Below are 143116 nucleotides of genomic sequence, written 5' to 3' on the forward strand. Positions count from 1 at the left end.
CTGGCAGCTTCTCACATTAGTCTATATACACGTCACCGTTAGAGAACGGAAAGAAACTGAAAAAAGAAGAAAGGTTTCTTTCTTTTTTTTTTGTAATGCATTTTATACACTCACTTCACCCTTATAACAGCGTCCTCACCAGAGCATAGTAGATACACAACGCCAGGTTGCTTTGTTCAACCCACGTCTTAAACATCTTGTGATTTGGACATCGACAGCATGGGACATTCAGTCGTGTCCTAATGCACTTGTTGATGTTTGTGTGTCCTTACAGTCTTTTTTTTTGTTGATGAGGAGAAGAAGAGATGGATGTTCTTGAAAGGAGGGAGGAGTTGGTCTGCTGGTCTACAGTCTGTGGAGCATTTTGGCATAACCATGCTACACTGCCTCATCTGTTCAAAGTGTGGTAATACTTCACTGTCGGATCGACTGCTACTACAGAGTATTAGGCCACGTAAAGGAAAATAATCTGAGATCAAGAGAATTAAGTTGTAATAGGAAAAAGTTGTAGTATTACAAGATTAATGTCATAACATTTAAAATAAAAATCTTAATATCCATGACTACAGTTGTAATATTACGAGGGAAGTTGTATTATTACAAGAATAAAATCTTTGTAGAGGAGAAAATGTTTATTAGTGGTTGACTGCAAGGTTTTTTATATGATATTCAGAGGGATTTCAATTTTCAAGAACCACTGAGATTGGAACAAGACTTTGGATGCAGAATGAGTGGAACTCAGGAATGGATTCTCCTTACTGCTTTTTCCTTCAATAAAAAAGGTGTTTTTCCTTGAAATATAATCTCGAAATCTCCGATTTTTTGTTTCTTCCATGTGGCTTTAAATGTCAGTTGTACACTGTGTGCAATAAATACTGGAAGCGTTGGTTGCACATACCCAAAGTAACACTACATCCATATTTGTATGGTGTTCTCTGAAACGATTTTCATTCATTCTAATTTATTGTGAGGCAAAATGTGACCCGGTCTGAAGAGTCCAACCGACCGCCACAGGCGTGACAGCAGTAGAAACGAAGGGGTTTATCTTCTGCTTGTCTTCCACAGTGTAAACGAACAGACCACATTCATCCAAAGCTTCACCACCCTCCTTCATTCGGACTTTTTTTCTTTTGGAACAAAACCGTGGAAGCACGAGCTCCCCTAAAAGAAAAGCATTTAGTATATTCCAAAGACTTCACCATGGCACTTCATTGAAAACAGGAGTTGAATGAATGCTATTGCTGCACTGCATACATCTGTACATCTTCAGGGTTTGATCTGTGCTCCAAACTGCAGTACTGCTTATGTTTCCTGCTCTTTTTAGTCAGCATAGTGCATGATGGACTCCACATAGTTTCCTGGGAAGAGTCCGGTGACGCCGTTGGCGACGCCTTCGTACCAGCCGTCATCGTTCTTCTTGATTATGTAGATGATGGCTCCCTCCATGAAGGACAGCTCATCCTCCTTGTCCTTGCTGTAGTCGTAGATGGCCACAACTGGAAAGAGGCACAAAAGAAAACAGTTTGAGTGAAAATAATCAGTTTGCTCAAGAGTGAAGAACAAACGAATAAATAAAACTGTGTCCCCATGTCAGTTTTTTTCACTAACCTTTCTCTAAATAAATCTTGGGGGCCCATTGGGGGTCTCCGTCAGCGTAGGGGTCACTGTATTGGACCACTGATGCATCCTCTTCCTCGTAGTCCACAGGTGGGGGAGGAGGAGGAGGAGAGCGTTCCTCAAACACTCCCATGTCCTCGGGTGGAGGAGGGGGAGGCGGGGCGGGGCTGTCTGTTACTGAAGGAGAAAAAGAGTTTGAGAGAGGACGTTAAAAAGAAAAATGAAAAAAGCCCAAGAGAGAAACAACATTGATCTAATCAGGTGCGGCAGGGAAAAGAAAATCTCCTGCAGCAGCATTTTCCCCATTTCAAAATTCAATGCTTTTTCCAAAGATAATTTTTTGGCGACATCAAACCTGGAAAAATAAACAGTATTTGATGATTTAACTATATTTGGCAACAGCAAATGTTACTGTGTGGAGGAAGCGTGTACAATATTGTAGACTGTAATTTTTACGATAGAAGATCATCATCTTAACCAATAAGGTTGAACCTTGTTATAATGATGAACGCTTCAGATGCTTCAGTTTTACAGCAAATGTCCTCTTAAACGTGCAGTAATCAAATTTTGCACTAGAGGGCAGCTTAGGGTCTAATTAAAGTTTTAGTCACGCAGTTATCTCAAAGCATCTACTCCTCATAATCACTCAACACTCAATATTTATTAGTTCCATTATATTTTCTGTAAATTCAAACATAGTAGACAAAAGTATATTTCAACACTGACAGGAAGTAGCACTATCGGAACTTTGAGAGAGGAATATTATTACATGAAATTATTATTGCAATTACCGTAAGATACAGTTATTAGCTGACAGAACATCATCACATGTGTTTTTTATAATATATTGAAAGTCCTGCAGGTTAATAAAGCCCCAAATGTCCTATGTGAGTCAGTTTAGAGAGATCTAAAGGGTTCAGCAGAAAGGACACATTCTTTCTCTCTGTTGTTGACACAAACGCGATGTGGTTAAATGGATGGATTGGTTTTGTACAGAAAATGTGGTTTTAAAAGCTTAACTCGGCTCTGACCTGCTCCCACTGGTCCTTCAGTCTTTGAGCTACGTGTGTGCTTGTGATACGAGTGTCCCCGAAGAGCAAGTCTCCCTGCAGCATCAACTTCAGTGATTAAAGATAAACTGCACATTTTTATCTCACTCATTTATTAGCCTGCTTTTCCAATTAAGAACTAGTGATAAAGCAGCAGAGGACTGAATTTACTGCATGACTTCAGTTCCTATGTGCTAACATACCTGTTTTTCCACTAGTCTAACAAATGACTTTATCCGTTTCAGCATTAAGAGCTAAAATATAAGCTTTACTATAACATAACTCATCTTGGATTGTATTGGTGTTATCCATTTCCCCTTTAAAGGTCTGTGTAAAAACATCTTGTATTATATTAAGTCACGGTGAAAGAATCTAGTTGGCGAGGATCATATCTGACTGAATTCCCTGTGTGATGACAGTAAATTACAATTCAGGCAGAAAGAAAAGGCAACAAAATCTCTATTAAAAACTAGGGATGCACCGATATGGAAATTCTTGGCCGATACCGATACCGATATTTAAAACAACAATCTAGCCGATAGCCGATACCGATACCGATATTTGTTTATTACTTGCATGTGGCCTTCTTGGTGTGTAACGCCGGGTTTACACCGGGCACTGCAGCGCCGCCCCGCGCCGCGCAGCGTTATTCTCAAGCGCGCAGCCGCCTGGCTGTTCACACCGGACCCGCATTTCTCCGCGTCGGTCAGCCCGTGATTCTCCGCTTGTTGTTGTATGTAACCCGTTCAATGTCGGGTGTCGGGGGTAAATGACGTATTCTCCAAGCAAGCCTTTAGCCCCCCCCCCCCCCTCTCTCTCTTTTTATCTATATGACTGCTTGTGTGGCTGTAGTGGATGGGCAGAGGGGGACATTTAATTATGTGATTGGGAAAATTGGGAAAATTAAAACTCCAGGACAACAGAAGGGGAATACAAAGTATGGGATGCATATTTGATCATTTATATCATATCAAATATGTCATTTATATCGTTTAAAATCATTTTTCAGTCTGTTTCCTGGCGCGATACGCTCGCTCGCACGCCGAAACCATTGGTGAAGGGCGCTGGCGCGGCGCGGCGCATCGCAGCCCATGTGAACCGCACAAAGGTTTAACAGGGGGGGGGTGATGGGAGGCGCCTGGCTTTCCTTGGCGCTGCGCTGCGCGGCGCGGCGCTTCAGCGCCCGGTGTAAACCCGGCGTCAGTGTACCATAATCTGGATGCCAGATTGGCAGGCTGCAGAAAACATGAATATCGGCCAATGTTATCGGTGAAAGTCAAGTTTATTACCGATACGCCGATAGCAGTAAACGAGGCGAATATCGGCCGCTACCGATATACGGCCGATACATCGGTGCACCACTATTAAAAACAGTAAAATGCACTGTTATTCAGGAGGTGATCTGTAAGATCAGATCAGAGTAGACATTGCTGTTCATATTAACTTGACAGGTCCTCTTCTACTTACATAGAATTCCCTGTTTCTGCTGTCGGAAATGTAAAATGTGTCAGACACAGTGAATGTGTCAGACACAACAAAAAAAAACTGAAAATGAACAACAGTCAGACAGACTGATTTACGATTATTGTTCATATTATAAAAATGTTTTAATAGACTATTTAAAGCCTGCTTAAGAGCTATGTTTGTTCAAATAATTACAATAACAAGATATTAGAACAATCTGTCCCTTATCTGACTGCAAGACTCGTGTTCAGTAAAGTGCTTTGGTTCAGTGTGATGTCAGAATTCCTCACGTTTGAGCAGACAGGTACAAACAGTCCCACATCTCCGCACAGCTGCATCTCTGCAGACAGGCGGCCGGAGAATCAGGACACAGCATCAGGTCACATTTTCTCTCCCCAGCGGACAGAGAGTACAGGTCGCACGCTTTCAGTGACCCATTCATCACCATGGCGACAGACAGAAAGACGTCCGAGGGGCGAGTGCTCTCCCTCAACCCCACATAGAGTGCAAGAGAAGGTGCACTGAGTGTAGCAAGCCACGGAGCAGGGTGTAAATGTGAGGTGGTTTGTGGATGCAGACACCATTTCAGAAGAATTAAAAGAGATGTGAGGAAAGTTATTTTCATATATGTATATTTACATGTTTCTAGAATATTAGCAAATGACCTCAAATTTGACCATGATGACAACATACTGTTTGTATAAATAACCTTTTTCATATATCAGTGCAAGTATTTCCATAGACTGTATATAAAGAGAGAGGATATGATGGCTCCAAAAAGTGAAGCCAAAGTATCTCAATTGCCCTCTAGTGGCTGGCTGCAGGGTAGGTTATGAACCCCGCCCATATTAGTGGATGGAATATGGACCAAACGAAAGAATTAAAGCCAATACTAAATACATTTACGCTTAAGGTAGTTCTTATCACATTTGGTGTATGTTCAAGTTTTCATTTTTCTGATATGTTTGGTAAAAACAGGGTGAGAAATTAAGATTGACAGCTGAAGCTGACTCCTGATTGGTCTGGCATGTGTATTGGGCGGGACCTCAACCCCATGATCACTACTGTGCAGACTTTGGTTTCAAATGAGCAAGGATATTATTGCTTCATTTCTAGCTAGTAGGAGGAAGTGGAGATGTGCCGTCAATGTCTATATATAGTTTATGGTATTTCCTTTGCTGTTATAGCCCTGCATCAGCAATTAAAACTACTTAGGTGGTGGTTGGTTGAACATTTGGTTATATGTCACTGGAGGTCGTTGCTTTATAATACATTCAGTTTTTTGTCCAGCCCTATCTGCTGTCTACGTGTGTGTTTAGTGCAAATGTGTCTATGAGTGAGTGGATGTGAGCAGTTTTGTAGTTTCATCTTTGTAAGTGTATGATTTCATAGTTTGATACTGAGTGAGTTTACACCTGTGTGTTATATAATGTATATTTGTGCATTTAACTACGTATAGAGCGGGGCCCACTGTGTGTCTTCATTAATAAGTGTAAGTGCATGTCTATGTATGTGTCGAGTACTTACTGCTTTCCTGCATTCTGGCTACAAAGCCGGTCAGTGGGATCTGTGGGGTCAGCTGGACCATGGGAGGAGGAGGCGGAGGAGCCACAGACACTGGAGCAGCAACACCCAGAGAAGCCAGACGAGCAGCAGTGAGACAGAGAGCGATGGAGGTGGTGGACAGAGAGAGAGAGTGACGGTACAAGAAAAGAACAAACCACATCATGGATTGGATAAAGCAGAGTGGAGAATGGTGAGGAAAGAATAAGACAAAAAGCTTGTGAGCAAGTGAAACAGTGGAGCAAGCGTCACTGTCAGTGTTCTTTTGTGCTGCGTTTTCCAAGCTGGGCTAAAGCTGCTTTTATCTCAGTCTGAGAATCTACCAAGTCAGCGTCTGTTTTGGGTCCAAAGCAAAGCCTGTAGGCAGTGTTAGCTTCCAGTGGAAGTGGTGCGATGTGCTATAGTGACAAGTGAGAGTGCAGTAGCAGACATTTGTTCCCACAACAGCATTGACATGTAGCTGCAGCATCTGGATCTGACCCAATTCAGAATTTCATTAAATGCTCATTAGAGCGGTGTGTCTGGATCAAGAACGACGTTTACTGAATGAACTTGTACCTGTATAATCTCTCTCTTTGGCCTCTATAAAGCAGCTTTTTGTTCGGCTGTCTTTAGAGAGGAGATAAATGGATGGACACAAAGAGAAACACTCAAAGACATGATGTCACACACACACACAGGCCAGGTCTGACTCATAAATCACATGTAATGGAGGGGCGTCTGGAATCTCACTGGCCAGTAATGTCTTATTGTTCCACCCTGCTCTCACCGCACGGCCACATCCATCCACAGCTACACCCTGAGAGATCAATGAGCTGCCTCTCGTACCAGAACAAGGCTTTTCATTGTGAAACTTATATTACAGCTGCCTGAAATCCAAACTTGTCTTTTACTTTAATTAAATTTCAATGGCAGAGATGATGTGATGCCCCAGTTTAAGTCCCTGGCTGATACAGACTCTGCATCATAGTCTCTCTCCTCCCAGGCAAGACAGACAGCCTCCTCCTCCTCCTCCTCCTCCTCCTGCGTTTTTGTGCTCGTCCTTTGAGACAGGATCCATCGGAGGAGAATGGCCCGGAGTGATGTCTGCCAAAATAAATTCTACTCCTCCGACAGAAAAAATGCATATTTCCTGGGATCCCCCTTGCCGATCATCTGATGAGGGTTTTTTTTGCCCTGAAATGCCTCTTTTCTGTCTCTCCTTAACAAGAAACTGACTTCAGCTGACTTAAGTGATAATGTCATAACTCAATTAGAAATGGTAATGAAACACATTCATTTTCATTTGCCTGTGCAGGGGCTAGCCCGTGCATATCTCTTAGACCCAGAGGACTGATTTTAGCAGTTGAGCAGCAGCTATAGGAGAGGCTGAGGCTACATACATCCATACTACTAGGTTTTTGTTTCAAAATGGTGTTTTCACCCGTCCATACTCACAAGCCTGAAAACCTTGTACCAATGAATAACATCTCCTACAAATGTAAACTGTTGTATCATTGTAAAATTCAGAATTTAACTGCACAACAGCCGTTAGCAAAGAACAGGGTAAGCAACATTTTGTGATTGATAATCAATGTTGCGTTCTCCACAAGTAGCCAAGTACTAATGTAGGTTGTTCTCTAACAGATGGGGGTCGTGTGATAGGACGTTGTGACCAAAAAGACCCACTCAGCAAGCAGTTGTGAGTGTCTCCCCCTTTGTTTCCAGACAAATCTGTTTCTGCCCGTTCAGACTAAAACACAGACCCGCACTTTTCAAACTAAAAAGCGGTTCCAAACCTTTTAGAACATTTCTGCTACTCTAAAACTCTGGAGTAGTGTGGGCGCCAGGAGTATCCGTACCAGCATTGATGTGTTTATAAATTAAACCTAGTGGTATCAATATAGCCTGAATTCTACATGTAAGTTTAATTATATTGAGATAAGGCTGCTCTGCATATTTTAAATGCCAGTTAGAATGAAATTTAAGATCATACTCCCTTGTTGTTACTTGTTACCAAAAACCCTTATTTTACACACTTAATCACAACGACCACTTAATAAACCACACAGTATATAACAAACTCATATAAAGACATTAAATCGGAGTTACTTGTGTTCTGTGTGTAAGCAGGGCCCCCGTTGACGTGAGGCTGCTGGGAGGAGACGGAAGGTGCGCGGCGGTAGGTGCCGGTGGCTGACACCATGGAGGCCGAGGAGGTGGTGGAGGAGTGACGGGAGATCTGGCGGGAGATGGTGCCAAACTGGGACATGGGGATGGGACCCAAGCCGGGGCCCTGGGGCACTGAGGCTGAGGATGTCGCTACTGCAGGAGACGGGGAGGAGAGACGGTATTACTCACTGTTAAAACATCTGCCTGATAAATCACTTTTAGTTGCTGCTGGTATAATAAGAGTATTTAAATTTAGTTTATTTTACTCAATGCAATAAGTCAATAAAGCTCAAAATAAATAAAGCTTGATGTTTGGGACTTATACCTTAGTTTAAAGCATTTTATTTGTTAATCCCTTGTCAGGCACTAAAATAAGGCCTGAATAAAAATGAATGCTGCCAAATTCTGGGATTAATATACATTTCCTCAAAAATAAAAAATAAATTTAACTTTAAGAAACTCCTGAGGAGAAGAATACACCAATGAGAACAAAGAGAACAAGCAGCACACACAGATTGTGTGTTAATGTGGTGTCAGAATAATTTGAAAAATTTGTTTGCAACTTGGAAAGTCAGCGAAAATTCCAATTCACATAATAATACAATCAGCTCCGAATGTAGCCTTTAATGTGAAATCTTTGAAACTATATGTCTGTCACACCTGAGGCTTTTTCTTTGCTCTTTGTTATGATGCAAATATTGGAAAGAGGTGTCAAGGTGTTGTCTAGACAAATCAATAAAACACATGTGGACACTAGGAACAGTGAAATTACAGATGCTGAGGCTCACCTTGCCCCAAACTGGGAGGGGAGGGGGTGGGAACTGCCAGAGGGAGACTGACTGCACTGCCTCCACTGTTCTCCCTGCCGCCACTGCCCCCACTGCTGCCACTGCAGAGAGAGAGAGAGAGAGAGAGAGAGAGAGAGAGAGAGAGAGAGAGAGAGAGATTAATGGTGATCATATGTAAGAGGAACTCACAGCAGTTGACATCCCATCAGTACTCCCCCTTATGTCATTTAGTCAAAACAATATTAGAGTCACTGTGGCAACAGATTATTTGTGGACAAGCTGTGTTGTGTTTTGGGGAAAATTTCACACATAGATACTGAAACAAAGTGAAAATGTGTTTTACTTGTCGATAATGGCTCCAATTTAAAAAACACCAGCAACTTTGGACGGGGTCATCCACAAAAATGATGGTTTGATCCCCAGTTCCTCGTGGATGTCAAAGCTTGCTTGAGAAAGGTACTAAACTAAATAGCTCCTGCCAGTCAGGCCAGCACCTTGTATGGCAGCTTGCTACCAACATTTGAAGACCGATTGAATCACAGGCACATGACTAGGCTCCTTCAAATGCAGCCTTCCTGTCCTGCGCAAAACAAAGTATCCACCAGGTGGATCCTTCTTTGGCCAACCTATCTCACGATTCATTGCACACTAGTGACAAAGCTATTGAGCTAGCTTTTAGGATGGCTGAAGTGCAGTAAGAAGCTATCGATGCACATGGTCAGAGCAGGATAAGCTGGTGACGCAAATAGAAAACCCTCCGTAGACAAGACGGTCTACACGGACTATAGAGGCTTTCTAGTCCAAACAGACCAAGTCCTCTGAAGCATAACACATTATTGCTATTCATAACATGAACGATAACTCAGTAAACAATAACAGTGTGACATAGAAGCAGCATAAACAACAGCAGCACCCTGAAACATATTCAGTTGAGGTCCATCAGAGTATAAAGGTTTCCAAACAGATTATATATAAGCTTCAGGCATAAGAGGAGGTGGTCTATGCTACCTGTGTGTCCTGGGCCTCTGGTTGAGCGAGGCTGTGCGTGCAGGGCTGTGCTGGCTGCCCAGTCGCGCTGGGCTCGTCATGTAGTCGTTAGGCACCACTGGGGGCTTCACAGGCTCCAGTGTCTTGTAGGGAGTGTTACGCCTGCACAGAGATAAAGAACTTGCTTATGGAGCTGCTATAGTCTGCTGACCCTGGTGTCATAGATAACCATTGTAAAACTGTGTCAAAACAACAGTATAACAGTGTAGATTTCACCAATTTTAACAAATGAAATGCATATTAAAAAATACCACAACTGCTTTAAGTTCTTACCCCAGGGTACCACGACCAGCCATGGGAGGACTTGGGGGCTTCTGTGTCGGGGGGTTGGTCCTAGCGAGTGTCCCTCCTCGCCCTGCTGCATTGTTCCCATGTTGCTAGAGGAGCAAAGATGAGTTTAAATACTGCTTTTGTGTAATCTGAATAGCTGACGTCATTGTTCCCTATGCTAATAAATAGTAGGGCTGAAGAGTAAAAGCAACACTTGGGTTATTTTCATATTAGTATCTCATCTTTACTTTTATAAAGGCATAATGTTTTGAAGAAAAACTGGCAGAAAGCTATGGAATAGGAAGCGAAGAGAGATGGAAGGTGAAGCACAGAAAGCACCCCTAAATATGTGACTAATTTCTTTACACTCAGAAACAAGTAAAATGGGATGTCACTCACTGGTTATGGGTGTATGGATGAAGAGATACAGGACATGGGAATACATGTTGAAGAATAAATAGTGCAAATATGAAATATAATGTTTATTATCTCCTGTTATCAGTTCTCTTTCATTTACTACAACATACCAAACACATTAAATTGAACCTATCATGGTCCACACATGTATACTTGGAATAGTTATAATGGTGTATTAAGGACAACTGGTCACCTTATGTCTAGTCAAACACAGTTAACAGGTAACAGGAGATTAAAATGATTCTGCTTTACTGCACGGGGATAAATCAGCTCATGCATGGAATCATATTTGTTCCATGGAAACTAAATTGCATTAAACTTTTAAAATCATGTCTGTTTTGCAACTGAAAGACAAGTGTATGGATACCTTGGTGGTTTTTGAGTTTTATCAATAGGTCATAAAAAGAAGAGAAAGACAACCATTTCTTACCTTGGCTTTAAGCCACTGAGTGCAAGCAGGCAGAGAGAGAAGACAGAAAACATGCTCATTGGTTAATCGTTAAAAAAGCGAGTTGTATTATCATTGTAGTGAGAGCAAGCATGAAAGTTAAGCATCTTGTATGAACTACTCCACGTCAATTAACATTTACATACAGTATGTAGAGTGGAATGAGTGTCTTGAGGAAAAGAGTCAGAGAGTTGTATAGCACATCAAGGAGACTAATAAAGAAATATATCAGTGTAAAATAACCAGAAATAAACTCTAATGTGTTATTTATCAGTGTGTTTGTGTATGAAAACCTAATTATTACAGCTCCATAACCATCAGCGTTATTGCACAACATTCACATATGTTATCACATTTAGACCAACAATTTTCATTATCATAAGAAAAATAGCCAAAAGAAATGTGTGAGGCCATTATTGTAGCAAAACTATTGACAAATGTGAGTTTCAATCCGTCCATGAGTGATCAGATTGGTGAACGTGTAAAAGAATCTCTGTAATATGAGATTTGTGAATGTGTAAATGGACATATTGCATATATTGACTTGCATATGTACAAATCCAATAACACACACACATGGATTTGAATACATATTAGATTATTTTTTTTATACGCTTTCAAATCTAATACAGATTTTAGACACATTTGTCAATAGTTTGTCTACAATGATGGCCCCATAGAAATTCTCATTAATATTTTTCCAGACCATAAGTATCATATTCAAATTGTTTGATTTATCTGAAACAAAGAGATTTCAATGTCCAGTTGTATGAAACATAGAAAAGCAGCAAATTGTTACATTTTTTGTAGCTGACACCAGAGAATTTTGGCTTATGGTCATGAGCTTAAATGATTGATTAATTGATGCAATATGTATTATTGTAGTAAGTAATTGTTTCAGCACTCTTCAGCACACTTTATTTGGCAGATTATCTGTTCCACTAAACCCTGTGCATATCAGCAGTAGTATGTCTAGTCTGTGTTCATCAGTGTCTCGACGTGTGTTACAGACTGTAATCACAGTGAGAATTACTTCATGCCTCAGACACACACTGCAAATAATTGAGCAGTGGCTTGACTTGACGCAGCTGTGCTGACATTGTAAGTGTTGCTCTGAGAAACGGTGAGGTCATAAATAACAGGAGTGAGGTGCTCAGGCTGTCGGCGTGGCTAAAACTATGTCACCCTGGTAACTGCCACTAATGCCAATAAAGCCTATTACGGTGAAAGGTTGAGCACAGTCATCCGTAAATGTGTGAATGGGTCTTTTCCATGCTCTAGTCTGACTCCCCATCTACCCATGGGTGAGTTCCCCTGATTATGTGGATGTGGAGGTGGTGATCTCGCCTTCCTCGCTCTGGGGATTCCACCAAGGCAGGAGGAAATAGGCTGAAAGGTTGGAGTGCTAATAAGCTGCTGTTTTCTACACAGCAAGAATACAAATTGGACTTGAAAACAAATACACAAGCAGAACCACATCAATACATTGGTGTACTACTCTTTCATAACATGCCTATGGGGTCTAACTGCATGGACCGTAACAACGTTATGGACCGTAGCATGAGCGTGCTGTACGAGAGCGAGCACGCTGCAGATAGCGCTGCACACAGCTATACAATGCAGCAACTGAGCAAAACATCAAGTTTGAGATGTCTTATGTTATAATGAGAAGTGTCAAATATTTCTGGGTTTATTATAAAACTGTGGCAGGACTAATTTAATTATGGCAGACCGCCACTCAACATAATTGAGGGGAAACACTGCACATGCAAGGCCACAGAGGCAAATCAGAGATTTCAACACAAACCAATAGCCATGAGGATGATGACCTAAACCGGATTAAAAACAACAAACTTGATGAAGGTGCTCTCCAAATCTAGAATGCCCCAAAACTGCAATTTTACAGATTTCAAGCTCGTGTTTTTCTTTGTATAATGAAAGAGGAAAAGATATTGCACATGTTCTGGCATCTACACGGATCTGCACTGATCTATAATTTGCAACCTCCATGAATGATGCTTTATTTGCATAGTGGGCCGTGACAAATGTTTCTCAGTGAGCCAGCTCTCACAGGAGGAAACACAAGCTTCTGAATTTGAATTAGCGGATGTTTGAAAAGCAGCCGACAGCCACTATCTCAACAGACAGACAGGGGGAGAGGGATGAAGAGGCCGTCTCAAACGCACAGCAGAAATTTATGATACAAACAATCAATGTACATGACTGTGTGTACACACACTCGTCTAATGCACACAAACACAGAATGCAGTGTAAAAGAGGAAAAGAAGAGGGGGGAGGAGAGAGCGGATGGATCATGGGGAGAGAGAATGAAAGATGGAAGAATGAGCCGGAAAAAAGGATGAAGGAACATTTTCCCACGATTCAATAGGGGGTGTGATGGAATGAGTAACACTTGGCTGAAATGTCTCTTTCTTGCTCACACTCTGGATTTGACACACACACACACACACACACACATACTAATGACTTCCAGCTTTGGCATGAACAAACAAGGACAAACAAAGCTTTTAGCCATGGTCTGCTACCAACGTATTCAAGGGTTGTTACATTTATATGGGTCTCTACACATAATGAACAAAAAGGTCAGTGTATTGATCAACCTGCAGTGTGTAAGTGAGTCATGAAAGCAGACAATTGGCTTGTTCACATGAAGGTGTGAACTCCACTAAGTACGTGTTTCCTGTCGAATCAACGCTGCAAATCAAGACAATATATCAAAGTAATGAGTCTGGGTTTCACAGTAGCTGCAGCAGTCTGGATGTGGTGAAGCTAGAAGAGTGTCAAATTGCTTTTTAAAAAGCAGCAGCTAAAAAAAGAACACATATAAGGATGCTACAGCAATATAGGTAAACAACTATATTGTCATTAAATGACCTTTAAGTCTGTTATGCCTATAGAGTTTGCTCTGCTTGCAACAGGGATATTATTTAAAAATAACAATCCGAGAAATCTTACTTTGACGCCGTGACCCACATCATCCAGCAGCGTGTAGTCGATGGGCTTTCGGATGTAGCGCACCGGCCGCTCCATGTTGCCGGGAGCGATGATCTTGTGGGTGCGAGAGGTGTTTTTATTGGTGGTCAGGATGCCGATCTCCCGGCGTGCCACCTTCTCTTTATGAATGTCCACTGTCTGCAGGAGAGGGAAGAGAAGGGAGCAATGACTGGTGGGATATAACAGATATTTAAGGGTTTAGTTTGCTTCCAGTAAATTCTCCAAAATAAACACTTTAATTTCAGAGAGTTAATTACGAGAGACAGGCATGATTCTTACCGCCACCGAGAAGGTTATGTTTTCACACCTGTCCAATGGTTGGTGTGTATGTTTTTTTGTTGGTTTCTATCTATCTATCTATCTGTATATATATATATATCCATCCATCCATCCATCCATCTATATATATATATTTCCGTAACTATGACACCCGCTATAATTACAGTGATGCAATTTACAATTCACCCCTTTCAGCACCATATTGTGTGATATTAATTAGCCACAACAAAAATAGCAAAGATAATAATAATGCATTTATATGTACAGGACAATTGTTCAATCCTCCAACTGAATCCTCTGTGGAATTAAAATCTCCCACTGTTTGGGCATACACTCACACTCTGGGTCCATACTATTGAACTCCTATTGACCCACAATTCTGCTCTACTGGCCTACACCCCAGGGCCGTTTACACAAAGCTCTCTTCTCTAACCCCTCACTCGAGGGCCAATTGAAGACACCAGTGACCTCCATCTCCTCCGCAATTTGAGCCATCATCACTCAAGCGCCTGCATGGACTGCCCTTCAATTTATGAATGATGGATGAAAGAGTAAGAAGTGAGAGATGCAGCGAGCAGCCTACTAAATGGGAAAAAAACACACAAGGGAAGATGGAAGATGGAGGGCTTCATCTGTTGAGTATGAGGTCAAACTTGGGAGGAGAGTGCTGATGAGTATATATACACTGTAAAAGACACATTGCTGTGCGAGTGTGTATCTGTGACTGCATTTTTTCTAAGTAAACCCACACAGCAACGAGCTGAGACATCAATAGCCGCTCATACGTGTCATCCAGCCGAACTGACAGTTGCACTGCTGCAACCGCCTCTCTCTGGGTGCTGGAGGAGCCGACTGAGAGATTGAAAGTCTGAGAGTTGCTGTGATGTTGACCCCCAACCGCCACTCCCTCCTGCTGTGCAAAAACTCTATTTGTCTGCGTCTCTGTGTCTGAGTCTCTGTGAAAACGAAGAGAACATGCTCTTTTTTTAGGAGAGGAAACTGAAGCGACACACCCTGCTTCAGTTGGGAAGTAAGAAAAAAAAGACCTGCCACTTCCTGTCAGTGACAGGCGGGTAGAGGCGGAGTGCAGACTACAGAAGGTGATGAAAACTCAAAAGGACAGAGAGACACAGACAGAGAAAGAGAAAAGATAGAAAAAATGAGTAGAAACTTCTGCCACGATCAAATGGAAATAAAGAAGAAAGGAAGGTGGTGATGGGATAGACACTGAAAAATTTACTTTAAGGTCTCCAGCTTTAGGCCTACACCTTTTAAACTGTACAGCAAAAGACGTAACCATCCACCGTGGATATGCAGAATCTGTAGACGAGGGACAAGATCCTAGGGCCAGAATCCTTCTAGTTTGACCAATCACATTTGAGCAGGATTTGGTTGCCAGCAGATAAATACTGACGAAAATGCATCAGCTTTTTACTTGATTTGTATTCATATGCAGATAGCAGTTAATAGAGAGTAGCCAAAAGGTTGTTTGTGTTTTGTGTGAAACCTTCGACTCGTGTGATAAAACAAACTAGTCGTAATGTAACAGTGTACGAGAGTCTTGGCCTCGATCTCCGCTGTCTGTACCAGAAGCCCCAAAATATTGGCCGTTGCCTCCAGAGACTAATGTCGATAGCTGACGGGCTCTGAGATTGACTAATCCTTAACTCTGTCTGTCCTTCCTGCCTTCACTCTTTAAATCTCATTTTCTGTTGTAAAAGTAATAAACACAACAGATCCAGCTGTAACGCTCAATGTCCCATCCATACTTGTGCTTTAGCATGAACATCTGAGTTTAGGCAAATCGTTCTTTACTGCACCCAGTGGAGCAAGCTGGTGGTATGTTTGCTGTTGCTGTGTTATTGTTAGGAGGAAAATAATGATGTAGACTGAACTGAGATGTGTCAACAGACGCATGATTTCATACACCATGATCTCATGTAAGGCTTGGCACACAAATTATCTGGAGTTATGGATGAAGCCTCCCAGCTGTTTGGATGTGTGTCATTATCCTTTTTGAATTGACACTATTAGATTTTAGCTACTTTTGATCAATTGAAACTGAGCTGAAAGAGGCAGAAGTGGGTCACTGAGCCGATGAACGACAATTTTGAAGAAAAAAGGAGGAGACGAATCAGAAAGCAAACAGGCAGAGGGGAATGCAGGAAATGGAAAATAGGAGTATAAAGACTCATGGGAAGGTCCTCTATGTTTTCCATGGGAATAGAATCAAAAAGAAGTAGTTCCAATTTGTTCACTGGCGTGCTGGTTTTAGGCTCAGACACAATAACTGAATGCAAACCATTATGTTTAGCTGCTACACACGAAGAGGAGAAATAGAGTGCTTCAGCTCTGCTTTGATTAAACACACTGTTGTTCTGTATTCAGGTATAGCAGCCTGTCTTGTGACAGCCCTCTCTGCTGTGGGCTCTCAAATCCTATAGATAGGGGACTTGGGTTTGGCAGCAATGTTTTTATACCTTCCTCTTTCGCCCATGTAACTCTCTCAAGTCAAGACAATTTGCACAAACTAAGCCAGGAAAAAAACCTTGGAACAACCAAGCTAATTCTAATTTAATTTCTTGGCCGAATCATGACTAGAATAAATAATATTCGCCCTGCAGAGGTGTATGAGATGAATATCAAATAAAACCATTTTTTCTCTAGATTCAAACAATTAAAGGCAATTCCAATCAATTTGTGCACTGAGATATCTACATATATATGTTTTTCTTTACATTTTCAAGTACCTACGTCAATCGGTTGGTAAGTAACCTATACTGCGATCATGTTTGATTATTATAAGCACAACACCAAAAGACGATGTGGTCCCTTTTACTGTCACAGTGGGAACAATAATTATCATCTTGAATCTCCTTAAACAAAACATGATGTGTCCTCTTATCATCTTCTCACCTTATCAGATTTTCCTTTAAAGCATTGTTCTACTCTACTGCAGCTCTATCATTTCTCTCCTGAAATAAGGTGTTATTACATATTCATTGATTTTATTACACAGTATACAAAGTGAATTGTTGATCCATTTTTACTGCATAAGTAAAACCTTGTTTGATATTTTTTCCTGCACCACTTTGATGATGGCTTCATTTATTTTGCATACTGGCTTCACTGGAAGGAATCCATAGTTAATAATATTAGTTACACCTCTGCTTTCTTGCTATGTCAATTCAGCTGTCAGATGTTAGTTTCTTGCTCGATACTTGGAGACAAATGATCTCAGTCTCACCCACAAATAAGTGACTGAACAGTTTCTGCACCAGTTTACTGTCAAGTGTTCACATCAATGTGAGAGAGCCTTAAGTGCTGCAATATTTGAAGAAATATCAGACAGACACATAAAGCACCACTGACCATCTCTTATCCATAGAAGACTCTCATTGTTCATCATTACTGCAACTAACTCTGCTTCATCCAGCAGCCTGTGGAGTAGAGTGGGAGCTGGATACGCCAACCAAGCCAGGGTGCTGGCGTCAGGGTTTCACTTCATTGCTGACAGGCTTAATGAAGCACACAGGGAGAGGACGGGGACATTCACTGTCTGACAGGCAGGGTGGCTGCGCGCACAGAGAGAGGCTTCATGTGTTAGACAGAGAGAGGACTGCTGATGAAGCAAGACTGCAGGACTGAAGAGGGGCTATGGAGGTCTGGCAGCTCCAGCATGATCTATGCCCCCTGCCATCTCTGTCTGTCTGTATAATGCTTGAATGTGATATTGTGCACTGTGGCGTTATGGAACAAAATAATAATTTGTTGTTGTCAAATAAATAATGTGTGGTGTCTGATCGTGACAGCACACAGATTCAGGTGGGTCTGTTTTCCCTCAAACTGCTCATATTGTAGCTGAGCAATCATCAGGAAGACGATGGTTTTATTCAAATATACAGAAAATAGCTTGAGAGCCATTTGTGTTAGGGCGGCACGATATTAGGAAAACATGCGATAACGTTGTTGAATATTGCGATGACGATATGACTTGCAATAAAGAAACAAATGCTTAAGTATATGAAGTATTTCTGCTTTGGGTTCACTGCTAACATAAACCCTATACAGTGAGTGGTCTATGCAGACTAAAAATGGAAAAAAGCAGTACTTCCATTCCAACAGCATGGTTTTATTGGAAAAATTCCAAATGGTTACGGACACAGGGACCACAGACAGGTCCACACCCCAAGGGGGAGGGGGCTTGCAATTATCTATGCAGGAAAATCCCTGGACAGGCCCATCAATGATCTGAATATCTTTAATGTATTATCTAGGGCAGTAGGGCTCCATCTGATTGGCCAAATATATTGACATGCATGGCACATGGAACACCGTTTATCGCAGGTCAGGACATCTTTTGCGATACGTATATCGCACATGCTGATATTGCAATGACGGTACATTTTAGTTGTATCATGCAGCCATAAGTGGTGATTTTCACATATTGTGCAGCACAATGCTACATAAACACATGCAGATGCTGCACAAATTGACCCCCCAAAAAAACACAGATTGTAGAAGTTAGATTATCATCATTGTGATGTTTGTTAGAAGAGAAATCTCATCCACAGTTCAGGTAAAATCTAACTATAAGTCAGGGAGAACTGAGGTGCTATAAATGTTTATGCATAACGTTAGATGCTCCAGCAGCTCAGTGATGATCTGAGCTGATTCATTAAAACCCCTCTTTTCTCTCTTTACTAATGCAGTGGTTATCCTGCTCCCTGCAGAGCCTCTCATCTCTACAGGACAGCTTGATTTACAAAGCTTTAATAACCTATTATCAAGAGTGGATTTCTTTAAATAAACACATAAGCTGACCCTGTGTGAAACAGCATATTCAAGTAATTAAAAGCACACTGCTGAGTATATCATGAAGCATATGCTGAGAGGTATAAGAGGATTATTGCCTCAGACTGTTTCGAATTAAACACGTTTATTGCAAGACGTGAAATTTGTGTGTGTGACACAAAATTATTTGCAACCTTAATCCTTACAGACAGGGCTTCTTTTCACAAAGTAATTTTCAGACTAAAAGGATCTTAGTCCACAGAGTTACAATGGAACCAAGATGGTCTCAGCCTTAAGATGCTTTAAGAAAATAGGGCATTGGTCTGCAACCAACCACACTTTGAAAGGCTACATTCATACTACTACACACTAATCCGGAGTTTTAGAGCTGCTATAATGGAGAAGTTTGGAAACGCTGCTGGCACCGTTTTAGTTTGAAAACTCCGGGGCTGCGTTTTAGTCTGGGCAGGAACAAGCGGAGATGTTTGGAAAGGATGACAAAGACACTTAAAAACACTTGCTGATTGGGTCTTTTCACTCACGATGCAACCTTGCTGATTCGTCAGGCTCCTATTATATGACCCAGTAGCCTTGGCTACCAGTGTAGAATGCAAAATAGAAAATCACTTCCAAGCATTGCTGACCCTGTGTTCTTTGATAACAGCTGTTGTACAGTTAAATTCTGCATTTTACAACAAAGCACGAGCATGCCCAATATATGTGAGTGGTCACGTGATATGAGTTTTCAGGCATGTTAGTATGGATGGGGATTAACACCGATACTGAGCCTAAATGCTTGTGAAGCCAGTTACATCTGATTGGCAAGTTGAGTCAGGTTCTCAGATCCCTCCCTCAAAGGGGGCCCAAGAAACACACTTCAATTTTTCAGTTTGCAATCCAACATTACGCAAATACAAAATCATTCAAAACATCCTAACTTTACATTCAAGTATCACAGACAGTCCCAAATGAAAAATACAAGTTTAATATGTAGAATTGACCTGATAAGTTGCACTGACTATTGTTCCTGTGAGTGACTGAAAGGCTTTTGTGGAATCAAATGGAAATAATTTGTGAATCAAATGAGTATTTCTATATGAGATGAGAAACATGTTGAGAGTATGACACAACACTGTTTTTTGTACTGATTGAATTAAAACTGTGTTAGAGACCAAAAGTCAACATCCAGTAAGTTTTGAACAGACAGCATCAACAGCTAATTTAAAATGGCCAGGTCAGAAAGAAACCAAAAATATAATGCACTTAGAAACAGGAAGGACAGTGTTTAATATTACTCTGTTTTAAATAAATGCCTGGTCAACACAGCAGTTGAGAAAAATAAAAGGATCCCATTATTATTTGAGAATCATTTGTTAATAATTATAATGCAACATTCTGGATACAAATTGTTAAATAGTTGTTAATACAGTTTAGTTTGCAGGAAAACATAACATGTTTCTGTTGATTGTTATTTCCAACTACATGAACAAGGTGAACTTTTTAAAACATTTTGTACATTTTATTAATGTAAAATACTTTGTATCTTGGTGCATATGTATCTTCTGGGGCCGTGGTGTTTGTACCTGGGAGATGTGGTTGATGGAGGACTCCATGCGTCGTAGTTGCGAGGCCTGGATGTCCAGCAGCTGCAGCACATTGTTAGCTAAGGCATTGATCTGGTAGGCCACACTGGCCAGAGACTGGGTGGTATAGGCCTTGGTCTCCTCCAGGGCCTTCTTCTTGTCTTGGGCCTGGCAAAGACAGAGGAGGAGAAATTAAAATATCAAGAGAAAATACTGCACTCTTCATTGTTACTATCCTATCAGTTGAATGAGTGGAGAGTGACAGGGCAGTTGTTTTAGCAGGGGCATCAACTCGCGGTCGGTAAAAGGGCGATGATCTGTTAATATCTGAATGGACGTGAACAGGAGTTTCTGACTGTGTGGGGGGACCACAGTGGAATGCAAAGCAGCCTGGAATCTGGCAACAATAACTTCCGAATAACTTAAACGAACAACATGAGACAGGTGCAGGTTGGGAGTTGTGCCGAGTGAGCAGGAATGCCAAGACATTGCACAAATCTGCTCCTGGCAACTTTAAATAGCAATGGGACTGAATGGACATATTTATTTATAGTTTGGAAACACACACAGGGATGCTGGAAGGTCAAATAGAGAACTACTCCAACAGAGGACAGTCAGTCCTTCTCTGAAAGTAGAACTACAACTGTCATTTTCAGTGTAAAATATTGAGCTGATTTTTCTTTTCCTCATTAAGTGTATAAAAAACAAAGGCACAAATGAAATGCTGGGGGGAAAGGTTTTTTTTACTATTTTATATCCTATCACCTTCAAATAATGTCATTTTATCAGAATAACTTCTAAATTTAACCAACATTCAAAACTTCCTTTGATTAAATTTCAAACTCAGCTACTTGATTGACTGACCAATCACTTCAGTTGAATTATTCACACCTGGTAGTTTTGCATCTAGTAGATACAACAATGTGAAGTGGCTAAAGCCTGATCAAAGAGTCACAATATGATGCAATAATCAAATTACTATGTTTATTAAGCATTCTGGACATATAAGCGTTCTGCATGTTGGTTTCTTCCATTTATCTGTTTGCCTTTCTCTTATCTTTTGACCTCACATATAGAGTATTTTAATACAGCTGTCAGTCAGTCAGCCAGTTCTGGACATTTGTGTTTCTAGGGCCTCACTGTTGCTGTCCAACCAAAAATAGAAAATACATTCAATTTCTCATTTAACTCTCAAGATACCATGCACATTTTCTAAAATGTCAAACTATTCTTTAAACAGCTTACACCAGCTGAGTTGAATCTGTTGCCATTTCTTATACTGTTCAGTCACCAATTATTCTGAGCCTACCTTTAAAGCATTAATCTAACACCAGCTAGAGTTCATTTAGGTTGCGGTTTCCAGCCAACAGTTTTTATTTGTATGTGTGTGGCCTGTACCGTGACACCTCTTTACTAGAAGACCACCTGCTACCTTACAAACCACCTGCAGCAACACAATCTATTGCAGATGTCTGATTGGACCTGCAGGTCAGCCCTTGACTGTGCACGCCTCTTACTCACAGTTTGCAAATCACTGAGGCAGCAGAGGAAACATTGCAGGCTTGCTCAGCACGATCCCAGAGATTGGAGACTGACGCCTGTCCTCATACCTGAGCTTGGAAAACGCTGACTTGTTCCCAGTGACATATTCAGACTAGTGTAGTATGTGCAGTAGAGAGGGGGCATTAACAGGGAACTGAGGAGAGGTGAAAACTTCAAATAGAACCAAACTAATTAAAATAATCTGAAAATATCTTGCACAGAAAACCCCCTGGATATAATAGCCTACATCGCCCTAATACACAATGTTCATTATGAATCTCTTGCTACTCTATCTGTTCACTTTGCTGCTTTGAGATATTATGTTTCATATTAATCTTACAAAAGACATTTCCACTCTGAATCCCTTTTTGTTACGCACCACACTGAAACTTAACAATGCATAACAACTACAGCAATTGCCGGGTGTCATAGCAAAGTGAACACGAGGTCTGACACTGGAATACCGTGAACCTTATGAGTCATGGCTGAAAAAGACATGAGTCAGAGAGGAAACATGGGGATTTTGAGGGGATACACACAAGTGGAACTATTAAGCAGAGTCATGAGCTTCCATCTAACACATTATTCTTCATGCATCTTTTGGAACAAAGTTAATTTTCTTAATCATTTTTGGATTATTTGCTTTCAAATGTCAAGGTGTATTTACATACAAATAGAAGCAAAGGTCTCTCTGTGTCCCAAAAACAGCATGGTCTCATTGTTCAACATAAAAATGTTTAATTCAAAGAGCTGCTATTTTAGTACACAAAGGTCTTGAGAAAAGTATGAACAAAGCTCAATTCTGCTTTCATGCTAAAAATGGTGTACGTGTCAGTCTGTCACTTTGTTCAGTTGGCCCATTTTAAATATCTCAACTCAGAATAAAAGTTCATTTTCTCCAGCATCACAGAGTGGATTTACATGTAAGCATTGGATGCATTGGATGGTGTGTAGTTTTAAAGACGATAGTGTGAATATACAGCTGCAGAGGATTCTGCAGATCTGTCCTACATAGAGACAAACAGGAATTATTATACATCTAGTGCTTTGACAACTTGAAGCCAAATGTTATATGTAGAGCTTTATTCAGGATACAGAAAGAAACAAATTACGAGGAAAAATAAAGCTAAGCCTCCTTACTCTATCATTCCCTGTTGTGTTCGTCAAGTGTGTTTATATGCAGGCAGGTTCCTGGCAAATGTTCATCATGTCCCTGAAGAAATCATTATTCAGGAGAAGCCACATACGAGCATCTTCATATCCCAGGCATGAATATACTGCTACAATAAACAAACATAATCTCCTAAACATTGCAGCAGTATGTGACACAAATGTCTCTGAAAATCAGGAGTAAAGGGGGTTTCCAAAAAATGATCAGAGTGCGTTATGATCACATGTGACTCATACCTTTCTTAACGTGTTAGGTTACAGACCGAGGTAATATGATACACATGTTGTGGCAGTGAGGATGGACATCACCAAAAAAGGTTGTTTTTCACTTATTTCTTCCATTGTTAATTTCAAATACACAAAAGTTATCTCAATTTTGATTATTTCCATCCTCGCTTCATGGAAGAACAAAATTTCAATATCACTCAGGATGTTTTTTCCTAATCAACTGGTATGCGAAAGATACATCACAGCCATGAAGCCTGTCTACAGTATCTGCAACACCTCATATGTGTTGTTGGCTTTGACATACTCATATGAATATTGCAGCATCACAGTCTGAAGAGAAACTCCAGATCAGTGACTAGCATGCAGTAACACATTATTCCGATATTAATAGACTGGATAAGACACTGCCATGTAAACAGCCTTTTCTGATTACCTTAACCTGAATGAGGTCATACTTAGAATAAGCAATAATCAAATTAGTGTATTCTGACTGATTTATCACCACATTTCCTCCCAAATAAATCTACTTTAAGTAAACTGGCGACTAAGGGAGATGTACCGGGAGTTGAAATGGGCACAACCTCTGAGCAGAACATTAAACCTCTCAGGTAGCTTTCTGCATAATGACATTGGCATCAGCTGCAGTATAGAGCTGTGCATGCTTGTCAGTATCTAATAAACGTGTATCGAAGCAGTGTCACCCACACTGCATTTCTTGTCTTGTCAACCACACTTAAGTAATCTGACCTGTTATTATGGCATAATGGTGAGTGTCCTCAGCACTACAGACAAAAAAACACACAGTGGGGTTTCTGGCTTGTGCCGGTCTGCCAACAGACGCTCCTGTTCACACCGGATCCTTCTGCCAACTGATGCTCTACAAATGTCAGCTCACACTGCTGAACACTACATCCTCATGGCAGAGCTCAGGGTGGCGGGGTTAAATGAGTGCAACTCTTCAGGCTTGAAACCCCATATCACATAATCACATCTGAAATCACATAATAATATCCCTGTACTGTAATTTTCAATGTTTTGAAGGTGGAGAAATGCCACTGGCAACAATGAGGCTTATTTTCAAACAAGCTTCACCAATACACATTCGTAAAATGGTAATAAAAGTAAAAGTGAACGAAGGTCCCCATGACCTGGTATGACCCCACTTGCTTTTCACAAGGGAGTCATCCCATTCCCAACACATACACCTAACACAGTCCAGACATGCGAGAAAAAACAGGCACACCTTTTATTACCCTACACAATGATCTGATTACAAGAAAATAATCCACGAACATGCTCATGTTTTACATGATGTGTGCCTCAGGAGTAGCTTTATATTATTTTTCTTTAAAAACTTGGCCTATTATATTATCACTAATAAGAAACCTGACATAGGAAAGATGTTAGTAGCTTTGTGTTAATGGGCAATGATGAAGACTATTAAATGCACATCGTTTTAACAGTCTTAGTAAGAAGGTGTCTTTAACTACATAGCACAGTTTAAGTGACTTTATGGTGACTAGGCTGTTTTTATTTCTTGTTTGGGTATAATCACAGTCCATTCATATATTACCATGTACTTACAGTATTGCTAGCTTGCTAGTTGCACACGAGTAAAATTCCCTTTTTTATGGATTGTGTTCGCTATTTCTTCCTTTATCACACTGGTGTGTGGCCTGAATGGGAGCAGACCGTGTATTTCCAGTCGTAAACCAGGACAGATAATGTAACAACAGATGTAAACGTGTGTTCAGACATCTGTCTATCACAGAACACAGTCAATGACAAACCACTTGGTCATAACAACGACACACCCTCTGAAAGCCCCCAGCAGCAGCCAGCCGAGCTACAGCCCTTCAGATGAGAGCTCGGCCCCGGTTCACCGGGCCCACCGGCCACACTGCACAATACCGAAACACAGCGGCTTCTGCCCCGGCAGCCGCCAATGAGCCGCCGGGGGAAGAAGGGCCACCACGGGCTGGCAGCGGTTTGAGAATCCCTTTCGTTCACCACCAGCGCTTCCTGTGGTTTCACTCACTTCCACCGACACGGCGCCGCGGACACGACGGAGAACAGCGACGAATTCTCCGCGTTTCACAGCCGCTCGTCGCCTCTTACCTGGACATAGTTGTTTTCACAGTACTCCGCCACCCGGGACAGGTTCTGGTAGCTCTCCACAAGCGCTCTCTTGCCGGCGGGGATCTCCTCCTCTAGTAGCATTTGTAGCTCTGCCATCTTACATCCCTTCGCATCGCTCTCCTCTCTGTCCCTGTGAGCTGAGAGAGGGAGAGAGAGAGACACACACAGAGCGAGAGAGAGAGAGAGAGACACAGAGAGAGAGAGAGAGAGAGAGAGACACACACAGAGAGAGAGAGAGAGAGAGAGAGAGAGAGAGACACACAGAGAGAGAGAGAGACACACACACACACAGAGAGAGAGAGAGAGACACACACAGAGAGAGAGAGAGAGAGACACACACACACACAGAGAGAGCGAGAGAGACACACACAGAGAGAGAGAGAGAGAGAGAGAGAGAGAGAGAGAGAGAGAGAGAGAGAGAGATACAGAGAGAGAGAGAGAGAGAGAGAGAGAGACACACACAGAGAGAGAGAGAGGGGCTCCCCCGCCCGGCGTAGTGGGGCCTCTGATTCACAACCGCCCGTGACGTATCGCAGCTACGTTAGAAACGGAGTGCGCTGATTGGCTGACAGGCCGACAGAGAACAGTAGAACACCAATTACATTTCCCCGCTATGCTACGACATATAATAGTAATACAATAGTGAGAGCTAAATTATATGAGATAAATATATTTTGTAAGAATGTGGGCGTAAAATATAATAACCTATTATTATTATTATTATTATTATTATTATTATTATTATTATTATTATTATTATTATTATTTGCATTGCTTTCATAATATAGATACTGTTGCATTAGTGATTAGTGTAACATAATATAGTAATGTATATTGTATATTCAGGTCGGTTACATTTACAATGAAATAAATGGCTCACATTTGACTCCCTTTTTAATAATTTTCCAAATAATTTCCCCCAAAAAAGGAGCAAATGACCACACATATGGTTCATAGGGTTATTAGTAATATTAGTATTACTATTAGTATTAGTATTGGAATTAGTATTATGGTTGTTATACAATATTTGCATTACTATAATGACATAAATGGTTTTTCACTATTGTAACTTAATAATTGCAGTCATGTTTGTTTCTATTTATATATTTATACAAAGTGTATTTTATTTATGCAGGTAGGTCGCAATTGCAATTAATTAAATGTTTCACATCTTTAACTATTTTTATTTTTATTTTTTAATTCCAAGCATTAATGATAAGCAAATAGAGACGAGTCATCCAGAAAGATAAAAATACAAGAGGTGGAAGAAAAACTATTACGAAAATCTTTTCATGTTGAAATGCTTTTTTACATCAGTTAACAAAACACTCTTTAAGCATCAGAGACTGTAATTTTGCATGTGTCACAACCACCTTTTGTAATTTGCATACAGCCTCCTCTTTAAATAGGCTCGACAAAAAATCTCAGGACACTACATTTCCCATGCACCCCTGCTGTTTTAATCCCCACTGAGAATGGTTTGTGGGATTTGTAGGAGAGAGAATGGAGCGTAACACCACCTTACCCTGAGTTTTACGCAACAAAAAAACTACATTTCCCAGATGCGCTAATAATCATCCGCAAAGTGTTTGGCTCATCCTTGACCGGACTCAGGGCTGTGCTGCTGCATATTGCAAATAATATTACACCGGCTAATATGAACTTAATGGTGAGTCTCTAATAAATCAACCATAGTGAGAATATTTCTGGTAAATAGTACAGTGTTTTATCACTGGGCAGACACGAGCTCGCTAAATAGATCGGTTTTATTCCATATGTCTTAGACCGAAGGGGAGACACTCTTCCTCCATGTAGCAATGACAAGTGGCCCAAGTAGTGTTGAAGTGTCCATCACTGAATTATTCATAAATTACGTTTATATTTCCATGAACGTTCTGAAATTCCCGATGAAGATGTGAGGACTCGTCCCTGTCATCCTCCCTGGAGCTCAGCATGGCGCAGGAGGACAAACGCAGCCTGGAGGCGAAATTTGCTGCTGCAGTTAAAGTGATGCGGAGTTTACCCGGAGAAGGTGAGAACTAATTCCGTTTCGTTCCCCTGTGATTGTAAGTGACTGGACGGGATGTGCTCCACGGTGTGTAGACTGTGTGTGTGTGTAAACACTGCAGGTGACTGACCTACATGCAGGGCGCCGTATACGAGCTGTCAGTGTTGTCTGAGCCTCCATTCATAAAGCTGCTATAAGAGCTTTATGAATAGAGGATGAGCGATGGTCTAATAACAACTGCTGTAGCTCATCTTAACAACTACTCAGTTTATTGCATTTTCAAGCAGTCCTACACATTAAAAATCATAATAATGTAAAAAAAACAAAACCAAAATCGATGTAGCATGGTAACAACAGTAATCTGTATTTGTTTACTTTAATATTCGAATAGTGTATATACATATATTCCCTTGCACTAGTGATCCCTTATTTAACTTGTATCTCTGTGCATGTAACAAATACAAATCCTTGACTCCTTGAATCCTTGATATTCCGCTTCCTTCCTTCCTCAGGTCCTTTCCAGCCATCTGACGACATGATGCTGATGTTCTATAGTTACTACAAGCAGGCAACCTCGGGGCCCTGCAACATCCCCAGACCCAGCGGCTTCTGGGACACTGGGGGGAAAACTGAATGGCATGTATTTTATTGTATGTTTTTTTCATGTACATGTAATTGTTGTGTTCCACATTGAAATTCACAGTTGTGGCTAACTGCAGTATCGGAAGCAGATATATCCATGAATGGATGTCAAAATATGCTATTCAATCGAGGTCTGACCCCCCCCCCCCCCCCCCCCCCCCCCCCGGTACATTCAGATAGTCAAAGTCATGGTCACATAATTCCTGCTATACGATTACAAGTAAATATAACTGCTCCATACAGCAGGTATATCAAATAAGTAAACCTGTATGCTGTAGATTAAGTTTGGTGAGATTGCTGCATTTACAGCCTCTGTCACTGCATATTTCATTTTATTCATTGTTTCATCGTCACTTTCTTCTCAGTGTTTGAATGTTGAACTATGACTTTGTGTTGCCAGGGATGCATGGAGCTCTTTAGGAAACATGACAAAGGAGGAAGCCATGAAGAATTATGTGGAGGACATCCAGCTGGTAAGTCCTTTCTGGGAAAACTAAGGCTGAATAGAGGGAGCTTGCATAATAATAAATGCACAGGCATCAAAGATGCAATAGTCCGTGCAATACCAAAGAACTCTCTCTCTTTCTTCAGCGTCAGTTATACGTTGTGGTTCATGCTAAACTAAGATGGCGAACATAGTGTCTAAGTACAGCTTCACACAACTGCTAGCATGGAGTTTATATATTGTATAGAATCGAGAAATGCAAATATCCTTATTAATTCCTCACCTCATAGCATCTATATGGTATTCAGTACCCCCAGTTCCCCTGTGATCCAACACATAAATGTGTCAGCCTAATCATTTAATCTAATTAACTTGTTTTCCTCTTACTTGTTGACAATGTTATTACACCTATTTATACAACAGCATGTGTCATACTCTCGTACTCCGTTTTCACACTTTTGCTGTCAGATTTTGGAGACAATCCCCATCTCAGACGAAGTGTCCGACCTGGTTCAGAAGCTTGGCAACTTCTACATTGAGACAGATGGAGAAGGGGAAGAAGCTGAAGAAAACGAAGTGGACAGGAGAGTCTTCACCAGGCCTTTTGCACAACACGCAGGTAATGACATATGATCCGAGACACTTGGAGGCATGTCAAAGGGAAAAAAAGCACACAAATCCAGGAGGGCCACTGCTGCTCCAGATGTGCTTCTGCTTTTCCATCTCTCTTTCTCAGCCACAGATTTTATTTTCCTGTGCCTGAGCTTGTCTTACATGTCTTTTTGTCACTAGATGAGCTGATCAAACCCTTTAAGAAACCAACAATGGAAGGCAAGTCTTGTGGTTTTTCACTGTAGCTGTAGAGTTGGTAGGCCGCTCCTTGTGGCCCCAGACTGAAAAAAGCCTATTTTGAATTAATAGAGCTGCTTTCATTCGCATTTTAGTTGGCTGGCCAAGGGCATCGTGATATTTAGGCTGAATTTAGAGTAATGCAAATACGCTCTAGCTGTTAGTTGGGTGATAGTTGTGTGTACAGTCTGGCTTGTTTCGTGGTTAGTCAGTGTGTTAGCTTGTTGGCTGTATAATGCTCTTTGTGGTAGATATGTAGTGTGTCGAACCAGTGACTTGTCACGTGTGTATTCGTGTTTGCTTTAAGTAGATATATGCATGGTGCAATATATTCCGTGATACAGAGTTAATCGAGCATGTTTCCCTCACTGTTCAGGCTATGGGGATCTGTGGGATGATATACAAAACCTCCAGAATACAGACAGTTGTTATGGTGTAAGTGTCAGTAGCATGGAGGAGCAGGGAAGTAAAGAAAACAGTGAAATGGAGAGAAAAGAGGAAAGTAGTGATGGAAAGAGGAGTGAGGACGAGGAGAATGGGGATGAAGAAGACAATACAGAAGACGACACGGAGGAAGAGGAGAAAAGAGGTACCGTCAGTAGTTTTGTGCTGTGAAGTAGTGTGTGTGTGTCTGTTATGTTATAGGTGTTACACACACCAAGCCAGCAGTGGGCATGAGTATTGTTTTACATCATTTAAAGGGTAAGGTTTCGATATTATATATTTTACTTAACGTGAACAAATGAAAGAAATTATGCAATCAAATGTAACAAAATTGTTGTGGCCCAGATTTGTCCCACACTGTCACGCTGTCATCTGGCCCACATACTGCATGGAAGGATGGCACTTAGACGGTCCGCTCCTGTTTGCCAGATCTGGGCTAGAAGTAAACCATAGCAATATAGCATGTCAAGCAAAGATGGCCTCCAATTTGTTTTGTGCTATTTGGGCCAATATCACCATTTACCACATGGGCCACTTTAGATTCACATCCAGGTTACACCTTGCAGGGAACACCGCATGTTTGCCAAAAAAAAGGCCCCCATTCGTTTTCGGATATTTTGGCCACATTCGCTTTTTTACAAGTCAGCCAATTTAGGCTTACTTAAATTGGCCAGAAGCTCCTTGACATTGCCTGAAGTGACCCACATGCATATGCGATTTGGGATGCCTGATTTACTCTTTTACATCAGTTGTTGTGTTGTTTTGTGTTCAAAAATACAGCAGTGAACCACACTGTTGTACTGGACCACATGTGTCTTCATTGTCATGAACATGAGCACTGCCATAAAACTTCCCTTGTAAATACTCGCCAGTGCAGTGGTTCTCAAAGTGGGGTTCTGTGGCACACTGCCTGAGGGTCCAATTCATCCATTAAAATGATCATGATATATTATTCTGTGCTGACATAGTGAACATATTTTTAATACATATCTAATATATTTTAATTACATTTTCAGATGAGGGGGTCCCCTTAATATTTTCTAAGCCAATGTGTGGACTGTTTTATCTTGTAAGGGGTCCTGAGAATCTCTGCACTGGTGTGGGTTAGGGTTAGGGTTAGGGTTATGTGTATCAATACGCAGCTGAAAGTAGTCCCTAACAAATACAAATACATATTGCCTACTCCTGTGTGTGTCATGAGTTATGTAGCCTGTAAAAATGTGTGTTTGACCTGTTATCAACCTGGAATGCTCTGCAGTGAATGCTTAGTTCATGAGGCACAGATGCACACTCTCGTTTCTATGCTGAACTCTTGGGTGTGCAGTACCATCTCCTCATTTTCCTCATGTTTCGCTGGTCTGTTTTTAGTTTTAAAGGGGAAGAAAAGCAACCGTGTCTTTTTTTATCTGTAAAAGTAAATTTTGCACTAGTTTCTACCCTTGGAGTTATTTTTAGGGTGCGAGACATATTTGGTTTCCTTTTAAAGTCACTGAACGTGATGAGGTGATATGTGATGATGACAAGAGAATTTAAAAGAGATTCAGCTTGAGAGCACATGACAGCACACTCTTTTGTTATTCTTAACCTCTCTCTCTTTCTCTCTTTCTCGCCCTGTCTCAGTCTGGACTCCTAATCCACGGCTGCTGAGGGTGGACGACAAGAGGTGGAGGTCTGACACCAGAGGCTCCAGCAGCAGCATGGAACCAAGCATGTCCCCCTTCACCAACGGGACACACAGCTCGCTCAACAGCGAGGTGGAGGAGGAGGAACTGGCCTGTTCCATCGAGCCCAGTGTGCAGTATAACCCTTATGTGCACTTTAATGGACATCTGAGTGGTAAGATTGCAAATGTAATGCCAAACGTATGTATTTGATTGTATAATGAAAAAGCATCAAATTTGATTGCACGTATTTCAAAATACATGATGACTATTCTGAAAATCTGAAATATGTAAGAGTAAAGTAAAACATTTAATAATGTTTGTAGAAAGAAAAATGAATATTGCAGATTCAAAATTAATATAACATAAGCTTGAGGAAAAAAATAATGTAAAATTGTACTTAATAAATACCATACCATATAGTCCTATGGTAAAGCAAATAGGTGACACTTAAAGCATTACGCTCTACTGCCCATCTAAATAGGGATAAGTAAATCATAAAATTAGAGGAAAACTTATGTCCCAAAATAATGGCACGAAGAATCCAGGTCCAGGCACTCAAAGTGACAAACACAAAGACAAAGAGATATTATTTGCAGTCACTACACCTGAAGTGACTACAAATAATCACTATTTGTCTCTTTGTGTCAGTACTCCCTGATGAAGGCATAAGCCGATATACGCGTTGGAGTATTTTAATGCTTCAAGCCCATTGAAATAAAGGCCTTTTATATTTTATTTTTAAAACCACTTTGAGTGCCTGGACCTGGATTCTTCATGCCATTATTTTTGGACGTAAGTTTGCCTAAAATGTTTTGGAAATGTATTCCCTTCCATGAGCACCAGTGGTTTGAGGGACACCAGTCCTGCCAGCTCTTTCTTTCAGCGATAACTAAATGTTGGATTTCTGTTTTGCACCTTTCAGATCATAGCGATGCTGCTCCTGAGAAGAACCACCGATCCACAGACTCTGATAATGAGGAGTTCTGTGACTCAATGGAGCATTTAGCCATGGAAGAGGTGCTCTATCATCAAAAGTGTACACAAACATGAATTCAAGAAGGTCTGTCCAATTGATGGTATTCAATTTTTGGTATGTGGTCATTTTTCTCCAACCAGCGGGTGTTGACATCAAAAGTTCCGACACCTAGATCAAGAGCTGCCTCCGTGAAGCAAAACGATCTCTGGTTTGAGAGCAACACTACGCTGAATGGAGGAGAAGATCAAGCAGTAACAAGAGATTCCTACTTTAAAGATGGGATTAGTACGAGTCAAAACAGCAGCTCCTTATCAAGAAGAGGGAGAGGTGAGTCTTAACTTATACTCTATCTCTAATTTACCTTTCTGGTGTGTGCACTTAGCTCACTCTCCTAAGTATTTAATAAGATACATGAGATCAATTTAATCTGCCCCCAGTTTCAGGTTCTCATTCGTTGAGGGCGACCTGCAGCTGTGTGCGGTGTGTCGGTGCAGCTGCTGCCAGTTGTGTGTCACAGAGCAGATTTCCTGTCAGTGCTTTAAGAGGAAACGTCAACGAGCAAATAGCTACAGCTCTTTTGAGGCTGCAGCGCGACATGGGCAATGTGTTGCACCGGCTGCAGGCTCTGGAGATGATCGCTGTGTCACAGGTGAAACTTCATGGGTTTGGGCCCTTCATTAAGACTGATGGTGATCGAGACATTATCATTTCTTCATCACAGCAGCTGCTGATCTTTTTTCCATGATTTTGAACATGAAACAAACTAAATTCATATTGATCTTTATCATTTTTTCTTCAAACACCTCTGTGTTGAAATTTAATACAAATATAACAGTCTCCCTGACAATTTATTAGATTTTCTTTAATGAATTTCTGTATTTTCAGTCGAGATCATCGTCACCAAGGCAGGCGGACTCCCTAACAGTGGCACGAAAGGTCCTAAAACATCTGTTTTCATTGTGCAATTTTCTGACTAATTACTTTCTAAACAGGAAATAAACAGTCGCTTTAACGCAAGTTCTCTGTTTGTATAGGTCCTGAGACCGTCCTGGTGGCCTTTTGAGCTCTCTCCACTCACAGTGGTGTTGACTGCTATCTGGCCTCTGATTGCCCACTGGCTTTTCCAGCTTTACTTGATGCGGAAGAGAAGGTGAACAAAATTCTATCAAAAAAGACACTCCATGTCTATAGTCACTGATTAATGACCTCACTCCACAAAACTAAAACTATGTTTCACTTTTTCTTCTTGTATAGGCGAATCCCCTGACTCTCTGACCACCACCAGCATCAGAGACATGAACCTGGGATGAAATTGTTTCTTGTCTTGTGGCTTTTTAAAAGTCACCAACAGACAATGTGATGAGACAACAGTAGAGATGAAGAGGCTACCTTAGATAAATGAATGGTCAGAAAGGCGTTGCTCTATGTAGCGTAACTTTGGAGACTGTGAGGACTTCAAAAGAAGGGAAGATTAATGCATTATAAATGCAGGCACATTTTCAATGTTATAGTTAGCTTAGCATTACCTGCTCTTAGTTATAACTCACAAAACTGATTCAACTTTTAATTGAAACACTTTGATAATCATATATTGCACTGTTGACCTTAAGTAATAAGAGTGTTGCACCATTGTAAATCACCAGTTATTAATGGTAACTTTTTTGTTAAATATTTTATTTTCCCTGATAATTATTGACTTCAGCCTTTTATACTGATAGACTGAATATGTAGACATATTTCAGGAGAATTTCCTTTGAGACCAAATAGACATTTAAGCTGAAATATATGGTAATTTATGTATAAAAGTAAATGTTGGTGACACAGCTTCAGTGAAACTGCAGTAAAGGTTGGACAGAGTACAGACAAATCATATACTGTATCAATATATTATATATTTATTCTTGTTTCTTGTCAGCTGTACAGTGGATATGAAGGGGGATGTTCAATATAAGCAAGGTTACAGTGCTTTCAAATATACAGTGGTAAAACATCAGTATATTAAGCACATTTGACATGCAATAAATACCATCATGAAGCATTCAATGTAGTGATTCTTTTATTTTTGATGCCTGGAGCCCATAAAACAGCTGAAGATAAATTTTAACTGAAAAGCTTTAAGAGCTTTTGAAAAGGGATATTGGCTGTGTGCTAAATCCTCCACCACTGCTGTTTTTTACTAAATACAAAGAGAAAGTGAGTTTATCACACTTTAGACTTATGTGAATTAGCAAGCAATATAAATTTGGAAAAAATGCAGAGGATTGTAATTTGTAACTTAAATTGTTCTATAAGTTTATGTTGATGAAGGATACAAATATGGGGATATTTTATACTGTTATTAGAATATGAAGATACTGAAGTTAAGCTTCTTTGTTGGATGTGTGGGGTAAATGTTTAAAATGTTTTTCTGTTCCATTCTCGTACAGGTAATGTAGGTAGTATATATTTAGAATTTTAAATAAAATATTTGAAGAAAAACATAAATATTAAAGTATTATTATTATTATAATGATGTAATGACAGAGGCTTGATAGGCGGAACCTCATCCAGTCCTGTGGAGGGGGAACAGATTTCAACAGGGACACAAAGTTGGTCACAACACCGTTGAGGTCATATCCGGTGTATCTGGCGCTGTCAAGTTGTCACGTCAACTTGCTGCGACCGAAAGTTAAAGCGAAACAAACACGGACTCGAACTCTCGGGGACAGCGGAGTAAACTCCTTCAGTTCAGCGGCCGTCTGCTCCCGCTGAGAATCGAACCATGTTCTCTCTGTCAATGACGGTCCAACCACAGGTAAGACAGCGACGGGCCAAGCTAACGTTAGCTTTGTTGTTGTTTTGGTCCTGTCCCGTTCAGCCGAGCCTGCTAGCATGCTAAGTTAACATTAGCCTTTTCACTTGGGACTGAGATAGCTGTTGACCTTTGGTTCAGGTTTAGTCCTGTGAAGTACATGTTGTAAGTTAACATGCATACTTAGCCCCTGTGTGGGCCGTGGACTTGACCGGAGCTAACTCGCTATGTAACCTTTAGTTAGTGCTCTGCTGAACGCTCAGTGTCCTTAGCTGCCAGAAGGGAAACTGCGTCAGTGAGAGACATGTTAGAGGACTCATGCATATTCTTATAAATCAGCAGTTTATACAGATTCCACCGAAGATAAATGACCATCACATGTGTCTACTACCTACTTTTGTCTTATTTAGTACATAATAACAAGCTTGATTTAGATCATGGAGACTAAATGGCTCCATCTAGCTGGTGTACTTTACCTGTGGCCAGTGTAGATAGATAGATCTAAATCCCTCAAGAACTACAGATGTATGTGTGTATGGAGACTGTGCAAATAGTCATCACCATAAGAGATGGACAGTGCAAAATGATTAGTTGTGCAAGAATACTAAACTATAAAATAACTACTGCTCGATTTTAAAAAGTACTAAATTGACGTGCACATAATGTAACTGTAAGCTACAATTTCGGCTCCCTGTGATCTGAGTTAATATGGTAGCATGTATGCCAGTGGTCATGTTAATGTCCTTCGCAGGTGACGGTGCCTTTCAGCCACCTCATCAACGTCCTCCACTCCCTGAAGAGCTCAGTGGGAAGCAGTAGCAGCTCCACCTGCAACTCAAGGAAACACAAGGAGCATGCCTCCGACTCACCACGACACTGTACAGAGGTACGCACCAGCAGGAGAATATCACACTATGTTGTAATGATCCACATGTTTGCTTTCACACTTCCGTTGGCTGAACCGTGCATGGAGCACAAACAATTCACAAGGTGGCCACTGTACTAGGTTCACCTTCACTGGCTGTTATGATTCATTACAACAGCTTATAACCTCGTTGAAAATGTGTAGATTCAGTAATTTGTTTCTTGATTAGGTCATAGTTAGAGGTGGGTTTGTACTGAACCACATTATGCTGAGAGGTTTTTCTAATTTATTTCTTTTCTATTTACATAGATGAAGGAGGCAGGATATTAGAAAGACCTCTGACCAAAATGCAGCACAATTTAACACCTCCACCACCAGCCATCACCTCAGTACTAAAATATTGATAGATAGATAGATAGATAGATAGATGTACTTTATTGATCCCAATTTGGAAAATTTTAAGGCATTGCACATAGAGCAAAGAACTAAAGGCAAAAATGCAGTAGTTGTTTGAACATGACTAAAATAAATAAATATGACTAAAAGATGTGCAGTAAAAAATGAATATGAATATAATATGTGCAAAAAATAAATTCACAGTTATTGCAGGAGTAATCAGAGAGTTTGGTGTGGACAGAAACTATAGGGCTCATGGTTTTGAAGGTTCACCTTTTGACAGAGGTGAGAAGTTGTGCAGTCCTAGTGCTGTGAGCAGGAAAGATTTCCTGTATCTGTCCTTGGAGCTCAACCAGTCAGATGGAGAAAGTGCTCCTCTGTCTGTCCACTAGGTGGTGGAGAGGGTGATTGTAATTGTCAATGATGGATAACAGTTTGTTCAGTGCCCTCCTCGCCACCACCACTTCAAAAGAGTCTGGTTTGCAGCCAATGACGGAGCCAGCCTTCTTAATCAGTTGGTTAAGTCTGTTAGTGTCATATTCATATATAAATATACATAATAAAAGTTAAAGCTCTGTGGTTGTGTCACACGCAGAAACACGAAAGCGAACAAATGTAGTTATTCATTTAGATTGTGCAGGTGTAATTAATAGAGTGTTCAACTTTGCAAAGAATCAAACTCACCTTTCCGTCCTGTACTTCTGTTCAGCCTGTGTGGAACCTGCGGGAGCTTGGATTATCCGACCTGGGAACACAGCAGCTGGATGAGCTCGTGAACGGTGTGTTACCACGCTTGAGCATGCTGGAAGCCCCGCTTCCACTTGGCAGTCAGATAGCCTGGAGGACGTCTCACCTCTCTTCACACTCCTTTTTCTTCAACAAGCATGGTGAGGATGTTTATTTTTGTTTTAAACACCAGTTACTATGGCCCTGTTCTCTGGAACAAGCTGCCTGCTGACCTGAGGTGTGAACAGTATTAAAACACTTCTGTCCTCTCAGGCTTTTGCCTGATTTTCTGTATTTACTCTGTCTGTTTGTGATGCAGGTTTCCTGTTAAGCTGCTGTGTAATTATGTCTTTTGACTATGTGAGTTTTGAGTGCTATGTTGTATGTCTAATTGGTTTATGGACGTGTGATGCATTTGTATGTATGCTTTATTTTATAATCATCTTATTAGTATTTGTTATTATAGTATACACCTTTGAATCTGTTTTTATATATATACTACATTGAGATAATACCATAAAACAAAATACATATATATATTTATTTATTTTGTGCTCTCAATGTGAAACACTTTTTCTTCAAATGATATTTTCTATATAAATAAAATTGCCATTATTAACCTTGAACCCTCCAATAATACTTGTGACTATTCTTGTTCAGTTAACATTCAGTTATCTGTGTATTTATTTCTTATGCGTATGTAATAAAAAACACTTTCCCTCTGTTTCCAGGGTTCTCATGTAGTCCAATTCCAATGTCAGCCCAAGTTTTATCCAGGCAGCAGCTTCCACCTTTTGAGTCAGTCTTCACAGAGCTACAACACTGGCCAGGTAACTATGGATTAGAATCATTTATAAGAGGTGTAATAATATATCACTGCTCCGAAGCATTGCATTCAGTGAGTAATAATACTCAAGTTACTTCGTTTGTATGGTATTTGAAAACAATGTAGACTAATCTTGTTGGTGAGATTATGATAAATATTCCAGTTTACTGTCGATGTTATCTCTGCTTCCTATTTTTCATTGCACACTTACCTGTAAGAGTATATACATTTGTAACATTTACGATAATTAAATAAAGTTATATACAGTGGAAATATAGTTTTTTAACTACTAATACGTCATATATTTACTTTATATTGAAAGTGTTGGTCCAGAGCAGGGGCTTTAAAACATTAAGGACCAAAACCAGACGACTGCAGTCAAACTATGAGCGCCCCCTGGAATCTGAGGGGTTCACACCGTCTTTTATGAAGGTAGGTACTTAGTGATGTGTTCACACGCATAGTGCTCTTAGGGAAATACTTAATATATTAGACTTTTTACGGAGAAGAAGTATGAGGACAAGGTTGAAAACATTTTTTGGGACTAGTCTCTCACTAAAAGGCCTACAAGTCCACAACTGAAATAGCTGTGTGGGGTTTTCTTAGTTTACTCTGCAAATGCTACACAGTTAAACAGGTGAAGGGACTAAAGTTACAGCTGAGGTTACCCTGCAAGAAAAAAAGCTATATCTGCAGAAATTTAAAAATAAAGGCAGAGTAGAGTTTCCATTGCGATTGATTGTGAAGGTGTGATAGAAGTGAAGGAGTATTCTGACTGTGTGAATACTCATGTGTAACTTTGCCTTGTGCTGCAGGGTTTCCTTTCACGTGACAAGGGGATTGAAGTGGAAAGTTTAGACATCCTGACGAAGAACAAGAACGTCCCGGATGGACAACAGGAGTCTTTCAAGAGGGGCTTCGCTGAGGGTTTCCTGAAAGCTCAAGCCTTGACACAACGCACACAAGGCAAATCTTCAATCACCCATGTTAATTTGATCATACAGGTTACATTAGGAAACAGCAATGATGTTTTCACGTTACTTTTCCAACTGTTCAGACTCTCTGAGGAGGACCCGTCTCATCCTGCTGGTGCTGCTTCTGGTTGGGCTGTATGGTATCTCCAAGACCCCGTTCCTATCGGGTAAAGGCTCCTTTTCTCATCTGACGCTGCTTTTTAATTACTTGTCAACCTTGGAAAATTCAACTTGGACCTTGAAAAATATTAGCTGTTGTATTGCTCAGAAAAAGTCTGTAGCTGATGTGAAAGCTTGCATTGGCTGGAGACAGGTTTGAAAAATATTAATAACATGCAAGTTAATTGCATAATAAATATGTCTAGTGTGCAAAGGCTGTTAAGCACTACTATTGACAATTAGATGTCACTATTTAATAACTCTTAACAGTAGGCTGTGTGTGTGTGTGTGTGTGTGTGTGTGTGTGTGTGTGTGTGTGTGCGTGTGTGCGTGTGCGTGTGCGCGCGCGCGCGCGCTTAAGTGTATGTTCATTAACCAAGCCTTGCAGTGTGATTTCGAACTTTAATCTAACCATTTTGGACAGTGCGGTTCCGAACCACATCAGGCCTGGACTCCGCTCTGGACCCGGTTCAGATAAAAAACGTGACATTTGAACATGTCAAAGGTGTAGAAGAGGCAAAGAATGAACTGCAGGATGTGGTGGAGTTCCTGAAAAGCCCACAGAAGTTCACAGCTTTGGGAGGAAAGCTGCCAAAAGGTAGAGTTGTCTCTGTGTATTTTAAGTTAAAAGAAAAGCTAAATGAATTACAGCAAGTCTATAATAACTTATCATCTGATATGGTGACCGAACAATACTTTTCAGGGTTCTGATTTCTCCTCATCTCCTCTACTTCCTCTCTTTGTACTTTAGGTGTTCTACTTGTCGGCCCTCCAGGGACTGGTAAGACCCTGCTGGCCAGAGCGGTGGCCGGAGAGGCAGATGTGCCATTCTATTATGCCTCTGGGTCAGAGTTTGATGAGATGTTCGTTGGAGTGGGAGCAAGCCGCATCAGGAACCTTTTCAGTGAGCTTACTTTTAAAATTGATCTTTTCCTTTCTCTTTTTTGTCCTCACAGGCCAATTGAATATTAATGTTTTTCTCGTAACACAAGAGCTGCCGGATTTTGGCATTGATAGGAATGAATACATAATTGTTCTGAGTATTGTACAACATGTTTTTTCTAGGGGAGGGTAAAGCCAATGCTCCCTGTGTGATCTTCATTGATGAGCTGGACAGTGTTGGTGGGAAAAGGGTTGAGTCTCCCATGCACCCCTACTCCAGACAGACTATCAACCAACTACTCGCTGAGATGGATGGGTAAAATTATTGCTTGCATTTCTTATACTTCAGTTATATTATATAATGATTTAGGAATTATAGAATTTTAGATTGTGAATTTAAAAGAAAAATTGCATGTTCTCACTGGCGATGTGTGATGGGTTTGTTATGCGTTTGTGAGCAGATAATAAGAGAAGATAAAATCTTCTGTGATAATTCGCTGCTTGATTTTTGAGGCGAGAACCAGTAACTAGATGTTAAGTAATGATACTACACTTTCTACTTTATGTACCTTAGTTGTAAGTACTTACTCATATAGCTACTAAATTACTTAACCTTCGTATGTTACTTTCTACTTCATGAGCTTAAGAAAGAAATTAACAGTAATTGTGGGAACTGTGGCAATTAACATAAGATCATGTAAACAATTTTGTTATTGTGATAGCAGTATTGAGTGATATAAATTTGCTAATTTTAATAAAGAAACCATATATAGGTCAAAAGTAACCACATTGGAATGTGATTATGGCAAATCTATTAAATGAATACATGACAAATCAAAGTACTTCATCACATTGATGCAAACACCTTATTAATCTGACTGATTTACAATGCAGTCTGCAATTCAGATAATAATGAACCATCTTTAATCACAAGTACATACAGTACTGTACACTATAGTACATCAAGTGATACGAGAGAAAAGTCTTGAATTACAGACACTAACGTGAATGCATCTTGTGACACTTAATAGGTTTAAACCAAATGAAGGTGTGATCATCATTGGAGCAACAAACTTCCCAGAGGCTTTGGATAAGTATGTTCACATCTGTGTCTCTTGAGATAAAATGTCAAAGCTTACACTGCACTTGTGGAAATGTCAAAGTTTACAACTGTCAGAGTCACACTTTGTCCTTCCCAATAACAAAGAATGAACTACAGCTTTGAGTTATATTCTGGCACAGGATCAGTATTTTTATAAGCTTATCTCCCCTTTCTCAGTGCCCTGGTCCGCCCGGGACGTTTTGACATGCAGGTGACTGTCCCCAAACCAGATGTGAAAGGACGCACAGAGATTATCAACTGGTACCTGAAGAAGATTAAAGTAGATCCAGGTGTGAAATAAGTAAATAAAATAAGCCCAAATATATTTTACTCAAATGTATAACTGTAGTGCTGTTGACATCATAGGCTGAATATTTAAAGATATGTATTAGATATCTGCTTTGCTTCTGTAAAGCAATAACAAAGTCTGAGTCCCAGACTGAGCTGTTCTCAGATAACTGTGAGAACTGTGTGAGTGTTGTGTTTTTTCTGTACAGCTATCGAGGCCAGTATTATTGCCCGGGGCACGGTCGGCTTCTCGGGCGCTGACCTGGAGAATCTGGTCAACCAGGCGGCCCTGAAGGCAGCAGTGGATGGCAAAGACATGGTCTCTATGAAGGAGTTGGAGTTTGCTAAAGACAAAATCCTCATGGGTGAGAAACGCTTTGTCAATTGGTTAAGATGAGCAGCACCACTTGACTTTTTCCTTTTCAGTGTTTTTTTTGCATACTGTTTTTTCTACCAATCCCTATCTTCGCTGTCTTCCTCTTTTTCTTTCTCACACGAGTTTGTTTGTCGTCCCTGTCCTTTTGCAAGGTAGCACCAAAAATCACTTTATTTCCGCTGGTGCATGGCATCGTTTCGGCAGAGGAATAGGAACCCCCAAATATTAATGGTCAGGAATCAACCTTCATTAATGTCAATGAGGGAGCACAGAGACTCCAAGATGGTTCCTGGAGGGAGATTGCAGATGCTGTCGGTAAAGATGAGGCATTTGCTGGAAACTATCTTTAAAAGTTTTGGAAACTAACGACCTCCACGAATGGATTGTGATTGCAAAGAAGTGCCCAAATTGGAGCTCCTGGAGGAAACAATCCAATGCCAACCCATTCTGTTGTGTTTCTTCTTTGCCTTTTTCCAGTGGTGTTGTATATATTTCTCACCTATCGTTTAGGAGAAGCCTATGCTAGTCACCGCGTCTCAAGCACAATATGTGTCGACTTCAAAGCAACACGCAATGACCAATCCATCAAGCATAACCACATCTTTAACCCTTCTGTGTTCTCTCTACTTTAAGGTCCTGAGAGGAGGAGTGCAGAAATAGACCTGCAGAATAAGCGCATCACAGCGTTCCATGAGTCAGGCCATGCAATCGTTGCTTACTACACCAAAGATGCCATGCCAATCAACAAGGCCACTATCATGCCCAGGGGCCCAAGTCTGGGACATGTAAGAAAGCAGGGAGCATTTTAACATTTTGTGTTCAACTTTGAAACCAGTTCTGGTGCAAAATCTTTGATCCTTTTTCTCTCCAGGTGTCGATGCTTCCAGAGAATGATCGCTGGAGTGAGACTCGCTCTCAGTTACTGGCCCAGATGGACGTCAGTATGGGTGGACGTGTGGCAGAGGAGATTATATTTGGCCAGGAGTACATCACAACAGGTAAGAAATGGATTTTAATAAAAATGTTTTGGTTGAGAGGGTAAAATATAGGAAAAACAGTGATCCATTTTTTTGCATAAGAAAATGTGTTCAGCAGTATGAATTTTGAAAAAGGCAGGATAAGTGGTTATATAAATGTCATTTCTTTCTATACAGGAGCATCAAGTGACTTTGACAGTGCGACCAAGATCGCTAAGATGATGGTGACCAGATTTGGAATGAGTGAAAAGGTAGGCGAACTAAACAGAAACGACTGTTAACATCATATTCAGTTTTTGATAGAATTTAACATTTATTTGTGCATTGACTTACCTCTTTGTCTCCCAGTTGGGTGTGATGACCTACACTGACATGACACGGCAGAGCCCAGAGACACAAGCTGCTGTGGAGCATGAAGTCAGGCTGATACTGAAGGTCTGTTTAATCCGTCATAGAATAACTGAATTTGAAAAACCATCTCGGATCCTGTAGGAATATTTCTAAGCGTCTTTTCTCTTGCTTTACTCCAGGAGTCGTACGAGCGTGCTCGAGCCCTGCTGAAGTCTCATGCCAAGGAGCACAGGAACCTGGCGGACGCTCTGCTCATGTATGAGACACTGGATGCCAAAGAGATCCAGCTAGTCCTGGAGGGCAAGAACCTGGAAGCGAGATAAAAGCAGCAAGAATAGCAACAATCACAGGGAAGCAACAGGGAAGGGGGTCATATTTTACAAGCTCAGGCATTAAGGAGGGAGGAATGGACTCAGTTTTGGAATAATGAACCATAGAAGTATGAAGTCAAGTGCTCATGTGGGACGCTGTCATCTCTGCATGCTGTCTGTCACCTTCATTGAATCTTATCAATATTCCCAGACAAGTTGTTTAGTTTGAAATTCAAACATGACTTTCCTGTGTTCAGAGGTAAGCAGATGTATGAAGCACACGTTCATTGTATGTGGAGAATGTCAAATGTCCGATTTTAAGGATGTTGCTCAGGTCACTTTATCAGCTGGTGTTAGGAAATTCTACATTGTGTAAATATGCACCTAAAAAAGTCTATGGATATTTAATTTGATTAAATTCTGTTCAGCAAGGTCTATTTAGATTCTCATGTCAGTGGGAAATGCTGAGCATCAAATACAAGTACCCCAAAGAGCTCCTTTAAAGCAACACCATGTAACTTTTACTGAGCAACAGCGCCCTCTACAGCCACATGTGCTAAGTATGAGTATGGTATGTATGAATGAAGGCTCTGTGTCCAAGCGATCAAGTGGTTTTCATGTTGAGGAAAAAACAAAGTCTAACAACTGAATGGTGGATATTCCTCATGATCCCCTGTTTCCTGAACCAGAAGAGCTGCCCTTGTAATAAATACACCCAACTCTGTTCAGAATTCTTCATATTTTAAAAGTTTCCTCGCCTAATATTGCAGATAAATGCAGTTTTTTAATGACCAAGTCTTTTTAACTGATCTAACGTTCGGCATTACTCATGAACTTGTGACTATCAGTCAGGTTCACATTCCTCACAGGAGATGGTACCTGCTCATCAAAGTAAGATAGAGCAAGACCAGACTTTCAGGGAGAGGAGTGGGAATGAAAGTGAAAATTAGAAGCTGATATATAAGGTTATAAGTTACATAGTGTTGCTTTAACTCAGTTGATTAATGTCAGGCTGTATCTCCTACTTTAGCTTGTTTAATTCTCAAGTCAGTACCTAGAACTGTAGTGAGTTTTCCATCAAGTTCATGGTGTCTGGGATGTTTGAGAAGATCATACATACATTCACCTGTCCTGCTCTTTCCGTCGGCCCCCTGTTGCTGAAAGGTGGCCTTTTGGAGGAATGTACTGTTAAGTGTATATTTTTTCCTTTTTGAAGTAGAAAGTGTAAAAAGAAAACCACAACGTCGCAGCACTTTGGGTAAGTGAACAAAATCGAAAAACACGCTTGTGCTATCCTCATGTAATTTATTTTATTCATACTGTGTGTTCAGAACAAAGAAAGTTGCAAGAAATAACAAAAAAAACCACTGCACTTATGTAGACGTAGAGCATCGGGATTGGAATCGTTAGGATTTTATACTTGTGGGGTTGGCCAGTTCTATCAGTCGCAGTATTGTGCATTGCTGTCTTTGAACAATGTGAAACAAACATGAAGCTGTAATGAGTAGAGACGTCCTTGATTCTAAATGTGACATTTCAACACAGGTTGTGGGTAGAAACTTGCAGTTATGTTTCTATTAAAATATTGAATGTCTTCATTTTTAAATGGAATAGTTGAAGCAGCAGCAGTGTGTGTCATCCTTCATTTAACATTGCAGAACAGGAAGTATATACAGTTGTTATCTGTTATCACCACCAGCATATGTCATTTTTATTATTGCACCTGAAATAAATAAAAACAAGCCAAAAGAAATTACAATATTAACTTCAAGTTTTCTTACTCTTCCTCGAATCATAAGAATATGAATTTCCTCAGTTCAACAACATTTACACACTCCAAACAGTGTCAGGAACACTGGGATGAACATTAAGCCATGACACACCCCAAATGTAATCACAAGAAACATAACTTTGAAGAATGTCCTGAAGATGTAACTCTTAGAAAAGGACAGTGCCAGCACTCCTAAAATAGTGGACAGTGCTCCTTGAAGAACAGGATACCCTAATTGGGCCAAGGCATCCATAGCTCTCTTATTGACATCAGACTCGCTACTGGAGACGAAGGCGTAAGAAATATGTGCTGAGAAATCCACAGAGAACCCAATGCTCATGATGAGGTTGATCATGGAAATGGAGTCCAGGCTTACGCTCCACAGTGCCATGAATCCTGTCACGCCAACAATGACCGAGCAAATCGCAAACACCACCCAAAGCGAGCATACAGGACTGGGTATCAGGACGAGTGCGATGATGAGCATCACAACCACAGCCACCAGGAGGGTTTGGATGGTGTTGCCCACGATGACAGTGTACTGGTCAAAGTAGATGAAAGCAGGGTGGTAGACCAAGAGATCTATTGGACAATTCTCTGCTGCTGTCCTGAGGCCGGTCATCATGTCGTCCTCTGTGTTTCTGTCTAGCGTCTGAATGAAAAAGCGAGAGGCCTGAATCACACCGTCCGCTGTCATGTTGATGTCTTCTCTGAATAATGGACTGGATGCTAAGAAATAGGTCAGATTGGTTTGGTAAGCCTCTTGATAGCTTATGTTGAGCTTCCAACCATTTGCATACTCTTGATAATAACGAAACCAAGCAAATGTATTATTGACATACTTCAAACTTTCAAAATCTGCAATGCATGTGTCCAAAGTCTTCAGTTCTTCCTTATCCCAGTATGCGATGGGTTGTTTTATTACCACCATTGCACTGTAGTAATATTCAGAGAAATGCAGCCTTTCATCATCGTAGTATTCTTTAATGTAGGAGTCATCCAAAGCCAGATTGCTGATATCCAGTCCCTCCTGTAAGGTCGTACAACCATAGATACTAACGGCCAGATAGGCTACATATATGACACCTACAATTGATTTAGTCACTTTGTGGGTTAGAAATGGGCCATATTTTTTCTCAAAAATGCGGCTCATGAGCTCACTTTCCTCGTTTCCAGTGGTTTGATCGTATCTTCCTCCAAAACAGCAGATTCTGGAGGCTTTTGATTTCCCATCAGGTACGTCTTCTGGGATTTTGGCACAGGTGAACCAGTGCTTGTTCTCCCCCTCCCTCTGACCATTCAAAGCCATGCAAGCCCCCAGGAAAGTGATGTTGTACAAATAGCAGAAACATATAGAAATCCCAGCATAGAGGCAGAAGGACCGGACGGAGCCAAAGGAAGTGATGCAGCCCAGGAAAAGAGCCAGAGCATCGGTCAGCGTGGTAATGGTGATGGAGATGGCAGCCTCCCGGTAGGTGTTGGACAGCCGCTCGGGGACGCTGTCATGAACTTTGGTCCTCTGCCAGCAGGAGATCATGATGAACATGTCATCAATTCCAATACCTTTTTAAGAAGAAGAGGAGGGATAATTCAAATGGCACATATGACTTCTGACTCTTATTTGTGCGTTTGTTTGTCAGCATTTTGCACCAGTCTTGGAGGGATGGGAAAGGACAGGAAGAACACATCAAATTTTGGCTGCAGATGTTTTTTGTGTAGGAGGTTTGGAAATTTAAAAAGCCCAAAGTCTTAGGTAAAGATAGCACCTCTCCAAAGAAAACACTGCTCCTTAAGTTCCTGAAACACAGTAGTTTGACTGATACGTCCGCATCGTCATGCTGCATGTGACAGCCAGAGGCCGACATTTCCTACACGCACTGGAAGCGTTTGTCCAATCACAGAGTGGGCCAGCCGGCCAATCAGAGCAGACTGGACTTTATACCTGGGCGAGGTAAATGCGATCCAGATTTCATTCTATTTACAGTTTTATTACTTTTCCAGGCAGCCATTGGGTTCCATAAAATTCTAAACACTATCACAATAATTCACGTGACTCATGGAATTAGCTTGAGTTGTATAATGTTCCACAGTAAACATTAACTTTTGGTCTTCAAGAGCCAAATAATGTTTTTCCCCCAGGAAAGACATTTCTAAATAATGCACACTAAAAACGAAAGTAATCTTATAACATAGCATCACACCTGTAAATGGAAAAAGGAAAATTATGGTTTTAATTCAAAACTACATACAATGAAAACCATGTCAATAAATCTATGAATTCATTTTTTACTTTACTTGGAAGTAATGTTGTTTTGAGTCATTTTGAGAACACAACCCACCTAATATCAGAAAAGGACAGGAGGCCGCTGTCATCACAAAAGGTTCTCCGATCAACAGCAGCATTCCAAAACCACTCAGCACAGCCATACCTGTGGCGATCACCCCACATGTTGCAACCCACACCTTCGACCGCACATTATCCATCCTGAAAGAATCAGACATTACAAGCAGTCAGTCACTCAATACAAAACATATGCTCTTTAAAAGTTTAAGTTTTTCTCTATCTGGCTGAAATTAGTTGTCGTTGTCAATTCACCAACAAACCGGTGTTTCACTAACCTCCAACATGATAGGATTGAAAAGGTGATGACGATGGTATACGTGATGGAGAATAGAGAGATGACGGAATCTGGCGATTCTTCAAATTCCCACTGTCTTGACATTGAGGTGGAGTATGACACCTGGAAAGATTTTAAATGAATTTTAATATAAATCACTTTTATTTAAAGCATATCATATTTAAAACACTGCCATGTTAAAAGTCTGCTTACCCGAATAGAAGTCGTTGGTTCGTTTGCAACCAAATTTATGAAACCTTTCAGCCACAGATCTGTTTTTGATTTGTCTTCCTCTCGTAAATAGTAATAAAGCTGAATGGCTTGAGCATTTTCAACACGTGAAGTACCCTCGTACAATTTCACACTCCCCAGACTTCGATACAGAGGAATATTCTGAAATCCTAAGAAATACCATGGATATGTCAAATTGACAGCTTCTATGTGGGTGGCATTGTAGTCAATAACATCTAGAATATCATTAGAGATGCAGGATCCCATCAAGACAGCACAAACATTTTTAAATGCAATTGACTGGCCGTCAAACTCCACTACCATACTCCTGATTTTGCTATCCAACTGTAGGATTTCCTGCAGTGACTCCACTGTCAGGATATTTCTGTCGTTCGTAGCTATGAAAGTGGCAAAATTCCCGTCTGTGCTCAGCCTCAAGCTTGAAAACATGGAGTCGTTTCCCGGAAAAGTTTCTTGGACGTATTTCCTCTCCGTCTTGGCTTGTCCGTCACTAGGTGTGAACTGTTTTTCGAGGTCGTTGGACAACCTGTCGTCGAGAAAGTAAAATCCGCTCCCCAGACCTGCGGCGAGAATGAGGGGGATGATCAGGAACCACAAGGGATGGGACCCGATAAAATAGCCGAGCCTCTGAAAACAGATCACCAGGGGTTTCTCTATGCAATCTGTGTGGCACTTGGCCATAGCTGCAGAAACTTGCTTCTTCAGAAGCTTCAACGTGGTTCTATGCTGCTGCTCCTGTTCTCAGAAATTGAGACCAACGTGAGAGGCAGCTGCATGCAGAACCACCTGTCTTTATTGTGCTGATTTTTATTTCCCTCACATGCAAATATTTGCATAATAGCAGGGTCTGACTTCTCTAGAATTACAGAGCCGATAAGCAGCCTACCAAAGAATGGACCTTTGCACCCCTCTCTGCACATCTCTGGTTGTTTATTACTGTTCCCCAGGTGATTTACTGTCATGGTTGAGTGACATCGTGTTTATGGCTCTTGCAGATTATTGAAGTGTAGAAGAGGCACAGAAGAAAGATGTGTTGTGCTAAAATTGTATTTGTACATTTAACATTAGGTTGATTCCAAATAACTTACACTAAATGGTACATATACCAAAAGCTTTAGTCACTATCACCACTGGAATGTCCTGTGTAGTGTTTGTTTGGTATTCCTTCATTTTAGATTTAGTCAGTGGAAGAGGAAGTTACACTTCTGCTGAGTCTCATTTCGAGAACTGGGATTAGTCATTCATGTCAAATATTACATTCACATCAAACTTCATGTAATAGATGATGTTTATAATGTATTCTGAGTGGGGAGGAACCATCACTCAGTAACGACCATGTTTCCATGGAGGTGTATCGTTTCTTTGACGTATGCTGGGTGAGCTTAAAAAGGTGAATTGATAACAAGAATTTTATATCTCAATATAATACTTCTTATGACGTTAGCAATAAAAACACATGATATAATATAATATGATTTCATGTTATGTTTTATCACACTTATTTCTGTTTTCTATAATAATAATAATATTTCTTCAAATAAAATACATTCTAAAATATACAAGATAGAAGCCTACACACAATGGAAAGTGTGATTAAAAAGATAACATGAAATCATATTATATTATATCATATGCTTTTATTGCCAACTTCATTAGAAGTATTATGTTGAGATACAGAATGTTAAAATGACGATACAACTCCTAATCAGGAACATGGTCAATACTGAATGATGTAATCTTCCGCATAAACTGTACATCATAAATTGTATTTATTACATTAAGATAAATGTGACAGTAATGTTTGACATGAATGACTAATCCAGGTTCTTGATAAGAGACTCAGCAGAGGGAACTTCCTCATCCACAGAATAGGTTGACTAAAATGAAGAAATACCAAACGAACACTACACAGGATATTACATTGGTGAAAGTGACTAAAGCTATTGGTATATGTACCATTTAGTGTAAGTTAATAATAATCAACCTACTGTTAAATGTAAATATACAAATTAAAATTTGTCAGGACGTTACATTGGGAATTTACTAAACAAAAATTGAATCTTGCATGCAGCCAATCTGTTGTCTACGTCAGTTGGCCTTTTCCTTTTTAATGTTTTGACTCTGATGTTTGCTTTGTTCCCATCTATAGCGGGTGAATATGTGTGTGTGTGAGAGTATAAAACTTATAGTGGCCGACTGCTCCGGATCAAACGTATCTTCTGTGAACCTCAGAAGGAGACTGTTGGAGAATGACAGAGAACATGGCAATGAGCAGTGCATTAGGTGTTGGGGAGTTGACTAACAGCTGTGGCAAAGGTGTCAGATGTGTGAAGATCCCAAACCCTCTTTAGAATGCTATATATATATATAATTTTAAATTATTATTATCACTTAGAGAATGCACTGTGGTAAAACAAGGAAGCTGCACATTAAACTTATTTATGTCTATGATTTTATTGTAATTTGGTATGTACTGTCTATCATTTTATTTTATATACAATCCATGATTTAATTTTTTTCGGTACACTGTAACAAATTTCCCTGTTAATTTACTGTTATTCTACAGTGCACCTACTGTAATCTACAACAACAGTTTATTACTGTAAAAAATATTACAGTACTGTGCTGTATAGAATACAAGGTTTACGGCATAATACTGTCAGCTGCTTGGTTGCCATTATACTGTTATTTTAGTGTTCTTACTGTAATCTCCATAAACAGTTTATTGCTGTAAATGTATTAAAGTATTGTATAATGTGATCTGCTAGAAGCTAATTATTTAAAAATGTTAAAGTTCAAAATGAAAACCCCTGAAAATTGCTTACATCGAAATGGCTCAGACAGATGGCCTTACAAAATGATACTTTTATTAAAGCCAGTGCAGTATCAAACACATTCAGTAACTGACAAATTTAAAGTAATAACATTTTGTAAATACAATCATAACACAGAGAAGCACCATTCCTCATGCAGAAAAGGTGCTCGATCTGCATGTCCTAGTCAATGTACCTTGTATTCAGTTTGTGTGGGTAACATAAAGCCCCACTCAAAGTCCATGAGGTTCTTTTTAAGGGTGGCCACATGGGGGTTCACAGTTGCTGCTTTTTTCTGGACCATCTTCCCCGTCTCCTTGGACACCACCTTCCCCTGGCTGGACTTTGTTCCCCTCTGGGGGGTTAGTGCCGATGAAGCACCGGTATTAGTTAGTATATATAATACTAACTGGTATTAGTTAGTTTTAGGTGCGGTGAGTAAAGATTATTTGCACTCATTAAATAAATTGGTTATTTATTAAATGTTAAAAGTTGTTTTCTCATTATAATGTGTCACCCAATGAAATTTCAAGCAATGTTTTTTTTACTCTATTTACATAGAGTATCAAAAATCATTAGTTTCCATCACTTGGGATGACAAAAACAACATAGATGAGAGAATTACATTATTGGGAAAGCACAGCATCACATTCGTTTGTGAGACAGATACTGAAAGAGAGAAATCAGCCTGGCTGGGAGGGTCAGGGTGTGCTTGACATTGGCTGCAGTTGCAGAAATCTGTAGAAGATGGACAATGGTATCCAAATTAAGAATGAAATTGTGTGTACAGTCATAGTTGACATCAAAAATAATGCTAAACAAAACTTACCTCAGCAGGAAGTATCAGTCCCTCTGAACTCTCATCGAAGAAGGCCATCAGCAGCTGGATGACACGAAGAGTCAGCTCCCCATCGCCAACCTGGGCGACGAAAGACTGTACGAACTTGTACAAAATACACAACAGCTACATAGGAAGAGATCAGGAGAGTATAGAGCCTGTACCGAATTCACACTAAAACAGTATTCAAAGTATTACCTGAGATATTTCTCACTTTCTCTCATCAAGCACAAAATAGCTTAATCTCAGTACTCACACGTAACAACCTTCAGAACTCAGTTAAAGTGCATAAATCATATCATACAGATAAAAGAAATAAAGTGTCAATGCTAAATATTACTATCTGTACACATGTAAATTCACAAAATGCCGGCTACACTTGACACGATGTCCCCTCAGTATGCTAGCTAACTTAAGTGAAAACATTTACCTGCATGCATGCCTGCAAAGTGCTAACACCAAGTAACATCGAGCAGTAGTTTTGACTTTGTGAGGCTTAAGTCATTTCAGCAAAAAAAAAACTGTCAATACAATGTAAATTCCACACAAAATGACATAACAGGGCAACGATGACTTTGATAATATCACAATTACCTTGTTGAGTTAATCACAGGAGCAGGATGGATTACGGTGCGTGTTTGCAGGAGGAAAGCAGCAGGTGGTAATAAACGCTCTGTCCACTTCAGTGCTGGCAGGGTCCGACTCGGGGTGAAAATCGTCTTCTTCAGTTCTTCATCTTGTTATTATACTTCCTTCAATCTTGATTAAAATCACTGATCTACAATATTTTGTGCCAATATTTTTTATTTCTTTTGCGTTGACTGTGTGCTTAATGAGCCAGTGGGACTTGATGGAACAAACTGTATCATACCGTGAAATTGTACAGTAGCTTGCTGTTAATATTATTTTTTTTCGCAAAGGCATCAGCATTTACAGTATTCAACTGTATTTACGAAGAATGGCATCTTACTGTAGCAAATTTCCTGTATTTTTACAGTAATTTGTTACAGTGTATATACAGTCTATTACTTCATTTTTGTTTACATACAGCTGTATGAACTAAATTCATGGACTGCAGTCCATGAATTTATTTTAATTTGGTATAAACACTATCATTTAATTTAATTTGATATACAGTCCATGATTTTGTTTCAATTTGGTATATATGGTCTATTATTTATATTTTATATACAGTCCATGATGTTATTTTAATTTGGTATATACAGTCTATTATTTTATTTAATATACAGTCCATGATTTTATTTTAATTTTGTATATACAGTATCATTTTATTTTATTTTATATACAGTCCATGATTTTATTTTAATTTGTTATATACAGTCTATAATTTTTTGTATACACAGTCAATGATGTTATTTTTATTTGGTATAGTCAGTCTATTATTTAACTTTATATACAGTGCATGGTGTTATTTTAATTTGGTATATCCAGTCTATTGTTTAATTTAATTTTATATACAGTCCATGATGTCATTTTAATGTGGTATAGATAGTTTATTATATAATTTGATTTTATATACAGTCCATGATTTTATTTAAATTTGGTATATATTACTTTCTTTTATCTATTATTTTGTGCCGTAGCGTCGTGACGGTGACGTCACACCGTTGGCGGAAGTGTCGCACATGTCATCTGTCATCTTGGTAGCAGCAGCAGCAGCAGCAGCAGCGACCTGTTTCCACTAAAGCTAGTTTGAACCGTCGTCCGGGGAAGTGAAGTCAGCTCCTGTTGAACATGGACGAAGACGTGTTGACGACACTGAAACTGTTGATAATTGGAGAAAGTGGAGTCGGGAAGTCCAGGTCTGTCGCTGCTTGTAGCTGAGCTAACTGTTAGCTTGTTGTGACTGTTGATATCCTTCTCGTGTTGATGAAGCTAATAATGCTAATGTTGTTTTACTGCCTGTTTCTTCACAACAACTGAGGCAAACAAGTTTCATTTGTGTGACTGTAAAAGGCCCAGGTTACATAAACAGTTGCAACACCATGTCCAGGTGTTACTGCTCGCAGCAAGTTAGCTTGGTGTCATGTTGCTGTTCGTGGTCAACATCACAACTGTGTAGCTGTTAGCATCTTCACGTAAAAAATACTTAAACATACACGACATACACGTAGAGGGCACACACACACACGTGTATATATATATATATATATATATATAGTCAAAGACAATATAAATGTTGTCAAACATATGTTGGGGAGATATAAATATATAACAGTCAGTGACTAGACAAATATTACAAATGAGTAAGTAAACACACACACACACTCTAAAAGGTAGGAGCAATTACTTAAATGTCCAGTGTGTATTCAGGGGATTCTACATCATAAAAACACACTTACACAAACCTCCACACACTCCAAAAAGGTGGGAATGAATATACATGATATACACAAGAAGTTTAATGTACAGCTTCCTTGCTTTACCACAGTGCATTCTCTAAGTGATGATTTCAAGTTATATATAGATAGCATTCTAAAGAGGGTTTGGGATCTTCACACTCCTGACACCTTTGCCACAGCTGTTAGTCAACTCCCCAACACCTAATGCACTGCTCATTGCCATGTTCTCTGTCATTCTCCAACAGTCTCCTTCTGAGGTTCACAGAAGATACGTTTGATCCGGAGCAGTCGGCCACTATAGGTTTTATACACTCACACGCAGCACATATTCTATACATAGACTTATAGAAAGTAGATTAGTCTGAGTCTTTTCTCTGTCTTCTCTCTGGCTGATCAGGTGTGGACTTCAAGGTGAAAACACTCGCTATAGATGGGAACAAAGCAAAACTCGCCATATGGGTAAGACAGGAGGAGTCTTGGAGTGTTGTTTGTGTCAGGAAAAACACGGTGAAGTACAGGGTTTGTCCACAAGATGACGACATTGCTCAGGCAAAATCACATGAAAATTTTTTGGAATGGAAGAAAACAACTAACTTTGTGTGTGTGTGTGTGTGTGTGTGTGTGTGTGTGTGTGTGTGTGTGTGTGTGTGTGTGTGTGTGTGTGTGTGTGTGTGTGTGTGTGTGTGTGTGTGTGTGTGTGTGTGTGTGTGTGTGTGTGTGTGTGTGTGTGTGTGTGTGTGTGTGTGTGTGGGGGATGATGCAAGAGCTCAAAAAACTTTAGGAGGAATCAGATGCCACTTAATCGGAGGCAACAGTCGAAAGGCTAAATCTACAATGTACTTTAACATTGTATAGTGTTCAGTTCAGTTTGTTCTAATCAAATCAATACAGTTGTGCCTTTATGTGAAAAAGAACTATATGTGAATTAGATATTGTCAGTACTTCCATTGATGTGTTTTTGTGGCTATTTTTTGAATGAAATCCCTGATCATCCCTGTTTTTAACATAAGAACAATACAAAGTGCATATTTCCCTTGGACAGTGTCCCGTTCACAGTGGGACAGCTCTGAGACTCACAGTCACAGAGTCTGTTGAGCGAGGACGCTGTTGGTCCCAAAAGTTTACGGTCATGGAATCTCTTCCTTCCTTCACTTCTGCAGGACACAGCTGGACAGGAAAGGTTTCGCACCCTCACTCCCAGCTATTACCGTGGTGCACAAGGAGTTATTCTGGGTAAACAATTTGTACTTAAAAGGATATATATTTTATTTTTAATTCCAGACAAAGAGATCTCTTCATACCTCTCTGTTTTTTGTTTTGTCTATTTTCATTGTGTTATTCATACTAATCCTACTTACATCACAGTAATATTGACAGCCACTATTTGTTTTGTGTTTGCTTGTACTTTTGGTGACCTAGAATCTGACTCGAGCGAAATACTCGAACAGTAGATTAAAGGGAAAGTTCACTGAAAAATGAATATTCACTCATTATCTAGTCACCACTATGCTGATGGAGGGGTGGGTGAAGTGTTTGAGTCCACAAAACATGGTCCATGATAAAACAACAGAAAAATCAGTACATGCCTCCATACTGCTCATATGGTGTCATCCAAGTGTACGCAAGCCCCGACATTCATAGTCGTCTTGAAATAAGGTCATTTACACCGGGTTTACACCTAAAAGTCCACCAGAAGTAGCTAAGCTAGCGGACTTTAGCCCGTCCCACGGTCCATGAATGCACCTCATAGGAAGATATCAGCGGACATTTAGGCGCGAAGTTAATGACCTCGTTTTGAGTCGAATATGAATGTCGGGGCTTGCGGACACTTGGATGACACCAAACAAGCAGTATGGAGGCGTGTTAGGTTTTTTTTGTGCTGTTTTATTACGTCTGAAGAAGGACTCACCATTGACTTTAATTGTATTGGATTCTGCTGCAACAAAGTTTACCCCTGAAACTCCAGAAGTGTTTTGTGGATTCAAACCCCCACCACCTTAACCCTCCATCATCACACGTCCAAATTGAACCAACACTGCTCTTCCCTGGGCCAGTATTGATACATAGTGTAAAGTGTAAAGTCCATAAGATGAATGCTACGTGAGATTTTTGTCTTTTGTCGAATGAGTAGGTCTAGATTGTCTTAACTAAACATAATGATGATAATAATAATCATATGTATACATATAATGACTGTCTTACTCTTTCTCTTCCTGTTTCACAGTTTATGACGTCACAAAGCGCGACACTTTTACTAAGCTTGAAAACTGGCTGAATGAATTAGAAACCTACACCACACGCAATGACATTGTGAAAATGCTGGTCGGGAACAAAATAGATATGGTGAGTCACTTTGTTCAGAATGCACTTTTCCATTAGCCCATCGCCTTTCTACAACATTTTCAGTGCAAGACTGAAGCATCAGTTTAATTTGCTTTTCAAATGCAGTATTTCTTCAATGTGGTTGAATGGGTTTGAGAAAAAAAGAAAGCAGCCATGGTTGCTTTGTATTTTTCAACACTTGTGCAGTATATTATGCTTAAACATAGTATTTATTTACCATGTGTGTATTGTGCTCCACATAGAGAAAATGACAGAGAATGTGTGTTTGGTTTTCAGGACGATCATGAAGTGGACAGAAATGAAGGCTTGAAATTTGCGAGGAAACACTCTATGCTTTTTATTGGTAAGTGTCCATGTTAGAGTCAGATCAGACGTGGTCAGACATGGTCATTTAAACTAACAGAGCCATAAAATTTAAGTTAAAGCTATTAAAACTTACTGTACTCTACTTAAAAGTCAGAACTGTAATTGCACATTTGGAACAAGTCGAGACATCACTCAGTGAAAGTCGTGTTTTTATTTTGGGTTTGTTGCGTTGTTTATGCTCCGTTGGGATTTCTGTAAGTGCTGCACTGAAAGATGCAGCCACTGCAGAAGAAGTGAGTTATGATTAAAATCTAGCGGGCTTTCATTTATCAAATCCATGTCTACACGTGTTTCTGATTCTCATCTCCAATCTGCCCCTCTCCGGGAAATTAGGTTAACATTTCTGTGGAGTTTCCATTTTAGAGCGGCTAAATTGAGGGGTTTTGAAAAGGGCTGGGCAAGAAGATGTCATGGATTTTAATCTGCAGTCAGGATGTCTTCATCCCACTCCTGATTCTCAAATGAAGTCATTTTCATACTTTATATTCTCATCAACACATGGTCATTTCTAAAATCTTAGTCGTTGGTGTTGTGCCATTTTAGATAGGAAGATGTTTTGGAATAAGAGCTAGGTTGTACCTCTGCTTCATTTTTGAAAGAGCTCTGCTGTTCTTTCACTAAACTCATAAATCCTGGTGGTTCCTTTCTACAGAGGCTAGTGCAAAGACCAAAGACGGAGTCCAGTGTGCCTTTGAGGAGCTTGTGGAGAAGATCCTCCAGACTCCAGGGCTGTGGGAGAGTGAAGGCCAAGGCCAGAAGGTCCGTCTGGGGGACCAGCAGCACGACGGCGGCAGGGCATGTGGAGGATACTGCTCTATACCGTGAAACTGAGAAAAATGAAAACTAAGCACCAGCTTGATAGGAATGACTACGGACTAGAACCAGAGAGGAAAAGAGAAGGAGAGGTGGATAAGTACTTATTATTAAGGTTGGAGTAGTTCTGTTGGTCAAATGGACTTTGCTGTTTGCACACTTCCTTTTCAACCTGTCATCTCTCCCGTCACTACTTTCTCTTTAAAACATGAATGAAAGGATCATTTGAGAAGGATATCTTATATTATTAAGCATATTTCAAATGAAGCTCACCATGCCAAGTGTACGTATGTCACACCAGTACATGTCTGGTTAGAATTGATCTCATAGGCAGCAGTGATTCTGTTGTACATTAATAGGGTAGTGCCTGTAACATGAACTAATTCGTCTCTTAAGGTATATAGCCTGTCAAATTTAATTCAAAATGACCGAATATAATCAATATGGAAGTCTGAGAGATCTCATTTACCTCCAAGAAAATACTTGTCCTGCTTACGCTATGTGATTTGCAAACGTGCACTTATATGTCGCTGCAAAATAATAAAAGTTTATTAAAAACATATCACATCACCCTGACTGAAGATGGTAGTGGAGGAGACTTCAGTCTCTCATGACGTGGCAGGAAAGTGTGGGTGATCCCAAAGATGACATCTCACAATGGATCACTGTTACAGACTCCAGTTTTAATTTTACTAAAAAATATTATTCGTTAAATGTAAATTTCCTAAATGCTTAAAAAAAGTAGATGCTTTCAATTTAAACGTTTTCAACTCTAAAATATGCAACACAATCATCTTTATTTAGGCTTTTCTGCAACCAAACCTGTCTTTTGTTTTTTTCCTTTGTCTCTGAAGGCTGATCTAGAAGAAGAACAACAGTATTTCGAGCTCTCAATTCAATTCACCTGAGCTCACTGTTATTCTGCCTCTAGGTGTTTGGTCTCAAACTGATTCTGTAAGTCTTTCTGCATTTATTTTGTGTGTTGTTGTGGTCCATAAAATGTCCCACTGACTTGCTGAAGGCATTTCTCACACATCGTTGTATGAGTATTCCTGAGAGCTTTGTTTTTTTTCCTGTCAGTGGTATATATTTGATGTATTCTTTGCTATTTGTTTGACCTCTATTTTTTCTTAATTGACCCTTTCCCCGTCTTTTACCCCATTACTTCTCCCCGCATCTGTTTGAATCATAACCGTTAATATGTTAAACTGATATCTGCCTTAACATTGAATGACACTCACTACAGTTATGGTCGTAACGTTTGTATCGTTTCAAAATGAAATAAACGACAGCCCCGAGATGCCGTCACTCAAGACTAACGATTGTTTAATTGCCGTTTGAGCTCTGCCATTTAGTTCCGTATTGCGTAGACGTCGGCCTAATCAAAAGCAGGTTCGCAGTGGAAACAGGATTGAGGTGCTCTTTCCATGATACTTTGTTGATGACTAGCCTTGTCATACATGCGAGGATGAAAACATCCTTTGCAGGAAATGTCAGAAAAAAAAAAAGACCAAAGCCAGGACACGAGTGGAAAAATCCCGTTAATCATGTTTTGTAAAATGGTCCCAGAGGGCAGTGTGATTACAAGCTTATGTTTGGTGTCAGGATGTCCCTCGACGGAACAGGACGCTCCCCGCAAAACCTCTCTCCGCTGAGGGAGAGTGTACCAGACATTCTTCTGAGGCTCAGCATGTCCTCCATGTTTCCAGTATTTGAAGTTCTTGGCAGTTGACCCTGTAATGAGGTCAGAGGATTCCAGAGAGCGTATTTGTCATGAAAGTAACAAAAGAGTTGCGTGTTTCACTCATCATAATGATGTTCTCTTAGTGAGTGGAAAGACAATAACACTTATATAATATAATATACAATAAGTTCATATGATGTTTTTATTAGCAAACACCTATTTAAACATCCAGCAGACATCTTAAGCTAAACGCTCCACTATGTTCACAAGCTAGTTGTTTGGTGCTGGGAAGGTGGTTGGTTTTTTGTTTCCTGAAAATGAGATTGACAGTAAGTGGCGAGCCGTACCAGAGTCTGTATTGTCGACGTGTCTCCATTTGCACAATTTTTTCCAAAATGTGGCTAAAATATGACAACCTCTCCACTCCATGATCACTTCTACTCAGACTGTGGAGCAGGTGGAGATGTGTCGTCCATCTTTATTTACAATCATCAGTGGAAGCAAAACTATGAGTAAAATTATGCTATGATGCTCAATAGAGCTCAGGCAATATTTACAGCAGGGGTATTATTTTCTGCACTATGAGCGACCCCTGTTACACCACATTCTATGTGATCAATTCATTATATACAAATATTGATTATATCTGCTGTAGTAATTTGCAAATTTTCTGGCTGTTTGGGACTAGTTAACCTAGAGTTGTTTAGCAGATTACAGTGATTATAATATTTGGGCTCATCTCTATAAAAGTGATTATTTTAACAGTAAACACAGCCATATGATTTGTAATTAATACAAATACATTGATCATAGAGGTTCACTGTGTGTTTTTAGCCTTGTCCATTGTGCTCTTTTCTCTAAACCTGCCTCCCTGCTCAGTCCAGTTTGCCACACTTCTGCTCATACTACAACCTTTTAAAAAAGGAGTTCAAAGGGATATATTGAAACTGTGAGACCCACAATTACACATGAAAACTACCACTAAATACAGCTCAGTAAAACAGAACTGCTGCTTAAGCCACTGCAGGGCAATGATTTAAAGCAAACCACTGGTCAAGAGATTTCACATTGGGTTTATTCAAATAGCTGCTGTCAAAATTAAGCATTGGAGGATAATCCAGTCTCATTGAAGTTAATATAACTTACTGCAACAGGGGCCAATAGGAGGGCATTAGGAACACAGCAAAAAATATCCAACTGTGTTAGTTTTTTTATTGTACAATGTAAAAAATATTGGAAACGTCAAAGTTTATTAGCTGTACAAAATAACTGGGGCTGTACATTTATTCCAAGGCACTTAAGCATCTGGTATTCCTATATGGAGCAATGTCTTTGGACCAGGCGCTGACGTTTAATGCCTACACGCTGTTTGCCAGGGTCATTTTGACAGTCTGGACCTCCGCGATATGAGAGGACTTCTGGATTATGCGGCTGGTGAGGATGGGGCCTGTGGTGCAGCTCTGCCTCAGAGAAGAGGTGGCGCCCGCAACACATGTCCTGTCCATGATAGTTGTTCTCGCTATAGAGAAGGGCTCTCGGGTGCAGCTCTGCCCTTTGGCGGCGATTGGCACTGTAACGCTGCCTCGGTCGCCCGCGTGGCTCTGCCCTTGGGCCAAGTTGGTCAGAGCCACAGCGGCGTGGATCTCCCTCCAGCCTTGGTTGTCTCGTCTCTGCTGGCCGCGCTCCTGCTGCTGGTTCCTGTGAAAATATTAGAGAAACAGCTGCATGAGGTGGAACATCACCTCACCTCTTGCCTGAGTTAACCTGGAAAAAAAACCCAGCTGGAGCGGTTTTAGAAATCCAGAGCTTGCATGGATATCTCGTCTTGATAAAAAGCCAGAATAATTAAGAATTAGATGTAGCCGTTCAATTTCTAGGAACAACGGCCAAGTGAGATTATAAGTGTTATTTTTCAAGTTGAAAAGTGCAAAAATCTGATTTTGATTGTGGATAGAGAATAATTATACGTACCTGTCACAGTTAGTTGGTGTATAGTCCATTGTATCTGTGACGGAGAAGAAAAACATTCAAGTGAAGATGCCACAAATTTAAGACACTTGATATCATTGAATATTTTCAGGTCAATCAGTGTTTGGACGAGGCTTCTGTATGATGGCGGATTATATTCATGTGTGAATGGTTTTGATTCACAGCATATGTGTGAGGATTTATGTTTGTATTCATGGCTGCTTGTGCATATGAATGGGTTGATTGTGTTTTTTATGCATCTCTGAATATTAGGGGTCAGGCTGCAAAAACCCTGCTAGCACCTGTAAACGTTGCTCTACAGTGTGTCATTTCTTTTCCGAGCTCAAGATTAAATCATGCTAATGGGCACGGGAGAACCTCACTTCATCTGTGGAAGATATTGCTCACAACAATCTGAAATCAAACCACAGTATATCTGGCTATTTAGGATCAAAATGACTGTGGCGTATATTGCTTGCACAATATCTGTTTGCGGTCCCTGCACAAGTGTGCGTTATACAAAGCTAATATTTTCCATTCCAGTTTTGGACTATTGCCTTTTTTCCATGGAGCAGATAGAAGCTGGTCAAAACCAATTTTTTTCTTCATAGAGCAATAGACAGAGAAATTAGAGGCCCTCTGTGAAACATAGTCTTTCAGTGTTAACGGCTCAAAGGGTCCCGCTCTGATTTCTTCAGCCAGCCTGAGGCCAAGAGCAACTACTTGTTGATAGTAAATCATTTTGCACTTTTATGCTTTTTTTGCTACTGATTGTCCCCACACATTTCTCTCCTCAGCCATAACATGCTTCGCCAAGAACGTGCTTCTGTGCCTCTGTTTTATTTATTACCATGAAAAAACATTGTTTTACCTCTGGTGAGTTTCAGATTTACAGCAGGGATCAGTTACAGAGTTTTTACGATCAGTGATGAAGTTGCTCAGTCTTTTTTTTTAATATATATATATTACATTGTGCCGCGCAAGAGCAGTGTACTGTAATTTCATGATAAATCTTACATCAAACCTTATTTATCAAATAAGGAAATAAGATATATTTTAGGAAATAAAATGTATGATCTAATGTTTTTACAGTAAACATGATGCTATAGGGTGAAGCGGGTTAGCTTGGGTAAACAAAAAGGACTGGAAACAGGGAAAAGCTTGGTTGGTCTCTGACTGAAGGTAAAAGCATTTGCCTTATAGCATCTTGAAAGCTCACTAATAAAAATGAATTCCCTATAAAAACCAAAGTGTAGAAAGAAGTTCCAGTTTTAGGCTCCCATTACATGAACAGGAAAAATGGAAATTGTTTACCAACTTCAAATAAATGACTTTGATTGGTGACACACTAAGGAATTAAGTTAGATCAACTTAAACAGGTTATATTAACACAATTGCCAACTTTATTTAAAACATTTTTTGTTGTTGTAGTAAAAAACAAGTCCAGCTCACGTAAAACCACAACAGATTTTTGTTTTCCTTATTTGTTTTTTTTGTACAAATCAAACAAACACAATATACCATGGTAATTATGTAACTTTAGTTTTGCTGGTAGATTTATATATTTCATCTTTGGACTGAGCCAACCTAGCCTATTCCCCGCTTCATTATCCTGGCTCCAGCTCACGGTTATGAAAAGAGGAATTGATTTTCTCAGCTTACCCACAGTATTGAGTCAATAAATATATTTAAATTTGTATGAAAAGCTTTTTGTTTGCAGGACAGGATTTAACTTGCTATTGCTGCAATAAATCCTCAATGATATAATGTCTGCATGAGCTGATTTAGGTCTTGGGTGTTCTCCCGCTACGAGTTCAAATCCCCTCGTGCCCCAAAGTCAATGACCTTCAGTCATTCTCACAGGTGTGTCACTGGGATCCACACAGGAAAACAACTGGGCACTGAAAAAATAATGTAACAGTGTTTTCTTATACTGTGGATAAGTAGAGACTCCCCTCTCAGCATGCACGTTTTCATTTGAAACTAAATGGGTGGAAAACGCAGTGAGGCGTTCCTCCAGTTATATTGTTGCCACTCTGTGTCTAATAAAACACGATTCTAGTCACATTTATGGCTCTCCAGCCTTTTTAAGGGAAATACTCCACTTGATGTGAGTACCACATTATAAGCTGCAAAGATACTCACATTCCTGTACAGTTATAACAGCACTTACACATACTGTTCCCTCAGACTTCACATTAATATGTTTAAAGTGTCCTTGTACGACACCGTGCTGTGGCATCACTCATCAGTCCATCTTGAGGTTTAGCTGTCGCCTTAGCCTTCTCCCAGACGGAGTATATACGTGTTAATGGTGTCGGTGCCTGTAATGAATCTGGCAGGTCGACTTTCCACGTCACCTCACGGAGGCGCCGCAAACACCCTCAACATGGCCAGCAGGGATTCATTAGAGCTGTACACAGAAATGTCTACAGCGCCGATGACACAGAGAACCCCTCAAATACAAAAGGAATAAAAGAGGATTTCAATCTTTAAAGGAATAGTTGTCCACATTTTCTTTGCTATCTTGTTGAGAGTTAGATGAGAAAAGTGATACCACTCTTATGTCTGTGCTGCTAATATCAAGCAAATGCAGCATTATCTTAGCCCAGCACAAGTACTGGAAATTTCCAAAGTAAAACCACAACTTGTTGTTTTTATATTCCAATTTTTGTGTGGATTAAAAAATAAAAACTAAGTAAAATACATAACGTCTTGTTTTTTTTGTACAGACTATAAAGACTGAAAACAATAAAAAAGAAGTCACTAATATGATTTTGTTCGAAGAAAATTACTCTAGACAATGAATTATAAACAAAGTGTAACATAAAAATAGAGGTTATAAAGGTTTGTAGACGCTGGTCAGTGGAATTTATCACCTGTGGTAAAAGACTGTAACCCTGTTTTCAGTCTTTGCACTGAGCTAACTGGCTTCTAGCTTCATATTTACTGAAAGAGGACATGGCAGCATCCAGAAAGTGAAGCCAAAGCATCTTGTTCACCACCACGTCAAAATAGACGTCAAATACATATTTCTCAATAATGCTGTCTATCATTTCAGGCAGTTCTTATCAGTCTGATGTTTTAATTATTTATTTGATTCTTTTAAAAATGGAGTGAAACGTCATGATAGACAGCTGAAACCCAGAATTGGTTGAGCATGTGTATCGTCGTCCATCTTTGTAAACAGTCTATGATAATGGCCAAGAAATAGCTAGCCTAGTGCATGACCTCTTGTAGGCTAACTTTTAAAATTACGTTTTTCATAATTTGGATGACATATGCTAATTAGCTAGGTTTATGGGTGCTGGTAGATGGATTTGCCACCTTTAGACAATGCCAGGCTAGTTTAACCTGTTTTCAGACTTTGTGCTAAGCCAAGTGGCTGCTACCTTCATATTTAGTGCACGTGCAAGTGTATTGCCCTATCACTGTTTGTAATGAATGAGGTAAATGAGAATCCTTGTATTACCAGTTTTAAATTCCTATAAATACCTTAAATACTTTATTATTATTATTTTATTATAAATAAACAACTAAATGCATTTGTTTAGTAAAAGAATATGCATTGATATTGCACTTCAGAAGTTCACTCTTCCTGTAAATGCACTCGCCTCTTTAGTTTATGAATTATCCTGGAGTTATTCAGGCTGGGGGCCAGTTTGAGGTTAATCTGAGTTTCCCGGATACAGATTAAGACTTGTCACGGACTATAAAAATATCCATTAAATAACCTGCTTTAGACTCGGACTGTTTTTGCCAGGACAAAAAAAGGAACTTTAAACATGTCTGGTTTAATTTTAGAGTGAAACTATGAGATGTGCTAAAGAGAAGAAATGGCTTCAAAAGCTCTCATAATGTAGATGTAAATTTAGATTTATTTTGAGTCGGAAAAGTGACACTTGGGACAGGAAGGCTGCCAAAGCATTCATGAGTCCAGGAAACCAAGCTACACCCTCAAACACGGATGGGAAAAGCCAAGTATTCTCTCACAGGTGAGCAGCAGCTCTGACCGTCGCTCCACGAGACGTCTTCAGTGCTTTACTGACAAACGGCTCCATTTCTACATGTTGGCTGAGGTTTCCACCCCTCACCCTGGGAAGAATAAAGTCTCAGACATTGTGTAATTGTCCTTGAGACTGGACTGGACATTTCCACCATGGCAACAAGCTGAGGCGGAACAAATGGCACATTCTAGTGTATGGAAATGATATTTGCGGTGCGTAGCGGCAGCCAGCGCAAACTCCATCCAATTTTAAAATGAGCGATTTCAGCATCTGCATGAGTCTTTATTAGTGATGTTCCCAGAGGCTTTGGCTGCAGGTACTTCGGCAGATTTGCGGGTTGTCGGTGTGCCGGGGTCCCTAGAGGTCTGAAAGGGCACCCGGGTGTCAAACTCCTTCCCAGTTTCACTGTAACTTTATAATTGAATCTCGTTGAGCTTCTGGCTGTGGGTGGAATGCCAAACATTTATTAATGTCAGTGAGCTGTGCGGAGCCATGTGGACATTTCTGTTCCTTCTCCTCTTATTTTACTGGACACTGTGGTGTGTTGAAATTGAACTAAGGGGAAGCAGGGTAACGAATAATTTTCATCACATTCACTATAGATCTGCTATTATGAAGGAAGATGATTTAATAATTTATGTGGACAGGGGATTACATCATTAATTTATTCTGAATCTGGAGTGTATTTTATAGCTTAACGAGTCACGATTATGCACGATAATGCTGGGTTATCATAATATGACGTCACACATACAGTGATACTAATATAATATGTTTTTACACATATTGAGTGCAGATCTATTTCCACCTCAGGATTAAAACAGTTATTTCTCTCACCCATGTGGTAGACAAAGTTTGTCTCAGTCTCGTAGGACGACGTCGGAGACACGACATCTCGATCACATTCGTTGGAGCTGAACGACTCGGAGTGACTCCTCCTTTTGCGGGAAGAGGTGACGCCATCCGCCTTCGCTGCCATCATGTGCCGCAGGGTGTCGTTTAGATACCGGTTCAGTAAACCGCTCTTGTATTTGGATGGGGGCGACGTGCTGTCGTCACTGTTGGCGGAGTCCGCCATGGCGAGGACGCTGCCCTGTTTTTCAAGCACGCTCTTGTGGGAGGACGACCTGCCATAGTTTGACTGGCTGATGGGAGTTTGTAAGGGACACTCTTCATCTGCAGCAAAGGAAACACAACATTCTTGAGATATGAGATGTTACAAACTGTCCTGCTTGTTCCAGGGGCACAAGTTTTCGATCTATAGCTCTCACCATCTGAGCCGGTGTCGTCACTGCACACGCTCAGCCTTTCAGCGTTTCCCTGGATGTATTTATTATAAAGTTTGATCCTCAGGGCCCAGCTCAGGTCTGGCTGTCTCACCGTGTTCTTGAGCCTTCGCCTGGCATTTGCGAACCAGTTGGAAACCTGCACAGACGCACCTTGTTACAGGAAACTGGTTCAACACTCAACTGCCTTAAATCCTTCATCTCTTCGTTTGATTTTGTTTTGCATGAGCTCATCTCACCTGTACGAGTGTCATGTGTGAACCCAGAGCCAGCAGCACCTTCTCCGTCTTGGTGGGGTACGGGTTGTCTCGGTGTTTGTACAGCCAATGTTTCAGGGGTCGGGCCATGTCCTGCAGCACCTGTCTCTTGTGGCGAACTTTGACCCCACCCAGATGAGACCTGGAGGAGTCAGGAATCACTGAATGGATTCACTAAGTTCACCTGCAAAGCCCTCTCTTTAAACTATGACACTGATAAAACAACAGAAAGCTTACTAGCCCCTCCTGTAAGAGTAAATAAATACATTCTACGTTTAAAAATACATTTGCACGATATAATGCGCTTGCTATTATAGTAAATCTCTTAAGAACTCAGTTAAGTCATTTTAGCAACATAATGGAAAGTAAGCAAATTCTATTCATGTTTATGACTATTATATTATATTATATTATATTAATATTATATTATATTTAAATCCTTACCCACATCTTCTGTATTCGATAGAGCTGGTTTGAGTGGTGTCCTGACATTGCAGCAGGTCTGGGTTCTGTCCGTCTGTGAAACTGCTCTGAGGTAATTCTACACAGTTCAACCTGCTCCTCTCCTCTGCGCGCCTGTTGTCCTCCAAACCAAGCACAGTGTCCGACTTCATCACCGCAACTTTGTCCATTCTTGAGATTTCCTCGATCAACAGGTGCGCCAGTAGACTTCCAGATGTAAATATAAGCAGTAGGTTCCCATCCTTCACGCACTCAGTGTAAAAGTAATTTTGAAAAAAGCATAAAAATATGTCCCTTGCTGTTCTGCCTGTGGCCGCGGGGAGCTGTGCCCGAGAAGAAAGTTGATGATGACAGACTCTGATGAGAGAGAACAATGTTAGAAAAAGTCTGCTTTAGCTGAGCTGTGTGAGGAGAGTTCAAATAACCTGCTGCTCGGCTGCCTATTGGCTCTCCCTGCGTCCAATCGCTTGGAGCTGTGTGAAGAGCAGCTTGCAGAGCAGCAGTGGCAGCACCACACAATGTGAAAAATACTGCACGTGTAAGAATATCAGCGAGTGCGGTCTTTTAGATTTACGAGTGAGATGCAGTGCGGTGTCGACTGCAGCCCGCGATGAGCAGCTCGACGTGCCCTCATATTTTCTACATGAGGCATGTGATTCTCCTGGATCTTGTGGTTTTCCTCAAAGATCGTGTCAGCAAATAATAATACATGTTTTACCAGGGAGATTCTGGAAATTTATGGGTGTAATTGCACAGTTGCAAATAACCGGCAAAACCACCAAACTGTGCCCCGTGTTAGGCAGTGAATCCTGCTGAGTACACACTGGTTCATAATAAGAAAAACAACACAAATGGTGGAAAATGGAATAGATCTCTGCCTGGATAATCCTCAGCCGGTGTTGCATGTGTAATCCACATATTTGTGGTCCTGTAAGTGTGTTAGCATGTGCATTGGAGTGTCAGGATTGTGCTTTTTTGTTGTTGTGTGAACAGGGGTAATCCAACAATAATGTGGGTCTCCATTTTGGATACGATGAGCTATTAAGAAAACTGAGTCTGACAGAAGCGTAGCCTGAACTAGATGACAACATGTTGAGTCCAGACTGGATGGTTCAGCTTTAGTTGTCATCCACTCATGTTTTTCCCCCTGACATCTAAACACTCTTATGTAAGACTGTTTGGATATACAGTGATGACTTTGCCATACACAATCATAACTTAATAATCTTTAAGCAAACATTTGTAATAAAACATTTTTTTCTCTGCCTACAGCTTCTGGCTTAAACCCTGAGCAGCACTTGTTCAACCGCTCAATATATTAAAGGACTTCATGACTCTCGTCCATGTTCATAATTCAGCTGTATCAGTGCGTGGGGGGGGGGGGGTGGAGGGTTGGGGGGGGGGGGGGGGGGGGGACTCGGTTTCAATGGTTTCAAAGCTGAAAAACACATGGACCAGAAGCATCCCCGTTAGGTGCAGTAAATTCCTCGCACACATTCCTCAGCGGCGGTTAGAGAAGGCTACATGCTCGTACACACCATTTACTCCAGCCCCCCTGTGATATGTTTGCCGACTCGACTGTTGATGTTAGCTGGGAACGCACCTTGGTTCGGCGGCCAGGAGACCTTGAAAAAACGCAGAGGATGGAGATATATCTCTTTTTGTTTTGATAGTTTGGAACGTGTGTGCGCGCGCGCGTGTGTGTGTGTGTGTGTGTCTGTGTCTGTGTGTGTGTGTGTGTGTGTGTGTGTGTGTGTGTGTGTGTCCAAAGGGCTCAACATCCAGCAAAGTGTTTGGGAGAAACTGATTTGAATATCCTGAAGAAGTACGGCCATATTTAGATATTGCATGAATTGTAATTTAGTAATTGTAATGCAGCAGATACAAATTAAGGATTAATATCCCACCCAATTGAATTAATCGATCCTTCAATTTGTCCCGTTACATGGCCCTGCTGTAGGCTAGATATATACTGTTATATATTTACAGCATATTGCTTTAAAGCTGCACTAATTTATGTTTTCATATTAACAATCAATTGATTATGTGTAACATGGAAGGCAATATTATTAATGATATTATTAGTGATTTATCACTCTCATTCTCCCCTCGCATCTTTAAGCTCATTGTTTTGGTTTCACATCCCACTAATGTATTTGGTTCACTCTAACCATTCTCATCAATTTAATTTGAACTGCTGCAACTAGCAGCTGTTTACAGTTAAAAGCCAGGCTAGGATTACCTACTGTATCTAACCAGCACCAGCAGCTGGTGATCATAGCTGAACATTCACAGAACCAGACATCGGCCTCGGGAGTGGGTGGAAAACAAAACAGAGCTGAAAGGAGAGTGATTTGTCGTTGTGATCAGCAACGTGGCTCCAAATGCTGCACCATGTCAGCTATAAGAGCTCCATAAGCTGATAATATGAACGCATTGCTTTTACAATTTATTGTGTTGCCTTCAAGTGTCAAAAACTTCAAAAAGTCTCCTGTTGAAGTTCTGTATTTCTACATCTTGCTTTAGTTTTGATGAGCTAATATGCAACAGGTGAAGAGTTAAATTCAGAAAACTCTTAGTCATGTGTCCCAATTCAGGGGCCACAGCGTTGGGAGAATGCATTGGAAGATGGGCTGCATCACACAGGCACGACCAGGCTGTCCCATTTCGAGGGCTCCTTCAAATGCGGCTGACAAATGCTCCGTTTCCATTCCTGAGGCAGGAAGGATCCAACATGTGGGTCTTTCTCGGGCCAACCTATTCCAGGATTCATTGTGCAACTATGACTGAGCTAACAGGCTAGATATGAAGGTGGCTCAATATTTAGCCCCCTCATATGATCTTGGGGATCTACGACACCCCCCCCCCCCAGCAGGAATTCTGATTTAAGTTGATCCCCAACCGGTCGGCCGCTTCAGGCTGTAGCGTCAGAATCCCAGAGTGTTTTGTACTCAACAAAGATGCAGTTTATGTTTCAAATTTTCACTTGTAAGAGGAATTTTGAGTGACGTTTTCTGTAATGAACTGAAAAATATTGTTTCCCTTCCTTCTTTTCTGTAGGTTTGAGTGATTAACAACCGTATACTTTCATCGTGTGCTTTAGCGTGACAGTTGCCTAAAAGTTCTTAACTATTTCACACAAAGATGATGATATTGTTTAATGTCAGTCGTATTTATTTTTACATACTTCCAATAGACAGATACATGATTGAGCCAAATTATCCAGGACTAATTGACATCATACTTCTGTGCAATGTTTGAGGTGGGGGCTGCAGTGAACACAAAATGGCGAGTTTTCATTGGATCACTCCGGTGTCTTTAATGGCATCGGTATGATCTCAGAGGGTGCCTGCAGATTCTCAGCGGTGGGACGAAAATATACTGCCACGCTTTGGCTGAGGTCGGTCTTCAGGCCTGGCAGAAGGGCGACTGTTGTCATGGCAGCCTGGTTTGTACGTTTTTCGGTGTCCAGGAGACGTGTGGATGCACCAATCAGAGCATCTCCAATCCAGTGCTCCGGTTCTGTCCCTGTCTTCCTTGTTTACCCAGATGTGTTTGACGCTGACAACAGGCCCGCGAAAGTAAAATAAATACCTGAGGCTCGATGGTGTGCTCTTTGTCCCTGCCGTCTAATCCACTATGTCAAGCCTTAGTTTGCTTTTACAGTGAGCTCAGTGCGGTCATAACTTTCTCTACGCACGTCTGCGCTCCCTCGAAAGCCATTACTGTCTCTCCTCATCACGCTGCTCCCTCTTCCTCCCAAACACAACTTGATAGACACATTAACACTCCTTCACACCCAATTGAGCGCAGCGACCAAAGAGAGGAAGGAAACCCTGTGAATGTAGAGGAATGCGGCCATTAAAAGGAATTAGACGGAGCAGCTTCTGTGAAGGAGAACAGTAGAATGTGCGCCCGACAGCTGCAGCGCTCAAATACGAGAATTGGAGTGTCACTAACGCTCAATTGCAACCAATTATTTTTAATTGTCTCAATATGTTTTGTGTAAAAAAAGACGGTTTCATGATTAATGTACCATGACGAAGATTTCCAGTGTAGCGTGCTTAGAAATACACAATTTCAAGCCTTAAAAAAACGACAACAATGATTTTAACTTTAAATTTAATAGTCCTCATCTTTAAATGTTATACACAATGCCACCAGAACACCATCTCCACGCCTGCGTTGTCTATGCTTTTTAATTGACTGTTGTGTCTCTATTTTCTACAGCATATTGTTGGCAATAAGGTCTTCCTGACTGTTACTAATAATATTTCTCTGGTGTACATTACAGTTAATTGAAGTGCAGCAGCTGTCAGAATAATTACATGCTGATGTTTGCGACTTGGCAGGGAAGGATTACACTCAGCCACAAGCTCTGGAGGAGTTTCCTTTTTCCTTTTTCCTTTTTTTCTTCTTCTTCTTCTTCTTCTTCTTCTTCTTCTTCTTCTTCTTCTTCTTCTTCTTCGACTTGCGAGCCGATGTTATTTCAGCCAAATGCCAACAGAAAAACTGGCTCTGAGACAGACGGAGGGAGAGGGACATGGACTCTGTTTGCCTAATTAGATCCATGCTCAGGGACACTGTGGAAAACTGTGGTAATCAGCAGTTGTTTACAAATGGAAAAATGTGTAAAATATGAAAAAAATAAACCTGTTGCCCAAGGTTCTTCATCCAAGGTGTTGAAATCTAATGTTATATTTTACAAACAGTAATTATTAAAAAATGTTGCCTATCCTATGGGAGAAAAAAATACATGGTTGGCATATTTCTCATCCAAGCAAAGTTCTGTCAAAAACAATTTCAAAGTAAAACGCATCATTTAACAACAAGAAACTTAATCTGAGGATCTTATGTGTCTAAAGAGCTTAAAGTTCAAATCCAGCCGGTCAAATGACCACAACTTCTCCGCTCCATTGTTGGCGAGGAGCAGATCCAATCTGCAGGAACCCACTGGACCTCTGTCTCCTCAATCTTCTCCAGGTCTGCCTTCAGCTCCCTGAACGCCACGGCGATATCTCCATTAACGATCACCTTGTCGAACAGGTGACCATGCTGGTTCTCCATTGTTTCAGCTAAGTTGATCATGTCCTCAAAATCCTCTTCCTGTAAAAAACAGAGCACTTCTGTCAATGAATGAGGGAACAGGAGGCTACTTTTGGTTTCCTGTAGCTGTACTCTACTATTTGTGAGTCATCTCATTAACCATCAAGCAACAGAAGAAAATAATCTGCACAGTAAAAGTAATAAAACATTATACGACCAACATTATTGGAAAAGGATCCCTATTACCATTTAGTGCCCCAACGTGTTATGGGCCTTAAATTGTAAAGTGACGCACACTGAAATTGACATTTTAGCTCAAACAATATTCAAATTGAAATTTGATCTTTTGCTAAATTAAATTACAAACTTGCAGATATTGCAGTAATTTTGTAGAAAGTAACTTTTTTCTCTTTTTACTTGCTGTTAATTTTTGATTTGTTAAAAAAATTATTAACATTGAGTTAAAATGTAATATTTAGATTGAACAAATTTACATAAAAAAAATGTCTTTTACCAAAATAACAATTACAGATATTGCTGTAATTCTAGTAAAAAATCCATACAACTTTTTACGGTTGTTCACAGTTGTTTTCTGCTTGAGCCACTTTACAATATGAGGCGTAACAGATATCCTGAATGCAGAGAGTATAATCCACCAGCTGCAGCTCAACCCTGTGTCAGATCAGCCTGAACTGTCTGAGGCCTCTGCTGCCTGGCACTGGTCGAACTCCAGCCCATGCTGGTGTGTGACCTTTGGGCTTTAATAAGGGCAGCAAACGCTGAGTGAGGAGCCAGATGGGGATGTTGAGAGAGCATCTTCTTGTCTTGCCCGAAACACGTGCATCATATACCTTCTCTTGTTTGGAAACCCACCAGCAAAACTAAATGCACACCCTCCGTCATAGGGTTTGGTCATTCTTTCAAACCATTACATATACACACAAGATGAAACCTGTCATCTTCTGGACAAAATCATCCATTCTTAAATTATGGAACCCGAAAGCCACCCACCGAGCACCATTGTAACTCTCCATGCCTCTTAAATGTCTCTTAAATGCAAGAGTCAGCCATGTGTCAGGCAAGATCTGTGCAGGACTCACTCTGGTTGTGTGTCCATGTGCGGGGTTGGGTGGGTGTGTTACGTCCAGGGTGTTTGACCTCACTCCGCCCTGCATGTTACAAGACATGGATCAAGCACCTGACTCCACACGTGTGTTACCAGGTGGAATGTGATGCACATGTGGTTATGCTGTGTCCCTCTTACTGAAAAGATCTTGACTGGGTTTGCGTCGTCCTCATCGCAGATGAATTTCGCTCGCCGCCTGGTGAGACGCAGCTCCTCGATACGTGGCGGCTTCACAAACACCACGTATGGTTTGAATTCAGATGTGTACACGTGCTTTATTTTCTGCGATTGCAAAAAAACAAAAGAAAGGGAGGGGATCTGATGAAGGCAGTGTTTAAAGTACAATAAACAATGTAAACACGAGTCACAGGAATAAACCCAGGTTTTAGAAGATCCGACCTTTGGCATGAAAACACAGAAAATCAGAATCATTCCATTTTGAGATCCTTGCATAGTGTGAAACTTCTGGTATTATTTCAAATCTGGCAGAGAGAAAACTTGTTATATGTTGAATTTTGTGTCGAGGATTGCAGCACAGTTTAGCAGTCTGGGTTGCAATCATGAGAGATTACTTTTCAGACTGTGTAAAAGTTGCACAGGCAATAATATGCAGCATATCAACAGCCTGACGGAATTTAATTTTAATTTAAATATTTATTTTGCCCTTCCTATCATTCTTTTGTGCATCACAGTGCTTGTAACGGCTAAATCCAATCGACCTGGGGATGGAATAGAAAGCTTCTTCTGAATCACCAGTCCCTGAACTAGCAGGGCGTAACACATGTGGAGGTTCACACTATCCTTCCTCACCACACACACCCTGACACACCAGTAGCATGTGATCCCTCACTGGCTTCCCACCATGTCAACACGGCCAATAGGGCCTGGCCAAGCAGGAAGCACCGCTGCCAGGCACTAAACTCTTTAGTGGGGACACTTGGAAACATATTATGTATATATATGACATCAACAAGTCATATGATGAAAAACTGGAAGTTTTAATTCATTGTTTGTGCTAGTATGAAGCACCAGTGTGAATGATTTGAGGACACGTGTGCAGTTTTGGCTCAAAAACGTCCTTCTTGGAAACTGGTCCAAGTTCAGTTGATAGAGTAAACATTTCTCTTGTTTATTGGCATATCATACGTACACTTGGATGTGCATCCAGGACGCACACCTTGCCCTGGGCCATTACTCTGTGCACAGAGTCTAGACTGGTTCCATAGTAATGACCTTTGTATCGCCCATACTCTATGAACCTAAAGGGAACAGGGACAGAAACCCACGGAAAAGTGAGTTAGACAGAACGAAATGATAAGAAGACAGCAGTGGAAATCACTGTTATTAAAAGGGAGAGAAAGAGTCAGACAACAAAACACTTGAGGGATGCCTGCATATATACGTTACCTGTGATTGAGAATGTCCTCCTCAAACATGTTAATTGACACAAAATGATAATCCACCCCTTCGTTCTCCTGCTGTCTCTTCTCACGTGTGGTGTCTGAAAGAGAATGGGAGGCTGAAGTTGACTTCACATGGCTGAGAGCGCCTTTTGGCGTGCAAGAGATAAAGGTGACAGGTATGAAACGTGAAGATGCCTGTCTTACACGGCACTGTGACGCCATAACGGTCAGGGTTTGAGATCAGGAGCCTCTTCTTCAGTTCGCTGACGCCAACGCCGCTGGGCCCTCGAAACAAAGATCAAAACAGTATCATCATGTGCTAATGTCCAGCATCAAATGGACTCGGTGATCTGGAGACACATCTGTCTTTATCATCAGAGAGGGAGAGAGTCAGACAGACAGAGCTCTGATTTCAACCTGATTTCAGTCTGAAAGTGATTCTCCAAACAGCTTTGCTCTATTCTCTCTGTCTGCGTCTTTCTATCGAACGTTCCACACCCTCAGGAAAATTTATAGTATCAAAGCCACACAAAGTATCAGTATCATTACAGTGTAGGATGCACAGGATGAAGCGCACACACACACACACACACACACACACACACACACACACACACACACACACACACACACACACACACACACACACACACACACACACACACACAGACTGTAGCATCTGGGATTTTCTTCTATTGCAGCTATGTCCATCCCCAGATTGCATCAGACTCTAATGGAGAACTGTCTGAAAGTAGGATTCCTGACATACCTGCCTTTTCCATCATTGTGTTGCATGAGCTCGATACATTACAAAATATCAAGTTTATTGACCCTCCACTCGTACACTGCTAATGTGCTTCACAGCTGCTCCACAGAACCGAAGAGGAACATCACCAGGCCATGTTTTTTTTTTCCTGTCCTATCTGTAGAGTGTGACCGATCACTTTCGCCAATTTTCCTGGGGCATAACTGTCTATTGTTTCATTCTTAATGTGCATACAATGCAAACTGAAAGGATATATTTCCAACCTGGTCAAACATTATCCAGCTGGTCCTGTTTTAGCGATGAAGGGTTTTGGTTTCCCTGTCTTTAACACTCATTGCCAATAAAGTATAGATTCTTAATGATGACCTCTGGTCAATGAAGAGCCTTCGCAGCAGACAGTAAAACGTAATTCAGAGTCGGGGTAAGCTCCAACTCAATTAAATAGGAGTAAATCTAAATCCAAGCTGTCTTGACTGTTCCAGTTAGATGATGGAGCACTTGGCTGACATTATGTGGGATCTTATTCACAATCTGCTCATCCCCTTTTTCTCCATTCATCTATCATTTATCTCTGCTCTGCTTTTTTTTTTTGCACCCCCTCAGTTCATTGTGTTCTTTCTTGTAGTTCCTTAGTTACAGATGACCTGCCGTTGTATCGTGATATGACATTAAAAAGACCTTCCGCGAGGCTCCATGTGAAATTCCCTGGGGAGCGATATAGCTCAGAAATACATAGAGCAGGCCTTCAGGATTGGCAGGGAAGTGAATCTGGGGTGGGCCACAAGGTAACTTAAGAGAACACAATATATTCTGACTGAGAGTTTTCTGACAGTGTTTACGTACTTCTGATGGGAAAGGATTGTTCTTGCACTCAAGAGTCGGAACATAAATCTTCATCAGTGCGTAACTTTTTCTTTTGATCAACAACAGCTTCTATAATACTGTCCTTTTAGCGAATGGGATCGTGTTATTTCGATTTTTTTGTGTGGACAAAAAAAAAGGCAGTGGGATAATATAAAACAGAACACAACCACTGACCACTGTGTATACAGTACTACAACAGTAACTACCATGCTCTAACCTGTGTATATAGCAAAGTTAGACAAATTCACACTGCTGGAACCCATTTTGAAGTATTTGTGCTTTATAAACAAACCCTCCACACAACATGGAAATCTGCCTTTCAAATGTCTTAATCTTACATACCAGCCAGAACGACCAGGCGGTGTCTGTCCTTGGGGTCTCTGTGATAGGGGGACACCTCTATGTAGGCAGGGGGATGAAATGAGCCATGTACCCCTTCACTCCACCTCCTGGACCGAGCCACCTCTCTGGCCCAACTGCTCTTTCTGCCTAGTCGGAAACTTCTTCTTAAACCAGCTGGAAAAGAGGTAGAGAGGCCTCAGACTTTCTGAGTTTATCAGTGTATGCAAAATTTAGCTTGTAATGTTGATATTTGAGTGTGTTGGCAAATAATCCTGTACCAGTTTATACACCCAGCAGATACAGGAAAATATTAGCAGACATTTGTCATATACAAGTATATTATTCACTTCCCTTTTGCTCAGTTTTTAGTCTCCACCAATTTCTGAGGAAAAATGGTGAATGGCCAAATGAATTACGTATACTGAGTTACTTCCGCTGCAAGCTGACAAGCTGCAAGGATATGGTCATTTCGAGTGAAACTGTGGCAAATCCTGTAATATCTTTACAAAAACACCCTTTCACAAGAATAAAAGAGGATAAAGGAGCTTGGTCTGGGCCGACCCTATTTACAGATTCAGCAGCAAGTGATGAAAACAAGCTTAAACTCGGGTTTCTCCCTCTCTTGTTATGAGAAACAGAGTTGACTAACTGGATGTGGTGTAAGTTATGTATTTTATTGCTTCCCCTGTTTGCTGTTTCGAAGTGTCGACACAGAGGTAATGGACAAACGACGGGGGTGCGAGACCTACAACATCTCTTTGAAAAATGCAAACGTCATGAAAGTTGCCACAGTCATTTAGACAACACGATGAGGCCACATTTTTGCGGCAGGCTTAGCATTGCTCAGCAGCTCGATGAAGGCTTCAGGATTGGCATATTGTGTGTTGTGTTGTTTTTGTTGAGTCTGGCTTCAGTTTGTTTGCGCCACCTCAAGAAATTGTATCGCCAGCCACAACTAGTATCAGAGTCTGGTGGCGAATTCCTTTGGATTCATCACTATGAGCGACCCCAGTCGTATTACATAGTCATTTGATCCACTCGTCAGAGCAGCTTTCAGAACACAGACAGACTGAATACATTTTTTTGTCTTGACACAGAAATGCTAAATGCGTCTTTTCTTTCAATCGCAATTTTGAGGTAAATTAATAGGCTTAATTCCTTCAGAACTTTGGAATTTGGAGTTTCCTTCCATGAGTCACCATCCATTTAACAGTGCTTCCCTTGGCGTACCATACGGACTTCACTTTACTTCGAATAAAAGTTAAAACACGAGAACTATTAAAGGATCAGCTTTGACAACAGAAAACACGTCAGAAGGGAGAGCCACGGCTGAAATGTGAGGCAGAACTGAGTACGACATCATTTAAGGAATCATCAACACTGCCACCCAAAGCCTGGTGTCAAGCACAGAGCTGCAACGACATCCTGAACAGTACATATTACAGTCAAGAATCAACAACTCTGTCATGTGTGGCTTGTAGGCCGTCTGGCATGCAGTGTCTGCCATGCGACTGTGGTCTGGCCTGGCTTGGCAGGCCCGCTGTCTTTCATGATGTTAACTGCAGTTAAGTGATGGTGCCAGGCTTTCTTTGACGTCAGCTGTAATTTCACTTTGTAAGCATATCTGTCCATTTCCTCTCTGGGCTTCACTTTAAGACACATGGCTCTATGGGTAGAGATTTCAGACAATTGTTTACATGGGATTTAAATGGATGACTTCACTCATAAATGTGAAAGGGTAATACATACAGTGTAAAACCAATGCTGTACAGCAGATGACAAATATTTTTTCCTTGAATGAAATAAGGTCTAGAGGAAAAACATATTGTAATGGCTGAATTAATTCTGGCAGAGAATTTCTCTCCTGTTACTGAAAATGCTCTGTTACTGAAAACCAGAATGTCATTATTGCTGGTTATGAGACACTCAAAGTATGTGAGGAGATGAGAGGTCACTTTCTGGACCTGGACCCGTCATGTTAAGATTACATGATATGAACCTTAATATGCAAAAGTGAAAGCCAAAGTATCTTAATCGCCTCTGGTGGCTGCCTGCAGTATTGCTTACAAACCCAACCTACTCCATGTTAGTCGAAGGGACATGGACCAAACTAAAAAGTCAAAGTACATTTTAAATACATTTTTCTGAAAGATGGTGTCCGTCATTGCATGCACTGATACATGTTCAATCATTAATCTTTTCTGTTCAGTTTAGTTTTAATTAGTTATTTGATGCTATTAGAATTAGGTAAATTGTCATGGTTGACAGCTAAGACCAACTGTGATTGGTCGAGTGCATGTAATCCTGACTTAAATTTTGCCGCTCCCTCCCCTAATTGCCACTGCCCAGACTAGTCCGATAGTGGGAGGAAGTGGAGACGTGTCATCCATCTTATACACTCTATGACAATATGGCTACTGTGACCCACAAGCTAATTTTCAAATGCAGCTGTTTATAGTAGGCAGAGTTAGCGAGCTAGTCGATGAATGTAAACTCAAATGCACCTCTAGGTTCATGTGAGTTATCTGACATTTACACAGTAAGAAAAAAAAGGAGTGAGTTTGATGTTAAAAAACACTCCAAAAAGATGTTTGTTACATTTGTCATGGAACAACAAATAATGTAACACTCATCTTTGCATAATGTGGAGCAGATTGTTTGTTCAATCTAAAAACCTGCATCTGAAAACCCTTGGGGTTTACAGGGTGTTGTGTGCCTTCCATCTGCTTTTAATCTTGCTGCGCTAATTAAAGCCAACTGGCTGCTGGTGCATTTAGGTTTACATTTAACAGATAGATGTAATAACTTGGCAAGAAAACAAGTACACATATTTCCCAAAATGTCAAGGTATTCTTCAAAGAACAGACAGATCTGTTCAAATCTGTTAGCAAGGGACAAGTGAGTTCAAGCTATTGGCTTGGTTTAACTGTCTTTACCATGTAATAACCTGTACATGGATAATGATCGACTATGTCCGGTCTCTCTCACTAACTCTGCCTCTGATTACACTGCATGCAGTCATTCAGTCATACAGCATCAATACGGTTTTACATGCCAAGCAAAGAGGAAACACAGAGTCTGAACCACGTCCTCAGGTGGAGCCTGGCCGGAGATAAGATGACCTGCACATTATTAAACGCACATGAGTCTTAGAAATGATATAATGCAACATCTGTAATTTCCTTGCCTTGCATAGACGTCAGGAGCCTTTTTACAATCAGGTCTACGTGCACGCCCCCATATGAACATCCTGCACTGCTCACATGCACACACAGAAATACACACACGCACATCATGTCCAATCCATGAGATCAAGACAAATGGGATAAATGGGAAGGTTAGAACCACATTTGCTGGTCTAGTCCTTCCCCCCTAAATCTCTATACCACAAAAACGACATCATCATATGAACTGGGACTTCTGCAAATATAACTGGGGTCTCCTTTCTGGAAGGTCTTCATAGTTTTTCAACACATATTCAATACACAGTGTGTGTGTTGTTGTGAGCTGTCATGTCGCCCCGAGTGTTATTGCCTTTTATCATACTCATCTCTTCGCCAGTATGACAGTGGAACAAGTTAAACATCTCACCGACGTGGATCCCTGTTATAGCTCCGTAGTCGACATCCTCCGTGACTGGAAAAACAGGAAAAGTGAAGAGGAAAGAGTGAGGAAAGCGTGGACACAAACCACAGGAGGATGACATGTGCGTTGCTCTGAAATTTTATCCTAAAAGTATTAACATATGTTCTGACCCAAATGTCCTAATATTGTGCTTTGGAAAGTCTAATAGTAGTTTTATTTAGACATGATATCCTTATATTAGAATTATTAATAACTACCTTACTCTTACAAAGTGATTGCTGGTGAAAAACTAAAGCGCATTGTGGGAGGCCGGAGACTTAACCTGCCCGGTTACAACAGAGGAAAGTTTCTTTAAAACCTCTCCAATTACATGACTATTATCTGTGGTTAACAACTCTTTAAATCTTTAAAAACCAAAACCAAAAATGCTCCTGTGTATTATATCATTTCAATTATTCTGATGGTAAGTTTTGAAAAGCAAATTTAAACAGACAGTACCTTCTCCCTCATCTGCGGAGCATGTGGAGAAAACAAAGGTTGTGAGTGTGACAGCAGAGCTCACCCATGACCTTCAGACATGACCTCTCAGCTCTGCACTGAGGGAGCTCCAATGTGTTTATTGTAAAGTGTTAAAAGGTTTTTTTTTATTATTTTCATGTGCGGTGAGTTTATGGACAAACGTTGGCTCAGCACCTGGTGGTTTGACTTGCCGAGGCTTGAACAGGGCTTTGGGTCGCTGTAGTGCGACTCTCCTGTAGGAGGCCAGATGAAACAAGGACCAATCAAAACAGGACTTAATCAAAAGGACTGACAGATGTAGGTCTTTTTTCACAGCAGACACTTTCACAAGTCACTTGGAAAGTCACAGGTGTAATTATGCGCTGGTTAGTACTGTGGCCTCACAGCAAGAAAGTTCCTGGTTCAAATCCTGGCTCGGCGGAGGAGTTTGCATGTTCTCCCCGTGGCTGCGTGGGTTTTCTCCAGCGACTCTCCCCCCCCCAGTCCAGAGATATTCAGATTGGGTTTAGGTTCATTGGGAACTCTACATTGGCAATAGGTGTGAATGTGAGCTTGAATGGTTGTCTCTGTATGTTGGCCCTGCACTACGCTGGCGACCTGACCTGGGTGCACCCTGCCTCTTGCCCAATGTCAGCTGGGATTGGGGCCCGCTCCCTCTGTGACCCTAAAAGGATAAACTGTACATATTATGGATGGATGGATGGAGTCATTGTTCATGTTATCAGGAACACCTTTCTGTGACAGTCAAAATGTCTGCTGTTAAAAAAGAACGTATTTGACAGTTTTGTTGTTAAAAGTGGATGAATCAAAAGCAAAAGAGCACCTCTCATGGAGCTGGGGGGAGGGGATCAGCCCTGCCCGACTGTCGCTGTCGCCGAGGTGACAAGCCTGCCACCAGGTGTCCTCCTCCATGTTGACAATCTGCAGGACGTCGCCTCTTTTAAAGGAAACCGCCGCGTCTTTGCACGGGACAGTGGGATCCTCGTTTGGATCATAATCAAACAGAGCCCGGACAAAGAGCTTGAGAGAGATAATCATTAAACATTGTTAGCATTCAAACAGACTGGTGACAAAGAAAAATACCCATATTTATTTGTTTATTTGTTTATATATTTATTTGTATTTCTCTTTTTCTACAGCAGCTTCATGAACCTCTATATCCTGGCAGCGGACGTCTTTGTCTGCTTGTCTTTCACATGTACGTGTCATTTTTGAGAAATGACCACAATAACTGAAAATAATTTGTCATAATTCATTGCAAATGTTTGCTGCTCCGAGAGTTTCCAACTTGGACGTGGTGTATGGTGTGGTGTGAGCAACTATTCTTTCTAAACAGAGAGATTGGTGGAATGTGACATTTTCCACATAAGGTGTTTAGATTTATGGTTAATGTTAAATTGAGTTGATACAGCTCAGCAGATGGGATGTCTATACAATTATAAATCATGTGTTTTAATGATAAAAATTGTGATGAGGCCTTATCCTTGACTGTCTGATCTGAGTTTAGGTCTTGACAACCGGACTACTGCTGTGACAGCACCATGGCAAAAACACAAAATATAACCAAACACACAAGACTCCACTGATTTCTCTCTTCTTACCAAAAGCAGGTGGGTAGAGTTCCTTCTGCAGCCAGCTTGAATTCTAACATATTTAAAAAACATACAGCAATAGATTACTGTAGGTTAATATTTACTGTACCTTCTTCTTCTTTGACAACATTTCTTCCTTGGAGGAGGCCGGGATGATCGTAAATGTGACGTTACCCTGATAACGATCCTGTGCAAGAACAGCATGGTCACTATACACTTTAATCTGAATCCACTGGCATGCCAGTATAGCAGTCTACACATTGTAAATAATAGCACGTGGAATCATCTACACCAGGAAAAAGCCTTAAACAACTTGCTGTTACTCCTATTTGAGAAAGATTTTCTTAAACTACAGCATCTTAAGAAATTGGAGATACTTTTTTAAAAGATGAAATATATTTCATTTAAGTTTTAAATCTTAATTTGAAACATAGAGGGTTGGAGCCACAGACATGGTGTAGATGATTATTTTTATATGGTATTTGTCTTCTCATGAGATTTGATGACAATGACAAAAATAAAAAAAAATAACACCGGTGAAGCAAACAAACAAGCAGCAGAAAAACTAACCATTAGAGGAAGGATCTCCTTTGGCTTCCTGTTCTCCAGCGAGACTCCATTCACCTCTTTCAGCTCATCGCCTTCATGGATCAGACCTTCAAAGTGTTGGAGACACAGATGGAAAATTGTACCACATGCCCTTCTCTCTAGGATGCATATGTCATATTATAATCTTACCAAACCATATTCTGTATAAAGTTTCATCAGCTTACCACTTTTATCAGCTGCACCTCCTCTCATGATCCTCGCCACCACAATGGCCCCGGTCGCTTTATCCCTCTTAATCGTTGCCCCCTTGAGGATGGCGATGTGGGGGTGAAGGAATGACGGACAAACAGAAGAGTAAATGCACAGAGGCAAAGAGGTTAAGTGATTCAGACAGTGAAAATAAAATGTTGATTGTTTTTACAGCCACTTCATTGCAAAATGAAGGTTGTTTGTATCAAGAAGGGGCCGTTTAGCCAGCTGCCGTCATGTAACACACAACACGCTGGAAAAGATTATCCAAATCAGCATTATTTTCAACAGATGTTACTGATGTGCAGCAAATCGCAATGGAAAGAGCCTCTTATGTAGCTGACTACAATCAGCTCATAGTCGGGTGTAACCCTGTTGTCTGAAAAACAGGAACATGCTGAATCGATCAGAGACCATGTCAGGAAAAGGTCAGACCCCTTCCACTCGAGTTTTAGGATCAATACAAAAATGTGTTCCTTATTATTTGACATCATTAAGTTAATTATTCTCATATTTAACCCTAAACCCTATTTTTCCTTGAAAAAAAAGATTGAACTCATCGACGCTGTGTTAATTTTTGGTTATTTGTTTGTCTTTTAGTTAGTGTGATCTAAAAAACCTGGCCACACTTGTCTTTGATATTTGGTAAAAAGTGAAGCCACAGGCTGAGAAACCAAATGATTACTTTTGATGTAGATCCATGAATTCTGTAATGGAATTTTCACTTTGCTTGTGAGGTCATTTGTAAAAATGTCTGCTATTTTCTAATGAACTGGACCTACTTGCATGGAAAAGAATCTGGCACAAGTACCACAGAGCTGTCCCTCACTATATGGATTGTTTTCCAGATACAAATTTTAAAAAATTTAATTTATTTGTATTGTTCAATAACAAATTTAGAGGATTTTGCGGCCTTGTCGGAGGTATGTGCTCTTCATCTGTTTTCATCCCAGTTTCACTTAATCCAGGAAATTTGCAGAAATAAGTGACAATGATTTGGAAGAAGGTGGAATGAGGTAGATCATTCCGGGAATATCCAGAAACTGAGCTGTGATTAAAGACCTTGAAACAGGTTGATTTACATAAGAATCAGAACGGAAATGATCCCAATCCCTTAAAGGACTCCATTAGGAGGCATATTTGTGCCTACACACACACACATACACACTCACTCAACACACAAGCACACACACACACACGCACACACACACACGCACACACACACACAGAGAGAAACACAGCAGATATATGGCAACAAAGTTGTGGAAGAATTGACTCTGCAATTTCCAGGTTGAGGAAAGTGAGCAGCAGCCCAGAGGCAGAGGTGATCCAGGCGGCTGCAGGAACTCTTTCTTGTTTCCCATAATCCCGAGAGCTTTCGTTCTGCTACACCTGGACATACGTGGCTTTAGCGCCTCGCTACTTAAGTTGACAACACGCAATAAATTCAGTCGCCAACAATTCAGCCTTGACTCTCGTGGATGTTTATGCCTCATGTCCTTCTATCCTGCATGTCTGTTATCGTGGCTAGACAAATGCAATTGCTGTGAAACATGGTTATTGTCGTAAGTTAAATACTTTTTGGGGTTTTTGTGCATTTTGAGGCCACGTAGACCAAATTAGAAACAGGTTTACATGTAGCCAAATACAGCTTTCCTCTCGAAGCCTCCATGCCCATGTGAACAGTGAAAAAGAAATTGTTTAAAAGTTGTTTCACGTTTGTGATAAGGGCAAACTGCTATTTCTGGGTCATTATTTGTGATAATAGGAAGATTTAATGGATTAATACATTTTTAGTTAGCTTTAGTTGCTTCATAGAATTTAAGGGAACTATTGGATATTGGCGGAGGCATTGACTGCCATTCTAGTTTACATAACAGTCTTGATTTTCTTTAATAAGAGGTTGTACTTCGCTAACACCAATCTGTTCAATTTCTTCCTTGAGAGTTGGCAGAGAAGATTGAGACCAGTGTCATATGTTTATCCAAATATAAACATGCAGCGAGAGCCATCGGGCAGTTTAGATTTGAATGAGGACTAGAAACAGAGGGACTCACCTGCTTTCAAAGGTAAAAACACCTCCAAAGCTAATTTATGAACATGTTTCAGTAGATCTCTGGATGTAGAAATGTTAGATCCAGATAACCATGCAGGCAAACAGGTAAAAGACTGGCATCCATCTTTTCATTAACTTTAGGCAAGAACGCGTAAATGGACTTCCTAAAATGTTGAACTAATTACGTAAACAAAACAAGAGATAGATTTAGATTTTACCGTCAACATTTAAACACAAAGACACATTTACTGACCAGCGGCTCTTTGGTTTTGACCAGACTGACAATTTTGACTGAATCCTCGTCCTCCTCCAGCACATCGTCAGGTACTGGTGGAAGAGACGGCTCAAAGTCCCTCTGAGCTACAGCGTCATGGACAAGCAGGAGACTCTGTGAGGGAAACAGAAACCCAGTGGATTCAGACGTAACTTTGAACTGTAGGTGCTGTGAGTGGATGTGGTATGTGAGTGTATTCCAAAAAAAAATTATATTGTTCTGTGTTGGCTATAAAGTTACTGTTAAATTCAGTGTGAATAAATGCATGTGTAGTTGCTGCAGATATGTATTCATTTAATATTATTCGCTTTAAATGAAGAAATGCTGTCGAACCACTGTCACCACGGTTTGACCAGCACTCGTTTAGTTAGTTAGTTAGTTAGTTAGTTAGTCCTCTTTGTCCCTTGAGCGGCATAAGGCATCAACGATCTGCCTCCACCGGGGCCTGCCCTTGACTACATGGGCCTCTCCCCATGTCAGATCCATCTCTTTCAGCCACATTTTGCCGCCATGTTGATTTGGGCCGACCTTGATGATATATTTTCCTGAGGGATCCATGGTGGAAGGCGTTGATCTTGTTCATGTCACATTTTACTGCGCGCCAGCATTCCGGGCCAAAAAGGGAGAACAGACGTTGACGTTGCTTTGCACAGGTTTGAGACAAAGTTAAACGTGGTTGTAAAGTTAAGAAAACGCATTTACTCAAACAAAAGTACAACCAGCCCGAGTTGACTTATTAAAGCCGACTTGGAGGTGAATGAGGGTGTGAAAACATTTAAACAAATTTGGCCGACTGCCTCCACTCACTACACTGACTGAATCCAAACACAGCACTTTTGGTCGCAGCGTTGCCAGTGTCGACATGAGCCAAACTTGATTTACAGTAGTTTTGAGTAGACTGCCAGCCTGTGGGCCACCTGAGAGCCACCCCCCACATCACTCCCTCCGCCTGCAGTTGTACTGGCTCAGCTCATTTTCCAAAGCAGGGCTGTGGATTATTCTATGAGTCATAATTAATTCCCAGACAATTCAGTTTACTTTTTGAGAACGCTGGCAGTGTGCAGGCCCTCTGGTTTGTTTGCAGGGTAAACATTCTGGGTAAACATGAATCTATTGCTGTGATTCTGCCCAGACTACAATTCCAAAACAAGGACAATTAACTGTAATATAAAATAATAAGAAGAGGGGGGGAACATCTGCTCATTGACTTAATTTGAACAATCAGCCAATCCGTCTGTCAGTTGGTCTACTTGTTATCCCTGCATCCATCAACAGTTGCTCTGCTCAGAAGCTGCCAACACATTAGCAATGTGTCTCTGGCCACTTTCAGAGACAGGTCTTTCAAAAAAAACAAACATTCATTTACACAACATTGTACACGGTGTCTCTCATAAGTATGTGCGAGCTCCCGCGTTGGGGCCAAGAACAAACAGGTCATTAAGACTGTTTAAACAAACCTGTTAGTTCTCGTCTGACTTCAGCTCCTCATTAGGAATAGCCACAAATTCTGCAGCCCACTGGAAAACCATACGCTGCATGTGTATATGTATGTGTGTGTGTGTGTGTGTCTGAAATATGACTGTCAGCAGACCTGAAATAAGACAACATGCATTTGAGTAATCTGGGCCTCTAGATGAGCGAACGCTACTGAACCTAATTAGAAAGCGGGATAGCTGCAAACGCCAGAGTGGTTAATAGATGTCAGCACCTCACAGCAAACAGAATGATGAGGTGACATGAATTAAAATAAAATTTACAGTTGGATTAACGTGTCACTGTCTGTGACCCAAATAGGAGCCGACTCGGGGAAGCAAAATGCTCATGAGTGTTCTGATGTGTGAGGGAGCTCCATTGTTCAGTTGCCTGAGCAGCCTCAGAATAGATGAGATGAAGCATGTCTGCATGGAAATGAGGCTCTCAGACTCCGGCTCTCGTGTTATGTTAAGAAAAATGAATGAACGTGTAACTACGCTGCTCGTAAGTGGGTTTATTCTGCTGTTAATGATCCTTTCAGATCAGGGCACTGGAGTAGAATCAACATCTTTTACGACTGGATTACATCCGTGCTTCATAAATGATCCATGTGAATGACAATTACAGGATATGCTTCAATGATACAACTACAGTGTGTGTGTGTGTGTGTGTGTGTGTGTGTGCGTGCGTGCGTGCGTGCGTGCGTGCGTGCGTGCGTGCGTGCGTGCGTGCGTGTGTTGCTTAGGCACTGAAGCTCAAACAATAACACATATACTGTTAATGGAGATGGACGATGGACTTCCTCTCAATATCCAGAAATGAAGCCAGAATATCCTGGATATGAACGCTGCCATGTGTTAATGGCAGAGTAACTGTCAGAGTAGTAACCAGAAGATGGAGCCGCAGCATTGAGGTCAATCATGACGCTTCGCCCCATTTTTGCAGCATCTTTTACAGAAAACTGAACTTACTGGAAAAATAAACACTTCGACAGTCAGTTTGATAACAACTGCCTCATATAAGAGAAACCATCTTTGAGAGAAGTATTATCTCGGCCAAGGAGGTCGTGTCTTCACCCCTGTCCTTTTTTGGTTTATGTTAGTGAGTTAGCTAGCTAGTTAGCCAGTTGGTTAGCCCGTTGGTTAGTTAGCTAGTTAGCCAGTTAGTCAGCAGGATTACACAAAAACAACTGAACCAATTTCCATGAATCAGGGGAGCGGATCCAGGATTCTTTTCTTGCCTTCTTTAAGATTTTAAGATAGGGCATTTTTTCCAACATTATCATTGATTTCTCAGAATTCACAAATCTTGATGAATAAAAGAAATCCCGTTGAGGGAATTTATAATCTGAGTGTGTGCTATTTGGTGCAGATCCAAATAGGAATCCAGATCTAGTCAAATTTAAATGTAGTTTCACAAGGGGACTGTGAGGTGTGAAATCTACTGAGTGCCATTTTAGCTTTGTGTTTTTGACTTTTTAGTTTGACCTATGTCCTACTTTGTGGAGCCATCTTTACATACTGTGGTTTTTAGAAATGATGTTATTTGACAGGACTTGGCTGAGGACGGTTTAGGTCAACACACATGTGTGAAACTACAGGTGCACATCTCCATGAAGAAAAAAAGTCCTCACCTTAAAGTGGGGTTTGGAAAAGAGAGCAACCAGTTCTTTGACCTCATCTCTCCAGCCTTGGTATATGAGTTCCTCTACCAACTGGAAGCAGAGGAAACGAGGAAATGATGAATATATATTTTATGATTGTACATTAACGTATATCATGAGTGAGGTTTGGTACAGTCTACACTGTATTAGACAGACAAGACAGACCAGCAAGCAGAGACAAAAATCATTAGTGAAATTCAGCTTCTATCAGATTCCGACTGCAGTGACACATCATCGATGCCGTCATTATTACCAGTGAACTGCTCCCTCATATGGACCCAATTACTCCCAACTTACTTTTTATTACTTGACGTTAATTATTTGCCTGTTTCTCTGTTTTTGGTTTTTGTATCTTTCCGCCACTGTTGGAAAAAATCTTTTTTTTCTAAAAAAGTGCTCCTGAAAGTTTAAGGCTACACGACAGCTGCGGTGACAGCTAAAGCAGAGCAGCCTTGACCGTCAGCAGCAAGTGGAGAGGCAGCAAGTGACTGTGTGCAGTCGCCTGTCTTGTCAAGCATATTACTGTAATGACTTCTACTGCTTCAAGATGTTGTGGCGCACTCCAGAGACACAATGCATGAAGGTCATTAGTTTCCACTGTGAGCAAACAGAAGCCTCTCTGAGGGGAAACAGACCCATGGTTTGGCCCTTCCAGTAGGTCCTGATGATTTAAGCCAGGCAGAGAGTGGCTGTCGGACCGAATCTGAGGCAAAGGGAGCGAAGGGAAGGGGAGAGGAGAGGGGTAGATAGACGTATGGAAACATGGCAGGGATTACAGTTTGTATGCTATAAGAAGACGATAAAGGAAAGCAAATGAAGTAGAAGTAGAATTAATGCAGGAAAGGAGGATGGATGGAGGAGTGTGGTTTGCTGATGGAGAGGGGGAGGAGGTGGAAGCATGGAGTAAGGGAAAAGTGTAAAAGGTTTGTTGTTTTGTACTTTGTCCATGAACAACAGAGGGAAAACTGAATGTGGGAGGTGATTAAAGCGGAAGAAAGGAGGAAGAGGAATGGGTGAAAATAAAGGAATGATTGGTTGCTGACGGGAATGAGGATGACTAGTGCATGAAATCAGAATCGCATCTGAGGGGAATAGAGACCTGTCGTGCTGTTTTAGAGCCACAGCTGTAGTGGGAGTACTCCCTGTCACTTCGTCTTAAATCTGAAATTAATTGTATTCCTCCAGCCTGAAACATTAGACTACACACAGAATGGATTTAGCAGCCTCGTGCTCGCCACTGTCCACAGTGACCTAACTCCTGGCAAACAACGATATCTGCTCTTACACGTTGCCTCTCAGGAGATAACATCTGAGCTGACGGAGATTCGAGACAACATTTCATAATTCAGTACACATATGAGGGGAAAGCACGTTCCTCTTGTGCTTCTGTGTGACAGGAGAGTCAAACTGTCACCGTCTGCAACGTGTCTGTCTGCGAAAGATGTTTGCAGAGAGTCACTTACATCTGATGCCAGACGTGCTGCATGCTCTTGGACGGGGACGGGGCTTCGCTTCTCAAACCGCTTCAGCCGCTCGTGGATCTGTCAGTTCAGTAAAGTATCATAATAAAGATTCTCCATTCTCCAAGGCCATTTACTGCAGGTTTTACTATTATCCACTCACTGATACAACTGCTAATATTACTAATATCACAACTACTACGGAGATAATTAAATGATATTAAGCAGGAGAAAAAGAAACAGGAAAAATACCTAGTTGGACAAATAATTTTAGTTTATGATTATAACACACAGTTACATTAAGGACCTGCTTTGTTACCAGGGCTGGAACACAACAAATATCAATTTAAGAATAAATGCCAATATTTATTGGAGAAAAACAGCTTGATTAAAAGTGGATTCGTTTGACCTGTTTTTTGTTTTCAAGTTCCTTTTGTTTTTCAATTGATTATTTTAATGTGCTGATATTTTCAGATTTCTGTTTTTGCAGTTCAGATTTAGATAATACACACAAACTGCATCATAATCTCCTGAAATACAACTTACTAAAGGATAGTATTACTCAGCAGTATATGTATACATTGCAGTATTATTCTGGTATACACTAGCTGCAACATTTTAGTGTCTCATACATACTAATTCATTCTTTTAACACTTTCAGGGACTAAAATACTATACTACACTACACTTTACTATTTTACACTATACTATATTATACTATACTATACACTGCTGTATACAACACTATACTATATTACACTATACCATATAACACTATATGTACATAACACTATAGTTACAATATGCTATACTACACTTCACTATATTATACTACTACACTACACTATGTTATACTACACTACAGTATACCATACTATATCAAACTAGACCATAATACGTATCTACACATGCAATCAACTTATTACAATTTAATTACATGTAACAATTCAAATGCAGGACTTTGACTAAACAAAGTGGGATTTTAACATGTTGGAAAATAGAGGATGTAACTATACAATCACACATCATTGTAGCGTCTTCACCTTGAAGAGCAAGTGCAGCTTCTTCTCCATCAACATGCTGCGGAGGAACCTGTAGTCCTCCTCTCTGTCTGTGTGAGACTCTGTTCCCGACATCACTGATGATAGCAGCCTGCACACGCCTGCAGGAGGAGGAGGACACACCCACACGTGGAAAACGCACATATACTGTACATCAATGAGCAGTACACCTGCATCTGTATTTGATTTAAGGAGCGTGTTTTAAAGGTTAGGAGGTGAGGTCAAGAACTCAAAGAGAGAGGTCAGAGGTTAAATTGGGGGTGTGATGAAAACCTCCCACAGGGGAGCCTCACTGTCTCACAAGATTGAACGTTGTGGTGGTCTTACTTCCTTTTCCCCTTATGGAGACATTTGATCCTTAAGGACACGATATGGAAGGTGAAACAAAACATGAAACTACTGTGCTTCAATTAATTATCTTGTGCACTTTTAACTTGCAGTCCCTCTGACATACACTACCTCTGTGTTCTGTTCGGCTCAGCATCTCCCTGACTCTGAAAAAGAAAAGACAGAAAGAAGATCTAAATAGATTCATGATCAAAGAATCACGATCATAGATTCATGATCAAAGAATTCTCGCTTCATATTTCCTTTGTTTCTATGAATCGTGAGGAGACTAGAGTGAAACATGGTGAAAAAGAAATTAAATTTTTCTACTTAGTATGTAAAAAATTGTATGTGAGATATTACTGCCCCCTAATGCTCATATGAGACATTTCAACATCACAGTACTTTACTGTTCCACTATCAATATGGTCATGTTAATAAATTACTGAGTCAGTGAGTGATTGTTCACATACGTTCACATTATTTTTCTTTATGACATTAACAATGTGGTTGATTGATCAGTATTACTTCACTGAAATTACATTAAACATAAGGTGAAAACATAACTTATACAGGACAAATACTGGATGGCCACTGCTTTGAATGAATTTGTTTTAACCACATACTCACATATTAGGATTCTGATCAGTATATGCAATGTAAATGCAAATGTTTAAACGTGTTAAATTGTTCGTTGAACAAACATGCACTTGTTAGATAATATTATCTATGTTTGAATCATATTGTTTCTTGTTTCCCACCATTAGCGGGTCTGCAGAACAACAACCACACTAATATTCGTTTTTTTCCTGATATCCTGATTTATATAATGTTTCTGAAGCAAATGAAATAAGAATAAATGATTCATTACAATCTATAACATTTTGGAAAAATAATGAACAAGCTTGGATTGAGATGTTATATCCATTCCAACAAATTTTAAGCACAACCTCAGACAAGTTGAACTGCACTCACCAGCGACTGCCCCTTCCATCAGGCCCAGCTCAGGCAGACCAAGCAGCTCAATACCCAGAGAGTGAGAGCTGCATTTGAACATCCACTTGTGCAGAGAGGTTGTTTATAGTTCGAGCGGCCAGATTGTAACAGATTCAGTCGATATGTGCCAGGTCTGACCTAAATCAAGCCAGCAGGAGATCAATAGAGCAATCAGAGAACAGGGGGCACAATGTTAAAATTGGCCCACAACCAGTGGTGGAAGAAATATTCAGATCCTAAAGTAAAAGCATTATTTCCGCACTTTTAAAATACTCCACCACAAAGTACAATTCCTGCATTCAAAACCTTACTAAAGTAAGAGTATGTGAGTATTATCAGCAAAAAAAGTATTTAAAGTAAAATTACTGCTGCATTAATGTGTGTGTTGTATTTTACTGCTGTAGATGTTTCTGTAGGTGTTTAAATTTGAACGACTTTATAAATTGTTTGTAGATTAATCTACAGCAATGCATCATATTCTATATGATCATCACATGTCTGTGAGAACAATGTATCTCTAAAAAGTCTTTCAGCTCTGTGATGATGCATTTTACAGTTGATTTAGAATTTTCTCAAGTTCATCTTTCAGTTGAATGACAAAGATTCAACATCAACACATCTGGAGACACATGGTTTACACTGACATCTGAAAAGTAACTAAAGCTGTCAGACAAGTGAACTATTAATAAAATCCCATGAGATGGAGGATAGAGGATGAATTGTCTGGATAGAAATGTAGGACAGACATATATAAGCATATTGCTTCTGCCTGTGCCTTTTCAGTCACCTAATACAGAGATTGTTGACAGTATGTATTCTATGTATAATGTTTTGACGACTGAATAAAAAGGTGCGACATGATACAGAAGTACAATATTTCCTTCTAAGATGTAGCACAGTAGAAGTATAGAGATTTGAAATAAGTAAATGCCAGAACTAATGCAAAGTACAAGTACCTCTAATGTGTACTTGAGTACAGTAGTTGAGTAAATGTACTCACTTACCATCCACCACTGCCTACAACTGTTCAATTTGTCCATATGACCAGTCTTTGCAGATGATTATTCACAGTGATGTAATTAAAGACTCATTTCCCACCTTTCTGTGTGTTGATGGAGAAGATGGACGTCAAAGTAATAAGATCAAAATGTTAAGGGCAGCGACCTCAACAATCACAGGAGGTGAGACGTTGATGCAAATTCATTTTACACTAGAAATCCAATTACCCCTGTTCATTAGATTTTTTTTTCTTTGAATCAGGGGGCATGGCCTCATTCATGGCGATGAGTTATTAGCCTACAGGAGTTGTTCCATTCTGACCTCTGACCTCTGCGTGGTTAATAGAGAAGTGCCACTTCGAGAGCAACACATCAGATTATAATGTGCTGTGGATTAATTACAGAAATAAAGGTCATAGTCCTTGTTAACTGCACCACAGACCGAATCCTGCACAGATCAACAGACAACACCAGACAAAGATCAGTGGATGGAGGATAAAAGTGTTGATGATGTTGAAGCAGGAAGAAGAAACGAGCGGACAGATGGTGGGTGTGTCCCAGGAAAGGTCCAGCCAATGGGAGGACAGGTCGGGGGAGGAGCGAGCAGCTTCCTTTTCAGCTGCGTCACGTTATCCAGAGACAGCTAGGCTAATACCGGAAATCAAGCTACTCACTTCAAAATAAAAGCCCCCGGCACAGAGCTAATGTCACATCCATGCTCCACCTTCTAGGCAACAAGGGTAGTTTGATTTACTTATACTTACAAAGGCAGATTGTGTTGTATGTGTAACATAAGAACAGTGAGATATATGTGTGTAATAACGGAATAAGCTCCAACATGGAAGCTCTACACTGTTATATAAACCGTCTGTGGACCCACCTGACATATTTACCTGGTATTCTTCTTTGTGGTGCTTTTCTTTAATATTATACTATTACAACTGACACATTTTAGCAGTAGTCGTGATCTATTTACCTGTTATTCTTCTCTTTGGTTCTTTTCTTTTCAATTGTATTATTACAACTGAGACATTTTAGCTGTAATCGTGATATATTTACCTTTTATTATTATTTGTGCGCTTTTGTTTACTATTATATTATTACAACTGACACATTTTAGCAGTAACTGTGATATTTGTACCTGTTATTCTTCTTTGTGGTGCTTTTCTTGACTATTAAACGATCATAACTGACACATTTCAGCAGTAATCTTGATATATTTGCCTTTTATTCTTCCTTGTGGTGCGTTTCTTAATCAACCCCCTGCAGTACAGACTGACACTTGTATTTTGAAAGGTCAAAGCGGAAGTCGGTGCTCCTAGCTAAACATTAGCGAGCAGCTCGTCTCCTCCGCTTCTTCTTCCTGCCTCCGCCGCTTTCTGCTGAGCTACATCGGCTGAGCCAAGCACCGTTCCGCCGCAGCTGGATGCCAGGTGATGCACTGAGGGTGGCTGTTCACAGAGACCCCCCGCTATGCACTGCTGGTGCCCGGTGCGCGGCTTCTAGGTTCCCTGTGCGGTGGCAGCAGAGGCCGGGTGCAGACACCAGGAAGCTGAAGAAGAGAGAAGTGAGCGGAGCGGACGGACAGACAGGAGGCCACGGTTTCCCCCTCACACACACACACACATCACCACGGCCTTGATGGTGATGTATGCAAGGAAACCAGCAAGAGTCAGCGATGGGTAAATCACACACTCACCGGGACGTTCTACCCAGAAAGCGCACGGTTTACTCCTTATTTTTAATCCGCAGCTCGATTGCTAATGACTTCTTGTAGCTGTTAGCTATTAGTGCTACTAGCTAACAGTTTTGCTGCAGTTAGCTCTGGGCTCCGGATATTTCCTGTAGCTAACGTCAACGTATCGCTAGCTAACTGACAGGCTAATGATAAACCTTCAGCTCATGGGAAAATGATGTAGGATGTATATGAAATATGAGAACTTATGTTTCTACGAAAGTGACAACCAGAGCTAACAGCTGTTGCGAACATCGCAAATCCAGCGAATTTAGCTAGCGGTGGCTAATGAGCTAACTAACGTTAAATATGCACCGGAAAATGCGTAAAAACGGATGTTTACACTAACGTTTGTTCTGTTTCTTCTCCACAGGTGCAACGACAGAAGGGATTCCCAATCCTATCAGGTACGACATGTTAGACATGAAAGCTGTTACCTGTCATTAATCGAGGTGTTTTAGTATTTTTCTTTTTGGATAATAAAGGTTAATCTTTATATTGTCACGTTGGAGCTGCAGGAACACCATCAAGTCATATGGTCACATAGTAACTCAGTGATGTATAGTTCAATTACATTTTTTAAATGTTTCAGCAGATGTGTGTATCTAATGCTGGGTAAAATCCATTTATTTCACACTGATTCTTTTAATTTACATGAAACAATATAGAGATTACAGTAACCTGACAACCACGCCTTAGGTGTAATGAAATATCTACTCTTTAGCTTATAATTTGACAAAATAGCATCTACTGCATTTACCTGTGCACTATTTTCACGGTTATGAGTCTTATCCCAGTTTCAATCATAATCAGGTTGTGGTGTTTTACTTGCAGCATTGAGAAATCTGGTTATTCATATCCCTGCGAACATGATACACACAAGTACCCAGGTTACATGTAACTGTGTGCAGTTTGTGCAGGTGGTCAGAAACAAGTAAAAGATGTACACATGCACCAGCATCCCGGTCGCTTACAAAGTACTGAAGCTAGTAAAATCGGGTTTCTCGGTATAAAGGATTATCCAGGATTTGGAAATCGGGATATGACATTTAAATGGTTAAACACAAAAACTGGGTAATAGTGTGTATGATAATGTTGTCAACAAAAAGAAAACTGTGTCTCCTTTTGTAGCAAAATGTTATGACATAATCTAGGGAAATCAAAACATGATGAACACGTTAGAATTAGCCACTCCCATCCTATAACTGGCTGTTTTCAATGTTGGTCTCAGTGGTTTAGCACCTTTTTGACATGGCCTGCTTAATCACAATATTTTCTACATAATTTAATGATGGTATGTACTCCTCCATATGTGAATAAATGATATCAGTGTGTACATGAGCACATCCCCATCAAGTCGTATCTACGTTCCTTTGTAGACCCATAAATCTCAGCCAAAGAGCCAGTCCAGCAGCCTACACCGTTACGACAAGGTGCGCGATGGCTCAGCGGATCCCACACCCCCTTACAAGATGCTGCGACGCTCAGACGAAAGTCCTGTCAGCAGACAAGGAGACAGCGCTGGGCATGGCAAGGCAAAAACCTCTCACACAGTTCGAGGAAAAAATGGTAAGCCAGGAGCAAAAGGCAAAACAACAACAAACTACATTGCCTTTACTGCTCAAATGTACATAATATAAACCTAAAACAATAAAAGGCAAAGAAAGTGTTTATTATTTTTCATCTGCGGCCGAATCACTGAAGATTTATTCCTCCTGCTGAACACGATTTTTTTCAGTTACATGATAAATGACTTTGTTGCAGGGACCAGCAGCTCTCCTCAGGAGAACTCTCACAACAACAGCTCCCACCATGGCCCCGACTCGCATGCGACTCAGAGCAAGCCTGCAGACAGGGTAAGACGCTGTCCAGCGCTATTTGGTGATATACCCTCAGCATGTCCTGTACAAATTACTGTCACACTGCTTTCGAAGATGGTTTGCAGGGCTGTATGTGGAGGCATCGCTCTCGGTCTCTCTGCACATAGTTTGTTACCGAACTCAAATGCAATGCATGGTTGAGATGTAACAGGCTCCCTCTAAAGAGAAAATGATCTGACTACATTTTTGACCTCCTTGTTAAAAAGATTCTCCATTTCTACACTTGAAGGAGAGACTCACTTTTCATCAGATAGTCATTTATAATAAGGTTCATGCTTGTAAAGTATCAAGCCTCAGTTACATTCATTACATTTGTTTGTCACTAGGGTTTAATAATGATATCTTAGGAGTCATGGCAAATTTTGTTATAATATATTGGTATCTTAAATTATCTTACTCCCTAATGGTGTCAGCATTCAAGCTGCAAGTGTTGACATCACAATAAAGATTCAAAACTATTTTAGTTTGTAAATTGCTACATGATAGAGTTATAACCTTCATAACAATAATCAGAACTACACTTGTTTTTGAATGAGTCCTACTTTAATGATCTACTTCCAAGACTTATTGCAAAATCATTAAACTCAAATTCATGCAATGATTTTTTTTTTGTGGCTGCAGTAAATGTCAGATCACCTGTTTTGTTTCCAAGTAAAACTAAAACTCTGCAATTATCTGATGAACTCTAATCTTTCTCCAGAAAAATCTAAGTGATTGTAGATGAAGAGAAACAATATGAGTGGGGCTGTGTCCTTCCTGGAATTGTTGGATTGACCGCAGTTGACAGTATATACAGTACATGATCATTAATATTAAACATTCCAGCTCCCATCCAGACTGGAAACCCTCATCCATTATTGAGGTTGGAAAGAGGGGGACATTTTCCTCTTAAAGGAAAACAGGCCTATGTGTACTGTATCTGTATGAAGCGACACATTCACATTCTCAAGTTGTGATATTTTTATATTCAAAAATTTATATCAAAAATCACAAAAGCATCCCTACAGTCATTTTGGAATTTTCCGTTTACTTTCTTCTATAGCAATATGAAAATATGTTTTGAAAATCGCTTGAGCTGTGTAATCCATCACAGTGAATGTAAAGGCTGCATTTAGATCACATGTTTTTCATTGGTACTCCTCAGGTTAACATCAAAACTTTCCCTAACCTTACTCACCTCATGTGTTGTCTCTCTGCACCAGGACCCAGCAGATGACTGGACCGAACACATCAGCTCCTCTGGAAAGAAGTATTACTACAACTGTAGAACTGAGGTCTCCCAGTGGGAGAAGCCAAAGGACCTGTTGGAGAGGCAAGTCTGCTTAAAGGAAAATGACAACATATGCCGTCTTATTACTGAAATAGTAATCACAGTGCAGTATCACACTGTGGACCAGTTTTAACATAATATCAAGCCCTCTTCCTACACGTTTTCACTGTTGCATCGTGTTTAATCTGCTTCAGGGAACAACGACAGAAAGACCCAGTCAAGATGCCGCCGAACAATTTCCCTAGGGACATGGACTACAGACAAGAGGCCTTGCAGGACAAAGCCACAACAAGTAAGAACGACTCAGATTGTTATGACAAATTTACATCAGTTAGATTTCAGACAGGCCATTTATTCCATCAGTGTAGATGTGAAGGAGAAAAACTAAGATGAGGGTTCTTACAGAGGAGGTTGGTCCTATCACTAGGTGAATAGTAGTAAGGGTAAAATACACTCAATAAACTCCAATATCCGAACATGAGGGTAGTCCTCATAGAAAGTCCTCATAGATGGTACATCAGTGGATTTCAGTTTGATCAGTCGTTTGCTGTTAACTATGGTATTGTTGTTTTGTACTGTTTTGGCTTTTATTAGCTTTATAACTCTGGCTCAACAGTTGTGTTGTGCATGGCCGTGTTGAGTAAACCAATGAACTAAACATAATTCTGAAACAAGACAATTATTATCTTGTCTCTCAGTCAAGGTTTAGTTATAACTGTTGAGTAATGGAAAGCAATAAATCCAAATCTATAATAGATAAAATATTGAATTGTAAACGTTCAGTAGCTGAGCATAGTGGACAATATGGATACACATCTGTAAACAACAACCATCAAGTATTAAGGTGTTGTGCCAACAGATGATGAACTCTGTTAACTTCTTGCCTTGTTTTCATATGTATGTATTAAATAATTATTACATACACAAGTAGTAAACCGCCACTCAGACGTCGCTGGTTTTGTGTTGGTGCTCTGTTTATATTGATGGACAAAATATGTGGGTTTCTTTGTTTGCTTTTTACAGCTCAAAATAACGCTCGGAAAAGGTGGTGCAGCTCCCACCTTTTCTAAAGACAAAATTAAAGCTGGGCAGTGTATACATGTCTTCTCTAACTTGCTTTACAAATTGTACATACAGAAAATGACTTGGCTGTGAAAAGATTCAGTCAGATTTTTTGTTTTGCTGTAATCTCTAATGTCCTTTGCGTTTGTATGTAGCCTCTAACATTTCTGTTACACCTTCTGATGAACACTGTTTGGGTAAACATCAGAGACACAGAGAATGATATTTGATCATACAATATAATATCTTCTGCTCTGTCCGTTTTCAGAGACCACATCAGGGGACCAGTCCACATCATCCAACTCCGCCCATTCCTCCTCTTCCTCTTCTTCTCAGAGCCTGAACTCTGCTCCTGGTGCTTTAGGTTCCACCCCCTCCACCATGTCCTCCTCCTCATCCTCCACCTCTTCCTCCTTGACGGGACAGTTACTCCAGTGTGTCCAGTCCCCGTCACCGGCGCTGCTGCAGGACCCAGCTCTGCTACATCAGCTCCTCCCTGCTCTGCAGGCGACTCTGCAGATGAGTAATGGCAGTATGGACATGGCTAAGCTCAATGAGGGTGAGGACACAACACGATGACACTTCTTCCTCTTCCACTCTTACTTCTGTTTTACTTGGTGTCTTTTTGGGCAATCACTATGGCCACCCTCATTTTCGTTTTACTGCCCTGAGCCCAAATACATGTCATGCAGGCAAATCATGATAAAAAATTATTTGATCAATGTTTAAATGTTTAGATAATGCATGGAATCTTGAATTGTGGTTATGGTGAGCTGCGATGACACTGCATAAATATTATACTGGCCATGTTTTTCTGCTAGACTGTGATGCCTTGACATTGACCGAGGATGCGACTGAGGATCTCTACAAATATTTAAATTTAAATTCTGCTTAAATGGTTTTATTCCATGTTTAACATTTACAAGAGAAATGCTCCAAGAATGAGGACCGTACTGGAGGACTGAGTCGTGTCTCAGTGAAACTCTAAACAGGATTTGAGCAAAAGTGTTGCAAAACAGAGTTAATTTCATATTCAGAGCAGCAGAGAGTGAAACTGGAACTTTCAGATTCTGTTCCAAAATAAACTACTCATTGAAAATAGCACTGACATTAAACTGTGCTGACAACGAAAAACACGGCTTGTAGACAGCAGAGATTCCAACTACAACTTTGACAAATTGTCTTCAGGAATATTTTTGCTATTTTTCTTAAAGATCAATAAAAGAAATGTTGCATTAGAGATTGCAGTAGAAGTTAGTGGAAGAATAATGACATCTAGTTTCTGTTAAAATTATGTGTATATGTCAGTAAATATCAGGGTCTTTCTATCCCTTATCTGTTATTAATGGCCTACTGCTTGTAATCTGGGTGTGTGTCTGTTGTTAACTGTGACTTTCTTGCTGTTCTGTGTGTGTGAGCCTCACGTACATATGTGCTTGTTGGTAAAATTACATTTACATGACAGGATTCATCTTTCCACTGATTGGTTTCTTATCTTAACTTTTTTCTCACTTAGTTGTGTGTGCTTGTGCAATCACCTGTTGTGTTTCCTTGCTCGCTCACCCGTGTGTTTGTGTGTGTGTTTCCTCTTTCCTCCCTCCAGTCTTGGCCGCTGCTGTCACCCAAGCTTCCTTGCGGTCTGTGCTTCATAAGCTCCTCACTGCTGGACCTGCTTTCAACGTCACTGCTCTGCTCTCAGCTGCTCAGCACTCCAACCAAGGTATGGCATTCTCGCTGTCTCTCACCATCTGCTACACAAACTCATTTCCTATTTGTTTATCAAGGATGCTGCTGCTCTTCCCATCCCCAAGTGGTGTAACTGTCTAATACCCAATATGCTCCCATTGACTTTTGGTCATTTTAATGATGGCTTTTTTTGGTGCAAGTAAACAGTGTAGGCTGTTTCGGGGAGTTTGACATTGACCATATCTGTGTGGAAAAAGGGAGCCAGCGCCGCAGTTTCTCCTGCCGGATGATGTTACGTCCTGCCTCTCCATTCTGTGCCACCCATCACCTGAACGCTCTTGAGAACTTTCCTATGTTGTGAACACATCTGATTGGAGAATCTCCTGTTGCGTTCTTCATATGTCAAAGATGATGTCTGGATAAAGTTCATACCAAGTTGTGTAGAGATTTTTCGGAGTTCATGTCTGGAAACGGCTGTCATCTCATGAATTGCAGTTAGCATCCTAGAATGGAGGCCATTAGTGTGTGTTTGCTTGTGTGTAAGCTGATGATCCCCGGTTCCTTCTCATCAATACCATGTCTTATTTTCTATGTCTTCTGCAGCCCAGCACTCCAGTCAGTCCCCTGTCTCTCTAACATCAGATGCGTCATCACCCCGGCCGTACGTGTCACCACGGAACGGCACGCCACAAAACAACCAGAAATCCCTTGGGGGCATGCATCCCGGGAACATCACTTCCTCACAAACAAGGGTGAGCGCCGCAACTGAAAGACCTAAAGAAAAGTGGGCTTTGAGAAGGGGGGTTTCTCTAACAGACACTTGCTGATGCCCTCTCTTGCCGTCCTTCCTTCTCTCTTCAGGGCAGTATGTCTTCGGGTAAGCAAGGATCTGTCTCCCTGTCTCAGAGCGTAGAGAAGCGTCCAGAAGACCCCAGAACTCACCAGCAGAGAAGGTAAGTTCAAAATCACGTCAACACACTCTCTTCTGTGATAGACTGCATGGATATGAATAAAAAGTGAATGATGTCATTTTAAATAAGCAGATCCCTCAATGAGAAGTATGTTATCTTTTTTGACATACAAATGTAACTTATAGCAGAGTAGGAGTGATTATGAGATGTTATTTATTGAGGACAAATGACTGTTATATACTGAATAATCCACAGTATCCCTGAATGTAAGAACATAGCAGCTGGATTTTATTCACACCATCAACAAAGTTAGTAATTTTTCTTGCTCCACCAGCCAGGAGATGCTGTGTGCGGGATCAAACGTATCCGGTGCTGCGTTGTCCCATGCGGGCTCCAGCAGCACCAGCCAATCCCAGTCTGACAACCCCAGCTCCGTCATTCCCTCACTGGCATCTCATTTCGATGAGAACCTCATCAGACATATCCAAGGATGGCCTTCAGAGAACACGGAGAAACAGGTACGGTTCACAGTGCTTTGTTTGCTTTGCTTAGAATGCTGCTGTAGATTTTCCTGTGTCAGGAGCTCTGGGATTCTTATCACTGGTTTATAGCGGCAGCATTAAGCCAGAAGTGTCTTTAAAGTTTCCTTTAGCACCACCTTTGTTTCAACCATGTTTTGGTTTCACGTTGCAATTAAGGACGCACACTAAAGAATATAGTTTGACATATGTACATCATGTCATCACTTTTGGAGCTAAGTCTACATATTCCTTACATTGGTTGGTTTTTAGAAGCGTGTACGTCTGCCATTGGTGTTTTGTTAATTCAGCTATTGTATTCATTAACTTCTTGATCAAAGTGCATCGATAAAAGATCATTACCGGAATATCATTATGGTGTTACTACAAGCAAAGTAAACTTTGGGGGCAAAGACTGCAAGCAATCCTTCTGCTTCCTTCTTCTGTTGTTTAATGCTGTCTCAAAAATCCCTCCTGTCTTTCCGTCAGGCGGCTCGGTTGCATGAGGACATCCACAACATGGGCAGCTTGTACATGTTTGAGATCTGTACGGAGATGAAAAACCTGCGCTCCCTGGTGAGAGTGTGTGAAATCCAGGCCACACTGAGGGAACAGAGGTGAGGCTGATGTTAAATGATGCATGGACTTGTCCTTCAGCTGATCACAACACACACATTCATTGACACTTTTCTTTTCCTCCCACGTCAACCAAAGAATCCTGTTTCTGAGGCAGCAGAGCAAAGAGCTGGACAAGCTGAAGAACCAGAACTCCTACATGGTGTAGGAGAAGAAAGGACTTGGACGGACGGATTCAAATATTGATAAAAAAGAGGAGTAGACATGGACAGCGAGCTGCTGCAGCCTGTTTATTCTTCCCTGTAAAAGCAGCGGCAGACTTGGTGAAGCTTCACCATCCTGAACGTCATCTTTTCTTTTCATTCTTTTTTTATTTTTAATTTTCCTATGTCCACCTCATGAATTGCTCTTGCTGAAAGGTGAAACTGACAGTTCACTGAGTTGGACACTTTCACCAAGTGGACATAGAGGACCTGAGGCTCTTTTCAAACAGCACCTTTTCGGACTGTGAACGTTGGCTTGTGTGTATTGTATTGGGTTACCTTGTTTTTCTGGTGTGTTTTTTGATGTGTAGTAGTCAGGAAGAGAGTCGCTCTTTGGAAAACTGAACTAAAATAAATCATCTCATAATAATAATAATTGGTGTAACACAATTCTCAGGGGGGGGAGAACAAACGCATTCACTCCCCAAATGTATGAAATGGATTTAGTCATGGATTAAAATGTACGGATTCAATAGCAGTGATGTTACTAATGTTCTTTATTTTTATTCCACCATAATCGTCGGTGGTTTTACCATCTTGGCTTCAAGCTGGTTTGTCTTACATGTCGTGACATGAGATCAGCGAAGAACCCTGACCAGATCTTGCTTTCAGGAATCTGCACTCCGGTGCTACAAATTCACGGAGAGGCTATGGTTAGTTATGTCAAACACATCCAGATGTTTCGAAGCCATTTTGAAAAAGCCTACATTATTGGACCTAGGTTGGCTGCTAGTACATGAGGTTGTATTCATTTGAAGCCTTGCTGGCCATTTTCTTATCCCTTCTTTTTTTGTCTCTTTTGTATAATGGTCAGCATTTTGTTTCTCCCCCAAGTCTGATTTGGGGGAAATATTCCATTCCTTTAGTGCAGCTTAGCAAAGATTGTGTAAAACAATAGAGAAGTGACTGAATTTACATGATGTAAAACTAAATTATTGTTGCACATGATTGATTACGTCCTTGTAGTCATAACGGCAAAGATGTTTTATTTTTTTCAACAAGGAATCTCACGTTTCGCTCTCGCTTTATGTTCAGCTGTCGTGGCCGCTGCCCCTTCTGTCAACTGACTCTTCAACCAGGCTACTTTTTTTAAAGGGTTTATTCATTCATGATGAGAGGGTTTCCTTTTTATATGAAGACATCACATTAAACTGCAGTCGTACACTTAAACACCCGTAAAGCAGATTCCTTTTGTCTCTTGGCTATTGTTTTTCATTGTCCTTAAAAATAGTTTCCACCAGATCTGATGTGCACACTTTTTGGGGTGGGCGTGGGGATGGGGGCTTTGTATTCCATAAAATATGAGAATAAAATATTATACCACATATTCTGCTTTACTTTTATTTGTGTGTGTGTGTGTGTGTGTGTGTGTGTGTGTGTGTGTGTGTGTGTGTGTGTGTGTGTGTGTGTGTGTGTGTGTGTGTGTGTGTGTGTGTGTGTGTGTGTGTGTGTGTGTGTGTGTGTGTGTGTGTGTGTGTGTGTGTTGAATATTTTGTTGAATTATGCTTTTTAAAAATGTCTTAACTGCAATAATGCATCTAGAAACGAGAATGGAGAGAAATGCAATCTAATCCTAACATACCTGAGAGAGTACAACTCCTTCTCTGACCACAAGATGGTGACACTGAGCTATGTTCCCTTGAATCTGCTCCTGCTCGTGTGTGTTTTATTGTCCTCTTGCGTCCATCAGATTAAAAACCTATTACTGCACATGTCACACGTAAACTGTGGCCTGAACATGAGCAAGATCTAATCAGAATCAGGTTGACCTGTGTAATGATCCTGGGTCAGCTCTTGATGCACACTGGGCTGCACAGATCACTGCTGATAATTATACAGAGCTGCTGACTGACGACCAAAGCATGATGGAAAAGCGAGAGTTCAAAATGTTAAAGTACTCGACCAGCGTTGTGTAACACCTCAGCAGCTTTTCTTGCTTGCACAGCTTCACAAGCCTGTGAGCCTCCTGTTTCACCCCCCACTCTCTTTGGCTCAACTCGCACTACGTTTAAGAAGAGATATACATCACCAGTCTGGATAAAATACCCATCTTCTTTTTTAACCAATGGCTATGTAAAAATATCCTCCCATTAAACACCATTAAGTAAGACAAAACCTGAAGTACTAACTGGTAGGAATCCTGCTGCAGACCAACAGATGCTGAGAAAAATTGTGACATTTTGTGGCAAAATCAGTTATTTGCAATTGCAATACAGTGTTGTGGGTTTGAATTAGAATTTTGAAACAAAGACGGTATGTAGAGATAGATGACACGTTTCTAATTCCTCCCATGATCCAGAAATGAAGCCAAAATGTCCAAAAAACTGAGCCGTCTTGAGCGTTTGGGGTCAGTCTGCGGAGTTGCAATGGAGGGAAGGAGACACGGTATTAAGGCTCCGCCGATACATCATGACGTTTCATCCTGTTTTTATAACATCACATAACTAATTAGATCTAAACTTACCAAAAAATGAGCACTTGGACAAGATGGAGGTGCTTTGGCTTCACTTTCATGTCATGTCGTCCATCTTCATATACAGTCTAAAGTAAACAAAAATTTATAAATTGTTTGCTTCAAATTGAATGTTTTGGTTCAGTAGCACCACTGATCTTTATTAATCTGCAACATAAAAAAATGAGAGTTTGGTAACTGACAATAAGCAATTATCCTTTCAGTATAAAACTCTATTAAACAGAATGATGCAAAAATATCAAGACCATAATAACATGTTAGTCTGGTGCGTAAAGGAAGAAGTGCAGGAAGCTAAGTGACAAGTTTTTCCAGCTAGTTAGCATGTTGGTGGTTTGCTTGTCTGCTTCAGTAGTTCTTCCGTTACCCTGTGAGTCATCATTACTTCACCACATGTTCTGAGGACGCCTCTGTCTCATGTGTACCTGGTATTAATGGTGAAATACAAACCTGAAGCATGTTTTTAACAAAAGCATTTTCATTTCATTTGTATTGGTGTCACACCAATTCAATCAATCAATCAATCCAATTTTATTTGTATAGCCCATATTCACAAATCACAATTTGTCTCATAGGGCTTTAACATGGTGTGACATCCTCTGCCCTTAACCCTCAACAAGAGTAAGGAAAAACTACTAAAAAAACATTTTAACAGGGTAAAAATAATGTAAAAACCTCAGAGAGAGCCACACGTGAGGGATCCCTCTCCCAGGACGGACAGAAGTGCAATAGATGTCAAGTGTAAAGGAGAACATCAGAAAGATAAAGGTTTTAGCAGCATTGATAAGGGTAAACATTTTGAAGTATAACTGAAGGTCAGTGTCGTATATTTAAGCAGCAGTGATGTTGAAGATGATGATGAAGGAATCTCCGCGGACACCGTTCTTGCTTGTATAATAAGGTTTATTACACAGAAGTTACAGGTCAGGACGGGTACCTAGGTATACCCGGAGACGTTCTCGGCCAATGCAGAAGTCTGAGTCGCCGGTGCCGGACAAGCATTCATATAGGGAACTTGTTTACGCCCAAAACTAGAGATAAAATGACATCATACATAGGGGCATCTAATTCGAAACATGCTTCCTACTTGAAGATGGGAACCTCTCCACCTAACAGGTCAAAGAGCATTCTCAGGAAGAGATAACTAACAAGTAACATATTGTAATAACACTTAGGGAGTCTGAGAGTCCAGAAACCAGGCGCCGCTAGCTGTAAACATGTCATTATGTTTTACACACGTGTCAAAATGATCCATGTTAACTAAATACACCACATCAGTGAATTGGTGATTTAATGTCATTAATGGTCAAGTGTCTGAGGAGAAATACTATGTATCGAGCAGTCCTGCTGCAATCATAGTCTATTCACTTGATACATTATCTCCAGGCACTTTACAGAGTAAGCTTGAGTTCCCTCAATGAACAAACACTCGGAAATAATGACAAGAAAAACTGCCTCATAGTCATTTACACAATCTACACAAGCCAACGTCGGCTGATATATCATTACTTATTCACCAGTCCTGCTTTAATAGTAATCAACTAAATAATCCATGTTTTTATCTTGAGGTCTTATAGACACTGATGGCCTGCTCTAACCGAATGAAACGAAATCAAAAGGTAGCGCTCTAACCTGCATCTAAATGTATCTATTTATTCAGTTATATTTGTCCAGGTTTTGAGATATCTGCCTCTGAGATTTCTGCGCTGGCTTTGAATTATTTTGTGATAAGTATCATCAACATTGCTTCTGGAAAGAGATGTTGCTCGTGATTTCTTGAGAAGTTCCATTCACCTCACATTACATCATTTTAGATCAGAAATCTCAGACAGGGATGTGTCAAAACTGCCTCTGTCTGCATGGCTCCTCGCCACTGCTGAGAAATACACTTTTTCAAATCGTAATTAATTGAATTATAATTTTAAATTAATTGAAATGTAAGTAAGTACGTGCACAAACTTAGCATGTGTTATTCCCTCTTTGGACATAGGCTTATTTGCTGCACTTGGGAATTTGTTAAACTTGTTCAAAAATGATTAATTTAAATTTTATGACAAGTTCGATCTTTTCCATTTCAAATCATTGCAGGAAGGAGCAACAGCAAAGAAGTACATTTCTTATTTCTTACTAAGTAGATCTCACTACATAGACCTGTCTATACGTTTGCACTGGCCAGCAATCGCCCCTTTGAGATCTGAAATGATTAAATCTTTTTTTCCTGCACTCCTGGACTGTTTAATGCGTATCATAACATCTCGTACTGGAGCCCGCCCCTGAGACTGTTTCACGTTGATATATTATCATCTTTTTGTGCAGACATTGTCGAATGTGTCTGGTAGAGCTGCTTCATTTGTCCTCATATACTGTACAGTATTGTCAGAGGGCACGGGGCCTGCTATAGATTGCAGTGTGCTCCTCTCATTACAAACCAATTTAGAACAGTCTCCACAGCTGCGGCTCTGGCAAAGCAGTAAATACAAATGTAAATCCTCTTCATTTTATAACATGACTTATGACTCCGACTGGACCCATTAGTTCTAAGATTGGTCCGAGCTTAGATAATAACCACTTTAATTATTTCATTTATCTTTATCTGACAAGCAAACAAAACGAGTTGATGTTTATTTCACATCTGTAGTCATAGACGTCTTTTTGACTGTCCACATTCTCATTGTAGATTAGAGGTATTTGTAGAGACGGACATGTACAGTACACACTAGCTGCCACATGGTCCTTCAGGCCCATGCTAACAACAGTCTGTCCATCCATCCCTCCATCCCTCCATCATCTACACTGCTTATCCATGGAGGATGGCTGGGGGAGCTGGAGCCGAGTTTTACAAATATGAGCTCATGTTTTATTTTCTGCCTAACAATTGTACATTTGCACAATTTTTGGTGGCCATGCTCTTTGAAAGTTGCTAAACTAAAATAACCTTCATACTGACTGAGCCATCATTACTCTTTGCAAGTTGCATTGTTACATCTGAAAAGAGAGGTCTACTTTACATTTTCATTTCTACCATCTCTCTTTGGATTCCCCTCTAAACATGGGTCCCCCCCCCCGATGACCCACTTGTCCATCTGGTACACTGCCTCCTGTCATTAGCCTTGAAAAAGAGGTGAAGTCATTATTTTGTGAAAGCGCAAGTTCACAATCTTTCACATCTTTTTAAAACAAAAGTCACACACCACTACTTACTTGCTGTAATTATGGAAACCGACGGTCTATTAGGAGTTCCTTTTCTAAATATAGCAATGTCAGTGTCGAGTGATGGGGACAAACTCCACAGCCCTCGTTCTGTGCAAAGCTGTTTTGACGTAGACAAATAAGTGTGTATCTTCAGAGGACATATACATGTGTTGTTTTAAGAAAACCAGACACAATCTAACTTCTCACATTCAGTGATACATAATGCATTTTTAAATATCTGCAGATAATTCAACTCAGCGCATACAAACAGGCAGCCTCTTCAGATTTACTCAGACGTCTCACTTGCAGGATAGAAGAACACGTTGATTGTTAAATTGTGGTCAGGCACTTACACAAGCATTTATTATTGAATTCTTTAAGTGGTATAACTTAAAGTGGCTCGGGCGACAGGATGCTGCAGCTCAGGCAGCCTCCTGGTCCTGCGACTGCGTCTCCTACAGACGGACACCTCCTCAGATGGAGTCTCTCCTTCTGTATCTTCTTCTGCTTCCATGACCACCACTTTTTATTTTCATCCTCTTGGATTATAATGGTTCTGCCTTTTTATATGAATCAAAAGTGAATTATGCGTATAGTAGAATGTAGTATTTTTGTTGGCTGGCTGCTGTACAGGTCATAAATCCCCCCTGCTCCATGTTAGCTGATGGGATATCGACCATATTAAAAATTACTTGTCGAATAAATGTTCTCAAAGATGGTTTCTTTCATTTTTAGTAGCTCTCATTACACTGATGCATGTTCAAGTGTTAATTTTTCAGGTTAGTTTGGTTTTAATTAGTTATTTGGAGCTATTAATATGAGGTGAACCATCATGATTGACAGCTGAGAAATGTGACTCGCGATTGGTCGACCAAGGCTACCGACAGGACCTCGTTACCACGGCTACATGCCCTGATCACTACTGCACAGACTCTGGCTCCAATGTGCAAGATGGCGGTGTTTGGGTTCCTCATCATTTTCAGTCAATGGGAGGAACCATTTTTCTAAAGTCTAGCAGTAATGTAAAACTCTGACAGACGTATGCTGGATGAGCTATTCCCCCTTTTGCCCTTGAGGCAGCTCCAGAAACACGGCACTTAAACCCTGATAGGCTTGATCACTGTCACCTTATATACGAACCACTATTATCTCTCCACCTGGTGATTGATAGATCCCACAGCTGCCGCCTTCGATCCCTCGGCGTGCGCGTCATACGTGTGAGGGCTAAAGGTCATCTTCATCGGCTCTCTCCTCCTCTGCGCTCAGCTCGTTCTCTTGTGGGGACTTTCTGCAACGTCTCCTCACGCTGAGCCTCAATCAGCCGCTCATCAGTCAGGGTGCGTGTGCGACACCGGGCTGTCTACGGCCCCTTTAGCCAGCAGTGTCCTTGGGGGACATGGGTAACTGTGCTGATTACCTGTCACACTATATTTATTGCTGTCACAGGGTTTATTTATGGCTCCTCCTCCCATTCAGGTGAGCCAGCTGTGGGTTCAGCCATTAGCCCGGTTTTTCTCCTCCCCTCTGCTCCTCAATTAGCCCCGCTCCCTCTCCGGCCCACCTTTGCTTCCTTCTCTCATTACCCCCCGTCTTTTCTCCTCATCTCACCCCTTTTCTCCCTCTTTTTCCTCCGTTGCCCACTCTTTTCCCTCTGTCCTTGTCATCCGCCTCACCCGTCCATTGACCATTTCGACCCCCGACATCACTGGCTCCCCACTACTCCTCTCCCATCATCACAGCCAGAGGGGATACATTAAAGTGACCGATCTCCCCTCAAACTGAAGTTAACATGCAGTCGAGCGGGGGGGTAACTTAGGTTGACTTTGTAAAACTTTTGATGAATAACAGAGCTGATGGCCGGTGCCTTTTAAAATTCACATCATTAGACTGTCATTGACACGTGGTGTGAGGCTGCGGCCTGTGATCATCGTTTCCACGTTTGATTTGGTAACACTCGTTGGATTGATGACTGCAGCGTTTGGTAGCGTTGTTACACTACTGTATGTTGATGAGCTGTTAATCATTTCATTTGAATACCTTAGCTATGATATATAACAAAGACAATTACAGCAAAACTCCATGAAAGTGTCTCTGTGTTATCATCGTCCCATGTTTGGTCGTCTTTATTAACAACAGTGGGAACAGTGCCATCTTTGAAAGCTTTCTGTTCTAACCTGCTTCCTTCATGAGCAAAACATACACAACAAGTTAGGTGATTTCCCCAAAATCAAGTATATCCTCGGCCAAGGAGGAAAAATAATTGATTTTTTTGTTTGTTGGTTTGTTTTTAAGCAAGATGACGCATAAACTACTGGACTGATTAACATGACATTTGGTGGATGGATGTGAAATGGGTCAGTAAGAACATATTACATTTTTGATTTGATTTTTCTTCAACATTGGGTTTTTCACCATGCATCTCGATAAAAAGAAAAAATCAGGCATGTTTAAGGGACTGATATTTATGAGAGTGTTCAATTTGGTGCAGATCCAAATATAAATCTGGACCTAGAAAATTAGGTGGTTTCATTAGGGGACTGAAGTAAACACTTAGTTGAGTGATATTCTCTTTCCTTATTTAATCAGATTTTACAGTTATGATATTAACATTAACACATGAAAACAGCAAGAAATGGGCTCATGTTTCATACGAGCCCACATTTCCCTTCAGGGTCTTCAGTAAAGCTCAGTGAGATCAGATCCCTGCATGAGGGACTTTTATCATTTACCAACGACAACATATAAACTATTCAAATCACAAACATCCTCTCTATAGCAGTGAAGCACCTTCAAATTACAATGGATGCACTCACAGTTGGAATTGTCTCCCTGCGAGCGCCTGTATGCATCTTGTATTTGTTTTTGTTTATTTTCCCAGACTAATCTGTGTTTTACAGCCCGGGGACTTCTGAAATGTGTCTTTTCCAAACACTGATGGCTCCTTTTTCAAATTACTCGCTATGCAGAACGTACAAAATCATCCAGTTATTTTTGAGAATTGATGGTTTTTGCCCCCAAACCACAAAGAAGGTGCATATCCTTGAATAATAGTCTGCTTGGGAATCACAGAGGAATGCGGTGTCGAGCAATTCCGAAACAGATTTCTTCACCTGTCAGTCAGACAGATGTTTCCTGATATAAACCTGCGTATGTATACATTTATCTCAGCGCTGATTGTGTCCAAGATAGAGAATACACAGCATGCATACTTAAATATAAATACACATACACACATAAAGGCTACAGCTGCACACATTATATCTGTTTTTTTGTTAGTTATATCTTGTTAGTCTCAGTGTTAGACTGTAATGATACAGACTCACCACAGGGGAGTGCTGTTAGTCAGAGGTGGAACCTAATCATGAGGTTTCATCCAAAAGAAGCTCATCATTGGCTGCTTTCATCTGGGTGTGAATCTGACACAGATCCATGAGCAAATGACTGCCTGGCCCGCGTCCAGAGAGGAAATTAGTGCTCGTATTTGGCCTGAGGGAGGACTATAAATCCAAGTGAGGGCTCCTCAATAAGAGATACAAAATACATTTAAAGTGATCAAAGCTTGCTTTTATTAGAATGTTTCGTATTCCCTGGTTTATTGCAAATGATCTAGAAGATGATTGTTGCAGTTAATGTAAAGGAGTACGATTTTTATGAAATCAGACAAATCTGAAGAGTAACGTTTACAAAGTCTGGTACGTTTAACGATGTAATCATTTGATCCAGTGTAGCTTCTGTTAACTGGACAGGCCTGCAGCACGTGGTGCTTATTGCATGGTGACCAGCTCTTTGCTACACACATGCACACACATACACACACACACACACACACACACACACACACACACACACACACACACACACACACACACACACACACACACACACACACACACACACGTAGGCCAACCCCTTAATTACAATTGGCCAATAACATTGTCTCTGACTCTAATCATGTAAATAGGAATTAATACCATTAAACTGAAGATACAGGAGTCTACAATTTAATGGTGATAAATAGAATCAAGAGTAAATGCTAAAATTTTATATGGAACTAAATCCCAGAAGTATTGTAGCGACTGGTGAGCTCTGATTGGACAGTATGAGTGCAAAGGCTCATGGGACTGGTAAGAGTTAAATGTATCTGTATTAGTTATTTTAGTAATGTTGTATTAATGTTGTGACTTGGTTTATGTGGTTCTGTGTTTGTGTCCTCAGGATAGTTTTATGTTTACTGATAGTGTAGCTACAGGGACTGTTGGTTGTGCTGCGTTCGATAGGCTACAGTCACTGTGCAGGTGGATTATGTCAGTGTAGATATTGAATTAATAATCCTGCTCTCTTGCAGGTTAAACTGCGCCGGTTGTGAGCCAGAATGAAGTACTTTGCCTTGAGTCAGCCACATGGACACATGGTCAGCTCTGCGACACATTATTGCTCCAACGACGCTGAAAAGGATAACGACGGATACATGATATGTGTGTTTATATTTTTATGCTGAATATATACATATCGCGTTGTTAAGTATGAGCCAGTAAGATCGTCCTCCATGTGTATTCACAGTTCAGTTTCGACCTGAGGACTGGGGTCTCTCCTCTGTGATGAAGGGAGGCCTTGGACACTTCCGTGCAGCTCACTCGGTGTGATTAATTGTAGGTGAGGTTTGTGGCATTTCCCTAACCTTTCAAAGGAGTGTTATAAGAAGGTCACGAGTATTATGTTTTTAAATATTGTTCAACACCGCACTTCCTCTTGCTCCTCGATGGACCGGCTTCTTCCCCGGGTGCCTGACCTGTGGGCTCTTACAGCAGCTACTCCATGTCTCCTCTCCCCCTGTGGTAATGTCATTGTAATTCCTACTCTAGTTCCCTCAGATCTGGGATGGAAACATTAGATGTAGTGTAAGACCCCTTTTCAATAACAACTGTCCCATTCAATACCCAGTGAGGACCGATAAGCTCATTACACCCCAGAGCCGGAGAACGAATTCAAGTCATTCTGAAAAGCTCTGCGCTGACAGTATTCAGCAGAGGTATGCTAATGGCACTGAAAATGGCACGACACTGTACCCCATAGCTGAACTTTAAATGTTAATGCTCAATAACGCTAAATAGCTGAGAAATCCTCACACAGCTTGGAGGACCATTAGACCGCACCAATTTGGTCTTCTGAGAACAATGGCCAATTAGCTGGCAGATAATTGCGGGGCAAAACTGTTATTGTTGCAAATGGTTACAGGATGTTCGTACAGCTCATGGGCTCAGGGATGCTCAGTGTTACTGGGGAAGGTTTTACTTGAAAAGGGAGCACTGTGGCCACAGGGTGGGCCATTACAGGATCATGGCAATCGCTAAAACATAGTTTAACAACAGCTGAGGTATATATAAATGTATAAAAGTATAGCAGAGCCAGAAAGTCACAATACTGACTCAGCTATGAAGGTTTTAGTAATATCCAGCTTAAGTTAAGCTACCAGTCGTACCCAATGATGTGTTTTAAAAACCTCATATTGTAGTCAAAGTATGGCTTGAATTAATCAAAATCAATAAAAACAGACATTATGTTAGAATAAAAGCAACAATAGAGCAATAAAGTAAATAAGATTAATAAAATAAAATACAAAATAGAAAACAATTGCCATACATGTAAAATTAGATGTAATGTGCTGTACCATGCTAAAAAGAAAAAATACAATATCGAATATAATTATGAGATAAAAAAAAAAGATACAGAGGATAATGGGTATGAATAGAATAAATGGATTATGTGTGTAATGTGTATTTCCTGGCGCACAGTCTTCTGTGTCTTTATACTTAAGGTCATTAAAAAGCGGGGGGAAATTAGAGGAGAAATATCAGTGCAATGCAAATATGTCATACTTTTAGTTATAAATCTGTGATGTTTTGGTTCAGGAGGGTTTTTATCTCTAGAGTAAAAATCTTTCCCTCATCTGTCTGCGAGGACCCTGAGGAACCTGCGTCTGCAGGGCAGGAGAGTGGAGATGTGATATTATGTCATCACATGAATAAATCAATCATCATAGACCCATGAACTGTGCAGTGTGCCGTCCAATCAGCAGATTCCCTCCCACTGTCCGCTGGTTTGATTTCCAACAGTGTACAATGATTGAAGTCCAACAGCCGGCCTTAAATGTGCTGTTTGTTTCAGCTGCAGCAGAGATTTTACAACTGAAATTCTTCAGTTTAAAACTTTATTTCAAGGTCTAATCAATAGAAGGCTTCTTTTTAGCCCCAATCAGAAAAATCTGCCAATGTGACCGTACTTCATGGCAACTGAGCAGCTGTGCTTTGCCTTTCTTCCTCTTCTGCTTCCCAGTTATTTTGTTATTAGGATTTCCTCTGATGGCACAAAGCTTGATTACATCCTTCTACTTTGTCTTTCCTCCGCTCCTTGTTTGTCCATCCATCCATCATCCAAAGTCCACCGACAGCTTAACCTTTGGAGGGTCTTGGGGGAGTTGGAGCCAGCATATCACAGGGCCGATATACAGAGACAAACAGCCATTCAGTCTCACATTCACACCTACAGTCAATCAAGAGTCTCTAGGATTCACCGCGAGCGAGTGGTGGGGTTGTTCTAACACACAACAGATGCAAAAAGCAAATGTACAAAAAGAAAAGTAAACATGTCAGGATGAAAAATCGGTGCCACACAAAGAAGACACCAACGAAGAAGTCAAGAGAGTTTGTGGTCATAGGAGCCGACGCTGTTGTTGTCGATGTGTTATAAACAAAATCACGTGATCTCCGCAGAGGAATAATATGCTGCATTCTGCCTCTTCCTGCTGCACCAGCCCTCACCTGAATGCCGCTGAGAATGTTATGCTATTGTAACGTGTCCAAGCAGAGAACCCCCTCCTGCGTTGTGCATGTGGAATAGGCAACCTGCAGAGACCCAATTCTCCAGAGATCCTCCACAGGACATGTCTGAAAACGGGTTTAATCAACCTAAGCCTAATCTGCATGTCTTTGGACTGAGATAAGAAGCCCCCTTGTGTCTAAAACTATATTTCATGAACAAAACAAAAAAACTGTTAAGGGAGAATGTGTCTTTAAAAAGTAATGGCAGTTGGCGTGGGTCACCGAGTCAGGAGACAGAGCGGGCTGCATTGATGATACACTGCACTCCACTGTGAGACTCGCTGGCCTCTGTGGCAAACATGTCTCTTTAGATTAGAACCAGCGTGCTCGTTCGCACCGGCGAGGCTGAACCAAGGCCACGGGTGGAAGAAATGAGAAAGGAGCTAAGTCATATCTCAAGTTTGCTGTGTGTGTGTGTGTGTGTGTGTGCGTGTGTGTGTGTGTGTGTGTGTGTGTGTGTGTGTGTGTGTGTGTGTGTGTGTGTGTGTGTGTGTGTGTGTGTGTGTAGTTGTACTTTGTACTTTTGAAAGACCATTTTGAGCAAGGACCATACGGAGTGAGGACATTTTTGCAAAGTGAGAACATTTAGTCCGGTCCTCACGTTTCCAAAGGCTTGTTTGAGGGTTAAGACTTGGTGTTAGGGTTAGAATGAGGTTAAGGTTAGGCATTTAGTTGTGATAGTGAAGGTAGGGTAAGGGGCTAGGGAATGTATTATGTCAATGAGTGTCCTCACTAAGAAAGAAGTACAAGAATGTGTGTGTGTCTGTGTGTGTGTGTGGTGCGCTTGCTTTTTGGTCATTTGACAGAACAATAAATGCTGACTCATTGTGATGTGTCTGAAGCTGCAGCAGCAGCACTCTCGTTCAGAGTGGGATGGATCAGTATGTAGCCCTGATGCCACATTACAGGCCTGCACAACAACAGACAGATGAATCCAGTTTGATTGAAACACTTAATTGGAACAACAAAACACATATTACTGTATGGAGCTACTTCTGGGGCAGTCCCTGACCTTTGACCCTGCTGACATCAGCATGACTGGACAAAATGAAGCTCAGTGAATGAGAGGGAAGCGTCAAGCTTTGTTTGTTTTACAGCGACTATTGTTACAGTCTGTGTGACCGGCAGCACTGAGGAGAGATTGTCCCATAAACTACGAGTTCAGTTTTAAAGTGCTGTTCAGCTCTGCTATACTCTGTTAAGTGAAATACTTTATGAAGGTCTCGCTTGAACAATCAATAGAGTTGGTGAGTTTGCACTTTAGCAGGCCTGGATGTACATTTGTAGTTTTGCGGATTTTCAGAAGACAGAAGATTTTCAAGACATTTTCCTGAGTTTCCCCTTCATGTATGAGCAACGCAGGTGAAGATTGTTCTGGTCGGACATGTTCACAACAACAGGAAAATATCTAGAACAAATACAGAATACAAGAACCATACTGTCTCTGCTTTCCTTCTCTCTCTATCCTTTATATCTTCTATACAAAAACACTTGCACTCATCCACACACACACACACACACACACTGCACTTTTTCCTACTGTATTCTATTCACAATGAGGCTGGGTGTCTGAAAGCTGCTTTAAAAAGTCAGATACTGCAGCTACAAAATCACAAATGTTGGACACAATCACACGTTGCAGGAACTCTGCAAAGACATGTGAACACATTGACATACTTGAAACGTGAGTCAAAATATTATCTTTACTTTACATTACATTTCATTTAGCTGACGCTTTTATCCAAAGCGACTTAAAATAAGTGCATTCAACCACGAGGGTGCGATCCGTTCGCAGCACGGTACACAAGTACTAGTGTTTTGAAACGATGCGGGCAGCCACTGGTAACCAGTGAAGGGTGCGAGGAGTGGAGTAGTGTGAGTGAATTTAGGTTAAAGACCAGTCAAGCTGCTGCATTCTGGATGAGCTGCAGAGGTCGGATGGCACTAGCAGGTAGACCTGCCAGGAGGGAGTTACTATAGTCTAGGCGTGAGATGACCAGAGCCTGGACCAGAACATGGTAAGAACTTGATTGGGAGACAGGGGGGTGAAGATGAAGTTGATGGAAATGTAGTTACAGAAAGTGTATTTGAAAATGAGGAGCGTATGTCATTTATCTTTTTTGTAAAGTAGTTGACAAAGTGGCTTGGTAGAAGGGTGGAAGGAGGAGGGGGACTGGGGGGGGAGATAAAGACTAAAGAACAAACCTTGAACCTGAGGTAAAAAATCGGTGTTCTTATATATCAGGAGTAATTCAGGATGATACAGTTGCATTGTGGTAATGATTGATCCCGCCCCTCAGCTCGGAGCCCTGCAGAACAAATGTGCACATGTGAACGGAGGTGAGGAGGAAGAGGAAGGCGGGAGGGGTGACCGTCCCTTGTGTTAACGTTTGCTGATCTTTTCCCATTTCCCCTTGTTGAGCACATCCCTCTCTGCCGTGCACTACATCACCTCCCTGCAGCGGACTGAGCCTAAGATGTGGAGGCCGGCTGTCTGTGAACAGCTGAATAGGAATTTCCTTTTTCAGTGTAGTTTCACCCCATAATCCATTTTGATGAGGTGATCGAATCATCAATGTCCCTGTCTCTTGAAAAGCCGTGGGGGGGGGGGGGGGGGGGGGGGGGGATAATGCCGTAAATCTGGCCCGGCAGCCAATGGCAGCCACTGTTAATTCTGTATTTGTCGCATGTAACAAACACAAACAAACAGAGCCAGGGGCATCAAGGTAAACCCCTGAATTGATGCCCTTCTAAATCTGCCTCATGGCTTCAGAGAGAAACATAACACATAAAAAAAAACGCTCCGGTTGCTAGGCTGCAGCAGTTACTCAAGATGCTATCATGCGCTGCCTGCAGATGTAGGATCCTCCAGTGTTGTGTGTCCATTCGATTGAAGTATCAATAACAACATATGGGAATCAGGGACTGAAGTAGATCCCTCAAACATAAGGACTGCAGCACATGTTTTTCCAAAAAGTCACAATCTTCCCTGACATAATTTGGTGGCAGCCACACTGACGTAGACATCAACCAGAGAAATTGAATGTCTAAATCCCAGGATTTGTACGACAGAAAAATCCCCCCCCCCCCCCCCCCCCCCCCCCCCCCCCCCCCCCCCCCCCCCCCCTGTTCCCCCACCTTACCCTCCAAAGACCCTTCATGCTTTACTGACAGCCCTGAGGAAGAAACGCACCTCGTCTGCTCGGCCTCACCACTGTGGTGCTGAATAAATAAAAAGGGCATCGCCGTGAGGAGTGAATTACTCTGTCCACCTCTCTAACTTATCCCTACTGGTCCTCATTATAACTAATCCTGTCAGCGCAGGCCGTCCATGGAGGACAATCCTGGTTCTCCACTGACGCCGCACCTGTGTCTCTCTGCCTCTTGCACATCAATACATTTAAAAATAAATGCACATTCACATATGGGGAAGTCAGTTGTTGAGAAGAACATGTCTGAATAGGGAGTAAGAGTATTTGAACGCAAACATTGATTAGACCTCTAGGTAATACAATTTGATATGATCATTGTGGTACAGCTATAAAACAGTTACGGTGTAGAGTTAGATGGTTATAAGGGAACAAGTAGATGCATAAGGTAATGAGAAGGTGCATTAATATAGAACAGCAATTGGATGGATGGATGGATGGATGGATGGATGGATGGATGGATGGATGGTTGTGTGTTTTGGGATGGGCTGACTTTATTGGTCCCAAACTGGTAAATTCCTGTGTTATAGCTTCAAGGTATCACACAATACAAGTTATAAAAATATTGTGAGTATGAATAAGCCCTGTGATTGGTTGGCTCTGTAACCCGCTGAATGTCAGCTTTTATTGGCTCCGGCCCCCCTGCGACCCTCGCAGGATAAGCGCTGTAGATAATGGATGGATGCAATAATTGATCTTTTCGGCCACTCGAGGGAGCTGCAGCAAATTGTAAACACTATGTTGATGTAAGTTGGGAACATGTCAGCAAACAGTGGCTTATGTGGTTTACAGTTTGCGTCCACATGATGAATGGATAGGTTTAATATTCGTTCTCCTCTCAACAACAACGCATGCCAAAAGCATCTGGCCCTTTAGCTGCTCAGTGCTCCACCATATATGTTCACCATGTAGTCACTAAATATGTGTGTTGTTTTCATGCAGAGCAGATTATGTTAAGCCTGTTTTAGTTTTTTCCCACTACGAATAAATAAAATAATAAAGGGCCAGAACATGATGACCTGAAGGATTTTAAAGGAAATCTGCAGTTAGGTCAAAATTCTCGGTAAGTCCATCACTTATAAGTGACTCGTTTCACATTACATTTACTGAGATGCATTGTACATATAAAATTAGAGCTGTTTTGATGAATGAAGATAAAGATGAATTATTTAGTGAAAGTTATTATATTCTGTAGAAAAGACTCAAATGATCCCTCAGTGCTGTTTAAATGGAACTAAACAAGTAATGGTCGCCATAAGCCGTTTTCAGACATGAACTCTGAACTCAGAGATGGTTTGGATCAGACTCGTTCACAGGAACGGGAAAATATCCAGAACATTCAGGTGAGTGATGGCGTCTCTTAGAGCAGGAGGCAGGCCATGGTGTATAAATTCCACTGTGGACATCACATGTTTTTGTTTACATCAAATCAACACTGGCGTCGGCCCCTTTACTATCAAAAGCTCTCAAATCTCATTGTGTATCCAAGTTGTCATTTTCTTCTCCTACGTGTATTTGTATTCTTCCAGTTTCAGCTCTGCCATGTGTCCGGCTGTATCTGACGTGAACTTGCTCTTACATTTTCTAGACACATGGAGCTGGCAGGAAAAAATTCCAGAAAATGTCTGGAACAACTGACTTGGACATTTGCATTCTCACATTCAGCGCCTCTGGAAAGTTTCAGGAAAATATGTGGAATTCAGTGCATGCCTGAAAGCAGCTTTGATAACAAGCCATTGCCAATGTATAAAATATCACCACAGATTTCCCAGGTGTTTTTCTAGTGAAGCCGCCTGCAGGGTAATAATAACAGGCAGTTATGCGCTGTGGGCGTGTTGATCATCGCAGGACATTTTTTGATTATATCTACCACTAACCGGGTTTCCTCCATCTGTTGTCATCATAATGACCAAATATTGACCAAACTGACAATGCAGCTTCTTAATGCACAGCTTTATAATGACTCGACAATTTCTCTACTGCAGGGCATGCTCCAAGTATGGGCCCCTGGTTCACAGAGGGATGATACCCATGCAGTTGCCTCCAGTGCAGTTTGTGAAGTGGTGTACACATCAGACGCTTTTACACAAGTGAAAGCACTCCACGTCTTTTCTCTCTTCCCACATGGTCGCCTAATACCTGGAATTGTTTTAAAACACCATGCAGGAACACTGCTTGTTTTTAATTACAGCTTATCGTGGCTTGGAGATTGAAACGCGAAAAGATCCAGAGAGTGGTTTATTGGAGAAAACTGCCTGTGTAGACTGTTTGTAAAGTGTGAGCAAAACCCCTTATCGAGCCAATAGAAGCAATCTCTCACTACAGCTGTCTTGTATCCTCGTACCTCATTTAAAATGTAATTTATCCTTGGTGGGCAAGCAACAATTCCAGTCCTGTCTCAGAGAAATTACATTTATACACAACTGAACTGCAACAACAACTGTAAACGCTGGCGAGATTATGCTCAGAGGCAATCTTATTTTGAATGCATGAGTGGAGGCGAAGTCGACAGGAGGTGGATGGGGTGGAACAAAACCATTTCGGTTAGGACAAGATTGTGGATTTGGTTAAATGTAAATAAACATATTAATCTAAAGTTTAAAGTCACATTTTTGCACTAAACTAGGCCATGATGTAAACAATCTAAACATAACCATACACTTTGATAATGCTGCAGCCACTTCAAATGGAGATCCTGACAGAAAACACACGTCCTCTGCAAATGTCTCCAGCATCAACATGCATCTTGCAAAAATGTAACTTTTAATACGTAAGATATCTTCATGTGAATCAAAAAAGCAAAACTGGTCACGATTACCTTTTCTACAAAACCTATTTTCTGTCGCAGTTGTATAGAAAACGTTGCCTCCATAGTTTCCGATGTAGCCTCCATTCTGTGCCTCCCACAACAATCATTTGACACTGTGACAGTGAGGATTACATCGGAGTCACAGTTACAGTGGCCGGCTGGTGCCAACAGTCCATGTGGAGAGCGCTAGGGATGGAACACAGAAAGGCATCAGCTATCGGCTTTTTAATTCATCTGAATTCTCACAGATAGATGTTAGGTTAGCCAAAATGTTGCCTGCCCCTTAAATACATACAAAGAATATCACTGTTTGTGTTTTGTGTGGAGAAACTCTCAACATATGTGCGATAAAAGAAACTGGTCAGACTGGAAACAGTGTGATTGGATTGGCTGGCACCAGTGCTTAATTATTTGTTTACACACAATTTGATTGGCTGCTGCCTCTGCGCAAAGAGCGCGAGCGAAGAGACGTGATGGAACCATAATACCGTCTGCCAAAGCATGGCGTTGATGGATTTCTTTTAAAGAGCAACTCTTTTGACTGCTCAGATCCCACCCAGACTGAACTAGCACACTGTCAAATCCCACACATTTTAGACGCCCAGATTTTGGCACCCAATTGTATTTCCATCTGAAACAGTCAAATAATTGATTGTTGCCATTCATTCATTTGTTCTTCACTGAAAATGCGGAAGCCAACTCACTCAGTGGGACTCGGAGCCCTAAAAGCGTCATTTACGGTTAATTATTACCATGGGGATCCACTTTTATTACACCCATGCTGCTTGTTCTATGCAGAGATAGACATGCCCCCCCCCCCACACACACACACACACAGACACACACTCACTTGCCAATGCACAGCCTCAGTTCCATTACATCATCTAAATGGTTTAATATCAACGATTTTTTTTTCTTCTGATGATTGAACTTGAGAGTTTATAAGTCGGTAAGCACTGCATCCTGGGTAATCACTCACGCTGCGTGTATCGGCTGCAGACAAATGGATGCGCTCCACACACAGAGCTGTAAGTTTGCTTCATGCCACCTCCTGTGTATATGAAGATCAGTTTTCAGTGTCAGAGTCATTTCCCTCAGCCTAATTGGTTGGGTTTGTTTTAAATCAGCACAGTTACAGTTGACAGACTTCGAGCTTCCTCCCACTGACAGACAGGATGATCCCCGCACGCTGTTTCAGTCTCAACAGCCGTTTTTTCCAACCAATTTACTGGAGATAATTAATTATGGAGAAAAGAGAAGAAAAGAACTTGAGTGGATGTTAAGTGAAAAAGCGGGTGCCGCAGGGTTTTTCCCTTTTTTTTCTTCCCCCCCGCTCCCCCTCTCTGGGCGACACTAAGATCTACGCTCACACACGCGAGGAGGAAAAAGAGCTGCGGTTTCCCCCTCCTTCAATGATCGTTGTAATTACAAAGTGCCACCTTTGACCCCTCTTTATTCAAAGTGACACATGCTTTTTTTTTGATGCATTATCTCAAATCACAACAGGTAATAAAAGCCATATATCTTCATTCTGTCTACGCAGGCGTTTTTTTCCACATTGACAGGGAAATACAAAAGCTTACGTGGAAGCGAGATCTCATTGGCTTGGCTGCCTTGGTAAAGCTTGCACGCCAAAATCTCTTCTGTTCTAAACAGACAAATAAGGGTAAGGTTGATTAATTAGCCTTGATTAGCTTCCCTCTTAACCAATTATGTTGGGGATTTAATTATACATGAGTGCACGTCTTGCTCAATAATCAATGGTTTCTCTTGGCAGGATGTAGTCGAGTGACTCGAAAGCTGGTGGGGCGACAATGTGTTAGAAAAAGCGATTTTATCGTGATGAGGACTCAAGAACTAGTTCTTTTTGGAGCAGAATGGAGGCGGCACGTTAAGTCTGCCACTTTGTACCAATGTTTGCGGGTTGTGTTGCCCTCCAGCACAGAGGTTTGACCACTATGCCGCTTGTGTTGTTCTCAGTGGTGAGTATTGGTGTGGAAGGACGAACGACTCCTAACTAATGGGTTGGGGACTACACCCTGGCAGTGATGAATGGGGCTGTAGCCCCTCGCAGTGGTTTTAGTATCATCGCGGTTGTAGCTGGAGGAGCGGAGGGGGAATTGAAGCTGAGCTGTACTGGAGAATGTTCTCAGCCCTTGAACCCTGTCCATCCCTCCAGACTTCTCCCTCAGCTCTGTGTGACGGGCCGGTGCAAAACGTGGCAACGAGCCAGGTTATCATCACATGACGTGGAGTAAAGGGACTGCTGGTCCGCATCACCCGAAGGCGATTCATTATCATCGAGGCTCAGGGTGTGTTGTGATGGCAGATCTAGGTGTTACAGCATAACGTTAAGTGTTTATGAATTGGTAAGACGAGTGGAGCGCTGTACAGATGAGTGTAGAACAGGGCTGAGGTCAGAAGGTGACGGCGTATCTTTGCCAAGATCCTCTCCTGCCAGTGGCAAGAAGCCTTTTGTCCGCTGCCAAATAATCACGATGTGAATAACGATGCTCTGTCTCTGCTTTGTATTTGGGCTCATTATCCCGACCTGTCCGTCACAAGATTTATGACCTCTGGCAGTCCAATTAGAGAGGAGGCCTTCTCTTTCATTTCTCATAAACTTTTGTTCTCTACAATATTGTTGCACTCATTGCTCCACAGAGGAATTGAAAAGGATATTATAGATGCCAAGGAAATAAATGTCATGCATAGGGTATCCTTGGTGGTACAGTTTAAATCCTGATATACAGCTCCAGCTCCAGCAATGGCGGTCATTTCCATTGTCCCAGGAACGATGCTTCAGTGTGGCTGCAAATGGTTCACATTGAGACTGAAAAGACAACGCTGGATGTCAATTTAAAGAGTGATGGGATTTTGATTTAATGTTCTGGACATGTCATATATACCTTACCTCCCTCCTGAGAATGCTGAACTTCTCCCAAGTCCCCAATAGGTTAAACAGTTGAGTCTCTGCAGTTCTGATGCAGTGGAAATGCAAGCAACAACTTTCATTCCAAACAATACATGATAATGAGAAATTACATCATCTCAGACACGGATCAACTGGCGCCACTCACGCATCCAGAGGGATGAGTGCTGTGTGTGTGTTGAATGTCTTGTTAGGGCAGCAACACACTGCCTGCATGACTCAGCTCTTTCAGAGAGTTGGGGTCTATTTTCTCCATGTGCGGTAAACAGCAGGATAGAGAGTGAAAATTATCTCTCACCACAGTTTTTAATGTCTGTCAAATATGACAAAACACTTTCACGTTTCAAAGTAGAAGCACTCCAGCGTTTCTGTCGACTGAATCCATTCATTTGTTTTAACAAGGTTATTATTGTTATGGCAGGACCAGAAGATGCATGGCTTCATTCTGTAGAGTCCTGACATTTAGTTGAGAACGTGTGTCTACTTTTATTTAAGGAAATACAGGACGCAGCAGACAAACTCCTTGTGTGAACAAAGCTTGTGAGATGCAGTGTGATGATCATGTACTGCACACACACCCAGTGTGGCCCAGGTATGAGGCCAAACATATGTTTTCTATCTATTTGTTGTTGGGGAAACACACACGTCTCTAGAGCAGGTTCAGAGCTTCTTGACTTTCCCCAACGAGCAAAACCAATTCCTCTTCAAGATATTCCTTCATTTCAGCATCATCATTACAGAATCTCCCATAGTTAGGCCAAGACGTTTGTTTGGTAATACACAAGAGTGGCTTTCGATCATGGGGTAGAGTGGGTCGTCCACTAAGCAGAAAGTTGGTGGTTTGATCCCTGGCATCTCAAGTCTGTGGGCAAGATACTAAAATCCCAAAAGCCCTTGATGGCTGTGAAGGCGGGGTATGAATTGTGTGTGATAGAAGAAGCACTGTGTGTAGAAGCACTGGATGAGTGTGTGTGTGAATGGGTGAATGCGACTTGTCCTGTAAAGCACTTGTCGATGATGGTGATAGAGAAGTCTTGTTAAGTGCTATTTTACATTTACAAGTATATTTGCTTTTGTTGTTCATTCGTTTCCTTCTATTTGTCACCGCACTGCACTTTTTTCAAAGCAATTTTATGTTCTTCATTCTTCATTTCTTAGGGAAATGTTGTGCTTTTCACTCCACTGGATTTATCTTACAGCTGTAGATACTAGTCTTTTTTGCAGAAAAAGATTTTATATACAAACGTGTGATCAGTTAATAATATATGATGATTTTTTTGTTGAATAAACCCCCCAAAAGTTTATAATGTGGTTAAAAGCACTTCCACCTTAAACTGCTACAGGATGAAAATGCTGCTCATACAGTACTGCATAATGCAACAATAACCCAATAATATAATACACAAAAGTTTTACTTCTGATGGAGTATTTTTATTCTGTCCTATTGCTACTTCTTTACTTTAGGAAAAGACCTGAATATTTCCTCCACCACTGCATAGCGGTATGTGTAACTGATGCATACTGGTAACACCTTTAGAGGTTTTAGGGGCTTTGATTTACTGTTAAACAAAGTACTGCTTTGATAACCTGCCCTCATCTTCTGAGTGCTTAAGGTCTCTGCACAGCTGCATATCTGCTGAGTCACTTTTATGGCCCAAAAATGTGCCTACCTCAGACCCAATGCCCTTAAGTTACCTCAGAGTCTGCATAGAGTGGAATGAATACCATGGCATATTAACTCTCTGGATCTTTTCTAAAGAGGGAATGTATGGGAATGTATGAATGAGCAGCCATAGCAGGCACCAGGGTGGAGATCCCTGGGGAAACTGACTGTGGAAAAATGGCTAAAATTACGCCAGTCTGAAGTTAGGTCCCCGGTAGTTCATTAAGTAAATGTGACTAGATTTTTTTGCATATTACCGTGATACAGCAGAAAGGTACTAATTGTGTCCAACTGTTGGATGGATTGTCAATCACCACTATGCCGATGGAGGGGTGGGCGAAGTGTTTGGGTCCATAAAGCACTTCAGGGAGTCCCCCACCGGAATTCCAGGGCTGAACAGCGTTGCAGCCAAATCCAATACAATTGAAGTAAATGGCGACTTCTTCTTCAAACATAAAAAAAACAACTGAAAAAATTCATAAAGTGACTTCCTTCTGCTCCTGTCTTCTCATCCAAGTGTCTGTAAGGCCCGACATTCAAATTCGAAACGACATAATTTACACCTTGTTTTTAGCCTAAATTCAACACCGCACAAGCTCTCGCATCTATGCTCTCGCCCAAGGGGTGCGAGACGAGATCATAGAGAACTTGCGAGTAACGCATAGTAACAAACAAACAATTGAAAAATAACAACTTGTACCGTGTGACAGCAGATGCATCACCAAACCTGTTTAAATACAGTTGGAAAGGTTCTCAAAGCCAGTAAACGTCATGTGTGACCGCTGAGATACTGGTGTGAGATATAGCTTGGTGGAGTTGGTGGAAATGGAATCTAGTTTGGACTCTTTTTACTAAGGGGTGAATGAGAGAAGGGATGGGCCATTGACCTGGCCAGGCAGAGAGGGACCTGTACTGCTGCACGTTGTGCTTTTGGAGGCCAGAGGTGGTGATGTCAATTCCAGGAGGCACAAAGTAAAGCAAATGAAACATTAGTGAGGGAGGTGCGGAGGCATGACCATTAGCCAGTCTGTGGCGCAGGTTCAGATGAGAAAAGATCTTTATCGGCTTTGTGATTCGAAGTGCTGCAAACTCGTTTTAAATTATAGAATAAATAGATGAGGGACATAAAGTCTGCAGAGCTTGGATCCTCTGATTAGGTCTGAGTAGGTCTGCTCAAATTTACAAACTTTTCTTTAGCTCACAGTAAAATAATTCATTTGGAGATATTTTTAATTCACAGCCAGATGTAATTTGTTTCCTGGGAACTGGTGACAGCCCCATGCAGAGGACACTATTTTTGTTTCATGAGAGCACAGCAGCAGAGCGCTGCAGCTGCATAAACTGCTGTGCTTCACCTGCTCCATCTGATATCTAATTTAATCAGGATCATCACCACTCACTGGAGCTACCTGCTGATCTTATCCTCAATAATGAAGTATTGACTTCAAGAAATAACTCATAAATGTGATTTTGCAATGCTTGGGGCAAAGTCATACCCCAGTTTAATGGCAGATGTCCTTACATCACAGTGAATTCACAGGTAGAACAAACCCTCTTAAAAACCCTCTTACCCTATTATTTGATTTCTGTCATTAACCTTGAATTGATTTGTGGGAAATTGTGTAGCTGTCCTCTTTTTCATGTCCGGTATCAGGAGATGTTTTTAGTGACTGAGTCTGTGGCAGTGAACCAAGTGGTGGCTACCAAAAATGATTTATCACCAGGGTACAAACTGAGATTAGATCATGGACAAGGTTTCATTGGCGTGACATTTATCAGGACAGTAGCGTCCATTACAAGGGAGGACAAAACTGTATAAACATTACCTTATCTCTGACGAAGGAATGGACAAAAGATGATTTAGCACATTCACCATTGCAAGTTAAATGGAGAATAATACTGATAAAAATAAAAAAAAATACATGAAAACTCACGTCAGAGATGTCAGGGGGAACCTGGAGAAAGAGCGATAGTCCAAATGCCAGAGGTCAGACATGAAGATGAAGACTCTTGTCTAACATCTCTCTTAAAAAAGAATGAAATGAGTGATGCTCCCATGGCCCCGTGGCTGATTAAATTCGTTTCATAAAAACAACACGTTGAATACTTTTTTTTATTCGATCTCTGCAGCTCGTTGTCCGGCTGTCTGATGTGGCGATCCGGTTCGGTGTCCTGAATTAAAGCGAGTCAGGCAGGGAGTTGAGAACCCAGGGGTTCCTCTGACATGTTGTGTAAGTAGCCAGGGCCTTTGATGGATGACTCTTATTTTCTTGTCAACCTTAGACTACTTTTATGTTCATCTTGATATCTTCTTGATGGGCTTTCATTTATCCAGTACAGACTGGACAGGACGGGAAGGAATGGAGGGAGAGTGAGAGAGAGAGAGAGTCAATCAAAGGGAGAGAGCAAGAGGGTGCGTCGCAAAAAAAAGGCAGGTGGACTGTGGGAAATTGACCAGTGAAGACTTGCAGTCATTAGGTTTAACATGAACTGTTTTAGGTCTCAGAAAAGATAAGCTCGAGTTGAATTAAGTGCCATTTTCTTCAGCCACCAGATTTGGAATTTAACCCCCCATGGCCTTCTTTTGACTCATTTACCTTGATTTTTGCAAATCCTGCAGGCCAAAAAGGTGAAAGCGATTAATCAACTTTCTCAGTGTATTCATCACTAGTTCGCATTTGGGCAACAGGCACAGTTGGAGAGGCTCTAATTTCTTCCAAGTAATTATGTGGTATTCATTTGGGCCCTGTGGTTGTTAGTTACGTGATGAGCAGCATTCCCAGCGCCACCCAGGGGAAATTTAACCACCTCACACTGATTTTCAAGACCTTCCATCTAATGACCTGGAAAAAAAACATCTTGATCACCTTTGTGAGAGATCCCACATCACACACAATGTATTTTTTCTTCACTAGTTTAGTGTATGCTAGAATTGAACCTGCTGAAAGACTCTGAGTTTGGACTATTAAACTAGAGCCCATTTGTGGGGCCAAATGAGGGGCCACGGAGTTTTTTGTTTTCTATATCGGCAATCAAAAACACAATGGATCTTACCATGTCTAAATGACAAAACTAAATGGCTCAACTAAATCGACTGAAATGTTCAACCTGATCATTGATGTTTTCATTGAATGCAACTAGACAAAAATTGTTAACGGTTATCTTGGACTAAGTTAAGTCTGAAATGCCCAGATGTTGAGTCAAAAAACTAAATTAAAAGAGGCCCAATAGTTCCATTAAATCCAATCAAGCTGCAGCAAATTGCCCACACTAAGAGATATCAGTCCCCTAAATGTGCCAGATCTTTTTCATCAAAGTTGTTATTCCCTGAGAAATATGTGAAAATGTTAAAGGAAGTGAAAAACACTCTTGGATCTGCCCTTTGATCAAGATCCGTAACAAACTTTAATGGGGTCTTCCCTGACTCATACCACATACTTCTTTCAAGTTTCATGGAAATCCGTCCAATTGTTTTTGTATAATCTTGCTTAAAAACAAATGCACAGGGGTGAAAACATAACCTCCTTAGCGGAGGTAATAAATGTGTCATTTACAACATGACGGAGATAATAAAATAACAGCTTATGAAATGAACAGCAAGAGTGTCAGTGACCCATGTAACTGTACTCCTGTGACCCTGACTTAATGGATGAAGATGAAGTCCTCAAATGTTTAAGCACATTTCTATTACACTGAAATCAGCATGTGAACAAAATTCATGCTCGACGGGATGATTTGTTTTCTACTGAGCTCAGGTTCAGCTGCTCTAATCATCACATGATGTCAATCTGGCATCACATCCAATATTGTCCAGTCAGCTTTTACTGTACAATCCTGAGCACAATGACAAACTCTGGTGTCACGTGTATCCTCTTAACTTTCCTACAGTGAAATACTGCACATGATTCAAATGTATAAAAACTGTGATTTTAAACTATCCATTAACACGTTGTGAAAAAAGTGACAGTGATAAATGAGTCCAGTACAATGGATTGTAATTTGACATAAAAAGACGAAATAAACTTAAAAAGAAATATCACCCATTCTCAAGTTCCCCTCAAAGCTACGGAGATTTGTAGTCATACATTTTATATATGGTCTTTCAGCCCCTTGTTTTGGTTTTCAGTCTGGTCTATTGACTTTTTTGTTTCCCTCTCACCGCCTTCATCACTCCGCTGCAGGAGGCAGCTGTTTTCAGTGGAAAGCTACAAAAATCAAGTATGTACTCCCTTTCTAGTGTCAAATGGCAGATTGGCGAAGTTGGTTCGGAGCTGGTAAGTGTAGCATCGCATTTAGAAACTAACAAGACAGATATTTCCCTCAGGAGCTCGTGGAGAGCAAAATGGAGCTAAAAGCAGAATGAATATTGGACTCTAACAGCCTGCTACTGTTGCTTCATGTCTGCTGGGTGGGTAAATTACCAGTTTGCTAAAAAGGCTCTGGGTTTCACTTAACACATGACTATTGAATCCGTTTTAATTAACAATTTTTTCTCATGCAGACACAACAGTGGTTGTTTAAGCATTCACATCAGGAAAAAAATACCTGGACGAAAAGCCAGACAGCTTCTTTTTGGTCTTTTATTCATCAAAGATTGAGACCCACCTTGTCTAGAGACCCAGAGGAATGTCCATTATTTTTTGAGCAAATAAAATGTCAGTGGGTGTTTGTAAGACTGGAATGGTGCATGGGAAAAGAAACCGAACACAATTTACTCTCCATTTATTAGAGAACATACAATATATTTAGATGGACTATCATGGGACCCTGTTCTACTACCTCATATGAAATGATTTCAAACACAACTAAAACAGCACCATGTTGACAAAAAAGTTTGGATTGTGTTTGTCACGTAGACACAAGAAATGCATTTGATTGTGATTATTAATATAGAGTTTTGGAGGCAGAGAAAATGGCTGCAAACATCAGAGCTTAATATCGTCTGATGCGTAAGTGCTGCCCGGCAGCGAATCCTCCTCAGACAGACACTATCAGACTTTGAAAAATCACACAGCGACACAATGTATCATGCAGGTGTTCTTGTCATTTCCTCTTGTGCGTGTGTGTGTGTGTCCAAAGGGCTTAACATACAGCAGAGTGTTTTAGAGACATTTATTTAAATATCCTGAAGAAGTACAGCCATATTTAACTATATTGCATGAATTGTAATTAAGTTATTCGAATGTAGCAGATCCAAATTAACGATTAAATATCCTACATTATTTAGAAGATCCTACAATTTACTTTGCCACTGCTGTAGGTTATATATATATATTTTACACCGCATTGCTTTAAAGCTTCACTAATTAATGTTTTCACAATAAAAATCAATTGATCATTCCCTTATTTTTCTTAGTTATATGTTTGAGAATTTACATAATTTAGTTAATGGTAATTACATATGGTTTAGACTATACATATTGTATTCTCTTCTCTTAAAGGCCCCATATTTTACACCTCTCTGGGATTTAATTTGAGGTATTGTTAAGATGATATATCAGTGGTTTAAAGTAAAAAAAACTGCTGCAATGTGTGTTTCCATGTCCTCTCTTCTGCCTCTCTCTGGAGCATACTTTGAGGGTCTCTACTGACCCCCTTCAAGTAATTGCGGATAGTAAAAGCCCAGATAATATATTTTACACAATATGGGCCCTTTAACTTGGATCTGGAAGTATATAAAGTGGCACACCTTACATGCATGTAATGTGAGTGATGTTTAAGATATCTTTGTGAGGACCATTTTGAACCTACAAGCTATAGTGTGAGGACATTTTGACTGTTTGAGGGTTAAGACTTGGTGTGTTTGTATGTGTGTGTGTGTGTGTGTTGTAAAATTGCAAATACACACGTAATTCTACACCTACTCTGTCTATGTAAACATGCATTCACTAGCTGAATGTTAGCATGAATAAAATGTAAAACAAAATAAAACTCAAAAAGCAAAAGAAACCATTCATCATTTATTTCCTTTTGCAATTTATTTATCTTCAGGATCATGGTGTTGTCTGTCTAAGAGCACAACGGACAGGAAGCACAATTTACTGCCTGAGCAGGTCACACGTCCATCACAGGGCTGATACAGCTCGACAGACAATCACTCACACTCACATTCGTACCTACGGACAATTTCAAGGCTGCCTATTCATCTTGGGAAGACGGCAAAGAAGAGCAAACAGGAATTCTGAGCAGGACGTGAACATGCAGACTCCACAGAGCGAGGCAGGAAGCTGAGAACAGACCCTCATACTGTGAAGTGACAGTGCTAATCGCTGTGTCACTGTGCTTTTTATGCTAGTGCAGTGCCTGTTCTAAACCTGCCTCTTGGAAAGGGCTGTTCTCTGGTCCTGTGTTAACACTGCGGGGCTATAGAATTATTCCTTTTCATTAGTGAGTCCTCCAGTTCTACACTATACACTTTGTAGTGTTTGTGTTCTGGATGTTGGGTGCAGAGCTTTTAATAAACACTCTATGGTGCAGAGTGAATTTAGAAAACTTTGTGTTCATCCTACCTGATTTATCTGCAGTGAAGCTGTTGTGAGTCCATCAACCTGATACCGTTTTTAAAAAAAAAACATGGACGTTATACTTAATATTTTTCATAATATGAAAATGAATTAGCTTTTTCACTTTTCACGCATGTGGCTATCTTTTATCGAAAGATTTGTTTTTCTTATGTAATTATTTCATAAATTGCATGTTCTCTTCAAAACAAAAGCTTTCTCAAATCAGCTCGGTACAAAGCATTGCAGCAACAAAACAAACATTGTGCATTTACCTAGTAGACAAATGAGGAAGTGATTCTATGAATGTTCTTGCCACGAAGGAGATCAGCAACCGCAAATGCCGTGAACGTCTGTGTCAGTCCAAAGGAGGTGAAATGAAAATAATGAAATTATTGAAATTATCTGGCAGGACAGATATTGCTGGCATATTCAACTCTGTCCATGGACTGAAGACGCACTGCCCCGCCCACACTGACTTCTACAGAGCACTGGTTGCAGGTTTATTTAAATTTGATAAATATTGAATGTATTCTGTGTCCACGTCGCAACAAATTGGACGCTGCACTCCCTCTGGCAATTTATGATACAAATGCCTAATGTGAAGCTGATGAGATGAACGGTTCGTGAGATATATGAGCAACATGCAGACAGACAGACGTCTGTGGATGTGGTCGGTCGACAGAATAGACTTTTCTTCTGTCAGCTGAAGATCAACAACATACGGTGTGTTCTGTACATTTGGTCAGTGCTGCTGGCACCTTTTGTCAACCTCTGTTTTCTTCTTCAGTGAAATCTGCTGTAATGCACATTAGCTTACTGTAGTACTCACCTCATAGCTGATTTGTAATTGATTTTCATCTCTCTGTCATGTAAAAGAACTCTGTGACCTTGAATCTTTCTGCCAATCAACACAGCCTGCAGTGACCTTCTTTGAAAGTAAAAAAAGACGCCATTAATCTCCCGTCTCACCTGTCAGACCCACAGAGGGGAGTTTGTGCAGGCAGGCTGTACGACTGACACACTCCCCCCGTCTCGAAGGACACACACTGTTACTGCTGCAGCTCTGAGTCCTGCCCCTCCGTCTTTCATACTGTTGTACAGTTCTCCAACACACTGTCACATCACACTCACACTGTGCTCTGAGGTTTATTTAGAGCAAGACAAGGGACACCTCTCTGTGGGTTTCCTTAATCCTCCAAAGGACCTAGAACTAATATAGTGTTTTTTAGAGCAGTATTAACTTTTAAATATTACACTGTCACAGGGATCAGATAGAAAGGACATAAAAGAATAGAAGAGTTTCCAGATAACACCAGTGTCTCGGATCACCTGGCCTGAAACATATAGAGACAGGGACTTCAGGGTTACTGAAGACGTTTTGAACTCTGGAAATTGTCAAAAAAATAGTTCACAACAACAGGAAAATGCCTAATACATTGAAGTGAGGGGTGGCATCTGCGTAGAGCACACAGTATAACAATAGTATTATTATATGGTGTCTGTTTCAACACGGACCGTTTAGACTGTGACACTTGTAAGAAGTGGCTGGCTAGGGATGTTCGTCAGCCCGTGCATGTAAAGTTGTGACAAACTTAATAAACAGTGTAAGCAGCTGAAAGTGCTTTAATCGTCCATTCTGTATAGCTTTGAAACAGACCAGAATGAAACACACAGGAAGTGGGACGTGTGGAGATCACATGATTGTTTACAGCACTTCAACACCTGTGTCAGCCCTTATCACCAAAAGCTATGGAATCTTATGTGCGCGTCTTTTTCATGTATGACATCTTTTTCCTCATGAGATAATTGTATTCTTTCTGTTTCTTTCAGTTCAGTAAGACAACTCACGTTCAAATGTATATTGCAACAGTAGAAAATGTTACTGTTTGGCGTCTAGGCTCCGAATTAATCACCCCCCCACCCCCCGATATGATAGATGGGAGTGATGAGCAAGTACTTCTAACCTCCCCCCCGGAGCCTACAGGTGGATGATGGGGTGATGGAGTGGCTGAAGCGACTGGCAGCAATACTGATGAGGGGATACACAGTGGTCATTGTTAGGTTGAGTGATACCTTGTTTTTTTTCTTCTCTTTCTCTCCTTTGGAGAAGTAGCGACTGTAAGGGGCCATATTATTGTTGATAAAGCATAATAAAACATTTATACATAAATGACCAAAATAACTGTTTCAACATATTTGTCTTTTATTCTTTTTCAGATGAATCCACAGAACCTCAGAGGTGCTCAGAGCATAGATAGGGCATTCTAAAGCTGCAGGTGCTATACGGCTTAAGTAAGACACGGGGTCCACTCAGGGTTTTGCCTTGTCACTGGCTTTGTTTGTAGTTTTCATGCACAGAAACTCGAGGTAAAGTCATGATGTGAAGAGTGACCGTTGCAGTGGCCTCAGGACAGTGGGTGATGTGGCTTCTTCAGAGTGCGCCCTTCATTGAGCAGCGGGATGGTTTGCGGCAGAGTCCAAAACGGTGGTGGATGAAGGACAATCAAGTCTGAGTCCATGGAGTTCAAGAGCCTTGGGATCTTGCTCAAGTGTGTATAGTGGGAACTGAGCCTGGAGGCTAAGCTCTCAATCTACTGGTCAGTCTCACCGGTGCTTACAGATTTACAGACAATGACTGACAGCATGAGATTGCAAATCTCGGCTACCAAAATTAGTTTTTCGTCCAGTCTCTCTGTCCTCCAGACTTATGTAACCATTGTAACTTCTCCAACGCCCCTTGATTTCTGAGAAGCTGCTCAGTCATCGACATCCTCCGACCTTCCACCAGATGCCCTCAGACTTCTCTTCCCTTAATGTCTCAAGTTTGTAATCATGCTCATAACATCTTGCCTGTTGACTGTACCCGTCTTCTGTTCAACCTGCCTATATGCTACTGTTGCATCGGGTCCATCATCCTGTGATCTGTATCTAATACTGAGAGGAGCTGGAAGTAACTGCTGCTCACTTGCATCAAAAAGGAGCCACAGGAGGTGTATCTGATTCCATTATTCCTGGACACCTCCCTGTGGAGGTGTAGTGGGCATGTCCACTGTAGTGGGCATGTCCAACTGCAGGGAGATGGCAGAGTCTCCCAGGTCTAGATCTCGATCCAGATATCACTGGAAGGATTACATATATGACCTGGGAGCATCTCAAGTTCCCTTGGGAAGAGCTGGAGGATGTTGCTAGGGGGAAAGATGTGTCGGCTATCTACTGTTGCTACTGCAACCTGGACTCATAGAAACAGTGGAAAATAACTGGCAGCGGAACTAGTATTTTTCTAAACCAAGGGCCATAAAGGGGCCACAATTTATACAGAGGGTCCAATTAATGTCCAACATCCATGCACAGTAAGACGCACATTTAAGTCAGTTGTTTACTTTGATCTCTATAGCTTTGAGCAAAGCCACACACCATTGAATGTATTTTGAAAATTGTTCCTTGTTCAAGCATATTGTGTTTTAAAAAAAAGCCTGGAAAATAAAAACTCTTGAGAAATTGTCATATTTATTGTCAGTAACGATAGAAAGTCACAAGTTTATCTAAAAAAGATATTACTGACAGGACAAGTGTGCTTCAGGAGCCAATCAGATTTCAGCTTGGGCCATTGCCCCCCTGGCTGTGCCCCTGGATCTGCCCCTGGGATGGATGGTTGGATGGATGGATGGATGACATTGAAAATAAAATTTTCCTGACATGGTCCACAATCCAAAATAAACAAGTGCTTCATCACATTGCTTTAAACACAGTGAAGCTGGAGGCAGATTGTCTTCAGGGCAGGAGCTCTGGTTGGTTTCTCAGCCTTAAGGCAAACACATAATTACGCTGCGATGTGGAGTCCTGTGTGGAACTCTGATGCGTACTTGAATGTGAATGTGACTACATAGACAATGCAAATAGAATAGGATGAACATGGGGTCAACACAAGCCTGCTACTCTTTTTTTGCCTCAGGGCCCCCTGGTGGGTTAATACACAGTCCACATTAAAAACTGAACACAAACCTCCACTCTTCTTTTCTTCCTACTCTGTTCACAGTTTCAGTGTATGGACTCAGTCATGAACAGAGGTGTGTATCTCAAAACACACACACACACACTGTCTGTCAAAACTAATACATTTTCCTCTGATTTTTATAGCAAATATACATTTCTAAGTCAAATATAGTGGGTCTGCTGTAGTGACGTCATTATGGAATCGAGTAGGAGAAACTCCAAAGTTTTAAGGTTGTGCTTTTAACATTTTTTTGCTTTATCTGTAAGATTTGTTTCTGAAGGAGCAGCCTGTCACCAGCGTGAAGTACGGCCGAGGAAGGATTACTGTGGAAGCTGCATATCCGGCGAAACACCTGCTCCACGGCGTTCCCTCTAAGAGGTGATATACGACGAGATGAGCCAGCTTTTCACTGAAGGCTATCATTCTGCTCAACCAGCCACACCCTGCAGCTCTACCTCCATTCAATCTTTGCTCCCCAACCCACTGAGCCAAACTTCCGACCAATGGCTATCCTGATAGGAATCACAACTTACTTTTTCTTTTATGTTTTCATCATCATAACGATTTTGCGTTAAAGGCAGTATAAAAGTAATGGTGTCATTGTGATTATAAATGGTTTTTCTTGCACAAATAAGTAGCTGACATCTGATGTGTGTGCTGTATCATTGTGACGCATTAGACCCATGAAATAGATCCAGTATTCACTTTGCCTCTCACTATAAAGGTCTGGTTAATTATCATTATTATTATTATTATTATTATTATTATTATTATTATTATTATTATTATTATTATTATTATTATTATAGAAGAGCCAGTGGCTGTTGTGTACAGAGGTGGATCAGGATATAGATCTGAGCTGCCAAGGTTCCATCTTATGGTAAAGACCAAACACTGACCACCACACTGTGTTCATGGCTAAACTATAAAGGACGGCCATGTTGCTTAAACTGATTCCAAAATACAGCTTCGCCAATTTATAAAAGATAAATAGATAGATAGATAGACAGATAATAGATAGATGGACGGACGGACGGACAGACAGACTGACTGACTGACTGACTGACTGACTGACTGAAAATGTATAACTGAAAAATACTGTAATGATTTGAGGTTATTTATACTTTGCAGAGTTGTTTTAATTCAAACCTTTGCTTTAAGTACAGAGTCGATGAGGATGTTTCAGGAGCTTAATCAGTTTGATTTCTGAAATGCTCTCAATGAGGGGATTTGTTTGGTAGCCAAGTGTGAACATCTTGTCGTGTATATATATAGGAAAATGTGATGTTGAGTGATTCTAGCCTAAAATTGTGTTAAAAAGCAAAAGTAATGTAAAGCCACCAACAAATACAATCAAGTGCATTCAAACTGAAGTCATGACGGACACATCTGCATCAGTAGAAAATCTTTTAACTGAAAACGCTGCATCTTCACTGACAGTCTGCATGTGGCTAACTAGATACAGGTTATATATTGGCAGCGTTGGCTGTTGGAAGCAAATCAAAAACAGATTGCAAATGCACCCTAGTGATCAAATTTCCACGAAATAAGGCTTTTTGTGTTTTCTCTTGAACACAACATTAAGACAAGAGCTGATGCAGTTGCAAATTGGAATTGAGATGAGGCTGATGAAGTGCTTTGATACTGAGTGTCAGCGGTGTTTGAACGATGAAGAATGAATAGGCAGCGCTGAAGAGTGTGGCTCGAGCACTGACAGCTTAAGAAGGCTTTGTTTCTGCGAAGGGCGCAGTGGGAATATGTTGCAGGGAGTGAAACATCTTACATGTGAGTGACACAAAACAACGTAAGGTTACAGCTTCTGAGAAGGTTTTTCAGCTGATTTTTATGACTTTATTACAGAGAGTAGAAAAAGGACAAGAGAGAAAAAAATTGCATGAAGGTTCCCAGCCAGACTCTGTTGTGTTTCATGGCAGGCGTTTTCAGTCCTCCGGCCATGACGGCGCCATTGGAAGAATAAACTTGAGGAGAAATAGAGGGGAAGGTTCAACAGAGGACAGTAAAGTAAATTACTTTAGGGTGGTACAATTAAAAAGTGTTACCAAGGTTGAAACCGTTTGTTGCCCTGGTGTAAGGGTGTAGGGTCAACCAAGTCATACATTTTCTCCATTGAAAGAGAATGACTGTTTTTTCCCGATGCACTTTATTCAAAGAAGTTAGTTAATATAATAACTGAAATGAAAATATACCGACGGCAGATACACACCCATCTACAGACCTCTCGAAGTCAGGTATAGGTAGATGCAGCCCAGATGCAGTGATGATGTCAGGACGCGAAACCAAAACTAACTGGAACAAATGTAAAGGAGTGAAACCGAGGTTGGGACCTTGGTCCGAAGCCTTAATCTGTGAAAACCTCCCTCCCAGAGCAAATCATTTCTTTAAAAAAACTCAGGAGAAGACTGCAAACCACACGGATTAAAAGAAAAGAAAACGATAGAGAGATGGATGCTGAATATAAAGAGAAAGAAGCCCATCTTGTTTGAAAAGGCAAACTAGAAGAAATAATTATACCTATGGCAAAAGAAAAGGCTACGGCAGGGGGACCAAAACTAAGCAACTGGATGAACAAAGAAAAACAGGAAACAAAAGGCAAAACAGCAGCTGGGAGAACTGCAGTAGAGAAGACATTTACCACCAACAGCATTCACCACCAACGTGAGGAGCGTGTCAACCCATTCAGCCAAGAAAAACTGATACAACTGCTACTTGTAGACTGTTTCGCGTCGATACAAACACAACAGATGATCGCTTATTTCATATCCAGCATCTCATGAGGACAGCCACGTCCCAGCTGGAGTCTTTCAAAACCTCTTTAAGAGCCTGTGTTTTCATATATTTTACAACAATGAAAAGCTATTCTGACACAGATCTGAAATTGCTGGAGCTTTATATGAAATTCGTCTCAACATGAATCCTTGATTTGTTATTGTCAAAGTGAGGCAACTTTTACAATAACATCAATCAAAGCAGTTCACTCCCCTCTGCTTTATTGATATTTCCTGGCACCAGAGTTGAGTGTTTCATATCTAGAGTGATTATGATTCTGTATCAGAGCACAGGAATCACCTCCCATCGTTCTACCGAACTGTTCAGCTGGTAAAAAATACACTATTTGATTTTTTATGGGGTTGTCAAATAAGATGACAAATTTGTTGTCTAAACTGTTTCCTAAATACTCGCTTTGGCTTTTTGGGTATTTGGCATTTTCCATGTGTGGAATGTAAAAAACAATGTGTTAAACAGAACTACAAATGAATTTGTACTTAATTGACAATGTGTCTGCCTTTTCACCCTTTTCAGGAGCAGGGGCTGAAAGGTACAAAAGACTATTATGATCAGAGTAAATAATTTTTTTAATTTTGCATTTCGAGACTAAAGTTGAAATGTTGAGCGTAAAATCAACCCTTCTGGTCCATTACATCCACTTAGAGGAGTGAACAGACAGCTTTTAGCACAATGTCTTCTAACACTGTGGCTCAATGGCTAAAAGAGAAAGAATTTCCTTGTCAACAAAACCCATTCTGAAAAACAGTTCCACCAATTCATCTACACAATGTATTTAGCTGAGGCTGTCAAATGTGCACTCACTGAATAATCTAACCCTCCAGATTGGACAATTTTAATAAAACTTGCTATTCTCATTTTATCTTCTGCAAAAAGGTCCAGTAAACATAGATTTCCAATTGGAGATCTTGTATCCTCCTCTTCTACAGTTGGACCTGCACCTCAGTTTATGATCATTAAATCTTCATTGTATGCCATATGTTGTGCTCACAGTATCAGCCAAGAATGTATAGGAAAAAACCTGAGTCCTTAATCGACTTTTAGATACTTTAATGAAAGTTTATTCTTGACCTTAGAAAAGACAGTAATATTATATATCCTACATTATACACATGGGTTCAGTGGCTGTCAGGATTCAATCAGTAGAGCTTTTAAGAGACTTCTGTTCAGCCCACGTCTACTGAACAAAAGCCTTCTGCTCATGAAGACCTTGTGTTTTGGCTTAAGGTTCAGAACAAAGCTACTCTTAGTATTTTTCTGTTCTCAACACTTTTTGTGTTTTGTGGTAAAGTTAACCCCATCTCTTAGAAATTACTGTATTCATTCATAGCATATCCAACTAATGTGTTTTCAATAAATGTAATTACATTTTCTATCAACATCTTGAGGAAAGGTTTTCAATGGACTACAGAGTCAAAATATTAATGCCAAATATATTGAAAAAACTATGTCACTACTAATATCTTGCACTTTTTCCTGCTGTTGTTTTTGGATTATAGACACTTGTAGCAACTAAAGTTAGATTGTTTATGATTGTGCTCAGGCCCTTGGTAACGTTTTGGAAAAGCAGTGGTTTTGGCTAAATACTGAAAAAGTCGGTATAAAATCATGCACTGTGCGTGGCCACATGTAACACACACAACTCACATGTTCTGCTTTGGAAAAACATATCTGTGTTTGAATGTATTTGTCAAAGGAAGTAGGAGTATATAGTATATATAGGAAGTCTCTAAATCAGATACAACCAGGAACATCATAATGTGTAACTAACATTATAGTTCAGTGCAATATATATTGAAATATGTATCAACATATGTGTGTTGTCAAATAATGACAATCAAATCAAATATAGTACGATGCAATAACATTTTATCGATATTTAGTGTCAGCTTTCACATTGTTGGGGGGATTATATTATTAAGTTATCTCATGTCAAGTCAAAAATAGAATATATAGCAAAAGGTTTTATTAAAAATGTGCATTTTAAAATAAAATACTTCATTAAAAGATGTTAAAGTGTACATTTATAATAGTGCAATTGCTTCATACTGCAAAAAATAACTTTTTTAACTTCAAAGAAAAGGATGAGAGAGGGAGGTTGTTATCAGCATATTGTAGCTTATTGCACTCCCGTTGGGAGAAACATCTGTTCAAGGTGGAGCTTTTATGATTGTTTCATTAGGATGGATAGTTTCATTATTAATAATACATCATATTTAAATTTTTATAGTTTGAGTTATAACTTAGTTTTAGTTTTGTTAAATCTTAGATCCTCTGATCTGAGATGAAATGGTCAATGAGCAAATTTTTTCTTTCACTTAATTTGTATCCTTTTTTCTAAAATAAATTGAAATTAAATAAAGAACAATGAGAATACTGTCGATAAGTGGTTTTGGTAAGAATAGTCATTAAAATCGAAATGATACCCATCCCTTGTACTATCCAGGTAGTATTGAAAACGTTTGGGACACTTACATTAATATTATAGCCTTGGAGCCCTTTTCTTTTTTTTTCAAACACAACAAGGTAAATACTCACAACAAAGCTGCACGCTCTGCCACGGAGGCAAATATATCGCCTCAGCCTGCAGGCAGTAAGTCAGAGAGACATTGTGAGTGATGGTGTAAATATATACAATGAAATGTCTTGCAGTGAAGTGTCAGTTTACTTCAGAAATGTTCCTTGCTTTAGGCCATGCATTGACATTTATTTTCCAATCATCACAGATGGAGAACACAATAGAGCTCCCATTTGATTTGATTCAACAGAGAATTCACAGGAGCCTCAGCTGCAGCCTCCCTGTGCTCTTACACTTTGCTTTATAACGTTCTTCAGCTCGCTTCCTCCCTCAGTCCCAACCCTGCCAGCGTAATGCTGGGTAAGGAAACTCCAAATGGCTGATGGGATATCTTCAGAGGTTTTATTGGAGTTAGTGCTTCAGTGTGTGTAAATGG

The 143116-nt window shown here is 40.8% G+C and overlaps 8 protein-coding genes across 16 annotated transcripts; 4 read left to right on the forward strand and 4 right to left on the reverse strand.

The window, feature by feature from the left end:
- Positions 1 to 1315: 1315 nt before the first annotated feature.
- LOC117778258 (abl interactor 1-like) lies at positions 1316 to 25735 on the reverse strand. 5 transcript variants are annotated; one of them, XM_034613712.1, is made up of 11 exons: positions 25544 to 25735; positions 20486 to 20653; positions 13791 to 13967; positions 10797 to 10811; positions 9953 to 10056; positions 9641 to 9781; positions 8633 to 8733; positions 7785 to 7994; positions 5658 to 5747; positions 1609 to 1794; positions 1316 to 1496 (listed from the first exon to the last, which is right to left on the reverse strand). In XM_034613712.1, the coding sequence occupies exons 1-11, from the start codon at positions 25658 to 25660 to the stop codon at positions 1321 to 1323; spliced, it is 1485 nt and encodes a 494-aa protein (XP_034469603.1). In that variant the 5' UTR covers positions 25661 to 25735; the 3' UTR covers positions 1316 to 1320. The 5 variants fall into 5 exon arrangements, with proteins under 5 accessions (XP_034469603.1, XP_034469601.1, XP_034469604.1 ...); XM_034613710.1 differs by having other exon boundaries at positions 7785 to 7997; positions 25544 to 25734; XM_034613713.1 differs by lacking the exon at positions 10797 to 10811 and having other exon boundaries at positions 7785 to 7997; positions 25544 to 25734.
- A 1396-nt stretch (positions 25736 to 27131) lies between these two features.
- On the forward strand, positions 27132 to 34632 carry LOC117778207 (acyl-CoA-binding domain-containing protein 5A-like). 2 transcript variants are annotated; one of them, XM_034613581.1, is made up of 14 exons: positions 27132 to 27233; positions 27478 to 27596; positions 28085 to 28208; positions 28615 to 28687; positions 29128 to 29278; positions 29452 to 29490; positions 29885 to 30097; positions 31573 to 31788; positions 32539 to 32633; positions 32733 to 32919; positions 33036 to 33241; positions 33478 to 33528; positions 33627 to 33742; positions 33847 to 34632. In XM_034613581.1, exons 2-14 carry the CDS (start codon positions 27518 to 27520, stop codon positions 33857 to 33859), a joined length of 1563 nt encoding a protein of 520 aa, XP_034469472.1. In that variant the 5' UTR covers positions 27132 to 27233; positions 27478 to 27517; the 3' UTR covers positions 33860 to 34632. The 2 variants fall into 2 exon arrangements, with proteins under 2 accessions (XP_034469472.1, XP_034469474.1); XM_034613583.1 differs by lacking the exons at positions 29452 to 29490; positions 29885 to 30097.
- A 519-nt stretch (positions 34633 to 35151) lies between these two features.
- Positions 35152 to 45241, forward strand: yme1l1b (YME1-like 1b). Of its 2 annotated transcripts, none has more exons than XM_034613579.1 (18): positions 35152 to 35386; positions 36135 to 36269; positions 37354 to 37531; positions 38102 to 38200; positions 38519 to 38628; positions 39012 to 39162; positions 39254 to 39337; positions 39754 to 39927; positions 40081 to 40233; positions 40395 to 40527; positions 41243 to 41305; positions 41491 to 41603; positions 41811 to 41966; positions 42611 to 42762; positions 42849 to 42975; positions 43132 to 43205; positions 43303 to 43389; positions 43485 to 45241. In XM_034613579.1, the coding sequence occupies exons 1-18, from the start codon at positions 35354 to 35356 to the stop codon at positions 43626 to 43628; spliced, it is 2166 nt and encodes a 721-aa protein (XP_034469470.1). In that variant the 5' UTR covers positions 35152 to 35353; the 3' UTR covers positions 43629 to 45241. The 2 variants fall into 2 exon arrangements, with proteins under 2 accessions (XP_034469470.1, XP_034469471.1); XM_034613580.1 differs by having other exon boundaries at positions 35210 to 35386; positions 39775 to 39927.
- A 69-nt stretch (positions 45242 to 45310) lies between these two features.
- On the reverse strand, positions 45311 to 49139 carry LOC117778205 (patched domain-containing protein 3). Its single transcript, XM_034613578.1, has 4 exons — positions 48219 to 49139; positions 48007 to 48128; positions 47727 to 47872; positions 45311 to 46950 (listed from the first exon to the last, which is right to left on the reverse strand). The coding sequence occupies exons 1-4, from the start codon at positions 48936 to 48938 to the stop codon at positions 45434 to 45436; spliced, it is 2505 nt and encodes an 834-aa protein (XP_034469469.1). The 5' UTR covers positions 48939 to 49139; the 3' UTR covers positions 45311 to 45433.
- A 4392-nt stretch (positions 49140 to 53531) lies between these two features.
- On the forward strand, positions 53532 to 59099 carry LOC117778412 (ras-related protein Rab-18-B-like). The gene is made up of 7 exons (XM_034613937.1): positions 53532 to 53731; positions 54517 to 54572; positions 54669 to 54730; positions 55432 to 55504; positions 56496 to 56614; positions 56891 to 56957; positions 57633 to 59099. The coding sequence occupies exons 1-7, from the start codon at positions 53664 to 53666 to the stop codon at positions 57803 to 57805; spliced, it is 618 nt and encodes a 205-aa protein (XP_034469828.1). The 5' UTR covers positions 53532 to 53663; the 3' UTR covers positions 57806 to 59099.
- Positions 59100 to 59753: 654 nt separating this feature from the next.
- On the reverse strand, positions 59754 to 69748 carry LOC117778411 (homeobox protein Mohawk-like). Its single transcript, XM_034613936.1, has 7 exons — positions 69704 to 69748; positions 67440 to 67814; positions 66978 to 67137; positions 66724 to 66877; positions 66290 to 66628; positions 61449 to 61482; positions 59754 to 61175 (listed from the first exon to the last, which is right to left on the reverse strand). Exons 2-7 carry the CDS (start codon positions 67625 to 67627, stop codon positions 60836 to 60838), a joined length of 1215 nt encoding a protein of 404 aa, XP_034469827.1. The 5' UTR covers positions 67628 to 67814; positions 69704 to 69748; the 3' UTR covers positions 59754 to 60835.
- Positions 69749 to 72138: 2390 nt separating this feature from the next.
- LOC117778740 (MAGUK p55 subfamily member 7-like) lies at positions 72139 to 94168 on the reverse strand. The gene is made up of 21 exons (XM_034614507.1): positions 94035 to 94168; positions 93813 to 93910; positions 92788 to 92946; positions 91945 to 91979; positions 91468 to 91586; positions 90428 to 90505; positions 88935 to 89015; positions 85808 to 85942; positions 83474 to 83555; positions 83271 to 83356; positions 82810 to 82887; positions 81932 to 82128; positions 81283 to 81341; positions 81088 to 81099; positions 80596 to 80640; positions 77005 to 77178; positions 75237 to 75317; positions 75037 to 75130; positions 74780 to 74888; positions 73768 to 73911; positions 72139 to 72563 (listed from the first exon to the last, which is right to left on the reverse strand). Exons 4-21 carry the CDS (start codon positions 91967 to 91969, stop codon positions 72333 to 72335), a joined length of 1830 nt encoding a protein of 609 aa, XP_034470398.1. The 5' UTR covers positions 91970 to 91979; positions 92788 to 92946; positions 93813 to 93910; positions 94035 to 94168; the 3' UTR covers positions 72139 to 72332.
- A 923-nt stretch (positions 94169 to 95091) lies between these two features.
- On the forward strand, positions 95092 to 105031 carry LOC117778393 (WW domain-containing adapter protein with coiled-coil-like). Of its 3 annotated transcripts, none has more exons than XM_034613897.1 (13): positions 95092 to 95488; positions 95915 to 95948; positions 96921 to 97110; positions 97306 to 97397; positions 98624 to 98733; positions 98886 to 98983; positions 100022 to 100312; positions 101357 to 101473; positions 102043 to 102191; positions 102301 to 102392; positions 102685 to 102868; positions 103358 to 103485; positions 103583 to 105031. In XM_034613897.1, the coding sequence occupies exons 1-13, from the start codon at positions 95448 to 95450 to the stop codon at positions 103650 to 103652; spliced, it is 1596 nt and encodes a 531-aa protein (XP_034469788.1). In that variant the 5' UTR covers positions 95092 to 95447; the 3' UTR covers positions 103653 to 105031. The 3 variants fall into 3 exon arrangements, with proteins under 3 accessions (XP_034469788.1, XP_034469791.1, XP_034469790.1); XM_034613899.1 differs by lacking the exons at positions 95092 to 95488; positions 95915 to 95948 and adding exons at positions 96464 to 96588; positions 96810 to 96835 and having other exon boundaries at positions 103583 to 104323; XM_034613900.1 differs by lacking the exon at positions 101357 to 101473 and having other exon boundaries at positions 95114 to 95488.
- Positions 105032 to 143116: the final 38085 nt, after the last annotated feature.

This window comes from Hippoglossus hippoglossus, chromosome 17 (genome assembly GCF_009819705.1).
Source record: "Hippoglossus hippoglossus isolate fHipHip1 chromosome 17, fHipHip1.pri, whole genome shotgun sequence".
NCBI lineage: Eukaryota > Metazoa > Chordata > Actinopteri > Pleuronectiformes > Pleuronectidae > Hippoglossus > Hippoglossus hippoglossus.

Excerpts from the sequence above, each read along its gene's own strand:
- LOC117778258 (XM_034613710.1), bottom strand. The coding sequence starts at position 25,660 with ATGGCAGAGCTACAAATGCTACTAGAGGAGGAGATCCCCGCCGGCAAG. Across the intron at positions 13,968-20,485 it reads CCATCAACCACATCTCCCAG|ACAGTGGACATTCATAAAGA; the intron begins GTACAAACACCA and ends CCTCTCCTGCAG. Across the intron at positions 9,782-9,952 it reads GCTGGTCGTGGTACCCTGGG|GCGTAACACTCCCTACAAGA; the intron begins GTAAGAACTTAA and ends ATCTCTGTGCAG.
- LOC117778207 (XM_034613581.1), top strand. The coding sequence starts at position 27,518 with ATGGCGCAGGAGGACAAACGCAGCCTGGAGGCGAAATTTGCTGCTGCA. Across the intron at positions 27,597-28,084 it reads GCGGAGTTTACCCGGAGAAG|GTCCTTTCCAGCCATCTGAC; the intron begins GTGAGAACTAAT and ends TTCCTTCCTCAG. Across the intron at positions 30,098-31,572 it reads GGAGGAAGAGGAGAAAAGAG|TCTGGACTCCTAATCCACGG; the intron begins GTACCGTCAGTA and ends GCCCTGTCTCAG.
- yme1l1b (XM_034613579.1), top strand. The coding sequence starts at position 35,354 with ATGTTCTCTCTGTCAATGACGGTCCAACCACAG. Across the intron at positions 41,967-42,610 it reads TAAAGACAAAATCCTCATGG|GTCCTGAGAGGAGGAGTGCA; the intron begins GTGAGAAACGCT and ends CTCTACTTTAAG. Across the intron at positions 42,976-43,131 it reads CCAGGAGTACATCACAACAG|GAGCATCAAGTGACTTTGAC; the intron begins GTAAGAAATGGA and ends CTTTCTATACAG.
- LOC117778205 (XM_034613578.1), bottom strand. The coding sequence starts at position 48,938 with ATGGCCAAGTGCCACACAGATTGCATAGAGAAACCCCTGGTGATCTGT. Across the intron at positions 48,129-48,218 it reads AACCAACGACTTCTATTCGG|GTGTCATACTCCACCTCAAT; the intron begins GTAAGCAGACTT and ends AAATCTTTCCAG. Across the intron at positions 46,951-47,726 it reads CTGTCCTTTTCTGATATTAG|GTATTGGAATTGATGACATG; the intron begins GTGGGTTGTGTT and ends CTTCTTAAAAAG.
- LOC117778412 (XM_034613937.1), top strand. The coding sequence starts at position 53,664 with ATGGACGAAGACGTGTTGACGACACTGAAACTGTTGATAATTGGAGAA. Across the intron at positions 55,505-56,495 it reads TGCACAAGGAGTTATTCTGG|TTTATGACGTCACAAAGCGC; the intron begins GTAAACAATTTG and ends CCTGTTTCACAG. Across the intron at positions 56,615-56,890 it reads TCGGGAACAAAATAGATATG|GACGATCATGAAGTGGACAG; the intron begins GTGAGTCACTTT and ends TTTGGTTTTCAG.
- LOC117778411 (XM_034613936.1), bottom strand. The coding sequence starts at position 67,627 with ATGGACAAAGTTGCGGTGATGAAGTCGGACACTGTGCTTGGTTTGGAG. Across the intron at positions 66,878-66,977 it reads CACACATGACACTCGTACAG|GTTTCCAACTGGTTCGCAAA; the intron begins GTGAGATGAGCT and ends GCGTCTGTGCAG. Across the intron at positions 61,483-66,289 it reads AAACTTTGTCTACCACATGG|ATACAATGGACTATACACCA; the intron begins GTGAGAGAAATA and ends TCTCCGTCACAG.
- LOC117778740 (XM_034614507.1), bottom strand. The coding sequence starts at position 91,969 with ATGCTGAGCCGAACAGAACACAGAG. Across the intron at positions 77,179-80,595 it reads TATAACAGGGATCCACGTCG|CTGGTTTAAGAAGAAGTTTC; the intron begins GTGAGATGTTTA and ends CCTCTTTTCCAG. Across the intron at positions 74,889-75,036 it reads GAGGACATTCTCAATCACAG|GTTCATAGAGTATGGGCGAT; the intron begins GTAACGTATATA and ends TGTTCCCTTTAG.
- LOC117778393 (XM_034613897.1), top strand. The coding sequence starts at position 95,448 with ATGGTGATGTATGCAAGGAAACCAGCAAGAGTCAGCGATGG. Across the intron at positions 97,398-98,623 it reads AGAGCAAGCCTGCAGACAGG|GACCCAGCAGATGACTGGAC; the intron begins GTAAGACGCTGT and ends TCTCTGCACCAG. Across the intron at positions 101,474-102,042 it reads TGCTCAGCACTCCAACCAAG|CCCAGCACTCCAGTCAGTCC; the intron begins GTATGGCATTCT and ends TGTCTTCTGCAG.